At 36.1% G+C, this 144,179-nt stretch overlaps 1 protein-coding gene across 2 annotated transcripts; it reads left to right on the top strand.

Moving 5' to 3' along the window:
* Positions 1-38,029: 38,029 nt before the first annotated feature.
* PCDH17 (protocadherin 17) lies at positions 38,030-141,989 on the top strand. 2 transcript variants are annotated; one of them, XM_036300874.1, is made up of 5 exons: positions 38,030-43,022; positions 79,108-79,166; positions 79,298-79,470; positions 120,272-120,355; positions 135,468-141,989. In XM_036300874.1, exons 1-5 carry the CDS (start codon positions 40,377-40,379, stop codon positions 136,148-136,150), a joined length of 3,645 nt encoding a protein of 1,214 aa, XP_036156767.1. In that variant the 5' UTR covers positions 38,030-40,376; the 3' UTR covers positions 136,151-141,989. The 2 variants fall into 2 exon arrangements, with proteins under 2 accessions (XP_036156767.1, XP_036156768.1); XM_036300875.1 differs by lacking the exon at positions 120,272-120,355.
* The last annotated feature ends 2,190 nt before the right edge of the window (positions 141,990-144,179 follow it).

Genomic DNA, 144,179 nt, shown 5'->3' with positions numbered 1-144,179 from the left:
AGCACTATATTTGCTCTATGTATTTGCCCTAAACCAAGTTGAATAAGGAGAATGTGCAGAGTGAAAATGTGGAATAGTTGCTATAGGAAATATGAAAAAAGACTGATTACGGATAGTACTTATGTGGCAGGAAGGCATTGGTGATGTAGGTGACACTTAGAAACCATCATGTTATAATTATTACATTTACATTATTAGTTAACTAGAGGCCTGATGCATGAAATTCATGCAAGAGTAGGCCTTCCTTTCCCAAGCTGCTGGCACTGGCTTTCCTCTGGCACCCGGGACCCTGGCTTCCCCTGCAGCCCAGGCTTCCTCCAGAAGGACTTCTGGTCTAATTAGCATATTACACTTTTATTATTATAGATAATACTATAGAAAAGAATATTCTAAGAAACCAAAAGTGAGAAAAAGATTTTTTGGAATTTTCCTTGAGTTAATCTTATTTGCTTGTAAAAAGAATAGTGCACTAAAAGGCTTATCTGCAAACACAGACAAGAAATCAAGTTTTTTATTTGTTTTGCTTTTAAGGATCTGTAAGAAAGAACAAGAATTGTATCAAGACCCCTATAAACTTTAGTAAAATTAATATAAACCAGCTGCATTATTTAGCCAAATTTAAATTACTTCAAAGACTCTTTGAATTAAAGATAGTTTTTAATCAGCGGTTTCTTATAAAACTGAAAGAGGTTTATTTACCACCTGCAGAGGTGGGTCTCTTAAAATAGCACTCTTGATAAAGAATAGGAACACTTTAATTTAGGAATACTTACAAGGAAACCAAAATTCAGTGATATGTTATCACAGCTACAGTGTCGTCCTTTATGTATTATGGAGTATCAACATGACACAGTTTTTAAAGTTGAACTTAGTATGAGAAGATTTGGGTTCAAATCATGATTCAACTCCAACTGTACTTTTCAAATTTGTAATCACTTTAACAGTTAAAATCAATTGTTTGCATAGCTATAGCTGCATTAGACCATACTGAGATGGTGAATTTTGGTTTTGTTCTTTTATCTCTATCTGAATGAAATTCAGTATAAAGGAATAGATAAGCAAAGTGTTCAGAGCATAGATGGTGCTAAATAAATGACATCTATTATTGTTGTTAGTTGTTTTTGTATATGTTTTTCTATAAACTTCTAAGTATCTGTATCACCAAATTCTGTATCTCCCACACTTTTTATTTCTTAATCCTCATTCAAGGATATTTTTTCTATTGATCTTTAGAGAGAGAGAAAGAGGAAGAATGGGAGGAGAGGGAGAGAAAGAGAGAAAAACATACATGTGAGAGAGACACATCAACTGGTTGCCTCCCAAATGGTTGCCTCCCAATGTGCCCAATCGGGCAATCCAAGTAGGTTCCCTTTATCAGGAATCGAACCCGCAACCATTTGGTCTGGGTTCAGGACAATGCTCTAACCACTGAGAAATACCAGCCAGGGATCCCACACTTTTAATTTAGGGAGAATTCTCTTCCTACAATAAAAATAATAGCAATCACTACAGTTTTTATTTATCCTAAATAATCCATGTATAATATTTTTATGATCTATTCAACTGATCAGCTACTGTGAAGGTGCATGGATTTACTCTTGTAAAAACCATGACCTCCATTTGCAGCTAGGAAGTTAAGAGAATGACAGGATTTAACAAGAGAGTGGTGTTGCAATGAAAAGTAATGCCATTACAGAAATTTCAAATCTTTAGCGAATGCTTCCAATCCTTTTCAGGCTGCACACAAGCTTTCCTTTTCTCAGAACAAATGAATTAAAATTAAATGAAAAAGCAAACTAAAGCAAAGTTTTGCTTTTCATATTGATGTGGTACACCTAATGAGGAATTTATTATGTTATTATAGTATATGTGAATCTCCTTGCCTTAAATAAGTTTAATTTTTCTTCTTGACAGGAAAGTATATTTGCAAATTTTTAACATGATTTTCTTAGATAAAAGAACAATAAGATGCCTACATAAGATTCTCTCTACATTATATTGAAAGATAAAGTACCAAACACACATAGCACTTTAGAATTGTATTTATTAAATTTCAGTTTTGGAACGAGATATAGTTGAAAACTCTGTTACAGCAATATTGCAATTACAGTTGTGTTCATACCACAACAGGGGAATTATAATTCTCAATATAAATGGTTATACATACAATTGGTAGTACAGATGTTTATCCTCTAGTTAGTGGTTCTCACAAAAGCTTCTCCCAGAGTGACTCCAACCTCCCCGAAGGAAACAACAGCAAAAACAAAAACAAATGCTGCCTGTGGCCTGGAACACAAAATTAATCTCATTTACTTGTGAATGGAATAGTGCCCCAGGGTAGATGGTTGGTTGCTGAAATTTTAAAAAGCCATGTCAGGACAACCATTATCAAGTAGATATAGCAATCCAAAGCAAAACTTCTTTGCCGATTCTGCCTTGTTATATGTGGAAAGAGAGGTACAAACACATGTAAGCCTGCCAGTATTCAGGAGACAGATTATTAATCAACCACAGGGGAGCCCACCTCAGATTAGACCCCCTGAGGATCCTGAAAGTATTTTCAGTAGAGCAATTCCAATGCCTCTGGCAGCTGAAGGGTTTTGGTATGTTAAACTCCACTGCATCATCGACTGCGTACAATGGATGTGCTGGAATGCTTAATGTCAAAATCTGTAGCTGCTAAGAAGTCATGGATTCTGTTGTTTATTCCTACATCTACTTCGCCTGACCAAATCCTACTTATGTCCTAGGGTTTTAGAGTCATGAGACACAATGACAATTATTTATTTACTTATTTATATTATTTTTATTTTTTTGTCAGTTAGACAAATCTTATAGGTATTTACAAATGGAACTGAAAATAAAAGACAACCAAAAGGTGGTGCAGCTCTCACATTATCTTTTGGTACAACAGCCTTGTATTTGGTCTAATGTGAGGTGACTTAGCATAAAGTGATTACTTTTCCCTCTATCATTTAACCTTTTTTAGATTTCTTGAAACAATTTATCCCAGTTTAATAGTATTAACTACTTCCATTACTATATGCAGTTCCTCCACTACAGATATATCTTTTTGAGAAATCACTAATACTGACAACTGAAATAGAATAACTTCCTGAATTTGAGTTATCTGCATTGGAGACTTAAAGATTAAATAAGATAATTTACCCAAGAAGTTAGGAATATATATATAACCTTAATATGCAAATTGACTGAACGGCAGAACAACCAAACAACTGGTCGCTATGATATGTGCTGACCACCAGGGGACAAGCGTGGAACATTGCGGCTATAGGCTGTGGCGGCATGGTGGAGCAGGTGAGTGGGGAGTGCCAGACCAAGGCAGGGCACTGGTTGCTGTCATTGGGGGGAGCCCCTGGTGGTTGCTGAAAATTCTCTGCTCCAGTGCACCACAGTCCAGTTAGATTCTGGCACCTGTTGCCAGTGCCAGCCTCACTCACACCCGCTGCTGGTGCCAGAGCTGTTGCTTGCACCTGCTGTTAGCGCCTGGCACCATCAGCTGGTGCAAGTGGCGGCTTCCAGCCCCGATCACCTCTCAGGGCTTCTACCTGCTCCTAAGGGGCAATCAGGGCCAGCAGCCGCCTCTCACACCCACTGCCGGTGATGGCCCTGCTCACACTCACTGCTGGCACCAGCCCCAATAGCTCTGCAACATCAGCGGGTGCAAGCAGGGCCGGCACCATAAGCGCTTGGGATCTGTGGCGGTGGGAGTGAGGCTGCCGGCAGACAGGGGACCAGGGGCCAAGGCAGGAGGGGCTGGGCTGGGGCACAGAGGATGGGCAGAGACCTGCCTTTGTGCCCACAGCAGCCTCACGGCCCACAGTTCCTTTCAGGGTGCACGAATTCATGCACTGGGCCCGTAGTGATAAATAAACACATAAACCAATAGTATTCTCTACCAATTTGTTCATATGCATGGCATTCATTGCCTCACTGCAAATTAATTTATGGTGGGGGATGGGGTGAAGAATTAGAATGGGAGTAAAAGAGAGAACAGAATGAGAACATGTTACTCATTTATAGAGAAAGCAATTATGATAGAATTAAAATGCACCAGAGTTAACCTGACTACCAATTGAGCTCTTTCTAGTACCTGCCCATCAAAATTATTTAACATCGATATTCTGTAAAAAGTAGGATGTTAGTCATACACAGAATTATAAACAAATAATAGATACTTGTTATGTAATATGTGTCTAATATGAAGTTAGAAAATGTGTTTGAACACAGCTATTTTAACAGTATTTTTTCTGAGGATTGCCAAATCTTGATATAATTGGTATCTTCTGACCTTTTTTACAGGTGTTTTTATAATACAGGTATCAAATATTTTTTTGTGTTTGTTGCTAACCCTATCAATAAATATTATAAACTAGAGGCCCGGTGCACAAAAATTTGTGCACTCGGGAGGGAGAGGGGGGCTCCCTCAGCCCGGCCTGTGCCCTCTCGCAGTCTGGGACCCCTCCGGAGATAACGACCTGCTGGCTTAGGCCTGCTCCCGGGTGGCAGAGGGCAGGCCTAATCCCTAGGTGCAGCCCCTGGTCAGGCTAAGAGCAGGGCCGACTGGGGAGTTGGGGTGCCACCCCCTGTCATGCACAGAGCAGGGTGGATTGGAAGGTTGCAATGCCACCCTCAGTCATGCTCAGGGTAGGGCCGATTGGGGGGTTGGGGCACCGCCCCCTGTCACGCACAGAGCAGGGTCGGTCAGAGGGTTGGGGAGCTCCCCCCGTCACGCACAGAGCAGGGCCCATGGGGGGGTTTGGGGCACCGCCATCTATCACCCATAGAGCAGGGCCGATCAGGGGGTTGGGGCTCCGCCAGTGTCACACTCAGGGTAGGGCCGATGGGGAGGTTATGGCTCTATCCCATCACACACAGAGCAGGGACCATGGAAGGGTTTGGGGCGCCACCCCCTATCACCCACAGAGTAGGGCCGATCAGGGGTTTGGGGTGCCACAGCCTGTCACACACAGAGCCGCAGGGCAATCAGGGAGTTGGGGAGCTCCCCCCTATCAGGCACAGAGCAGGGCTGATCAGGGGGTTGGGGCGCCTTCCCCTGTCACGAACAGAGCAGGGCGGATAGGGAGGTTGTGGCCCCGTCCCGGTCACACACAGAGCCACAGGTCGATCAGGGGGTTCGGGCGCTGCCTCCTGTCACGCTGATCCTGGTGCCAGGAGGCCTTGCGGCTCCTCTGATCCCGGTGCTGGGAGGCATATTACCCTTTTACTATATAGATTAGAGGCCTGGTGCATAGGTGGGGCTGGCTGGTTTGCCCTGAAGGGTGTCCTGGATCAGGGTGGGGGTCCCCACTGGGGTGCCTGGCCAGCCTAGATGAGGGAATGATGGCTGTTTGCAGCTGGTCACACACCCTTCAGGGTCGGGGTCCCCACTGGGGTGCCTGGCCAGCCTGGGTGAGGGGATGATGGCTGTTTGCAGCTGGTCACACACCCTTCAGGGTGGGGGTCCCCACTGGGGTGCTTGGCCAGTCTGGGTGAGGGGCTGAGGGCTGTTTTCAGGCTGACGGGTGACTGAAGCTCCCAACTGCTCCTTTTTTTCTTTTTATTCTGGGCCAGCTTTAGCTCTGGCTCCAGCTCTGAGGCCTCTGCTGCTGAAAGAAGGTATCTGGTTTGTTTAGGTCCTATAATCAAAACAATGTATAACTCCAGCTCTGAGATCCCAGGCTCGCTGAAAGCAGGTTTCTGGGGTTTTGTTTAGCTTCTATATTTGTTACAATGTTTCTTAAACTGCAGGCTCAGAGGCCAGCAAGGCAGGCGGGGAATGTTGGAGTCCTCTGTCACTGAAGCAAGCAAGCCTCATGTTAGTTTCAAGCTGCCTGACTGACGGCCGCCATCTTGGCTGGCAGTTAATTTGCATATCTCACTGATTAGCCAATGGGAAGGGTAGCGGTCGTACGCCAATTACAATGTTTCTCTTTTATTAGATAGGATGTTCTCATGTTTAAAGAGATTTTATTTTGCTCTCAGCCAGAATTTTTCTCATGCAGAATTTGATGTCAGTCTTATTTTTGTTGTATTGTAATTAACTTGACTTTTGTCTCTGGATACTTTTAGAATTTTTTAATTTCTTTAGTGTTCTAGAATTTGTCCAGAGTATACTTAAGAGTGAGTCTTCAAAACTTTTCTGCTGCTTTTATTCAATGAAACCTTTGATATAAAGCCATATATTATTTCCATTCAGGAATGTTTTTGTATTGTTGTTCTGATTGAATTAATAATAGACCATCTTGGTCCACATATTTTGTACTTTTAAATTCCATACTTCCTTTCTCTTGTATTTTCAAATTCTTTCTAATTTTATAATTATAAATCGTTGGAACATTTTAAAGAGTTCTTTCAAACTCCTATAGTAACAGTCTATTTTCCCTTAACTTAGTTTTTAAGATCACTGAAGCCTATTTGGTAGGCCTGAGATTTTGTCACAGGACCACTTAAATTGAAAGTTGTCCCGTGGTCGGCAAACTGTGGCTCGCAAGCCACATGCAGCTCTTTGGCCCCTTGAGTGTGACTCTTCCTAAGCCTTAGGAGTATGCTAATTAAGTTAATAACAATGTACCTACCCATATAGCTTAAATTTAAAAAATTTGGCTTTCAAAAGAAATTTCAATCGTTGTACTGTTGATATTTGGCTCTGTTGACTAATGAGTTTGCCAACACAGTTTTATAATCTTAGGCTAGTTAGCCTCTTTCTGCCTCAGCTTTCTCATCTGGGAACTGTAAATGACAACAGTATCAAATTTATAGTCTTTGTTAAGAAAATATCAAGTTTGAAAAACAGTATCTAACTCATATAATAGCTAAATAACATCATTTATTTGAACAAGAAATGGTTTTTTAGCCATACTAATTCAGTTAATTCACTGATTTTTCCTATTTCAAAAATTAAGCAATATTTGTTTGTTTTTGCTCTTTGTTACAGCTAGGTCTGTTTTTCAATTATATTTCAGCCTATCAAATCTATCCATAAAAGTGTATTAAAAGTCAGTGTTATTCTTTTAAAGGTAGTGTTATGATTGTTTTTTAAATGTTTCTTCCTGAATTATTTGGTTTCTTTGTACGTGTGGTCATCTTTATCTTTGTTTCTTGTTTTTTGTTTTTTATGAAAATAAGCCATGTTGTTTGACATAAGGAGTTGATGTAGGTTTCTTTTCAGTTCTCTGGGTCTGTTTCCACAGGAAGGCTGGTGAGGGGCTCCATAAAGAGGGTGCCATGGGGCAGGATGCTTCCCTGCAGAATGCCTGAACATAGCACAGCTGTCAAAGCAAGAAGGATTTTACTGTTTGCGATATTTTCTTACATTTTATTTCCAGGCAAAGGTGGTCTTGTGGGCTTTTTAAAAATTTCCCCTCAGCAGCTCTGCTTCCTTCCTCTGTGGGCCTTGACTCCCAGATTTGGAGCTCCCTGTGGCATGTCTGTCACTTAATTTAAAGAGTTGGTCTTGGTTTTAAATCTGGCCACACTTGCTCCCTATACTTTGTATGTAGGGCAAAAGGATGGGAGAAGGGAAGTTCAGGCTTGCACAGAAATTTTAATTAAAGTTCTGTAATAAATTACTCAGGCAATTTCTTCTTCTCATCTTTTGTTCTTTGGATTTGTTGGCCATGAACATAAAGCTTGTCTGAGGGGCTAGGGAAGGAAGGTTTATCTCTGGTGTTTGCAGGTGCTGGTTGCTTCCCTGTTTTATCTTCCTAAATCCAAACCCAATTTTATTTTTTATATTTAAGGAACTTTCTAATCAACTGCTATATACTTTTTTTAGCATGTTATAATTGAAATCTTTTTTCTTTTTTTAAATATAAGAACTTATTATAAAATCAGTTACAGAATATTTTAAAAAGTCACTCAAAATAAATCCACTTAAAGCAAAACTCAAAATGTTACATGGAGAGTGGACAAGCCATGGTTTGGGAGATTAACTTAAAAATAAATAAATAAATCTTGTTAAGACACAACATTTTTTTTTTTATCAGTGCTTTACTATTTTAGAACTGGAATGTTTTATTATTTTCAACTTGATTCCAGCAGGTGTAGTTCTGTACTATCACCTCCTTTGCTTCCATTAAATTCTCCATCTTTCTTCAGAGTTTTAGTTTTGATTGCTAAAAGTATGCATTTCATTTATATTGTATTGCAGGATGTTTGAAGAGTGCCATAAGGATCTCAATTTGGCTACTTTATTTTTATAACCTACTTTTACACAAATGGATTTGTTATATGTTTGTTCCATATATAATCTTTCTATAGCATAGGCTCATAGTCAAGTGGTAACAAAGATTGTTATTTCATGGTGTGAAACAGTAAAATTTATCTGATACTTGATTATTTATGAAAATCAGTATGTCAACTCTATGAGCCCTGAAAGAGACCTACCATGTTAATAAAATACATGCAAATGATTTAAACTAAACACTTTGTTCATGTTAATAGCTTCAGTAACTATTACCAATGATGACTAAAGCTAAAATAATATTTGTAAGTCCATATCTCCATTGATCTATTTAATGTTAGTTCTAAGTAATTCTAGCCTGTAATAAGCACATATGAATATGGAGTATGTTAATTTGCTTCATTTTCTATAAAATTCCAATTTGATTATTATGTTCTTCCTTTCAGTTAGGAAGAAACAACTGAAGTAATAGTCTTATTCATTAACTAGGATGAAAGAATGATTGATTGATTGCTTAATATTTAAAGTGTTCTTCCATGTGCATTGAATTAACTTCTCTGTTGATAGGGTAGCTGTCATGCATAATATTTAGACAGCTTAAATAACAAATCGTTTCATTAAAAGAACTGCAGTATCATTGTTATTTGTTATTCATGCAAATTGTGCTAATGATTTCCACGTCATATTTTAAGAAGCTTAAATGAAGTCCCTTACAATTAAGCAATAATTTTAGGACAATAAAGTAACATCTAGGACATCCTATTTGCAAAAGAAAGGTTGTGTGAGCCATGATTTCAGAAATGGTTCTCGCCGAAACCAGTTTGGCTCAGTGGATAGAGCATCGGCCTGCGGACTGAAGGGTCCCGGGTTCGATTCCGGTCAAGGGCATGTGCCTGGGTTTCGGGCATGTCCCCAGTGGGAGATGTGCAGGAGGCAGCTGATCGATGTTCCTCTCTCATCGATGTTTCTAACTCTCTATCTCTCTCCCTTCCTCTCTGTAAAAAATCAATAAAATATATTTAAAAAAAAGAAATGGTTCTCAATTATAACTGTAGATATCATTTGTTTATGTATTTTATAATTTTATGTATATGTAAACATACAGTTTATATATTTGATGTATTCAGTTGTATTCATTTGATGCCACTTATGTATGATGATTTATAAGTAATAAGATTTGATACTTTTTCCTTTCTTAATTTATAGGCTTAAATCTTACATAACACTATTAATTAGGTTTTCATCAGTCCATTGTTAACTCAGCTATACTAGTGTTATTTAGACCTGCTGTCTGGACTAGCTAAAGTCAGTTGAGAGTCAGTAATTGCATAGCTTCCCTCATGCATTTACTGTATGTTAAGCTAACTAGAGCCATGTTCCTGCTTATTCAGATGGTCAACTAAGTGTTCTGTGAGAGGGACCATAACACTGTTACAGGCACTATCAAGAAAGGGCTTGATGATTAAGTCAATGCTCATTGAGGGAAAGCCATTTGCAAACATTGTGCTAGACACTGGGGTACACAGGGATGGGAAACTCATCCTCATCCCCTAGGTCTTTATAATTTTCAGATGAAGAAGAGTGATAAAACGATTAAACAGAAATGATAATACAGAAAAAATAAAATTGTGTCATAAGAAATTATAAATAAATTGCCATAGATTTAGGAAAACATAAGGCATATCTAAAGAATGACAGCTAGTGTAGAGTCAGAAATATATAACTGTATCTGATTTCAACATGTATCTGATTATCACTATTGCTTCTACAGGAACAAAATTCCATCTGAGAAGCAAAACCTGGGGAAGATAGGCCAAGTACATAGTCCTTTCTCAGTTGTATGACAACAATCCTGTAGGGTATGCGCACTCGCGTGTGTGTGTGTGTGTGTGTGTGTGTGTGTGTGTGTGTGTGTAAAAGCCTCTCTTATGTCAATCCTAAATGAATACAGTGGGGCCTTGACTTACGAGTGTCACGACTAACGAGTTTTTTGAGATACCAGCTGTCTCTCCCCGGATTTTTTGCATTGAGTTGACAGAGTAATTTGAGTTAACGAGCTCCCTAATGAGCTCTGCCTCAGAACGAATTAAACTCGTAAGTCAAGGCCCCACTGAATATACTTTTCTGATAAAGCTTCCAAGTTAAAATGGTAATGTGATACAGCAGTTTATCAACTCTTCTCACAAATTCTCCAAAAACAAACAAACAAACAAACAAACCCACAGACAATAAATTATATAAATGTATTTTCCAACTGCTTTCTAGAAACCTTCATGGGTATCTGCTGTATTGAATGTGTGAGGGACATTACTGAAGGGTGCATCTTTGCCTGTACCACTCTATCACCACTGCCTAGGAGAGGAATTTTTCTGGTAATTAAGGGAAGAGACTTAGAACTCTACTATTATTCTTATTCCTGATTAAGTAATGGCCAAAATTAATTGTAGGATTATTTAGAGATCATTAAGGTGTTCAAGTCTTGAGGCTCTGTTACTTCTATAGGGTCCAAAAATTTGGTTACATCAAAGAAGTTTCAATTTGCCCCTGTACTTGCTTCTGTATGCAGTCAAATCCAGGATGGACAATGGCAACAGATGGGGGTGAAGGGACAGAACCTTATTTGCTATAACTACCACTATTCCACGTGCATTTGCCCACTACTCACTTCCTAAAGACCACTGGGTTCTGAAATTGGTCTTGGTTCTAGTGGCTTTCTTTGAAATATCTGAGACAAATATGTTTGAATAAAAATTAAATGTTACGAATAAAAACTAATTTATTGCTAAGCTAATGTTTATATTACTTTAGGGAGAATAGTTCTATTGAAGACTTTATACTCATTTGTAAAATTAATAACCATATTTCACTAATAACTCTTGAAGAGAGAAAAGTGTTCATTCTGTATTCAAATCCTGGCTTTGCTACTTACTAGTTATTGACCAGACATTTATCAGTTCACACTAGTTCTTTCATTTCAGTTAAACTATGTTAACTGTATAAGTTGGCTTTCTTTTTTATCAAGTGGGTAGCAATAATTGCCATTTTCAGTAATGTTAATGTTAATACCCACACTTTATAGATGAGGAATCCAAGTCAGGATTAGAGGTTAAGTAACTTCCCCAAGATCACATAGCTAGCAAGTTGTAGACACATATTTGGACTGAGGCAGTATCTCCAGAATCCAAGTGCATACCACTATGGCAAGGGGAGAGATCTACAAGGGCAACTGGGAAAGAGCATCATCATGGTAGACAATAGAATGGAATATTTAACATTTCTAAACTCACTTCCAGGATTAAATTTGCCATACTGTGTTCATAAACAGAGCAGCAAACACCTATTAAAGTCTGTTATCACCATAGCAAGATTATGAAAGTGATTTTGAAGAAAAAATTTAATATATGTAGCAGGGGTCTGTAGCACTAAAATACATATTAGAAACTATCAAATCATACAACAGAAGGATCATGATCATAGGGCAAAGGTTTTGAAGATAACATTTATTTCCTTAGTTCTCAGTTATAACTGTCTTAGGTTGGAAGAAACTAGAAAAAGTTATGTGGATCAACTCCAGCTACCACGGTTCCACATACACCTTTTTAAGGTAACTATTCAGAGGTAGGCATTTAAGTAGTGGTTCTTTCCCTCAGATGAGTCAATGTCTTCTGTACAAGGTGTTTCATGTCTATCATTTGTAAAGACTGTTAAAAAGTTGTTTTTCTTTAAATTTTTGCTTATTGTACATATTTTCAGATAATTAATGTTCACAACATTATGAAAATACAATTTCTGGAAATAGCACATTTTAATGTATAATATAATCCTTTCCATTCTTGAAGTCACAGAACACAAAAAAAGAAATCAAATTGCTGACTTTTTTGAGTAGTGTTAAGTCAATATAAAAAAAATGAGACTCAGAGTCAAAATATATTTACACAGTAGATTTTTGATCCATTAGTATTTCTGTTCTTGATCCTACTATTTTTGGATGCCATGAACTTTTTATTTTCTATGCACCACATGCATTGTATTTAATATACTATGACTTAATTTGAATGCACTTAATCATACAATTCACTGTATAGATGAATATGTTTGGCCTGCCTTTTTCCCAAAAATGATTCTAAGAGATTTACACATTAAAAGCTTATTAAATGTCCTTGAGGAAGGTTCTGGAACTGGGCATTAGTAAACATTGTAAAAATAATAAATTCTTCATCAGTATGGGGAGCCAGTTTCAAAAAGCCTGAAGAATATGAATTAAATGCTCTCTGTGAGAAATGGAAAAGGTTAAATTTATCATTTTAACTGATAGGTTTTCTGGGGGGAAATAAGGAATACAAAGAATTCCAAATATAGTTTTAATTTTACAGTCTCCTAAAAAACTTTCTCAGGGGAAAATAATTTAATTATTTCAATTGTAAACAAGCTTCTTATGATATTACTGATATTATATTTATTTTTCCTTAATGAGATATATTTCTGAGTTAAAAAAACATTAAATGAAAAATGTTAGCACCTTTTTTCTTTTATATACAGTGCAACCTGTGAGTTGTAAGTTTAACTCCTTTATGTTTGATGTGGTAAATCTCATGCTTGCATTAGGTTTGAGACTGTTTCATGGATGCAAGGAATAGAATTAACTTTAATTATCACTTAAAACATCAAGGTCTTCTCAGTCATATGAAATTAGATTAAAAAAAAAAAAAACTTGTATTGTTCTTAACTTCCAGCATTTCTCCATTTGTTGAGCAGTGATGTAAGAAAAAGTTTGAGGTCAACATCACTCTCCTGGTTTGATTAGAAAAAAGAAAAATAGTAATAGGAAAGTATGATACCATGATGAGAATTGTTTTTCTTAGGTTCCAACCAAGCTTGGTCTGATGAATGCCATGCCAAAGATTGCTCCTGTCATGCTGAAGCTCTGACATTATTCCCTTTACTTCAACAGAAATGAGCATAGTCCGCACCCCAAGACTAAATATCAAACTATGGATTATCCATAGACAACAGGAGTCAAAGAATTGGTATAAATGGATAAAAGACTTAAACGTAAGACGGGAAACCATAAAAATACTAGAGGAATCCACAGGCAGCGAAATCGCAAACATATGCCGAAGAAATTTCTTCTCTGATAATGCTCCTAGGGCAATGGAAACTAAAGAGAAAATAAACAAATGGGACTACATCAAAATAAAAAGCTTTTGCACAGCAAAGGAAACCATCAACAAAACAACAAGAAGACCCACTACATGGGAGAACATATTTGCCAATGATACCACCGATAAGGGTTTAATTTCCAACATTTACAGGGATCTCATGAAACTTAACAAAAGGAAGATAAACAATCCAATAAAAAAATGGGCAACGGACCTAGATAGACACTTTTCGAAAGAGGACATACAGAAGGCCGAAAGACATATGAAAACCTGCTCAAAGTCACTAATTATACGAGAGATGCAAATCAAAACGACAATGCGTTATCATCTCACACCTGTCAGAATGGCTATCATCAACAAATCAACAAACAACAAGTGTTGGAGAGGATGTGGAGAAAAAGGAACCCTTCTGCACTGCTGGTGGGAATGCAGACTGGTGCAGCCACTGTGGAGAACAGTATGGAGCTACCTCAGAAGACTAAAAATGGAACTCCCATTTGACCCAGTGATCCCACTACTAGGAATATATCCCAAGAAACCAGAAACGCCAATCAGAAAGGATATATGCACCCCTATGTTCATAGCAGCACAATTCACCATAGCTAAGATTTGGAAACAGCCTAAGTGCCCATCAGCAGATGAGTGGATTAGAAAACTGTGGTACATATACACAATGGAATACTATGCTGCGGTAAAAAAAAAAAAGGAACTCTTGCCTTTTGCAACAGCATGGATGGAACTGGAGAGCATTATGCTAAGTGAAATAAGCCAGTCAGAGAAAGATAAATACCACATGATCTCACTCATTTGTGGATTATAGAGAACAACATAGACTGATGAAAAGGGACAGACTCAAAGACTGAGAAACAGCAATCAGGCTATCAATCCCCAGAAGGAAAGTAGGGGAGGGCGGGGGTAAGGGGAAGAGATCAACCGAAGGACTTGTATACATGTATATAAGCCATACCAATGGACATGGACAACAGGGGGATGGGAGCATGAGTGTGTGTGGGGGGGAGGTTGGGGGTTAATGGGGGGGATGAGGACACATTTGTAATACCTTAACTAATAATAAAAAAAAAAAAAGAATTGGTATATTGCATGGACATTTTTGTTGAGAGTTTATTTCTCTTGTCACCTAGTTTCTTAATATAGAGGCCAAAAAGCCCATCAGGAGGCCCACAAACTGCTTCTAGCACAGAGGAAGAGCACCAAGTTCCAGAAAATAGTTATTGAAGGGAGCATGACCTTCAGGGACATTAATTAAAAGCTGTGGTTTTGTTTCAACAAAGAGGAACTTGCATAAGCGATCACAAAGGGAACTTGTAATACCTGGAGGAGGAGTCTAGACCTCAGGATGGAAAGAAGGGCCCAAGAACATAGAATTCCTTTCATATAGGGTCTATATTTATAACCAAATGGAGTTGTGGGATTCTTTTTTTAAAGGTGAAAGAAGAATTGGAGGCTTGATTTTTTTTCCCCAAATGAATTTTTGTTCATATGAGTGGGAGAGAGATTTGAAAGAGTACATGCTTGATTTGGATAGCAGCCCCAAAACCCCAGCGCTAAGGATGGTCAGAAAGTACTGGGGGACTGCAAAGGTTGGGCTGGACAGACTATGACTAAATATACAGATAAGTCCTCAGGAGAGAAATCCCCAGTCTCTACTGGTGGAACGTCAATACCTGAGTTAAACCACATTCCTCTTCTCCCCCACATTTTTCTATCTAGTTTTCTATATCGTCTGTGATACTGCAACATTTAACATAAATGGACTCCATTTATTAAAATAACAAATGGAGCACGTAAAACTAATATTTTTCTAATCTTACTTTCATTTTACATTTGTTTTCCAAATATAGCCCTGATGTAAACATTAACTAGGCTATTACTAACTAACTGGATCATCTTGGAAACTTTTAACCTCTCTGAATTTCTCATTTGTAAAATGGGGATAATCATACATTAAAATGTTGTTGAGAGGAATAAATGACATGATGAAAGTAAATTGGTAATTAGCCAGAAATGCATAAATGATAATTATTATTATTAATGGTAAAGTTCTGTCTAGTCTTTTTTTTTTTACTTCTGCAGCCTGCTAGGAAACCCAAGATATAAGATCGGTTTTAGTGATATTTTGAGCTTATTAACTTGATATAGCCTATTTCCCTAGTTATCTTGGAAAATTGGCCCTGTTGTGGTCCTTTGTTGTGGAGCCACTTTATTTTATCCCAGGGCCGGGAGAAGAGAGGATCGAGGTCAATAATGTCTTCTCAACGCCCTCAAGCTACTCACCGTAATGAGCAATTAATTCCCACTTTTGGGTGTTTTCATATTAAGTCTCCACTGGACATGAAAATAGCCTAAACCATAAACTTGAAATATTAGCTACTAAAAGGTCTAAATAAATCAACCTAGATGATCTCCTCTTATAAATGTATGTTTATAATTTTTATTTCAATAGAGATTAAAGTGGCCTTATCAATATCATTTAAGTTGTTTTTGCTGTTGTGAGAGATTATTATCTTTAAGATACTTAAGTACAGTTTGCTGAACACATTTTAGCTGACTAGCTTTTATGCATCCTCTAATAAAGGCAAAATTAATCACATGTTCTGTTCGCAGTACTGCTCATCCTTTGTTCACGCAACCGTTTTTAAAGTTCTGTTTTAGTGCGACCGAGTCCATTGAACTCAGCTGGTTGGCGCACGCTGCTAATGAAGCCGAGTGATATCCGTTTTTCAGGCCAATTAGTTTTACTCCGTCCACAGACCATAGCCCTAACCTAAGGCAAATTGTACTAAAAGTGAATACCCTCCATTACAAAGCAGCTAGCATAGAGAAAATGCGATGTTTTTATCACAATTGGAAAAACAATTTGGGGTCTAAGTCTGTAGAAGTCAAGTCACTATATTCTTACATAAACACAGCACATTATTATTTTTTTCAATTACCTTTACCTGTATACGTTCTTACTTTTTTTCTAAGATTCTTTTGAAACGAATTAGTTTATTGAGTTTTAAATCCTTTTATTGTTTTTTAACCCTTGAATGTATATCTGAATCACAAAGAGACAAATTGGTGTTCTTTTTATGAGCATTCTAGCTGGATTGAGAGTTACAATCTTGCAAAAATAGTTTCAATTTACATTTTATTCTCCATGGGTCCACAAATAAAATATTATTTAAACTTTTAGGTCAGTTTCTGTTTTACCATTGTGTCATTGAAGACCTCTTTTTCATAGCAGTGGTGTGAGTTAGGTTTATGATTCTCACTGGGGTGTTGAGCCTTTGAACTGCACATATACCTCTTACCATTACCTAAAAGTGTGGCTAACCATTTTAAAATAGCTTATAATTAACATTGTTCAAACTGTCCATCCAAAGCAACTGGCTTGACATGCCATCTGTTATTTTTTCCTTTAAAAGCTTCTAGTCTGTTTGTCTAAGACAGCCATTTAACATTTAAAATGATGTTCCTTTTAAGGAGTGTGATGGGCTGATGAAGACAAGCTTTTGCTTTAATTATCAACAATTTCTGTGATGTGATATAATTTTTGCAGTACTCATGGCCCTTTACAAATCAAAAGGAATTCGACTAAAACAGTAATTAATGTCAAATGACTAGTCACAAAAGGCCCTATTTAATTAAAAGGTTCTAATCTTTGATTAAACCTCATCACACATTCTCCTGATTTCAAACTGTTGTCTGAAAAAAAGAATGTAATTGGGTACATAGTTTATTGTCTCTCTAAAGCAGCATCTTCAAATTATATAAAATGATTATGGTCTGCTTAAAAGTTAAAAATCATTCTTAAGTCATATTTTTATATTGATGGTTTTCTATTTTTTCACTATAATTAAAAGCCTTGTTTTTCATTAAATAATATAGTCACTAAAAATAGAAAGCTTCAAATAAATTTACCTACAATTATTAAAAATCTGTTAATAAGGATATTTTGGAACAACTATATTTTTGAAGTTGAAATTAAAGAGATTAATCTTATCCTTATAAAACCAATAGAAAAGCTGTGAGAACAATGCAGTGTTTGGTCAAATCATTATGACAATTTTTTTGCTAATATTTAGAAATATTTCAGATTCTAGTGACTAAAACATTTCTACATATTTTTTTATATTTCTCATGTTCTAAGACATATTGTCTGTTATTGCATATTGAAATCACTAATTGTTAATTCAGTTTTCTTCTGTATATTTTTTCTATTGCACTTATTTTGTGATTATAGTTTATATTTATTTATGGTTTTTCTAAGTATGGACATAGGTAAATTATTATTTTAGTTAGGTCATTAAAATAATTATAATACTAAATGGACTGAAAGACAAAAACTTATTGGCTTATTCTGGGAGGTAATTATTGTCATTTTTTTATCGATTTTAATGACAAGAAACAAAACCATATTCAATCCAATAACATGTTCATTTAAGATAGGTTCACAAATTCATCTGTAATACAGTGAGTGTTCTATTGTCACTATTCAATTCACATTGTCATTGTGTTTATCTATATCCAACCTACTTTATGCCAATATTATGTACCATTCTAACCTAACTTGTGTCATTCTGTTTCTATTTTTCCAGATGAATGAATTAATTAAGAAAAGCTAAGGCAATGGAGAGCAAAGCCATTCACTCTATGCCTACTACTGCCCTATGTATGGCATTTAATGTATAGCATTTCATTTAACCTACCAACAAAATCATTCACCATTTATACTTTAAATTTAGAAAAATCATTTCATATATTTAGCAACTGGACTGTGTGTAAAAGTAGAAGACTACGTAAATCTTTTTTTCATTATATTAAAACCATATGAAATTAACTAAAACTTTAATAGCAAGCTGTTGTGCTGATGACAATTTGGTATCTCATAAATTGTTTTTAATCCTAAGATCAAGCTAATGACTAAAGTAATAAAAGTGTTTTCTTGGAGACTTCATCTTAAAGTAAAATTAAGTCCTTGATTAATTATCATAGTACATCTTAAACTATAGTATCAAGTCATTTATATATGTCACATGAGTGAAGCACTTTGCTAAAATTTGTGGATCTGACACTTGAGTAAGTTATGGAATTAATTTCATATGGATAATTGGAACAATAAAGCAAGTTAAAAATATATCATAAAGTGATTCCAAAATTAATCCTGTCAAGTATTTAACATACAGTGTCAAAATTGATAATTTTCTACCTAAATGAAAGTATAAATATAAATTCTTATTGAATGTTGATGACTCTCTTTGAAAACTTAACAGACTACTTTAATTCTTTTATATACAATAATATGATAAATTCTCTAATTCTGGAGACAATGCTGTGATAAGATGTATAAAAGAAAAATTCCTCTAGATCAGTTGAACAGCACGGAGGACTTTATTAAGGACTATTGCAATCAGGGAGAAAGATTAACCTGAATTCCACTTAACAAAAGGCAGGAGACTTTTTAAACCCTGGAGTGTGCTAGTACACAATTGCTAGAGGGCATTAGTGAGGAGATTTGTTCATTGCGGTATCTGTATTTGCTAATTGTCACTTATGCAAGATAGGCTTTGACCTCCCTCAGAGACTGGGAGATGGGCCTTCAAAGAGATGACTCCCAGGTCCTGGAGGAAGATGTTTCTTGGTGGAGAAGATTCCAACTCTAAGGGGCAGAAAAAGAATTTACAATTGCAAGTTTCCTAAAGTAAATTCTCTAAGAAAACAGAGGCTAGGGGCCTAGAGTCAGCAAGAAACCTTTCTGAACATTAGTCAAGCTGAGGGGAATGTTAAGGCCGCCTTGGTCAGATGAAGTTTCACATTTTACTTAAAATGAACATTTTGTGAAGCGGTGTGTCATGATATGAACAACAGTTTGTTAGCTTTTCTACTGCTGATTTTGAATTCCAATTAATCCCTCTTCATTATTAATGCATCTTAAACAGCAGGATCTTAAAAATATGCCACAAGCACTGAACTGGCACATGTGTTATAATGACTTGTCATAGACACTTTTAATCTTCATAACACCCCCCAAAAGTAGATCTTTTCTATCATGTCCAATTTATACTTGAGGAGATAGATGTGTAGAAATGCTTAAGTATCTTTCCCAAGTTCCCAAACATCCAGCATTTACATGAGCTGGTAATACAAACCCAGGTAATACAAGAATCAAATGCAATTCCGGGCTTAATTGTAAAAGCATCATCCAAATGATGGACTTAGCATAGACTATGAAAAGCATAGAAGAGATCTAAATTTGCATGTAGATTTTTCCTTTGTATTAATTTTACATGTTGCTTTAGGCCATGTCATACAACTTTTCTTATAAGATGAAAATAGATAATGATGAAAATAAGATGATGATGATGATGATGAAACCTGAACTTGTTATTACACATCCTGGGATAGGTAATTTACATTCAATAGCTGATTTAACATTGAAATATCATCATAACATATGATGTTGATTTAAGATATTTCATTAGATCAATGCCATTTACTTTTATCTTAAATCATAAAAATACACATGAAATATTTATTTGGCATTCATTACTTATGAAGATTTGGATCACGGCTTTTGCATCTTTTAGGCCAGTAACTACATAAAGAGCACACAGACAGATTAAGAAAATAGCCTGCAGTAACACAGTAAGCAGTTGTGGAAGCAGGGTTTGAACTGAGGAAATCTAGCTTTGTAACTTCACTCTGAAATGCAAAGTTCAGCTGCCTTGTCAAGTATTCCCAGTTTTTCATTATTAATACATATTAAAGAAAAATAAAATAGATTAAAAAGACCATGAACGCTTTGGTTACACTAACTGAATCTTACTTCCTGAATATAGTGAGCCCTATCTCTGCCATCTATAGATAATATCTAATAGCTCTGTGACCCTGGGAAAGTTATTTGATCTCTGTGATGCCTAGTTTTTTTATTTGAAACAGGAGAATAATTTCTGACATACATATTTTAGAAGGGTATTTATTGCATAATTAAAATAAGTACAGAGTGTTTTATAAATTGAAAGATGGCATACAAGTTCTATTTAAGTATCTAAAAAACTTGGATCACTAGAACCAAAGAATTGCAACTGAATCCCCCATTTTCTTTTGGAGAAGAAATGCTTTATTTTGCCTATAAAAAGTTAATACGTGCACTTAAATATATTTAAGTTAAATTAAACAACCTGGTTTTGAACCCTTTACAGTTTTACTATATTTATATTATATTTTTAAACTTAATATATTATTATTTAATTTAATAAATTTACTGGTATATAAGAAAACATATTATTTAGACTGTTTTTCTACTTTATCAAGATGTTCAGGAGAGAAACTAAGATGGCGGCATAGGTAAACACCGCGAAATTGCTGCCTCCCACAACAACTTCAAAAATACAACGAAAGGACAAAACGGACATCATCCAGAACTACAGGAAGGCTGGCTGAGTGTAAATTCTACAACTAGAAGAAAAGAGAAAAGCACACTGAGACTCAGAGGAGTTGCAGAAGTAAAGTGCAGAGGTATGGGGGCACCTGAGGACGCGGCTGTCTTTTTGAATCAGGAGGGAGTCACAAGCTCCCGACTGCTCTGAACTCTGGTTCCGGGAAGTCTCTGGGGACCCAGGACTCATACGGGGAGAAACTGGACTGTCTGGCAGCAGGCAGAACTCTGAACTTGAGGGCGGCTTTTCCTCAGAGGTGCTTGCAGCAATTATCGGGACATTGAGAGGTGCGGCCCCTTAAGGCAGGGCTGAAGATCAGCCATAGCTGCTTGCTCCGCCCTTTGATTCCCTAAGACCCCGCCCCACCAGGCTGCAGCAGAGGCTTTTGCATATGAATGTCCTGGCCCTTTGCAACCTGAAAATTACCTAACAAATTGCAGCTGGGCCAGACAGACCCAGAACTTCCAAGAGAAGGCCCAACGCCCCACAGCAGCTTGCATTGCTTCACAGCTGGGCCTCATCAGAGCACCTCCAAACTCCAAAAAAGGAAGGGGAATCTGCAGTTCTCTTCGTAGATCCTGCTGGGTAATCTCAGGCAGAGGCTAAATTAGCAACTCCTTAGATCCAAGAGCCAGTGTACCCAGTGGTCAGAGGGGGACCATCCAGATTACAACTCCTCAGATCCATAAGGGACACACTCAGGGCGCAGACTCAGTGAGCACCAAAGCCCCACTGAAGCAAGTCTTGCCCCAGAAGGGTGACTTCAGCACAGAAGTTCTCCCACTGCAGACACAGCTGATTCTCACTGCCAATTGGCCTGGAGGTCAATTCCTCCCAGTGATCCTACAACAATCAAGGCATAACTACAACAAGACTGTGCACAAAGCCCACAAGGGGGTGCACCAAGAGTGTCCACCTCAGTAACTGGGGAGGCTGAGCCACTGGGCCCTACAGTACACCTAGCACACAAAACCACTCTACCAACACAGGGAAGCATAAAAAATGCGGAGACAAAGAAACAGGTCACAAATGACAGAAATGGAGGAAAGCAAACAACTGGATATAGAGTTCAAAACCACGTTTATAAGGTTTTTCAAGAATTTTATGGAAACCGCTGATAAATTTAGTGAGAACCTGGAGGATATGAAAAAAGACCAACTAGAAATTAAGCATTCACTGACTGAAATAAAGAATAATATACAGAGATCCAACAGCAGACAAGAGGATCCCAAGAATCAAGTCAAAGATTTGAAATATGAAGAAACAAAAAATGCCCAACCAGAAAAGAAAAAAGAAAAAAGATTCCAAAAATATGAAGATAGTGTAAGGAGTCTCTGGGACAGCTTCAAGCGTACCAACATCAGAATTATAGGGGTATCAGAAGAAGAGAGAGGGCAAGATATTGAAAACCTATTTGAAGAAATAATGACAGAAAACTTCTCCTACCTGGTGAAAGCAATAGTCTTACAAGTCCAGGAAGCGCAGAGAACCCCAAACAAAAGGAATCCAAAGAGGACCACACCAAGACTCATCATAATTAAAATGCCAAGAGCAAAAGACAAAGAGAGAATCTTAAAAGCAGCAAGAGAAAGACAGTCAGTTACCTACAAGGAAGTACCCATACGAACGTCAGCTGATTTCTCAACAGAAACCATGCTGGCCAGAAAAGAGTGGCAAGAAATATTCAAAGTGATGAATAGCAAGAACCTACAACCAAGATTACTTTATCCAGCAAAGCTATCATTCAGAATAGAAGGTCAGATAAAGAGCTTCACAGATAAGAAAAAGCTAAAGGAGTTCATCACCACCAAACCAGCATTATATGAAATGCTGAAAGGTATTCTTTAAGAAGAGGAAGAAGAAAAAGGAACTCTTACCATTTGCCACAGCATGGATGGAACTGGAGAGCGGATAAATACCACATGATCTCACTCATTTGTGGAATATAATGAACAACATAAACTGATGAACAAGGACTGATCCAGAGACGGAGAGGCATTGATTGGACTGTCAGGCCTTGGAGGGAAGGTAGGGGAGGGTGGGGGTAAGGGGTAAAGATCAACCAAAGGACTTATATGCAAGCATATAGGCCTAACCAATGGACACGGACAACGGGGGGGTGAGGGCATAAGTGGGGGGGGCGGGGGAGTAGGGGGCAACGTGGGGATAAGGACACATATGTAATATCTTAATCAATAAAAAATATATTTTTAAAAAAAGATGTTCGATCTTACATATACTAACATTTTAATAAACAAAAAACAAACTTTCTAAAAATCAAGCATATAATTGACTTTTAGAAATGCTTCCCTTTATAAATAAAAATGTAAATTGCTAATAATCAAATTATAAGCTTTCATTTGTTACTTTGGCAATGAAGAAAAATATTTTATAATATCCCTAATGGAACAATATAGAGAAACAGACAGTGAATATGCTGTTGTGAGGTTCTAATCTGGTCCTGTTTTATTTCTATAAATTATATTTTGACAGATTCAGATATAAAAAGTAATTTCAAGAATAGTGAAGAAATTACCATGTGTCTTTTATTCAGCAAACCTAGGTTTCTCAGTAAAGTCTTTTGTCATAAAAGTTTCAACTCAAAATCACCATTGCACCCAGTTCTTTGTTGCAGTCATTTAATTTGGAAAAGCCCTTCCGTTTTTCCTTGACTTCCTACAATTTAGCATGTTTGAATATACATTTTTTAGAATGCCCTTATATCATTTCTTATTGCTGCTGTAACAAATTACCACAAATTAAGTGGCTGAAAGCAACACAAATTTAGTGTTTTACAATTCTGAAGGTCAGAACCAAATGGGTCTCACTGCATTAAAATCAAGGTGCCAACCAGACTGTAGTTCTTCTGGAGACTCTAAGAGAGATTCTGTTTCCTTTCCTTTTTGAGGTAGAAGCCACTCTCATTCCTTGGCCTGTGGTCCCTTTCCTTCCCTTGGTGTAGTATGAAACAGTACTCTTGTCATCTCAATCTTCTTGAGTGTAGCCAATCCTCCCTCCCATCGCTGCCGGACTCACAAGGCAGCATGGACTTGAGTCTGCTTAGCCCAATACTGCCTACCTCATTTGAGTTGCCTAAGGAATTTTTGACAATAGAAGCAAGGGAGGAAATGGGAGATTAAAGGAGGAAAGTGATAAATTATGTTTAAAGAAAAGAGAAGGATGGGGGAAGAGGAATGGGAACAGTTAGTCTGCGTTTGTGAGAGCGATTTGTAAATGTCTATTAATTTTTATATCTTATACTTAGAAATAACTTCAAACATACAGAGCAGTTGCAACAATAAAAGTGGTACAAAGAGCACCTATAAATTCTTTACAAGATTTAACTTTTGTAAACACTTGGTCATATTTGCTTTCTATTTCTCTCTCTTTCATTTCTCTTTATGGCACTTGTGTACATTCACATGATCCATAAAAACATATATGTATACATATACATATGAAACCATTCATATGCTGAAACAGTTATTTTTCTGAATAATTTGAAAGTAAATTTTACATAACACTAGAGGCCTGGTTCATGAAATTCGTGCACTTGGCGGGGGGTGGAGGGGTGGTCCCTCAGGCTAGCCTGTGTCCTCTCACAGTCCGGGAGTCCTTGGGGGATGTCTGACTGCTGGTTGGGCATCAGCTGGCAGTCAGACATCCTTAGCACTGTCACGGAGGCAGGAGAGGCTCCCGCCACCACTGCTGAGCTGGCCAGCTGTGAGTCTGGCTTCTGGCTGAGCAGTGCTCCCCCTATGGAAGCGCACTGACCACCAGGAGGCAGGTTCTGCATTAAGTGTCTGCCCCCTGGTGGTCAGTGCACATCATAGTGACTGGTTATTCTGCTGTTCAGCCGATTTGCATATTAGCCTTTTATTATATAGGACTAGGGGCCCAGTGCACAAATCGGTGCACCTTGAAAGGAGTTGTGGGCCACAAGGCTGCAGTGGGCACAGTGGTGGGTCTCGGCCCATCCTCTGCGCCCCCACTGGCCCCTACCACCGTGGGCCCCACTCCCACCGCCTCTGCTCCCACATGCTGATGTCACTGGCCCTGCTCGCACCTGCTGATGGCAAGGAGCAATTGGGGCGGGCACCAGCAATGTGTGCGAGCGGGGCCAGCACCGTCAGCAGGTGTGAGCAGCGGCTCCGGCGCCGGCAATGAGCGCGAGTGCCAGGTGGGAGCAAAGAATTTTCAGTAACCACCAGAGGTTCACTCCAATGACAGCAACCGCTGCCCCACCATGGTCTGGCACCCCTATTCACCTACTCCACCATCCTGCCATGGCCGATGCCCGCCATGTTCATTGCTCTGCTGCCTGCTGCCCACACTTGCCATGTGCACATCATAGCGACCAGTTCTTTCGTTGTTCCACTGTTTGGTCGATTTGCATATTAGCCTTTTATTATATAGGATGGCTATTTACTCCTAAATAGTTTACTGTATATTTCTCATAAAGAACATTTGCCTTACATAAATCTCGCACAGTTACTGACGTAAAAAATGTAACATTGATACTTTTTCTCTAATAACTATGTGTATTTTAATGTTTTCACTTTATTCAATTATGTACTTTTATAGCATTTTTAAAAGTCAGTACAGAATTCTGTCCAGGATCAAGTATTACACTTAATTGTTATGAAATTATCTTTTAATCTGAAGTATTTCCAAAGTCTGTCTTTATCTTTTATGACATGGACATTTATAAAGAATATAGTTTCTCTAACTTTTAGTTAGAATATAGCTAATTGTTATTAAAATATTCATTTCTTTTGACATAGCTAATTAGTTTCTCAAATTAATTTTATGTGAAAAAAGTCCACACATACATAAAAGTATGTTAATGACTGTGTCAGTTTCAACACTTTAAAAATAAAACATCAGAACAGATCAATATACCTATTAAAAGTGAATTTGTTATATATGTGATTATATGTCTATACCATAAAGTCTTACATATTTGTTCAAAAGCATAATGCTCCAGTATGGAAAGATGTGCTTAATTTATCAATACTGAGAGAAAAATTATATTAAGTGTGATTAGAACTCTAATCACATACATTCATACTTTACCTGTAATGGTATACCTACCAATATGATAAGAGTATTGCTGCATCTATTACTGGACCACATTGTGAAAATTTTATATTAATATTATTTTGTACTAAATATTATTTCATAACAAACACAACTTTAGAATTTTTTTTCAAATTATATTTAATAATAATCTAAATACTTAAAACCTCTCCTATTAAAAAATAACCTCAAGTCGTTTATTCAATGTAAGATTTCTAATGGAAAATTCTCTTTACAAATTCAGAAAAGCTGCATGCATCCACTAGTGTTTTGGAATATGTACGATTATTAGTAACTAATTTAACTGATAATTTTTGGTAATATGTTTAGCATATAGTCAAATTGCATGTTGAAGCCAAATGTATATGTATCAGATAAGTATCTAAATAATGTGCAGACGTTACTTTTTGAATTGGCTTGTAGATACTCAGCAGAAAAATCCCCATGTAGAAATGCCCTCTATATATTCTACAAGCATGTCAGTTTCCCTCCAAAATCATGCCAGAGGCAGCAGAATATTGCTGCTAATTGGTATGTTTTTCCTCTAGAAGTGAAAATTCTAACCTTTTACTTGACAGATGTTTTGGTAAAATGCCATGTAACATTTTGAGAGCTTATCTGTGCTCTTTACAGTTGTGTTTATGCTGCCACACGTTCAGGGGCAAACAAATGGAAAAGTAAACAAAGCCAAAACTTGACCTTGTTAGCTATTTACACATAAACATATAAATCAAAAGCAAGTTAATTTCAACTATGTAAAATAATAGATTAATGAAATAAAATTTCAAAATTGTACATTTCTGAACATTTGGAACATTTGATAAGAAATTAAATGCCATGTAGGGTGGTCAAGAGATAGTAATTATAAATAAATAAAATTATTACCTTTTTAAGACAAATTTATAATTCTCACTATGTCCATTTTTGTCATAATTTAGCAACAAATGGACTGATACTATAAAAATAGTAATAACAATTGTTTTTTTAGAGTTAACAAAATCCATCTCATATGTCATCTGGTCCTTACAAATTTGGGAGGAAGGATCACCAGATATTTTATTAGCATTGCTGAGATGATAAAATTTAGTCACTAGAAAGTCAACTAACTTGCCTCCTGGACCAGATGAAACCAAGGTCTTCCAATAACATTTTCACATCATTCATGGTACGTCCTCTCCTGAACAGCTCACCACTGCCCCACAGCAGGACTGTCAGAAACTATAGGCACAATTAAGACTGTCAGATCCCATGTATTTTATTATATACTGTGCTTATACTTATTGAATATAAATATAAGCTTTGTTGAATGCTTTGTTGAATACATTTATTGTTGCTTTTGTTGATAATGCTCACTAAGTCCATATAAACCAATTAGGTTTGTTTAATTCATAGATATTTAAAACCCATTGGAATCAATAATAAGTGTATTCAATTGTATAGAAATGTAGAAAACTGTGAGTTTCAATTAGTCAATCTATACTTTTATAAGAAAAACAGTGTTTTACTAATATGGCACTGATCTAATTGACTCACTAAGGAAACTTTCAGGTATGGGACTTTACACAGTCAACAACATTGAAACAGAAATTTAGTATGCCTTATTTAAAGAGGAAAGTCACATAAATAAAAGTGGGAAGTACCAATAAATCTTTTTCATTAGAAATGTCACGTTATGGCATACCAAGTCAATGGATTCTTATTTCATTTACCTATATAGTGGGTATAGTGAGCATTTCCTGTCTTAAGCATTGAGTGGTTTTCCAACAATGCAATGGAAAGGAAAAAAAAGAGAATGTTAGTCATGGACCTACAGCAAAGATGTTGCTATTCTATTTAAAGGATAAAGTATGTACAATGAATGTAACACTGGAAAAAAAGAGAAAGCAGTTATAAGTAACCAATGGAACTTATGGAACTCTAGAGTTTTGGAAAACTGAGTAATTTCTCTAAAAAAATAAAAGACTTATTTATGGGGAAGTAGCACAGAAGCAAAATTAATATGCTTATGTGAGAAATAGTGAAGTGATTGAAATTAAGTTATTGGTGAGGGGAAATGGTGTTCTTAGGTTATTTATATGTTTTCTATAACATAAATTATTATGTGCTCATAATAGAAAGTTTATAAAATTGAAGATATTAAAAGTCATCTATCACTCATTCATAAGTGTTTATGATATATCCTTATAAATGCTTGATGTTTATATGGCCACTCAATTTTTATGTATAAATTTGTATACACAAGTTTATAAAAAGTTCTAATATTGTATACTCTGCTTTCGTTAAATGCTGTTTAATGTAAATTTTAAGCATTGTTCCATTTTGTTAATTTTTCTTACATTAACATTTGAATAGAATGATAACATATAGCTAGCTGTTCTACAACCCTGTCCCTCTGTGGCAGGCCGAATGCTCCCTGAAAGAATGTCCACATCCTAATCCTTGGAATCTACAAATACGTTACAGTTCATTGAAAAAGTCACTTCTCCTTGTAAATAAGGTTAAATAATTTAATTTAGGGAGATTGTCTGATTGGACCCCGTCTAATAACATAAACCCTTAAAAGCAGAGAATTTTATCCAGCTGGAGGTAAAAAAGATGCAGCAGAAGGAAGTAAGAGAGATTCAAAGTTTGAGAAGTATGCTTGGCTAGTTTTGAAAGGGAAAAGAGTACATAATAGGTCCAAGGTACCAGTTTGAAGATGGCAGGACAACTTGAAAAGGAATATAAATAGCCTTAAGGAGCTGAGAAAATTTCCTGCTTGACAAAGAGCAAGGAAATGAGACCTCATTTCTATAGTCACAAGCCAACAATCCCGGGTCATGGACAAAAGGTTTTTTGGTCTGCCTTGTTCACTATAATAATTCCAAAACCTAAAGTGTACATTTCATTTGCTGAATGAATGAATGATTAAATGAATGAATCATATTTCTGCTTTTGTGGATTGTTTTTTAATATCAATTGTAAAGTTGTGTTTTTTTTTCTTGAGAGATAATTCTAATTTTCTTGATGTGTAGGAGCTAGAAGTTGTGTATTAAATATATACTATTGTTCTGGGGCATTTACACAATGGAATACTATGCAGCTATAAAAAAGAGGGATCTCTTACCCTTTGGGACAGCATGGATGGACCTGGAGAATATTATGCTCAGTGAAATAAGGCAATCTGAGAAAGATAAATATCACATGATTTCACTTATTTGTGGAATCTAATGAACAAAATGAATACAATAAAACCCAATACATGGAGGCTTGGAACAGACTGACATACCTTGATGTGGGCGTGGGGAGACGAGAAGAGATACACAGAAGAAATTATATACCAGTTGCATAGCCCGTGGACACAGGCAATACGGTGGTGAAAATCTGGAGTTGGGGGGTGGGTAGTGGCTGGGTGGAGGGGAGTAAAGGGGTAGTAAATGGGAGACATCTGTAATACTATCAATAATGAAAATATATACAAATATATATATATATAATGTTGTTTGGATGAAAAATTTAGAAAAGAAATCTATTTGCTAGGAGAATGGAAATGCAGCAAAGTGAGCTACTAGAAATAAAAAAATTAATTCAGTAAAATCAGAAAAATATTATATTGTTTAGTGAATCTTATAGAAAAAGAAGCGAAATAGGAAGAAAACACAGGCAGAACTGTGGAAATTGCCCATGTATTCTGGTGCAGGGGTGGACAAAACAAAGAATACAGAAGGACTTTGAGTACATGGGGTCAAGGTTGTATCAAAGACAGTAGCACCACTCCTCATTCCAGGAAGGAGTGTAGAATGATTTTGTTCAATAAATAAAGTCCCAAAGAGAGAAAGATATATTATTTAAAAAACCCTTAAATTGAGTCCAAATGCTAAAGAGCAGCTGAGGTACTGTAGAACCCGGGCTGCTTCCATGGTTTGCCTACAAGTCAAGGAATTAACTTTTCATGCTGTCTTGCTCTTCTCATCAGCTTGCTCCCTCAACATGTCACTTATCCTAGAAATGGTAGATGCCCACTCTTTGGTTGACCAGTGGATTTGAGACTTGGGTGAATGTAGCAGGTTGCAGTTTATCTTGCTCTCTCTGCCCACAGGTGCAGCCCACCCAAGCAGCACTGGGGAACATAATTGGGAAATAACACAACAATAATTGTTGCATGATCCTTGAAATTCAAAAATCAAGGAACTATTTCTGTGTTGGTTTTTACATTTTACCTGGTAGTCAATGAAGCCATTTTAATTAATAAGCCAGGGCTTTTTTTAACCCTCAAAACCTTTTTTTCCTATATTTTTATGGTCATCGGCTTTCCTCATTTTCTACCATTTATTTTGCCCTCTCTTTTATAATTTGTTTATTATTTATTATTGTGTTCTCTTAACAGACATTCTGTACCTGTCATTGTATTTATTTTTCTTTGATTTTATTTATCTCTTCTTTGGCCCCTATTCTCTGAGTTATAGAAAAATAGTTGAACTATTTCTATACATTTCACTAAGTTTTCTGCAATATTCTTTCTGCTATTGACGGCACCTACTGTTGTTTCACATTCTACAATCATGACTTTTAAAATTTTACATGATTTCCCACTGGGGGCCACCTCTTCAAGTTTCTTAGATTCACTCCCTCCAAAAATATTTTTGAGCGTACGAACTGGAATTTTGGAAAGACTTTCCTCTTTTTCTGCATTAATTCCACGTCACAAGAGAATATATGTTTTGATTCCTCAATTTACAAGGAAGTGGCTCTGGGGAGTTAAGATTTGAAAAGTGTCCTTCAATCTGGTTCCATCTCAACCAAATCTAAAAAGCACCACTAGTTATTCAAATATGTCACCATTGCCATTTGCATACTATTTGCATTTGTTTTTCTAGTGATATTGTTAATAACAATATAGTAAAGTTTGAGGCAAGGGAGGGAGGAATAAGTGATATCTGCACATGTCACCAATTCACTAGGAAGCTAGGACAACATATTAGAGTGATTAACTGTAAACACTTTTTCTTCTTTTAATGTTTGCATGCATTTAAAACCAAGTACTTTGGTTTCCCTTTCTTAAAAGTTTTTATTCTTAACCTGAACATCTTGGAGTGTTACACTATGCTGCCCAAAATGCTCAAGATTCTTGCAATCTGGAGTTCATGAGGCACCATTAACACTATGAGTTGTTTCTTCTTAAATGCTCCCTTAAGATAAGGTAATCTTTTAAATTTACACTCTCATAAGAAAATGTATTAGAAATAAGTTTCAAAACATTCAGTAGATATTGGCAGTGTCCATGGCTCATAAGTCTACCATTTTTAGAATGTTGTTTAATTTATATTTCTTGAAATGGCCGAACTATAAAATAAATTTTCAAACCCTCACCATTTTTATGCCCTTTGCTGACTGCTCTTGCCTGTTCACATCAGCAGTGCCCTTTACCTCTAACTAGACAGAATTACATGTCCATCTTTCACCAGTCAGAGTGAGAAAGATCTCTATATCTCAATGGACTTATTGCTGCTAAACCTGAATAGTAAAGTGAAAAGGCTGCTCCTTCGGCAATCTTTTACTTCCCTGCTGCTTCTGAGATTCCCTTGTATCACAATAGTTACAATCAATTAAACTCCCCACTGCAAATCAAGCTTCTGCTCCAAGCACAGAAGTTTTTTCTTTTTAAAAAATTTTTCAATGCTGTAAAATATAGCTCTTATATGGCAGTGCACCACACAAATTCACCTCACATCTCTTAAAATTTAATACTACCAGAGCAAAGCTGATTTTAGATAATTTTCCAAACAGAGTTACTTCAATATTTGTACACAATGAGTATGCTAATCAAGCATGTACAATTCCTACAAGTGTTCATGAAAATATTTGTACAAATGGAATTTGTAGATTACCATCAAATTTATTGGAACGGGTTTCTGCAGCATTCAGCAGATTCTTGAAAGGATCCTTGTCACAAGAGCTTAATTAACTCAGTTCCTTATTGATATACCTTCAGAACATTGTTAATTTATATTTGTATAAATGGGTAAACAGTGCAATACATATTAAATTATTTTCTATGCTTTTCTCTCATTCCTATGCCCCAAACAAACCATTTAGAAGGGAAAAATAGATCATCCCAACTCATCTAATTATCGTAGCCAATATGTTTCAGAATTTAAGATGTGATTTTCTAAGATGAGTTGGCCAATATTGAAATAAGTACTCAAGCTCATAGATTATTTTGTGTAATATTATACTTATGGTTATCATATGTCAAACATACTACAATAATTTCGGTGAGAAACAAATATGATCATTTACTACTAGAGAACTATTTCTTTAAAATTCTTCCATGTTTAATTAAAATGTTATAAATCATCTACCCTTATTTTAGAACTTGCAATTTGTAAATGACTGTGGCCTTTTTTCTGCACATTCTGCTCTCATCTTTCCTGGAACAGGTGACACTGACTCAGAAAGCTGTGGACACGCTAAGCATCTGAGGTTAGAAAGCAGGTTTCAGTAACTCCACAGATCATTCTGGCTATGGCAATTGTCAAAACGATCCATTCCAGTGAGTCCTTTCATTTAACATTTTCCTTGATTTCAAAAACATCACTTGAGTAAAAACAGAAATAATGTTATTGGATGTGTACTTGTTTAGGTAAGTAAGGGGTGGGGGAGAGGGGAACCAAACAAGGTTGCTTTACCTAAAGCAAACGTGTGCTCTATCCAGGGTGGCAGACAGTGCTGTGTAACAGTGCTTGGTTTTCAACGGAACTGCTCGGATTTTTAAAGATAAGAGGAAATAATATGCCTCGCTCACTGAAAAGAGGGATTTACATAAGTAGAACATAATTATCCAAGTAAGACCTTGTGGCTGAGGCTTGGGCTGGGTAATGATTATGATGATAATTAAAATGCAGAGAATTTGTAGAGCACTGATTTCTTTCTGAATTGCTCAGTGTACTTCCTGTATATCCTTTTCATTGGTCTCTGCGCACAAGCTACATAACAGGAAGTTTTAAATGCCTCAGAATAATGGGAAGAAATGTGTGATCTGTTGTAACCATAAGTGATTATAAGCTTTCGGGTTTTTCCTCACCTGAAAGATAGGACCTCCAGTGACACAGCTTTTTGAAACATCATTTCAGGTCAACATTGCAAAACTGACTCTGAGGAAAGAGTGCCACCTACTGAAGCAAATTTCCTGGGATCTCTCCAATGGCTAGTCTCTCAGTTTTAGAATTGTCCTAACATGTGTACTATGAGAAACTATGGGATTGCTGCACCATGCATGAAATACCTATTTTTGTTTCCAACTTCAGCCACTTTCTTTTAGCGATCTAGCAGTCACACCTATAAATTAACTATTTCCCTCACAAACTTTTCATTTGTTTTAAAAAGTAGTAAGCAAGGTAAACAAACTTAATTGTCTTATGAAGGAAATTTCTAAAATGAATGTTTCTATTTATCATGAAAGTGACCACAAGGAGGAGCTAGCATGTAACTTCTTATGGGGCAGGAGAGTTGAGGTTTCATAATTAATTGAACCCTTTTATTTCTAGTTAACTCAGGAAAAAGCATAAATATGTCACTTGGAATTTATAAAGCTTAAGATACGTTTCTCATTTTGCACAGCAATCCAACTCCTCTTTAACATATGCTAATATATTTATCATTAGATATAATGTGACGGATTCACTTTTGCTCTGACAATTTCTGTTTTTATAAGTTCTCTCTCTCTCTGAAGTAAGAGTTTGCACACAAGTATACAAACACACAATTTATTTAAACCACACCAAGTATCCTTCAATTGTCAAAACCGAGATATGCAAATCTTAAATTAACTTTTAAATATGCCTCAATACTTTAAAATAATTGTCTTGAAATAGGTCACTGTTCCACTTAGAAATTTAGTTCATTTATTGTGTGAGTTGCAGATTAATACAAGTTGCCTGTTTTTGTAGGGTTAATCCTGTAACTTTATTTTTGACTGTTCATTGGGAACACACGCCCTATGCATGGAAGGAAAGCACATACATAAGTATATGTTATCAAATTGTAACATAACATATACATAAATATAGAAAAATTAAAATGTATTATTTCTTGACAAATATTTTCTAATAGCAAGATTTAATAATTTAAATACGATTAGTAAAATAATATTCTATTAAAATAGTGATTATTTTTGGAGATATTTTACACTTTTTCTATTTTGTTGTAATGTAGGAGTTCTCAAAAACCTTTAAATTTATAAACATTTCCCCTGGAGCTTAACATGTTAATTGATTTGTGTTGCTTTATTAAATTCATTTTTATCATAAAGACGAAATATATGTTTTAATAATTATCCAATTAGAAGTGTGAATTTGTTATTTGTTATAAAGGACATTTTTGATTTCACGTCAGCAAGTAGCCAGTAGTGGTGTGTTAGAGGTGAGCCACTGAAACCTGTAAAAGACAATGAAAACTAGAAGAACTAGCTGTGAATGAAATCCTATCATACATTTGAGGATTTAAATATAATATGGAAACTTTGGGTACTTATTATATTTAAAACAGTTTAGTTAATAAATTTATCTTTAAAAATTCTCTGTTAAAAATATGAAACCATGTAGTAAAATAATGGTAAAAATGATGGGGAAGGAAAGAATGAAGAATTTTCCATTCATAGAAACAGTGGCTGTGTTTAAATAGCATAAAAAATCTCTTAAGAACTGCATTTGATTGAAATCAAGAACATGGCAAGCAGAACAAGTTTTAGAAGAATATTATAACTGCTGCCATTATAGCTCTAAGCATAAACTCTCTGAACTATAACTGCAGCTAGTGAAGATGAATTTTACATAATCTCTCAGAGACTAAGCTAAATAACTTCAATAACACAAGAATCCATTTAAAAGGCATCTTTAAGATTACTCCTTAATAATATTAATTCAATTATTAATTCAATGTAGCAATATTAATCAGACTTTATCAGCCCAAAAACATAGGCATTAATACTTCTGTTTGAAACTATTTCAATATACTAATTTATTTTAAAACTCACTTAGACAGCATAATATTTTATTAATTAAAAATTTTAGGTTCATAGAAGTCTTTCCAAGTAAATTACTCAATGAGTGTGCATACTTACATATCTTTATTAAATCATACAATATCTTTAGCTATTCAATATATGTGTAAATAAAAAGGAATATCGTATTTTGATTTTATGTTAAGATTATCATTTATGATAATAAATCATGATTATGAACTAGTTTCTTCTTGAGAACTGTGAGTTTGTAGGTATCATTAGCTATGAAAAGCACTACATTCTTCTATATTCCTTAACTGGATCTTATATGTCCATAGCCTATTTACAACAGTACAAAAACCAATAGGATTTTTGAACTGTTTGACCATATTTACATCATTTCTGTTTTGAAAAAATGACCTCAATACTTTATGCATAGTCTAAAAGAAACACCCCAATAACTATGTTGTAAACAGAAAAAATATATTTGGTGAAAAGAGGTAGAAGTTATGAGATGGCTAGAAATTAGTACTGATTATAATTTTAAAAATTGTGTCTGATTAAAGGGAAGCCAAAGAATTAGAAGTACTAGTTGATTCCATTTCCTTTAAAAATAAAATAAGGATGAGACATCATGATAAAAATGAATTATTTTGGGTATATGTTAGTCTTTAACAACAAAACTCAATACTACAAATTACATAAAATGTAAGTCAGTTATCTGCTGCAGTTCTATTTTACTCCTTTGGCAGAAGCCCTGTGGTATGCAACATAAGCATGGTAGTTCTCTTTCTATACAGTAGAGGGAGCTGTGACATAATTACTCTGGAAGGGTGCGGGCAGATTCATGTCTAGGAGGATGTTTCCTATCACTGGTCTCAGGAACCTTGTCTCTCACCTTATTTGCACAAGAGAACATATAATCAAGGCTAATCAATAAACCACACTACCCTTTCCTTGGAATTTTTTTCGTTCTCTTGTTCTTGCTTTCTCATAAACCTCATGTAAGCATATTTTATGACTTTCCTTGAATTAGTATGCAATGCAAAAAAAGCCATAGGTTTGTTGTATTAAAAAAGTAATGATTAATAAGTGAGTGTATAATCACTACTCTTTACTTAAGTTAGCTGCAACTTTTAAAGCTTCAAAGCCTCACCTTTCAAGGTATATAAGTTGGGACAGAGGCACCAAAGTCAAAGAGATGTTAAGATCAGGTTTCACAGGGCAGCATGGTTAAACACCCACTGAGCACAACACAATCCAGATTTCTACAAAGCTTTAGCTCCCTTGGTTAGCAAAGGTAGAGGCATGGCAAACTACTTATTAGAGAAAATACAAAGCCATTTTAGGATTTGGAGGTCTGGCTGTTAAAAGCTCCTCCCTAAAAATTTCAACGGTTAAAAATAGTCTCTTAAGAGAATGGTGAATTTTGGATCCAGATCTGACTGCAAATTCAGACTGTAGGTTTATATCATTGAATTCACTGGGAAATAAATAACTTTTAGAAAAACCTGAATGTTCAAGCAATTACCCCAACAATAATCATCAGAACTTTCTTGTAAGTCTGGATTTGATTTTCTTTGAATCTTGAATGATTCATGTTGCAGACTTGTACTTTAGTCATTCACAATTTATAAATGGCAACTTAACTTTAGTATTTATGAATTGTGATCAATACTATAGCAATCAAAACACTCACCTTTTCTATTTCAATACTTCAATTTCTTTCTTCTTCTTAACTCTTTCCAAGAACTGCTGGGTCACTAGCAAACCAGTCCTCACTAGTGCATGTTTGCGATAATAGTCTGGGAGGAAAGAATCTCTGAGATTAGGTATTGAAGTTGAAGAAGTAAATGAATCAGGAGCCTCTTTCCCTCTTTCTTTCTTTCTCTTTCCAGCCCCTTCCCCTAAACCTTCTGTGTGTGCCTGTGCATGTATGATCCTGGTGTTGGTGGTGTTATTTACAAAACAGGAGTCTTAACAGATCTCCCATTGATCTGCCTTCATGTTTATGATTCAGCTGCTATGCACAAGAGTTTTTTCAAATGTGGTTATTAACACTGAAATTTGGTCTTAAGGAGATAAAATCAAATTACCTTATAGAACTTTAACAGCAAGCCTGAGGCTAATAAAACATCCAACCTACTGCCTGTTGGTGGGCGCGTGTCAGCTTTACCTTGAATCTTGGCTGAGAGGGGGTGACTGAAAAGGGTAGAGCCCTAAATATCATTTAGCCAGATTTGGGTTTTAACAAGCTATAAAGCTTGAATTGACAGCGAGCCTTTCTCCTTAAAGGAGAGACACTTTTTGTTTTTTTTCCTCAAGGGAGAGGCGACCTCCCTTTCACTGGGCTTCTACTAGTCTTCTGAAACACTTTCATAATCAAGGGACTTCCCTTGCATGGGTGCCTGGGGACAGCTGATTTTTCTCAGAGGATGAAGTTACATATTGATTGCTGTTGCTCCGGGTGTGTTTGCACCAGGGCTGGCAGAAGCGGGCGCGCGAGCGCCCTCACACTCACACACACTCACTGAAATACACATCACACACCCCCACCCCACCCCGGAAACACACACACACACACACACACACACACACACACACACACCCCTCTGCACCTCATTCAGACGGGTCCACACGGAGCCAGAGATCCACGCCTCCCTTGCTATGGGTGTGTCCGTGGTGCCAGTGTGTGTGTGTGTGTGTGTGTGTGTGTGTGTGTGTGTGTGTGTGTGTGTGTGCAGAAACCCACCGGGAAGACCGCAGCTACCTTATTTTGCAAGCAAGCTGCGATCCGGGTTCCTGCATACATCCCGCTGCCTAACTTTTTTTTATTTTTCCCCTGTGCCTTCTCTCTTTTCCAGAGGAAGGCGGTGGAGGACCTTCCCCATAGTCCCACACTCGGGGACCCGGCGGCGAGGCTGGGGCACCGCCGCGACTGCGGAGCGCAGGGCTGGGCTAGCCCCGCCGGTCTCCCTTCTAACTGATCTAATCAATGACTCCGAGGCGCTGGGGTTCCTGGCTCCGCCCCCGCCAGTCTCCTCTCTGCCTCCCATTGGGCGCGGGCCGAGGAGGCGGGGCTTTGCCCCTCGTGCGGATTGGCTGGCAGGGAATCAGTATCAATGTTTAAGCGGCGGCGTGAGGTGAATAGTCAGTCAGCAAGAGGCGCTGGGGAGAGAGCTGGGACTGCGAGCCGGTGGCTGCGGCAGCGGCGGAGGGCGGCTGGGGAGACGTTACTCCAACTGTTGAATTCCCGTCTCTCTTCTCCTTCGATGCGTGGCTTGCGGAGATGGCTTTATTTGCTTTGAAATCCGCACGTCTTTTGCAGGCTGCGAGCTGATCCTGACAGACACCAGATTGAAAGAGACCACCCGTGACAGAGAAGGAGGGAAAAAAAAAAAAAAGCAAAACCCTCCACAACGGACTGCACAATTAACTCTGCACACCGGGGCTGGACTTGGTGAATACAGAACATTGGGAGGAAAATCCTGAACTGTGATGCGGGGCTAAGCTGTGAACACTCACTGGAATCCTGATTTCCCCAAAAAGACTCTGAAAGATTTGGTGGTTCCTCACGCCTAAGCAAAAGGAAAGGCTTTTTTTTTTTTCCTAAATAAACAAATAAATACACCTAGCAAAACAGACGCCTTGTTTTTGCGAGCCTTGGACTCCGGCAGAGAGAGGTAGAGTAAAAGTGCCGCTGGATTCAGCTTCACCCTCCCTCCTCCCTCCCTCCCTCCCTTTGCTCTCGCCTTTTCCTCTTTCTCCAAAACATGAATCTGGCTTTCCTTCCCGTGGAGTGAGTCAGAGAAAGCCTCGGGAGGAAGCCGCAACTAATGCCTGTGCAGGGAAGACCAGGAGGCGAGAGTGAATACGATTCGTTCCGCTGCCTCTGACTCACCCGGCAGATCGGAGCACCTGCATTTCTGGATGTGTCATCCCTGTGTGGCCAGGCGCCTCGAGGACCTGAAATGATGCGTGGACAGACCCGTGTCTAACATCCCCTCGGAGGGAGCTCCGCGGGGCGGGCGCCCCTGGCTGGACCGGCGCGGCCGCAGCCCCTCGCCCTCTGCCCTCCCCGAGCCGCCCAGAGACAGAGCCAGACTGCAGACTGCATCGCGCCACCCTTGATGTGTTTCTTCTATCCAGCTCGTTCCTACTATTAAAAATATTTTTTTTTGGAAGGGGGAAAAAAAAAAGACCTGCACTTTATTCGCTTCAAATGTTTACCACTTTTATTCCTCGCCAAGCCTTTCCTTTCTAGATGACGAGGACCGGGAGGCAGGGCCATTGGAAGGAGATGCTGAATAGGAAGAAAAGAGAGGCACTTGACGGTCCAGCCTTGTGAATGCAGAGCCTGTTTCCCTTCTAGCGAGAGACAGGGAGAGTGTGTGTGCGAGGGCTGGGAGGTGGCTCCCCCTTCCTTTCCATTCCGCCTCCTCCCCCTCCCCCCCTGAAGCTGCACATCCAACCATGAGTTGCCTGTTGATTTCCTTTCGCCCGAGAAGCCACGCAAACTGGAATTAAACTGCAGCGAGAGAAGTCCTTGCTCGCCGGGAGAGAATGGGATGGTAGCTGCGGCTCCTGGCTTCTCGCAGAGAAATCAGAGTGTGTGTCGTCCGAACGGAGGCGGAGATACCTCGATACACCCCTCCCTCCCCCCACACCCTCCCTGTAGACTTAACACCGCAAACGCGGATCAGGCTGTGGCTTTCCGGACTTTGGGGAAGAGCCTTTTCCGAGGAAGAGAGGGAGGAGCTTGGCGGAGGGAGGAAACTACAAATCGGGACACTAGTTCTTTGCACTGCATTTCCTCCCCTCCCTTTGGCTGCTCGGAAAGGAGAGAGAGAGAGAAAAAAATACGCTTGGCTGGGAGATGCAGTCCGCCGCCGCCGCCTCAGCCAGAAATGCAAGATTAGATCTCTAAATGCAGTAAAAACACGGCCGGAAAACAGACCCGCCAGAGAAGCAAGCAGACATTTCACAGCGCCCCGGGAAAGCTTCAGAATATATCTGACTCTCTCTTCACTGCTCCCCAGCCCCATTCCTTTCATCACCGGAGGCGACCAGAAACAAGTAAGGATTTCACTTTCCCATCTGCCTGGAGACACACCTCCCCGCTCCCTCCCCCACCCAATTGGAAGAGTGTTCCGGAGGCTCCCGGCGGGAGTGGATTTGCAGCGTCCCAGCGGGAGCCAGGAAAACCTACGCATTCTAGGCTCGTTATCTTCCCCCCCATCCCAGACTCGATTTACATTGTATCCGCGGCACCGTCTCTAAGTTTGAGTCGCCGCAAGTTCGGGCGGCAGAGACAAAGCCGCGGGCTTTCCCCGGCCGCGGGGAGCCGCCGCCTGGCTCCGCGCTCCTGCAGCATCTGCTTCTCGCCCAGTGCGGATGCTGTAGATCAACAGGTTCGGGAACTTGAGCGGAATCAGGAGGGCCCGCCGGGTCCCGCAGCCCGGCAGCGGGGGGAAGGAAGGACCCACAGACTTGTGGCTGGCTCGGCGCGCATGCTGCGCGGGGGCTCCAGGCTGACGCGCACCCATTCGCTCTCCCCTCCGGTCCGGTTGTCACTGCCTCCACCCCACCGGTCTGGGATGTACCTTTCCATCTGTTGCTGTTTTCTGCTCTGGGCCCCTGCCCTGACGCTCAAAAACCTGAACTACTCCGTGCCGGAGGAGCAGGGGGCCGGCACGGTGATCGGCAACATCGGCAAAGATGCGCGGCTGCAGCCGGGGATTCCGCCCGCAGAGCGCGGCGGCGGCGGGCGCAGCAAGTCCGGCAGCTACCGGGTGCTGGAGAACTCGGCGCCGCACCTGCTGGACGTGGACGCGGACAGCGGGCTCCTCTATACCAAGCAGCGCATCGACCGCGAGTCCCTGTGCCGCCACAACGCCAAGTGCCAGCTGTCCCTCGAGGTGTTCGCCAACGACAAGGAGATCTGCATGATCAAGGTGGAGATCCAAGACATCAACGACAATGCGCCCTCCTTCCCTTCCGACCAGATCGAGATGGACATCTCGGAGAACGCGGCCCCCGGCACCCGCTTCCCCCTCACCAGCGCGCACGATCCCGACGCGGGCGAGAACGGGCTCGGCACCTATCTGCTCACCCGAGACGACCACGGCCTTTTCGCGTTGGACGTCAAGTCCCGTGGCGACGGCACCAAGTTCCCAGAGCTGGTCATCCAGAAGGCGCTGGACCGCGAGCAGCAGAACCACCACACGCTCGTGCTGACCGCCCTGGATGGCGGGGAGCCGCCGCGCTCCGCCACTGTGCAGATCAACGTGAAGGTGATCGACTCCAACGACAACAGCCCCGTCTTCGAGGCGCCCTCCTACCTGGTGGAACTGCCCGAGAACTCCCCGATGGGCACCGTGGTCATCGATCTGAATGCCACGGACGCCGACGAAGGCCCCAATGGCGAAGTGCTCTACTCCTTCAGCAGCTACGTGCCCGACCGCGTGCGGGAGCTCTTCTCCATCGACCCCAAGACCGGCCTGATCCGTGTCAAAGGCAACCTGGACTATGAGGAGAACGGCATGCTGGAGATCGACGTGCAGGCTCGAGACCTGGGTCCCAACCCCATCCCGGCCCACTGCAAGGTCACTGTCAAGCTCATCGACCGCAACGACAACGCGCCGTCCATCGGTTTCGTCTCCGTGCGCCAGGGGGCGCTGAGTGAGGCCGCCCCGCCAGGCACCGTCATCGCCCTCGTGCGGGTCACTGACCGCGACTCCGGTAAGAACGGGCAGCTGCAGTGCCGGGTCCTGGGCGGAGGTGGGGCGGCCGGCGGCCTGGGCGGGTCGGGAGGATCGGTGCCCTTCAAGCTGGAGGAGAACTACGATAACTTCTATACGGTCGTGACTGACCGCCCGCTGGACCGGGAGACACAGGACGAGTACAACGTGACCATCGTGGCTCGGGACGGGGGCTCCCCTCCCCTCAATTCCACCAAGTCCTTCGCCGTCAAGATTCTGGATGAGAATGACAACCCACCTCGTTTCACCAAGGGACTCTACGTGCTGCAGGTGCATGAGAACAACATCCCAGGAGAGTACCTGGGCTCCGTGCTCGCCCAGGACCCCGACCTGGGCCAGAACGGCACGGTGTCCTACTCCATCCTGCCCTCGCACATCGGCGACGTGTCCATCTACACCTATGTGTCCGTGAACCCCACCAACGGGGCCATCTACGCCCTGCGCTCCTTTAACTACGAGCAGACCAAGGCTTTTGAGTTCAAGGTGCTGGCTAAGGACTCGGGGGCGCCCGCGCACCTGGAGAGCAATGCCACCGTGAGGGTGACAGTGCTGGACGTGAATGACAACGCGCCGGTGATCGTGCTGCCCACGTTGCAGAACGACACGGCCGAGCTGCAGGTGCCGCGCAACGCCGGCCTGGGCTACCTGGTGAGCACCGTGCGCGCCCTGGACAGCGACTTCGGCGAGAGCGGGCGCCTCACCTACGAGATCGTGGACGGTAACGATGACCACCTGTTTGAAATAGATCCGTCCAGCGGCGAGATCCGCACGCTGCACCCCTTCTGGGAGGACGTGACTCCCGTCGTGGAGCTCGTCGTGAAGGTGACTGACCACGGCAAGCCCACCCTGTCCGCGGTGGCCAAGCTCATCATCCGCTCGGTGAGCGGCTCCTTGCCCGAGGGGGTGCCCCGGGTGAACGGGGAGCAGCATCACTGGGACATGTCGCTGCCGCTCATCGTGACTCTGAGCACTATCTCTATCATCCTTCTCGCGGCCATGATCACCATCGCTGTCAAGTGCAAGCGAGAGAACAAGGAGATCCGCACTTACAACTGCCGCATCGCGGAGTACAGCCACCCGCAGCTGGGCGGGGGCAAGGGCAAGAAGAAGAAGATCAACAAAAACGATATCATGCTGGTGCAGAGCGAGGTGGAGGAGAGGAACGCCATGAACGTCATGAACGTGGTGAGCAGCCCCTCCCTGGCCACCTCCCCCATGTACTTCGACTACCAGACCCGCCTGCCCCTCAGCTCGCCCCGGTCGGAGGTGATGTATCTCAAACCGGCCTCCAACAACCTGACTGTTCCTCAGGGGCACGCGGGCTGCCACTCCAGCTTCACCGGACAAGGGACTAATGCCAGCGAGACCCCAGCCACTCGGATGTCCATAATTCAGGTAGGAGACTTTTAGCATCACTGGGACTTCACTTTATTGCTGGTTTGGGAGCTGTCCTGAAACCTTTCTTACAGGACAAGCCACTGGCAGCAGCAGTGAGAGGGGATTTTTTTTTTTTTTTTTTTTTAATGAAAATGGTTTACACTTTTGCCACTGCCTGTGTACAACATTATCTATACATATTCTCTCCCATGTAAATAGTCTAAAATCTACAAGATGTAAATGTCTTACTTTTGTTGCATTTTTAAAGTTTATTTTTGTAGTTTTAAAAATGTTAGCAAGGTTAAGTTTATTCATAGTTTATTTTACTTTATTTTTGTTTGATGCTCTACATTTTTTCCTGTAAGAAAGGATTTCCAGAGTAGAAAAAAAAAATGTTTTACCTAATTCACTTTAAAAGTGCATTTAAGTCCATTAAAATATATAATGCCAAGTCAGAGAAATGTGTACCCAGATGTTAAGGAGTTAACTACCTAAAGTGAAATATAGAAACGTGCCAGAATTCCAGAGCCTCAATCAATTTGAGCCAGTTTTCACTGCCACCCCCAAAGTCAGCTTGATATTTAAAAAGTATTTTCAAGGACATGAATTTTATCTACTCTTTAACTAAAACTGCAGCATAATGCACTAAGTTGCTTAAGCTTTGGAAATGTGACATATACTCTTAGGATCTTTCAAAAGTTTGTATAAATGTAGACTCTGGATAATGATGAGGAACTGTCTATGAAAAGTTTCAATTTATTCTGTCCTGTGGTTTTCCTGGTCTGTGTTTTGCTGTCATTGATGAATGTAGAAAGTTCACAAGAAGGTCATGGACTGCTTTGGAGCTCTTGAAAACAGGAAGCAAAGTTGCACTAAAGACACTTGCCATAAAGAATACCAGGATGCATTTAGTTTGCATACTGTGTATTTTCTGTATATCTAAGTGATATTTATTATGTATTAGATAGTATTGTTCGAAGGTTTTGATATATGAAAAAAATGACCCAGCGTGGACATAGATTTTAACAGCAGCAGGTGACTGTATTGTGTCGAGTCATTGCCTCATTTCTTTTACCCACTATTTTGTGTCACAGGAAAACTTAATTCTCCTCTATTATGAATGTGAGTTACTACAAATTACTCTGGGTGAGCACTACTGGAAATTCAAAACTGAGCTTAACTATGAGTGACACTTTGGGAGGAAGATTAGTTTGGGGCAAATGAAAATAATTTGTTCATTATTTTATGCTTTCAAAAGCAAACACCTTTAAATGACACTTAAGGAATGTTTTTATTATTCAAATAGGGTTTTAAAATTTCATAACCTTATATTTTCTGAGACAAATGTAACAAATGCTAAAACTTAGCAAAACTTATTTTCTTATAATAGTATAATGCCCTTGTAAAAGAGACTCTTGTACTTGATGCCACTGAATATACCAAAGTATTAATTGTACTAACATTAAATTTCACTTTTTAGTGTTTATTGATACCAGTAATCATGGCTTTTTGAGGTTTAATAAAACTGAACAAGAAATTTCTCCCTTAAAAAAAATCATGGTTTCCATGAAAGTCTTTCTGTGACTGTAGAAAACTGGTATTTATGATAATCTTTTTAAAGAGAGATGTTAAATATATATATTTATAAATCTTTTACAGTCATTTCACAAATACACATGTTATACACTCTTCTTATATTTTTACCATTGACATTACAATGGTACCCCAGAGGCTTAATGCTGGATCTTCTACTTTAAGCTCTATCAGTTGAATTCTTATTTAGGCCCCATGTAAAAATGAAGTTGGTCTATTAGTGAGGAACAATCTCGGATGGAAGTATCCAGGAGGTTTTGAGGGTTGGGGTGCCACATTGTATTTATATCATAGTGTTCTTGAAGCTGGTCATTGCTTGATGGGTGGATGGATGGTGGTGACGATGATGATGATGATGATGATGATGATGATGATGATGATGATGATGATGATTCTTCTCATTAGCAGTAAAACTTGAGGAAAAGCAAATCACACACACACAGGAAGAGGAGAGAGATAGTTTAAACAGAAAACAGAAGGACACACTTCCTTGCCATTCCTTTTTTTCTTGAATCTTAATCCACACCATAAAGACCCAGAAAAAATGTTTTAAATTCTTGAATTCCCCTTACTTCCCTGTACCCTCTCCTCCCCCCCCCGTCCCCCCCCCCCCCCCCCCCCCCGCATCTCAATTTCCCATATTGCTCTTCCCCTGGAAATCTGAAAATATCCTCAATATAAATTGTTAAAACAGGCTTTTTTTTTTTTTTCTGTTGAATTTTTGCAATCTTATAAGGGATGCTCTGTAAATTCCTACTAAGTTAATTTCCTTTTAAAAGTATCAGGTTTTTCTCAACATCTACTTTGGAAAACAGAGTAAATTGACTTTAGTTACCTTACTTTTTCTTCATTTTTTAAACTGGCATGCTACAAATACTCTGGGCTGAAGTGATATGTTTAAATTAAAGTGTTCAGGTATCCCCTAATCTTGTTTCAAGTGCATTTATTAGTGGGTGTATTTAACTCAGCCTGCTGAGGAAGCAAGCTATTAATCTCATGTGTATTTGTAAGGATGAATTTTAATCCATCAGAGGACACTTGGACTAGCAGCTACTAGACCTGGTTTATCTTATTTTCCAGCATGTAGAAGGTGTATGGTGTATTTGTATTGATGGAATGAAAAGAGTTTCATAATTGTCTGGGATGCATTGATAGAGAGTGGTGACATAAAACTTAGAAACTTCAGGATTTCTAAGACTCATGTTACAGCTCAAATTAAGATTTATTTTAGTATCAAAAGATTTTATGTGAGTCATAGGGCTTAAAATTTTAAGGTTGAGATTTGTAGGTTCTTGGGCATAAGGGTATTTTTATTGAATATGGATGTGGTACAATTATGTAAGCTAATGAAGAAAGAGGACTTTGCGAGAAGAGATTTTATTTCAGGTTTTTAAGAGATTTTATTTCAAGTATCTCAGCTGAAGTGAAGTCATCTCTGAAGTGTTTAACCAATAGACTAGTGATTAAAATATCCTCAGTAGCATGGCTCATAATAAAAGATTGTTATAATGAAATATTTTATTCATTTTAAAGTTATAAAATTTATTTTGAAAAATAGGAACATAGATTTGTGGTAGGTAAGGCAAATAGATTGTTATACAAATTTATAAAAGCACTTTTCACAGAAACAATTTCCATATGAATTATTTTATATATTAACATAAGAATCTAAAATCAAGTAGAGATCATCACTAATTGTCACAAGTAACCGCTTATTGTGGCTTATAAAATTATTTAAGTCTCAGAGAAACTTCTCAACAGGTGTTTTCAAGGAAGACTTCGCTAAGAAGAGGGAGAAGACTGGGGAGTTCTTACTAGTGGGTATATTTCCAGTATTTGCTTGAATATCTGTGTTTTCATATTTTTTGGTAGCACTACTATAAGTCATCTTAGTATGCTTTCAGAGAAGAAAATGTATAGAGCCAGCAGAATAATACCTAGTAAAATAAAATTTTGAAAGGAATATATTCTTACACAGTTTTTTACAGTTCAGTTTTAAAAAGATTCACATTAGGGTTGATTTTAGATTTTTTTATGTTAGAAGAGAAAATCCTTTTGCTATACATATCTGGCATTTTCAATAAAAGGGAATTAAACACATGATACGTCTATAAAAATGAAATTGAGACATAGACGTCTAAAGTATTATAGTATGGACAATGAATTCAGTGTTTTAGAACGAAAAGGTGAAAGAAAAATTGTATCTTTACTAGGAACATTATTCATTGTATACTTCTATTCCCACTTCTTTACTCTCTTCTTTATTGACAATAGGAACCCAGGTGATTTCCCTAGATCATGGTCTTCAAAACTACACTCTAGTGTGTTAGCAATTTCAGTAACAAACATAAAGTGTGTGAATATTTTTTTCCTCACTTATAATTTTGAAGATATTTCCCTGCCATGTTATTCTAATTTGGCACAGTTTGATTAGCTACATGCAATCATTTCCATAAGCTTCACATACCTCCTTATTTCTAGGGGTAATGGTTGGTTAAGTAAAAAGGGAATGTTTCTTTCTTACTACACGCCTCCAAGAGTGTCTTGTGCACTTGTCTTTAATTTTTTAAAGGTAGGATTAATTCCTACTTTAAATTAACATGAGTACATAATCATAAAACTTTTTCTGTTTTATTGTATATTAAAAGTAGTATAAAGTGCAAATAAACTTAATTAAAAAGATAATCAGCCATTAAGGTGTTTTGACTTTCTTTATAGAAGAATTTAAAATGCAAAATATTATCATCATTCATAATATAGTGTTACTTTTACTCTTAGTTTTTGTGTGTGCCCATAAAAATCTGAGCTCCAATATAAATCTGTGTGCATTTCTCAATTTTACCATAAATAAATGCACAATATGAACTAGAAACCTGAGAATCTTATTTTTAATATTAGTTGATATAACTACTCAGAAGTTATTACGTCTTCATCCACTAGCTTTTAGTTTTCAATAAAATTTTCAAAATACTAGTTAGGCAATTCTTGTTCTTACACTGAGATGGTAATCCAACAGTTTTTTATAAATGTAAAAGTAAGATAATTTTACATTTTAGTTGGATTCTATGAGTGAATTCTATAATTTTACTTGAGGTCTATGAGTGAGTTTTATAATTGCATTAAATACTAGTGTAATATGTAAGTCTACTTAGAGGATTTTGGTATCTTTATGTTATTTAAGGCTGTGTGCAATCATGAAAAATATCAGGTCATGGAAAAGTATGCCTTACAATTCCTCTCTCAGCTGCTTCAACATATTTTTTAGTTAAGAAGAAAATTTATATGTTTTAAACATTTTTCTATTGCCTGTGACTATATTGTCCAAATCACACTAAAAGAACTCCAATGCCATATTTTCCAGAAACTTTTCTCTATAAAGTTTATGTTATAATATACATTATTTCTTTTTTTTTTAGAATGCATAGACACAGGCTTATATAGGATATTAAAATAAATTAATTATTAAAATAATTCCAAATATCATCTTTATTAGATTATTAAGAAATATACATATTTTAAGAGAAACATTCTTAAAAACCTCCAGATAAATATTAAATTCAAGTTAAAAATACAATATTTATCGTTTATCATGTTTCATTGCCATTGTCAGGTTTCAATTTTTTTTTTTACTGCTAGTTCTACTTATGCAATATTATGCAATAGGAATATGTCTATAAAATAAAAGGTGTAAATTAAGAAACTATTTTGTGTTTTGAAGATTAATGAAGGCTTACATGCATTTACTACAGCGAAGGTTGGCTCTGCCTATAATTATGGAAATGTGAACAACGATAAAACTTCTTGGCAAAATTCAAATATAAATACACATAAACATGGCCTTATATTTTCAGTAAATGTATGCAAATACATAAGCACAGACATTAGCCCATTTTAATACTTTATTCATTCAAAGTCAGTTCTCTTTTTTTTTTTTAAATATATTTTATTGATTTTTTACAGAGAGGAAGGGAGAGAGATAGAGAGTTAGAAACATCGATGAGAGAGAAACATCGATCAGCTGCCTCCTGCACATCTCCTACAGGGGTTGTGCCCGCAACCCAGGTACATGCCCTTGACCTGAATCGAACCTGGGACCTCTCAGTCCGCAGGCCGACGCTCCATCCACTGAGCCAAACCGGTTTCGGCCAGTTCTCTTTTTAATGAGGAGCGCAAACCTTTATTTTCCTTTGAAAATATGTTAAAAGTTGTTGATTTTACTGTTTTAAATCTTCAAACAGTTTGACGTTCCTTAGAAGAGAGCCAGTCATTCTAGAGAAGAGAAGTTAAGGAACAACTAGCATTCAGTGGACCTTGTGCAAATTAAGAGAAAAAAACAACACCTTGCCAGTTTCTGATTCTTCTGGAGGACGGTAGGACGGGTGGGAGCACTGTGAGAAGCTATGCTGTGAGTCTGATGATGAAATAAGAGGAGGAAGATGAAACTACTAGACCTGGGCTCACGCCAGTTCGGAAGTAAAACTTAACTCCCTATGCTGAGTAGTCTTGCAATACCCTCAATAGTGGGTAAATTCTTACAAATGCACCTGCTAATTATGATATTACTCATTGCTCCAGAATGTATTCCCCTCAGTGATACTTTCTGTTTAATAAATCCCACAGGGCATTATCTTAAAGTCATATTTTAGTCAAGCCATTAGGGAAGGATTTATTTTTTTTTTTTGTATTGAATTCCTTCAACCAGTGACTATATACTAGTATTTGTTAGAGAATAACATAAAGTTCATTTCGCTTATCAATTTTAAGATAGTGTGACTTTTACCACCTACCTACAAAATACTTTTAAAGCTCATCAGACCTACACTAATCTATTGTCAGCCTAGGTTAGTAAAAGAGACATTGACAAGCTTTTTCTTTCTATGGCCCCACAGTATTTTACAGTTAGTCATAGCTTTCACCACTAGCTTTGACAGTGACATATTACTATCCTTTGGTCTTCTGAAATAAATTATCCATAATAAAGAAGTCCTTAATGACATCAAACTTTCCTGCTGTGACTAAGCAGAAGCTTGCTAGAGCTTTCTTGCCACTGCAGAAGTCTAAGTTCCATATTTGTAAGGTAAAGGAAAAGAGACAACAAAATACAGATGCAAATTGTGGCTGTGTAGGTGGCATCTACCACTTGTATGCACCGGGTTCTCCCAATGATAGATTGTAAATTGGTTCCAGACAGTGTTTGAGAGAATCTATTGATATACATGTGACACACTTCCATTTGTATGTCCTGGTCCTACTAACATTCTGATTACTGGTATTTGTAGGCCTTGCCCTGGATCTATTCCAGGCAGTTTTATTGTAGTGAAATGGCTCATACAGTTCATTGAGCATCTAGCATAGCTGTGCTGAACATGATTAGCACATTTGCATATATTTATTCAAAAAATAAGGTAGTCAAACAGCATAATTATGGGAAAGTGAATCATAATAATAAAGGACAATTTAAGTTAACAAGCTTTGTGATCAAAGGATAAATACAGGTTGGATAAATGAGACTTTAGATGTAACTAATCTACATAAATAGACTTTGGTCTGATTAAAGAAATGGAATATATTAAAATAATTTAATAGTATTAGAAATGCATTTTACAGCAATCATTTTTGAAATATTTAAAGATCTGTGTTATTTTATTTATGTTTCTATTTAATAATATAGTCATGGGCCATATTTACATTGGATGAAAAACAAGCAAGGTAAAGATAAATGTAACCTTGTAAGCTTGGTTCTGGAATATACCCTGTCTGAGCAATGTTTATTATTTTTTAAACTTGTAATGTTTTTGAATGACTTTTAATTGGTGGAACACATTAAAGGGACCATTTAAAGGACAATTTCTTGTTTACTCTCTTTATCAGCTAACAGCAGCCTTTGTGGAATTTGAAAACGAGAGCATTAAAACTCTATTTCAAGTTTTCAAAGCTACACATTCATAATTGTTTAATAAATATATACTACTTTTAAGAGACACTGGGTACATGTTTTAAAATATATTAACACATAATATAGATAATGACTTTACATGCAGAAAGGTTCTAATATTCTTCTAATAGCATATATACATGTACATGTACATGTACACATACATATACCATATACATATATTTCCTCAATCCTTACCCAAGGATATGTTTGTTTATTTTTAGACAGAGAGGAAGATAGAGAGAAGCATCGATGTGAGAGAGAAACAACCATCGGTTGCCTCCCACACATGCCCTGACCAGGGATTGAACCCACAAACTAGGTATGTGCCCTGACAGAATGGAACACGCAGACTTTTGGTGTACAGGATAGCACTACAACTAACTGAGCCACCTGGCCAGGGCACATATATGTTTTTAAATAACAGATTCAATTTACAGTGTGACTAAGTAATTTATTTTCAACAACTTGGTGCTTTAGATATACTTTCTTAAGCTTCTTTAGTGATGCATTTTAAAAAATGTGATTTAAGCATAACAGTAAGTCACCATTTAGTATAATTCTTTACAGTATTTATATGTGACTCCACTACCTAATGACTAATTATACTTTTACCTATATTTTTTTGTGTCCTCTAATTCAATAAAACGCAAATGGAAATACAACTATATATCCTGAATCCCAAAAGTTTAATTTTATAAAGCAGAAATGCAACAGGTATTTTTTTGTAGGTAGAAATGGTAGGGGCCCAAATATCTTTTCTTATTTTTATAATCCAGGCTTAGACTAGAAATGACTTAGATGAAGTCTTAAATTTTTATTTATTTGCACTATGTACACATACATCAATTTTGAGTACTAAAACTATAGATATAATATTTCTTTTTAATTCACAGACCCCATTATTAATACCTTTGCTGAAAGCTATTCATTTTATTTTGTTAAGCTGTTTATTTTGCACAAAGCATATTATATCAGAATATACTGTTATTACTGTGTGATTGAATATTTGATAATTTCTTTTTACAATTTCACCATAGCAATTGCACATGCAGAGTAGATACTTGTAACAATAATTCACCTATGATTATCATGAAGGCTTATTTAAGCACAGTGTAAAGTGGCTGCTATATGCTTTTACCAATGTCCTCATTTTAGTAGATGAGATGACAATAAGATATTAGAATTTTTGAGAAATAATATGCTTAAAACCTCAGTAAAATTTACTAAGAAAAATATTATTTAATATTTTGGAGAAAAAGGAATTAACTTGAAAAGGGATTATTTTCAAGCTTAAAATTGATAATTGCTTAATGACACATCTTTATATAGTGTCATAACTTTCTGAGCAACCTTAAAATAATTTATTTTTATTTTATAGGTTTGTCAGCAAAAAAATCAAACAAACAAGCAAGCAAGCAAACAAACTAACAAAAAGCTCACAAAACACAATCCAAAATGAATATTGTCTAAATATTGGTGAATTCTAATAAGTCTCTTCTTGGGGCATAAATATCTTGCTTCCTATTTTGCTTTTAAAATTTTGCATCTATTTTTAAATAATTTATTTCAAATCAACTTATTGCATTAAGAATGTGAATAAGAGGAGTTGTATGTCATGCAAAATAATGTGAATCAATGATCTATCATTATTATCATTATCATTAGGATAAAACTTCACATCAAGGCATAAAACTTGATTGCTTTATTATTATTTTAATCTTTACATCACTTTGTGTTACATTAATAAAATGTTTTTTGTTTGTTTGTTTTAAACCAATGTCAAATCTCTTATCTTAAACGTGGTTGATGGAATCAGAATTTCCTGATTAAAAAAAATTGGTGATATATATTAATTCTTCCTTGGCATGGTTTATAATTGTACAAAACCAATGAAAATATGTTGTTAATGCATGGGCCTAATTGTAATAAGATAGAGGGTTACTGAGAGCATATGTATATATATGTAACATAGCAAACATTTTCATGCAACACACAAATTGTAAAAAGAAAGTCTGTAACCTTGCAGGTTTAGTATTGGTAGATGCCTGGATAGTAGTAATTATCAGCTAAACCTCCGGGTCCTGACCTTCTAGGAAAGCTACTATTTATCCCTAGATGATAATAAGGCAGAAAATAAGTGAACTACCCTATTAAACAAATCATACTCACAGGAATTTTTAAGGGTTATTGGCAAAAGCCTATTTTACAGTGAGGCCCTGATATAAGATATGCCAATACCAGCGAATGAAACAGTACCCCTAATTGGAGAGAAAATAAAAGACAAGGAATACATTTAAGGAAACTTTTTTGTTGTTGTTGAGCAATAGATGTTCCATGATTTTTTCATAAGCAAGACAATTACACAGTAATTTAGGTTAGAATGTATGCCCAATTCCCCATCTCAAAACCCAATTTGTTACTACCTGTGGCTATTTCTATTACAAAAAAAAAGAAACATAATTACTATGAGTCTCAGCAGTCTTAGAGTAAATTTTTGCAATTACAATGCCTCCCTTGGGCAGATGTGTGAAAATGGCAGATTAATTCCTGCCAGGATCTTTCTGTTCCTCATGCATTTTTGGATTTGGTGTCAACTGCTTATTAGAGTGGCTCTGTTTGCTGTGGTTAAAAGTTATGTCAGTGTTTCTATAGTATATCTCTAGAAATAAAGATCCACATGTCAGCTATTAAAATTTGCCTTGGGTGAAAAGTTGACAACATAAAGTCTTAGCAAAGAATTAGATAATATTTTCCATTACGTTCCTCTGTTGCCTGGTTAAGTTTGAAGTAAATGGTAGTAAGACCATATAGCAGTGTTGAGAAAGAAGGATTTAGACTAGTAGGGAAAAAGAAAAGTACAGTTCTTTGAAATATGAAGTAAGATTTAATCAGCAGAAATCAATGAAACTATTTTCATTCTATGCTTGATCCTAAAGCTATTTAATGCATAAGAATTATAAAAAGCCCTAATGAATATATTGAGACTAGATAATAGGTGATTTAACATGCTACCAATTTCCATTTATTCCTTCTTTGGGTTGTGGTGTATAATCTCTGTTCTTAATAAAGATCTAATTGACCTACACACAAATAATGTGTGTAATTCAGGCTGAAGAGTTTTAAACCTCCGAATCAGTGTTTTAACCAGTGGTGAAGATAATTTGTCACAAAGCAGTTTAGATAGCAGAACACTTGAGGACAAGGGCCACATTCTCTTGTTTGCTTTTGTAGTTGAGAGAACTTACCATGGTTTCTTATGGTAGGCACTTAAAAATTAGAATTCTTTATAATTTCTTATGACCAGTAATAAAATATGAGCCAGAGCTTAAAACTCAAACTTAAAAATTACTAAGGCCAAAGTCTGAAATATTATTTACATTAAAATGCTGAAATAACTACATGCTGGAAAATAATTTATTTGAAGATGACTTATTTTGATAATTATTAGTTATAGTTTTTACCTTTCAAATAACTACAATAAAAATTCCTATAGAATTCTATTGGTCATATTAAAAGTTCATGAATAAAACTTGATCAAGGTTCATAATTATAAGCATCAACTTTCACATAATTTGTGTTTTATATATACATAATCAATGTGATCCTTTTTATATATTTAAGTTTAAGATTCTTATTCTTTTGAAGACATAATATTAATGCTTATTTTTAAATGACTTTTAAAGAAATGAAATTATATAAGCCATAAATAGTTATTTGGGGATTATATTTATTTATATTTATTGACATGTGATTTTATGATATTCACTTTGGTACCAAGTGATTATTAGATTTGCCATCTGGTAATGGGAAAAGAAAATCATCATGGATAATTATCATGTGTATAATAATAACGCAACTTACAAAATTCTTTTCAATTTTCTGGATCTATGCTGTATAGGTGGTAGGAAATCATCAGGCACCTATTGAGAAAACATGCACTAAGCACTCTTATCAACAATATATTACCCATTTTAGTGTTGTTATTTAAAATAAATCTACCACCTGCAGAGTTGTTCAATCCATAATCATTAATTCAATTACTAAAAATGAAATAATTTTAAAAGCCCTTAATTAAAATAATTTACTACTTTTAAGCTATTCTAGGACTTAATCACTATATCCGAATTTAAAATTTTAATTGCAAAATCTATATCAAGCAATAAGAGGGGGCTGATAGAATAACAGCTTCAAGTAGAATGAGCTTTTAAACTGTATTAAGATTTAATTATTTTACATGCCAGAGTATCTGGGATATAAAATGAAGGACAACATAATAGAAAGGAGCATAGAAATGTAAATTTAAGCAATTTATGGTTCATTGTCAAAACATTCAAAAATAAGAGAAAGATGTTCTGTAAGATTAAACAAATAGTGTTAAATATTTTATATGATTTTTTTAACTTAAATTATTTATTGTGTAAAGTATTATATGTCTCCCTCCCCTCCCCAATATTTTATATGATTAGCTGACAAATAGTGAGTTCTCAATGGGAACATTTACACCCACAATTACGTAAACATTATAGTTCACGTCTATCTGTAAACTCACCCTGGAATGTTTATCATCTGGGGAAAATTTGCAGTGGGTGCCATCTCTGGGTGGGCTACCAGGCCATGTCTTGGTTTCATGCCACTACAAAAGGCTTACCTAGGAACAGGTATTCCCTCAGACAGCCTGTAGCATTCCAAAACCTGTCTGAAATTTACTCATTTCTCTGAATGTGCTTTTTCTTGAATGATCATAAATTCTTTCTTTTAGAACAACAATTTTAAACCCTTTTCATTTCATGGCACATATAAAGTAATTATTAAAATTTCGCAGCCCACCAAAAGATATCTCTTTTGCTGAATCTGACAAAAAATATATATAATTTTGATTGTTTTCAAAAATAATATTAGTAATTACCTACCCTTTTTGCTCCAAAGTGACTTTTAAAAGATTCATGTGCCTATAACTTGTATACAAGGATTTTTGGTACCAAGAATTAACCTATTATTTCACATGACCACTAACTTGCAATTCTATTGTCTGACCTATATATTTATGGTTCAAGATAGGGCATGAATACCCAACAGCTATTGTTGTGTTGGCTTTTGTCATTTTATCTGACAATCTAAAGGAAAGGGGAACTGTGCTTCTGACTAAATAGTCAGGTATTGCATGTTTTAAAAATGCTTGTGGCACACCAGTTGAAAATCACTGTTTTAAATACAGCTTAGAAAGTTACTGGAAATGTGATGTTCAAACATGTTGTAAATATACCAGTTTTTTTATGCATTTATGTTAGTCTTCCCACAAAACTATATAACCTAAATCATGTATCATTTTTTAAAACTTCAAAAAGTTGTTTAATTTAAAAAGCATTACAAAACACATAATTTGAGTGAAGCAAAAACAAAGCATTATTTGTCTTATACTGACTTGTTCTAATTCTTCCTTCTTATCCTTACCATCCTAGTCTCTTCTGTAATATCCATTCAGAAAATATATATTTTACAGAGATACCTTAAGAACCTTGTATATTTATATCTAATGTAAATATATTTAAAAATTAGATATCTATGTTGATGAGATCATGGTGGTGTTTACCACCAAATTAATATTTAACTAGATGTACATTTGGATCTGATAATCATATATTGATATGACACAGTGGAGCAATTTAGGATTGGATTAGATTTGAGATTGGTTGGTTTGAATAATATTATGTTTAGCATTATTTAAATGCAACAAGAAACATTTTTATTAGTTAAAGACTTCTTGGATTTCCTTTAATCTAAGCTTCAGTACATATTTTGATAGGTAAAATGTTTATTTTCTTTTATATGAAAGCATTAAAATGAACCTCTGCAGATGATGCTCTCTTCTTATTCTTCAGGCAAGAGTGTGCACTATTGAGATATAGTAGAGATTAAGTCCCCCATCTGCCACTCCTTAGACTGTTTAATTTTATTTTTATCTCTTGATAAACCTTCTTTATATATTTATGCCTATGCAGGTCAGAGAAATAAACTAACATATCAATTTATAGCATAAGGAAAGGAAATTTATAAACTCAGCCAACAAATTTCTTAAAATTATTTTCATTTGAAATTTCCCATTGAGCCTCAGTCAACTTGAGCTTTATTTTTTTCATTATTTTACCGAAGAAATGAAATCTCCAAGGACACATCTGTTATTTAATGATATTACAGTTTAGGGTTTCTTTTTTTTGATGGATATGTGCTATGGTGATGGAAAGGCGCTGGGGGTAGAAGAAGTACAGGAGCTCTGATTCAATATCCCCAGGTAACATGATATAAATAATTGGAAAATGGAAATACCATTTCAGTTGGTTAATTGTAATAAACCTATTATCTTGTTAGAGCATTAAGGTAGAATCAACATGTTGGAAAACATAAAAGGAGAAATGAAAGCATTTAAAATTCAATCATTAGATTTCATTGTACCCATCTGCTCCCAGGAAATATAATTGGAAATTTGATTCATTGACCTTTAGCTGCCAGTTTGGACCACAATTTCAAACTATGTTTTCAAGTTGGATGTTTGAAGTTAATCTGATAAGAGTCACATTCAGTACACTTTCAACACAATTACCTTTTGAATGAAATAAAAAAAAAAATCAGGTTTAATGGGCTGGTGTATTTTTGACAAAGAGTCAGCATAGTTATTTAATCCTAGATCTGGTTAAAGTAACTAATGTTCAACTTCATTAAGATTTTTTACTAACTAGAAGGCCTGCTGAACTTTTCACTGTGATTTTATGCACAACTCCTGCTTCACATCCATTATTATCTGGGTCTGCATTACACTACATTTATACTTACAACATCCAATTACACAAAATTACATACCATGACGTAAATAAAGAAATATTTGATATTTCAGGTGGTTATCTTGAGTTTCAAAAATTTTGGCACCCTTCAGAATGATACCACAGAACCCTCCCAAAATGTTTTTTTATATCTTCATTCAGAAAGATGATGTATGATAAAATTATACACCTAACACAAGAAGTACATTATGTAAATTGACATGATTTCTTGTCAGCATTTGTGTATTGCTCTGCTCACTGAAGTTCATGTAACTTGGAAATGAGTCATGATTAGACAGGTGTTTCTTCATCTATGAGATCAAATTTCTGAAATATTTATGTAGTGATGAGCCAGATGTATACAGCTTAACCTTACAATCCTATTTCACAGATTTTCCAAATACTTGGAAACTTGTTAAGTATGAAGCTGATTATTTTGGCAGCATATCTTTATTAATAGGATTCAGAGCTTCCTTATTTATAAGCCAGTGCTGTTAATCTAATCTAGTATATAAAATCAACAGGGAAACTGGAAAAAAAAATAGAATCCATCTAGGCCTAAATGACAAGGAATTTTTTGAAGCTTTTAAATGTGTTTCTATTGAATTTATAATATAAAAAATACAAAGCACAGGTGAATAATGTACATGTTTAGATGTTATGCTATTGCCATTTTGCTATGAAGTAATTATTTCTCAGATTCCTCATACTTCTATCATAATCTTGATATAAGCCACATAAGACCATGTGTCTACCCTTTATAGATATTCCTTTCAGTATCATCTCAATTGTAAGGCTTACTGACATTTGACATGTAAAATTATTTTAAATTCACTCATCTTTTTTTTAATGAATAGAGGCAATACAGAATAATGTAATAATGTGTCATGATTTTCATTTTGCTTATTTATTGGTTCTGCAATAATAGATGGAGAGCTTATTGTTATGCTTTCAGATGATCTATTTATATGCTGTGCTACCAGGTGCACCATTTTCATATTTGTGATGTTCTGTCCTCTCAAGGAAAAGGGTATCAGGATCCTTAAATCAAATTAGACTTACGGAAGAGTTTAATACTTTGTCATTTTTATGTTAAATGTGTAGCTTTTAGAAACTACCTGACTCAGCTTGAATAAACTCATGCTCCTTCACAGAGAGGAAAAACCTATTTTTCCAACTATGTATGACAGCCCGATTCCCTGTTTTGAAAAGAAGGAAGGAGAAAGCAGGCTATCAGCTAAGAGAACAATTCTTCTGCTTTTCATTTCTTTTGGAAGATTATTTTCTACTTTGCATTTAATATTAATACAAAAAGGTATCTAGTTCTACATTAAGAAGACATAAGATTTTTAATAAAAATATAGATAGATGGTCTATAAAGAAGAGTTCTTCAAGAACAATTGAGATGTAATAATGATATTTTTAAACCCTTGATGTGTGTGTGTGTGTGTGTGTGTGTTCCATGACAAATATTCCAAAGTGGAAGTTATTCCCCTGAGACTGTGCCTCTAGACCTAGGTAGTTGAGATTCAGGCACTGCTAGTCTAGTGTCTTTTGGATTTCAACCACTCTAGCATTGAATTGGGGAATTTGTAGTCAGCCTCCAGGGATGAATTGTCTACATTTTACTGCAGGGCCAGGTACTCCTTTTCTGTTTGATTTTTGGCAAGTCAAAAGTTTCCCTAGTAGAGACTTTACTCTTGGGAAAAACAATAAAACCCCAATACGCAAAAATCCAAGTTTCTGCATTGAAAGAATTTCAAGTTTTTTTTTTTTCATTATATGTGTCTCTAAGTTTCTTTCTTTTTTTATTTCTTTTTTTTATTGTTGACAGTATTAAAGATGTCCCCCATCCCCTTCTCCCCCTTAACCCAGCCCCAACCCAACTCCATGACTTCACCATACTATTGTATGTGTCCATGGGGTATGCATATATGCATATATGTTATTTGGTTAATCTCTTCCTGCCCCTCCAACTCCCACCTTCTTATTTTTTAAAAAATTAAATGATTATATCTCCCCCTAATTTAGAGAGAAATTCGTACTTAATGCAAAAATTATACTAAAAACCCATACCTAAAACAGCACTTGGTATGTAGTATGAACTTATTACATACCTGTAAACTGAAAATAGAAAAAGTTGCATTTTAAAAAATTGTAATTGCTGATAATTTAATAGTCAGAGTTAGCTATTGTAAACCTTTTGTTTTCAGATCTGCAACCTTTCTTTAGTAAAAAATCCAAAGAATTCTGACATAAACTGATTTAAGGTTATTTTAAATCTTGACATATTCCACTTAGTGTTAATATTAACATTTATTTTCCTGAAGAAATATTCACATGTTTAATATGTGGTATTGTTCCAACCAGTCCCTGCTGAGATGGGTAATGCATGAATATACAACAAAATGTCATTCTCAAATATGAAAGAGTTATACAAAACATGTCTGGATGCAAGGGTTTTGAATAAAGGATTGTGAATTCATATATCTTTCTATCACACAAACTAGATTGTTTTTACAACAGGTGGTATATGCTAACATAATGTATTAAACTGGTTTTTTTTTTTGCTTAAAGTTATATAAATACAAATATTTTCTCATGTCAGTGATGTAGTTTCATATTATCTTTTTTATTTCTTCTCTTAACCATGGTGAGATTCTGGGCCAATTAATAGATATGTTATAACTTTTTAATCAGTTACTCTCTGATTGACAAATTCTTTACAGTGAGATTCTATTCCCACAGTTTTTGGTTTTTAAAATAAACTAGCTATTCAGTCCAGAACAAGTTGCTAACTCATAATTTTATGTTTCTTTTTAAATCAGGTGTAATAATATTTGCTGTTCATAGGACTGCCATAGAATTAAAGATGAGATATGATTATGCATATAAAGAATATGAAGGATACTCTATGCTGAATAAATATTACACATATCATTATTGTTGTTAGCAGCAATTTGCATAAAATATTCTGGTGCAGTTAAATTTTAGATACAGCTATGAAGACATAATCTCTGTGAAAACAATTATTTCAGTATTTCAGTTGGCATAATGTTAGTAATTATATAAGAGTACAATTCTATTCCAGAGTACTTATAATTATAAAACAGTAATTTTTCTAGAATTCTGATTTAGTTTATTGCAAATTTTATTTTGACCTCTCTAAACCAGTATTGGTGACTTGTGTTTTATGGTAAATAGACATGTTAAAAAGGGACCAATTTTTGATAGACTGTCTTGCAAACATTGGTTTTCAGTTACCTTAAACTTCCTAAATTAACAAAATCAGCTCTCAAGTAGAAAGATGTTATGAAGTCTTCCATAAGAACTCTGCTTTTTAAGGCAAGGAGACCTTGAAACATTTCTACAAAAGAACTGTTGTAGGGCAGTGAATACCAGAAAGTTAGAAACATATGACAGTGACTTATTTCATTTGTACTTATTTTCATGTGAGAAAATTGCAGCAAAGAAATGTTATCCAGGTATTTACAGCTAGCTAGGAATAGAGAACTAATGTCATCTGACCCAAAGTTTAGGTATTTTCTCCTTCACCAGTTGGGATATCACGCTTGGCATGCCTTTCTATTGTGGTATCCGTGGAGTATGAGAACATCTTATAGCAGGCATAATTGTTGGTATAAAGTATGTACTGCGATATCATTCCTAAACTGTAGGTCCATTTGGAAGAGAATTCTTTAAGGCCTCCACATAGTAAGCATCAAAAACTCTGCTGGGACCTATGTACAGCACATTGCTACAGGGTCTTGCAATGGAGAAACCAGTAATAGTTTTTAGAGGATATATGGGTTGTTCCTGTAAAGTGAAATAAATTCAAATTTTGGAGAATCCAGAGCAGCCCAGGATTCTCAGATTTGATCATAGAATTAGATAGGTTCTTTTATTCTAACCAAAATTGTCCAGTAGAACTCATTGTTTTTGTTTGTGTTTAATTAAGAACTGAAGAGTTATAGGAAAAAAGCCATGCAAGAGAGTGTATCCTGGTATTAGAACTCGATAGGAAGCTCTGATTAACAATTAGAATGAAAATAATAAATCTGTAAAATAAACCAGAGAATGATAAATTGAATAGGCTAGACAGCAAATAACTATACACACAGAAGTGAGATGAATCACATAATACTTGCAGATTTTTTATTTGAAAGAGTGTGAAATTTTTAGTCAAGAGGAACTTTTTTCTATTACTTACTCATCTCTGGACCTCCAGCTGGCTTTTCATGAGGTCCACAGGCCTCAGGTTTTCCATCCATGAGATAGAAGTAATTATGATAGCCCCAGCTGCTAAGGTTGAAAGGAAATAATGTTTGGAAGAGTTAAAATATAGTTACAAGGTTACCCTGTAAAATACATAAGGAAGGTCAGGAGACAAAAGACCAAGAAAGGAAAATTACTCTCCCCTAGGGAGGGAAAAAACACGAATTACTTTTGTTTTAAGCACATTTTGAAGAAATTTGTAATGTACTTCAGGAGGCTCCATATAGCAAAGTGCATTTTTGTTTTCAGGTGTTCCCATGATAGTACTATTTCCATGGTTTTAAGTAGTTTGGAATTGAACATAAACATACTAAAAATCACCTAAAACAGAAATCCATTTAACAATATATGAATAGTTTTTTAATCAGGAACACTTCAAATGCATCCACTATGAAGGAAGTCTGTTTTCTACAGAGGCTGAAAAAGACTTGTGTTTTTTCTAAATGATAACCTAATTAAGCATGGTGTATATATTAAAATGCTTCATTAGTATTTTATCTATAGGAGTGAGTAAAATTTTTAATTATAAAGTTAAGAACTGAGACTTAGTCTTCCTAATCCAGGAGCCTGTACTTTTTCTAGTAAGGGACGGATAGCAAATATATTATGGTTTATGGCCCACATGGTCTCTGTCTCAACTGCTCTGCCATTGAAGCATGAAAGCAGCCATAGATAATGTATAAAGAAATGCACATGGCTGGGTTCCAATAAAACTTTATTTTCAAAAACAGATAGTGGGTCACCAGCCAGAGTTCTCCAACCACTTTTGTAATGCATTACTTAATTGTAATAATATCTCTATTTTTTTCCATTTATGTTATTGTAAAAAACTGCATCATGTAGATTATAAACAGTTTCCAATAAAATCAAAGTGATTGCTATGTCAAAACTTGGGATTGAAGAATATAGGCCTATTATCTCATGAAGGGATTGTCTAGGTAAGATTGCTTCTCTTATGTTAGCAAGAAGAGAAAAATTCTTCTAATTAAACTTTTCAAGCAAAGAAAGAGCTGGGGATGCTTGACTTAGGTATTAAGTGACAGTGTGATAAAGAGTCGAAAGATATTTCATTTCATTTGGTGCTAATGTTTAATTAAAAATATATTAACATTAGTAAAGACACTTAGCTTTATTTTAATTTCAGGTCTGAATGCCAACCTAAAATAGACTATTTTCATTGAATCATACATTTAAAATGTAATACTTCTTCTTGTATTTTAGGATGGGAATGATAAATATTCTGGTAATCTAATACTTATAGATTTTTTTCTTTATTAATTAAGGTATTACATATGTGTCCTTATCTCCCCATTCTGCCCCCCCCCCTTGCACATAGCCTCACCCCCTAGTGTCTGTGTCCATTGGTTATGCTTACATGCATGCATACAAGTCCTTTGATCTCTCCCCTTTACCCCCACCCTCCCTTACCTTCTCTCTGAGGTTTGAGTTTCTGATCAATGCTTCTCTGTCTCTGGATCTGTTTTGATTAATAATTAATATTTCCCTCAAATTTAGGAACACCCTTTCCTTTGTACTAGTCATTTTGGAGGACAAGTCTTCCAAATGCTTTGCATATGATCTCCTAACTTTTTATAATTGTATTCTCAATTTCTAGTTCATTTTCAAACCAGAAATTCAAATCCAATAGGTAAATTATCTCAGAATTTTAAATTTTTACATTATTTTTATTTTGTTTTGCTTTGATTTTTGGAAGGGGTTAGTAAATTATCTTTGAAACCCATGCAAAAGATTGGAGACTTAAAAATTCCCTCAAAGTATTTACTAATTATTATAAAATATATTGTTTGCTTAGCTGTTTGGCTAAAATGTTTCTTATAATTATAAAGAGTTAAACATTCTCTGTGCCTATCAAGATGTAGAGGAGAAAAATTAAAAGGTGTTGCACCATTCAATTCATCTTAAGTTCCTTCTATTTTTTTCCTCCTATTAAAAATTAGAATACACCTGCTATATAGACTGATGCAAAATCAGACAGGAAACTGATCTTATTGATAACTTTTTATTTAATTTTTGAAATGTAACTCATTATGGAAATAATTGACTTATATCTTCTGATTAACAATTTAATATTTTGAGGAGTAAGACTGATGAATTGTGTTTATTAAATCATTCCATTCATAAAGTTTTAGTTTTAGTGTATTGTGAAAAAAGTAAATTGATGAAATGGTTAACAGACATACAGATTGGTTCACATTTTAAGTTAGTTATTTGGGAATATTATATAACTAGAGGCCCAGTGCATGAAATTCGTGCCCTGGGGGGTGGGGTCCCTCAGCCCAGCCTGCCCCCTCTCACAGTTGGGAGCCCTTAGGGGAGTCCTACTGACGGCTTAGTCTTCCTAATCCAGGAGGCAGTCTGGCCGTGGAGGCTTGGAGCAGGCTCCCCGTGTGTGTGTGTGTGTGTGTGTGTGTGTGTGTGTGTGTGTCCCCTCTGGGGGCCTGCCCCCAGCCGCACCACAGAGGCTCTGAGCAGGTGCCCCTCTATGTTGATCTCTCAGGCTTGGGCAGAACCCGGCCCCTCCTCCTGAGATGGTTGTGACCATGATGGAATCTCAACTTCATTTGCATATTACTTATATATATATATGTATATATACACACACACAGACATATATATATATGATTTACTAAATATAATACCTTAAATTTCTTTGCACTTTGAAAGATAAGTGTTTTTTGAGAAGTTGCTATTTTGACAATTTACATGACTAGAATGATGGTTTAGTAATACTGCATGCATTAGAATATTTAATAATAAATGCCATTATAACCTTTTTATGTTATTGACCAAAGGAAATATCTAATTATTGGAGTTATATATACATATAAAATATTCAGCCTATTAAAATAATTTAACATTAAATTATAGAAAGGCAAATGTGCAGACCGTTTCAAAGAACCATCTGTTATTAGGGTGATAGTAGTACTGTTTTTGCTTAGTATGTGATAATAATTGTTAAAAGCATTTCAAGATAAGCTACATCAATTTCTTACTAACTTATTTCTGAAAATATGGAGATAGAGCATTATTTTTCTCTCTTTCTTAGAGAGCCAGTATAGCAACTGACTGGCACTCTATGGTAAGTGTTATTATTTGCCAATGAATCGGGCATATGATGGGCAACTCTATGGAAGTCTGTTATCTGTAGTTTGTCTGTTTTACAAAAATGTGGACAGTAACACTACTCTGTCTCCTAGTGCAATGAGAAGAATGAATAATAAATATCAATAATACTGGTTTGTAGATCCTAGTATAGGACAGCATCCTTCATACTGCCAAGCACAGATTGATGCAATGACATTATTTACATACATTTAGATTCAGTGCAGTATAGGTTCAAAGCATGTCTAGATTTGTTAAATAAATTAATATAAAAGCTGGTTTGAATTTAAATATTTAATTTTTAAAAATTTTCTTTTCTACTAGCAAGTTCCTTAAAATTAATAAAATATTTAAATACTGTATCACAGAAGACTTGGCATTTGTAGTGGTAATCAGAAAAATAATTGGTCACCAGTTTGTTTCCCTTCATTTTTTCTCTCTCTTTCTTTTCATACCTAGAATTCTAGAAGAAGTTCAGACCTGTAACAGTTTTTCATTGGCTACATAAAACTTTGAGTTTTTTAGTCTTGGAGGTCCAATTGCAGAGAATCTAGTTTTAGATATTCCTCCATTGGAAAAATTCTTTAGTGTTCTTAATAGAGATGGAAAATAGCACAATAAGAGGAGACTTCCTTAAGACGAAATGTCTAGCTGTGAGATAGAAAAAAAATCAGCAGAGAAAAGGGCGCTAAGCTCCCCCGAGCCACACACAAACACTATTACACCCTGGAAGGAAAAGAGGAGACTGGTTTATTGGACAGGGTTGAAATGGAGAGGATGACCTTACTGAAGAGAATGGATTGATCAGGGAGGTGGAAATTAGCAACCAGGAAGCAAGTTTGGATATATATCAGAAGACATCAACAATGGCATTAGACTCTCCCATTGCCAATGAGAAAGCACATGTAGCATTTAGTGGCAACTCAGTGGCTTTTGCACTCCGAGCCTCAGCAGAAATATAGAAAATGTGCAGCATTATCTATTTTGTGTGCTTTTATAGATAACAAATAGCACTCACCTTACATTTTATCTCATTTTCTTCTTGTCAAAGATGATTTTCTGTAAGATGTATAAATTGCACAATTATATTCTGGCACAGAAATTATTAAGTCATCAGTGTCATTTATAAGAAGGTTAACTAACATTTGTAAGAGAGCTTAATAGGCAGCCAGATCTTACAGATGGCCAATAGACATATGAAAAGAGGCTCAAAATCACTAATCAGAGGGAAATGCAAATTAAAACCATAATGAGATACCACCCCATGCCTGTCAGAATGGCTATCATCAATAAATCAATAAACAACAAGTGTTGGTAAGGATGTGGAGAAAAGGGAACCCTTGTGCACTGTTGGTGAGAATGTAGATTGGAATAGCCATGAGGAAAACTGGAGGTACCTCAAAAAATTAAAAATAGAACTGCCTTATGACGCAGAAATTCCACTTCTGGGAATATATCTAAAGAAACCAGAAACACTAATTCAAAAGAATATATGCACCCTTATGTTCATTGCAGCATTATTTACAATAACCAAGATCTGGAAGCAGCCCAGGTGCTCATCAGTAGAGGAGTGGATAAAAATGCTGTGGTATATTTACACAATTGAATATTATTCGGCAGTAAAAAAAGAAGCAAACCTTCTGCGACATTCTGAATGGACCGGGAGAGTATTATGCTAAGTGAAATATGTTAGGCAAAGAAAAGCAAATACCATACGATTTCACTTATATTTGAAATATAATGAACAAAATTAAACAAAATAGAAACAATTAAAATAGAAACAAATGCATAGATACAGAGAACAAACTGACAGCTGTCAGAGGGGAGAGAGTGGGAGGGCTGGGTGAAGAAGGTGAAGGGATTAAGCAAAAGTACAAAATAAGTAAAAAACAGAGACTGACAGTAGTATGGGGATTGCGAGAGAGAAAGGGGTGTGCGCAGAGGTAGAAGAGGACAAAGCGGGGATAAAAGGTGATGGAAGAACACTTGGCTTTGGGTGGTGAGCGCACAATGTAATATGCAGATGATGTTTTATCGAGTTGTACACTTAAAACCTGTACTATTTTATTAATTTCACCTTAATAAGTTCAATAAAAAATAAAATGGAAAACAGGAAAAATCAACTAAGTCATCCTAACTGAGCAGTAGATTTAAAATTATTGCTTAAAGATGTGGATTTGTTGTTCTCCCATTTTAAATTTAAAATAATGCTAGTTTTTGCTAAATGTGCTACATATTTCTCATGCTTTTATTATGCCTTTAGTAACAAAGCACAAATGTCAACCACACTGAATTGGTATAAAATGTATTATTTTGAAAATCACTGATAAATACAGTTATTGCCATACCTCACACACTTTAAAAATGCCGAAGCATACCGCTGTCAGATAACTTTATAAGTGGTGGCTTAAAATACTGTTGCCTACTTCAGCAATGTAGACAGAAAGAACCACACCATATATTCTGTTGAAGGAAAAGCTATGAGAAGCAGTGTCAGTATGAAAAGGCTTACAGTGAATTATTCACCTCTTAATCCTCCCTTGTGTTTACTGTAGTCTGCTGCAAAGAGAATTCTTGTTATCAATGTGAAAAGCAGTGCCTTTGAAATAAGGGAAAGTTTAATATATTTTATTTCCTTTTCAACCCAATGTCTCCAACCTGGTGTCCCTAATTCAAAGGAATTTTCAAAATTCCATTCCCCTATGCACCTAGATTAGGAAAACACTGATCACCTAATTATAATCGAAGCTAAAATGATATGACTTAAAACCATAACAACACATCCAACCCCAAATTAGTTGTGAGAAGTAAGTTGCTCTCTTAATGATGACTTCAGATTCAAATACAAACTTTCATTTTTTTAAATATTTCTTATTCTAGATCAATATTTCTAGATTTAAAACTTTCTTCATATTTGTATTACAACCTTTGGGAGATTCTTTTGTGTTTGACATACCTGTCTTTACTCTCTAATATATTGAAAATTCATAAAGACAATGTTGAGACAAATCTATAATAATAAAAGTGTAATATGTTAATTAGACTGGACGTCCTTCCAGACATCCTTTTGGACGACCTACCAGATGAAGCCAGGGCTTCGAGGGAAGCTCAGGTCCTGGGTGCCAGAGGGAAGCTGGTGCTGGCAGCAGCGGGAAGGAAGGCCTACTCTTGCATGAATTTCATGCATCGGGCCTCTAGTATTATGTAAAACTTATATAGATAAACACATAAAACTAGCTTTAATATTATATGAAATATTGAGGGAAATGTTTCTAAAACTTGCTGCCAAATGCTGCATCTTTTCTTCCTCAGGGTCAAATCTACTTACTGTCAAGCCTATTCATTGGTGTTTTTTTTTAAATTTGAAATATTGTAGTTTTCATCTTTAGAAGTTCTATTTGGCTCTTTTTTATATCTTCTATTTCTCTCCTTTAGGCCTGAGATAGGATGATACAAGGTTCAAAATTTAAGGAGGCTTTTATTCTCAAGGTGTCCTCTTAGGTAAAGAAACTGACATAGAAAGGCAAAAGGATGTTAAAAATGCTAGCAGTTTATAAACTACAGCCTCCTAGTTTTTGCAACCATGATTCTGGTAACACAAAAATTGGTCTCTCCATATGAAATTCCCTGACTGTTCCATGACTAATACTGGCTAGCCTGGCCGGTTTGGCTCAGTGGATGGAGCATCGGCCTGCGGACTGGAGGGTCCCGGGTTCTATTCCGGTCAGGGGTATGTACCTTGGTTGAGGGCACCTCCCCAGTGGGGAGTGTGCAGGAGGTGGCTGAATCAATGTTTCTCTCTCATTGATGTTTCTAGCTCTCTCTCCCTCTCCCTTCCTCTCTGTGGAAGATCAATGAAACATATTTAAAAAAAAAAAAAAGATAATACTGGCTAGATAGCACCAAGGTGGTGTGTATATATTAATCACATAGGATTGCACTAGTTAAAGTTGGAACCCTAGCAACATTTACTTAAATAGTATTTATGATGGTGAAAACTAACCCAGTTTCCTAATGTTTACATTATTCTCTCTTTTGCAGGGACACATTTTGAGACTAGTATTCTGATATTTTTACATCGAAATTCATTTGAAACAATATCCAAAATGATGACATCTTTATTTTTCTCATCCCAAATTTCTCATTTTCTAGAAATCCAAATACTGTTTCAAAATTTACTAGACTTTGATTCAGTTATTATGATTTCACAATCATTACTATGCTGCATGTAGAGCTTAAAAAATTAAAAACTAATAACATAAATCCTATCTAATAAGGAGGGAATATGCTAATTGACTGCCCTGCCCTCAAGGGTGGTGGCGCCCAGTCCTCTCAGCCCCACTGGGGCGGCAGGCGTGCAGCAAGGCCAGGCCCACCCCCAGGCTGGCCCGGCCACTCCGTGCACCTGCCTCTGTAGTCCCCTAGTCTTCTCAGCCCCCCAGCCACCCAGGGCCGCCTGAGGCTGAGGTAACCAGGGCCGGCCGAGGCTTGCTCTGCTGGCAGTGGCAGCAGCAGAAGTGTAATGGGGCATCGCCTTCCCCTGATCTTCAGGTCACCTTCCGCCCCTGAGGACTCCTGAACTGTGAGAGGGGGCAGGCCAGGCTGAAGGACCCCTCCTCCAGTGCATGAATTTTCATGCACCGGGCCTCTAGTTACATTATTTAACTAAGAAATTTTCCTGTATTAGCTCATATGATGTATAAATCCACACATTTTTATTTTTTTATTATATTTTATTGATTTTTACAGAGAGGAAGGGAGAGGGATAGAGAGCTAGAAATATCAATGAGAGAGAAACATCTATCAGCTGCCTCCTGCACACCCTCTACTGGGGATGTGCCCACAACCAAGGTACATGCCCTTGACCAGAATCAAACCTGAGACCCTTCAGTTCCCAGGCCAATGCTCTATCCACTGAGCCAAACTGATTAGAGCAACCCACACATTTTTAGATAATATTATCCTAATTTTACCTCAAACTTGTAAAATTATTTTGACAATATTTTGCATATACTTTGCTACATCTTAGATGCTAATCATTTCATATTAAAAGGTTTTAAAGGCTTTACAAAGATATGCTATTCACTTATTTTCAAATGTATAATCAATTTTACAAGGTATTTCTAAATTTAAAAACTTGCCATTTCTCAGGATGGCTCTCAGTGCTTCATGATCTAGCCAGTTTTGTTTCCTGCACTGAAAGGAAAAGCTATTGCCTTTGCAATAAAGGCAGTCTGGAATCTTTATTTAAAGTATTTACTATGGCTGGGTAAACGGGAACTGCACACACAAAAAAAATCCTTGAAAGAAATGAAAATTGAGCTAAATAATTCATATTTAAGGTGCCTGTCTTATAGAGCTGTTGCTTGTGTTTGCTAGTGTGGCTAAGTAGGTCTTTATATCTTGAATCCATTTGTAGTCTGTCCAAATGAAAATGGGATTTCTACATTGGTTTTAAAAGTTGACTCAGTATAATTTAAAGGACAAAGTCCAGAAACACTCTTTACTGAGACGATTTAATAAAATAACTTATCCTATATAATAAAAGGCTAATATGCAAATTGTCCCCTCAACTGGGAGTTTGACCCAGAGTTCAACCAGGACTTCTACCAAGGGGCAGGACCAGCTGGCAAACTGCCTACAGTCCATCCCCCTGGCTGTCCCCACCCCCATCGGGCATGGGGCTGGCAGGCTAACTGCCCAGCAGCCCTGATTGGGGTGGGCCAGGTGGACCCCACCTGTGCACGAATTGGGGCACCTAGTAGTTTTATAATTCTCTAGGAAACAGATGGATCCTCAGCATATATGAGATGCAGATGATGATCTTACATATATTTTTGGAAATATCTTTTATCAGCAATCAGTGTAATGAATCTTTTATTGAGTGTGGAGTTCTATGTATTTTTATTCATATATGGCAAAATGAAACCAGCATCACAGTCAGATTACTAAACAGTTCTATTACCCTAAAAGCTTCCTCAGGCTGTATCTCTGTAGTCAGCTTTCACCCCTGGCAACCATTAATCTGTTCTTTTTCATAATAGCCTTTTATTTTTTATTTATTTGAGAAGTCTTATAAGTAGAATCATACAGTATGCAATTTTTTTAGACTGTCTCTTTTTCACTCAATATAATGCTTTTAAAATTAGTCTAAGTTGTTTCATCAATAGTTTATGTTTTATTGCTAAACTAGAGACCCGGTGCACAAAATTCATGCACTGGGGGGGGGGGGGGCGGAGCTCAGCTGGGCCTGCACCCTATCACAGTCCAGGAGCCCTTAGAGGATGTCTGACTGACAGATATCCTTACAACTGCCACGGAGGTGGGAGAGGCTACCACCACTGCTGCTGTACTCACCAGCCATGAGCCGGTTTCTGGCTGAGCGGCACTCTCCCTGTGGGAGCATATTGACCACCAGGGGGCAGCTCTTGCATTGAGCGTCTGCCCCCTGGCAATCAGTGCGCATCATAAAGACCTGTCGTTCCGCACCACCATCAATTTGCACATTATGCTTTTATAATATACGACTAGAGGCTTGGTGCACAAAAATTTGTGCACTCGGGGGGGAGGGGAGTCCCTCAGCCCGGCCTGTGCCCTCTCACAGTCTGGGATCCCTTGGGAGATAACGACCTGCTGGCTTAGGCCCGCTCCCGGGTGGCAGAGGGCAGGCCCAATCCCTAGGTGCAGCCCCTGGTCGGGCTCAGAGCAGGGCCGACTGGGGAGTTGGGGTGCCACCCCCTGTCATGCACAGAGCAGGGTGGATTGGGAGGTTGTGATGCCACCCTCAGTCATGCTCAAGGTAGGGCCTATTGGGGGATTGGGGCACCGCCCCCTGTCACACTCAAGGCAGGGTCGATAGGGAGGTTGTGGCGCCACCCCCTGTCACGCACAGAGCAGGGCCCATGAGGGGGGTTAGGGCTCCGTACCCTGTCACGCACAGAGCAGGGCCCATCAGGGGGTTGGGGAGCTCCCCCCAGTCATGCACAGAGCAGGGCCCATCAGGGGGGTTAGGGAGCTCCCCCCTGTCACTCACAGAATAGGGACTATAGGGGAGTTGGGGCACCGCCCCTGTCACACACAGAGCAGGGCAGATCAGGGGGTTGGGGCGCTGCCACTGTCACACTCAGGGCAAGGCCGATGGGGAGGTTATAGCTCTACCCCGTCACACACAGAGCAGGGCCCATGGGGGGCGGGGGGTTTGGGGCGCCGCACCCTGTCACACACAGAGCAGGGCCGATCAGGGGGTTGGGGTGCTACACCCTGTCACACACAGAACCGCAGGGCGATCAGGGGTTTGGGGAACTCCCCCGTATCAGGCACAGAGCAGGGCTGATCAGGAGGTTGGGGCGCCTTTCCCTGTCACAAACAGAGCAGGGTGGATAGGGAGGTTGTGTCCCTGCCAACTGTCACACACTGCTGGGGTCGAGCCCCAGCAGGTCCAGGGGTCCCCAAAGGTGTGGATGGAGTTGGCGAAGAAGGAATGACACGGAGACGGAGTTCAGTTGATCAGCAGCCTAGCCAGGATCTCTAGCCAGGATCTCCAGCCAAGTTCTGGTCTGGATCTCCAGAGAGGTTCTGCTTAGGATCTCCTGCCAGGGTCTGTGTCCATGTTCTCTTGCTAGGTTCTCCAGCCAGGTTCTGTAGCCATGTTCCCTTGCTAGATTCTCCAGCCAGGTTCTGTCCAGGTTCTCCAGCCAGGTTCAGTCACCAGGTTCTAGTCAGGTTCTCTTGCCAATTTCTGTAGTCAGGTTCAGTGCAGGATCTTTTGCCATGTTCTCTCCAGCGAAGTTCTTCTGTCTGTGTAGGTTCCTTCTTCTGAGTTCTGTCTTCTTCGTTCTGTGTTCTGAGTTCTGTATCTTGCTGTCTTGCTGCATCTGTATTTATACCAGTTGATTCAATCCTATCAATCTCTATTACAAAGGTTAGGGCGTTTCTTATCTTCATTCCAGGGAGTAAAGATTATGTAGCTTAAGCACGATTGTTCGTAGTTAAAGTGATTAATTACCCGCCTGGCACTTAGTTAAGAGGTTTTATTCCCTCCCTAGCTTCAGGGGAAAATCCCTACCTGGGGAAACACCCTTTCTCAGAGACCTTGGTTAAAACACATAGTGCCAAGAAGGTGAGCAAACATATTAAGAACAGTATGCCATATATGCCAGGTCCCTTGAAACAGCAAGCATGGACCGGCTCCCGGCAACACACAGAGCAGCAGGGCGATCAGGGGGTTTGGGCGCTGCCCCCTGTCACGTTGATCCCGGTGCCGGGAGGCCTTGTGGCTCCTCTGATCCCGGTGCTGGAAGGCATATTACCCTTTTACTCTATAGGATAGAGGCCTGGTGCATGTGTGGGGGCCGGCTGGTTTGCCCTGAAGTGTGTCCTGGATCAGGGTGGGGGTCCCCACTGGGATGCCTGGCCAGCCTGGGTGAGGGGCTGAGGGCTGTTTGCAGCTGGTCACACACCCTTCAGGGTGGGGGTCCCCCCTGGGGTGCCTGGCCAGCCTGGGTGAGGGGATGGTGGCTGTTTGCAGCTGGTCACACACCCTTTAGGGTGGGGGTCCCCACTGGGGTGCCGGCCAGTCTGGGTGAGGGGCCGAGGGCTGTTTTCATGCTGGCGGGTGACAGAAGCTCCCAACCGCTCCTTTTTTTCTTTATTTTTTTTTTTATTCTGGGCCAGCTATAGCTCTGAGGCTCCAGCTCTGAGGCCTCCGCTCCTGAAAGCAGGTATCTGGTTTGTTTCGGTTCTATAATCGAAACTCTTTATCAACTCCAGCTCTGAGATCCCAGGCTCACTGAAAGCAGGTTTCTGGGGTTTTGTTTAGCTTCTATATTCGTTACAATGTTTCTTAAACTGCAGGCTCAGAGGCTGGCAAGGCAGGTGGGAAACGTTGGAGTCCTCTGTCACTGAAGCAAGCAAGCCTCATGTTAGTTTCAAGCTGCCTCGCTGCCGGCCGCCATCTTGGCTGGCAATTAATTTGCATATCTCGCTGATTAGCCAATGGGAAGGGTAGTGGTTGTACGCCAATTACCATGTTTCTCTTTTATTAGATAGGATAGTTTTCCATTGTATGTATGTACCACAGTCTATCTATTCACCTGTTAGAAGATATCTGGGCTGATTCCTATTTTGGAAAAGAGAGTTTCTGTAAATATTCATATGCAAATTTTTATGTGAGCATAGTTTGCATTTCTCTAAGGTAAATGCAAAATTGCTGGGTTAATTTGGCTTATTTTCCCTCCTATAGATGATGATTTTTGGTATCACGTCTGAGAATCCTGCCTAACACGAAGTCACAAATATTTTTTGCTAGGTTTTCTTATAAAGTTTTAGTTTGACATTTTAAATTCAGAACTATGATCTATTTTGAGGATGTTTTGTTTTATTCTTTTTTTAATATAAAGTGTAAGGTTGAGATTCATTTCTTTTGAATTACCTATTGAATTGCCTTTTGCAACTTTGTTAGAAATCAATTGACCATATTTGTGTGGACTATTTCTGGAAAGTCTCTTCTGTTTCATTGATCTATATGTCTTTTTCATCAACAATGCTGCATTATCTTGATAGGGTCATTTCATAATAAGTCTTAAAATAGGGTAGTGTATCTCCTTCAAATTTGTTCTTTTTTAAAAAAATGTGTTTTGGCTATTACAGTTTCTTTGCTACATTTTAGAAACCTCTTGTCTATATCTATAGGAAATCGTGCTGGGAATTTGAGTGGAATTACATCTTTACCATGTTGTACCTTCCAATAATAAACATATATATGTCTTCATTACATAAACTTTTTTGATTTATGTAATCAGTTTTTGTAAAGTTCAGTATACAGATTCTATACTTGTTTTTTAAAGCACAATTTGCTAAGTATTTGATTTTTAGGGAGCTGTTATAAATGCATTGCTTTTGCAATTTTGATCTCCAATAGCATATTGCTAGAATATAGAAATATAATTAATTTTTCTGTGGGACCTTGAATGTGGCAACATTGCTTAACTTACTTATTAGTTCTAAGAAGTTTTCTTTGTTTTAATTCCTTCCTACTTTCTAACTACATAATATTATCTAAGAATGCAATGATATTGTCTGTATTTTTTCCCATTTCTTTCTAATCTGTGCGTCCTTTATTCTTCTTGCCTTATTGAACAATTAGGACTTTCAGTGCAATGATTAATAGAAGTGGTAAATTTTTTCAGTGTTTCACCAGTACTGTATTAGTTATACCCTTTGTTTTTTCATAGATGCCCTTAATACAATTGAGAAAGTTTTTTATTCTTATTTGATGAGAAATTTATCATTAATAGATGCTGAATTTGTCAAATGCTTGATATGTCTCTAATATTTCTATTTTTACCAGTTTACTAGAGTAGAAAAACTACTTTGGCTCCTTTTACTATCCATTTTCAGTTCAACTTCTTTAGGCACATGTAAGTAGCTGTATCAAATTAATCAACTTCCATAAAAGAAGAGCTTTCCCAATTTTAGCCAACTTGGTTCAGTTTTAGTAAGTGCTTCCTTCCACTTTCTCAAAGAAACTAATTTTTCAAATTATGATGCGATCTTTATAGTTCTAAAAGGATGAGCAAATTTTAGAAGATGATATTTTAATATTAACTACTGCTGATAATTTTTTAAATTTTGAATATAATATAAATTTACTAGAATTTGCTGAATACTACTAGAGATAAGCATAAAGGCAAATAATTAAAGAAATCATTCATATCCACTTTGTGAATTTGTTTGATAACTTGTTTATTTCTTTGCTTTCTGTACAAACAAAAGCAAAGACTATCTAATTTTTATAATCTTCATCAAAGAAAATAACAAGAAAGAAAAAATCAAAATAAGAGGGCATATTCAGTTTTATAAGTAAGTTCAGGTCTTTTATGCTATAAGCAAATAATCACAAAAGAAAACTTCTGTCTTTTAATTCCTGACTTTGAAATAGATAAAAAAGGTATCTAAAGTTACTTTAGAACTTTTCTGTAATTACCCACCAATTCAGGGTACACATATTTCAATGCTAAATTTTGTGTTTTTAAAATAATAGTTAAACTGTGTTCAATTTGAAGGGGAAAAATCTAGTGAATAATTTGTGTAGAAAAATATAAAAGTTTTAGAGTTATAAATATTCACACTTAATTACTCTGCTAGGACTTAGAAAACTATAAGTGTGTGACCTCAAATTTTACTTTCTAAACTTAAAAGATAATTTATAAATTTACCAGGTAGAAGTCAATTTTTTAAAAATTCCTTCTTGTTTAAAGTATTATATAAGTCTCCTTTTTCTCCCATTGACCTCTCCCTGGCCGCCCCCACCCCCCAGCACATGCCCTCACCCCCCTACTGTCTGTGTCCATTGGTTATGCTCATATGCATGCATAAAAGTCCTTTGGTAGAAGTCAATTTTTAAGTACAATATTGAAAAATATCTGAAAGCCCTTCTACTTCTAAATTAAATGATGTGATAAATATGGCTATTTTTCTCTATTTTTCATTTTCTATACAAATACTGTTATTTTATATTCAGGTTATTTTAAATGAGTTTTCTGACATCCTTGGAGTCTGTATAATGAAAATATTATTTTCTATAATAAAGCCAGTGCGGTTTTTTTATAGTGAAATATTATATATTTGTTAAGACAAAATGGCTGTTTCATTATGATAATTATGAATATGCACAAATCTCTCACATTCCTACCCATTTTAATGGGTGAATGCAGTCATTACTAGTAACTTCTGTTATTGTGCTACTGATTAAATTTCATGTTTGAAAAAATGCTCTTTGTGAAATTCTACAATAATAAACCAATTACTTTTAAAATTTTCTGCATTTTTAAATCCCTCATTTTTCTTCCTTTATATATATATTTTTCCTTTTAATTCTTTTTCTTTATTTTTTCTTGCTTTTCTCACTTCTATTATTTTTCTTCCCTCCCTTTTCCTCAAAATTCCCCCTTTTTTTCTAACTTCCTCTTATTTTTCTATTTTCCCCAAAACTATATTTGGTAGCAGTTCATCTGATACTAATAACAAACATAAAACATACAAACACACACATGATTTTGCTTAATCATATTTAAAAACAGCTTTTTACTCAATGAGAATATGTTTATTTTTATTTTTTGCTTGTCTTATATTTTACTTAAACTCCTTAAAACTTTAATAATTTGCAAACATTTTTAAATACTATCCTGATTAGTACAGATGAAGAGAAGTTTCCCCAATGTGTCTCCCTGTGTCAATTTTTTAAAAGGCTCCATTTAATTAAAGCCATTAAAAACACAAGATTACTTTTAATAGCACTTCTTTTTTCTCATTAGAGTTTTGGCTTTTCAGATTACACTCTCCTTAGTACCCAGGATTCTCATTTTCTGAAATGTTCTAAGACATTTATCCTGAACTTTGAACTGAAAGCATATGTATACATATACTGACCGATTCAAAAGATGAACTAGCCCTGGCTAGTGTGGCTCAGTTGGTTGAGTGTCATCCCATGCACCGAAAAGTCATGAGTTTGCTTCCTGGTCAGGGCACGTGCCCAGGTTGAAGGCTTGATGTCCAGTAGGGAGCGTGCAGGAGGCAGCTGATCAATGTTCCTCTCTTACATCCATGTTTCTCTCCCTCTCTCTCTCTAAAATAAATTAAAATATATTTTTAAAAAGATGAACTAGATTTTATTACATTAAAATGTGGAATTTCAACTAATTATAGTTTTAAAAATTGGAAAAATGCTTTTGAAAACATTTTTGCCCCTCATGCTGGTTTCCATTATCTTTATTAGATATTTAAGTTATTCTAAAAAAATGATATTTTGTTATTTTGAAAACAAAATAGGTGCTTTACAGAGCCTGTGAAAAAATAAAACATGTCAATGAAAAATGTATGCCATCAACTACTAGCTAAAACAGATTAGGTGTGGGAAATGAATCGTCCTTGTTTACCCACATTTTACTTTTTTTTTGATAAAATTCATTTGAACAACAACAAAACATTACAAATTAAGATATTTGTAAGGGGTTTCTTCTGTCCCCAAACTTCTAACAGACATTGCAACTTAATGCTTTAAGATGTTACTCTTAGCATGCCTCCCCTCCCCCCAGGAATATTTTGAAAAGCCAAATAACTTAAATTATTACACGGGGAGAAAAAGAGTACTGTTAACATAAATTAGGCTTATTTATAAGGAAAACACATATTGCACCACAGTAAGCCTTACCTTGGGCCCTCTGCTTCATGAATTGCATGCTCCTGTGCCACTGATACTCGCATGCTGGATGATCTTGTACGAACCCATAGCTGCTTAATGACGTGATATGAAGTGATGCCGAAAACAGGAGAACCTTTGTCCTGGAGTCAGCTGCAAGAAGTAACGTGTATGAATGTACAGTACAGGGAGATCTATGAAAGATCTAGTCTCTTTCTCCCAAAAGACTCTGTTCCATGATACAAGGAGAATTCAGTTCTTCTTGGCAGCTCTCCAGGTCAGTTTGGAGGCAGTAGAAACAACCACAAAAAACAAGCCTGGTTTCTCACTGTCTTTACTCTCAGTGTTTTAAGTAACATTTTACTTCTTATTTTTCTTTTATTTTGTTTTTAATAAAAGGAAATAATACATCTTTCCATTGTCTTGTGTGAGTACAATTTTTAAAGTAGAGATGTAGATGAGAATGAATTATATGGGCCCGGCTTATCTATTTATTTTATTTTTTTACTGAATTTTTTGGGGTAACATTGGTTAATAAAATTATATGTTTCAGGTGTACAATTCTATACTACATCATCTGTATACTGCATTCTATGTTTACACCCAACATCAAGTCTCCTTTCATCACCATTATCTCCCTTTTACCTTCTTCTACCTCCTCCCATCCTCTTTACTCTGGTAATTTGAAGGAAAGGATCAGTATCTCTTAATTGAGGAGTGGATGACTTTAAAATGATATTACATCAAAGAAGGCATAGAATCCCAGAAGATTATGTAATTATGTTAAAAATGAGTATTATTAAATAATTCACACTTTTATTATGCAGAAATTAGGTCATTTTTCTACTCCTCCCACAAATATTCAATCTCAATATCTAAATAATGAAACAACACAGTGTTATCCATCCTGGTGCTAAGAGAGAATGCCAGTTATGACAGGCTCATTGTTTACTTTAACAGGTAATTTGTGGACCGGAATCATTTAATTGTTCTGAGTACATAATTACATGTCAGCAATTTCCAATTTAATTAAAATGTACAAATCTGAAGATTAAGGGAATTTTTGAATTATTAATCATTTTTCCACTAGGAAATCTTGTTGCTCTGCAGGGGATTTGTCCAGTGTACAACTAGACGTATTTTTTTCCTTCTCTTTCACAGACAGACAATTTTCCCGCAGAGCCCAATTACATGGGCAGCAGGCAGCAGTTTGTTCAAAGGTAAGGCCTATTAAATAACTTTCTCAGCTTCCCCATTTGCATTCGAGTCAAAATTGCTTTGCAAGTAACCACACCAGACTCAAACTCGTAGAGACACCACTTTCTCTTCTTTGTCTTTATATGTATTTCAGTAGCTCCACGTTTAAGGACCCAGAAAGAGCCAGCCTGAGAGACAGTGGGCACGGGGACAGTGATCAGGCTGACAGTGACCAAGACACTAACAAAGGCTCCTGCTGTGACATGTCTGTTAGGGAGGCACTCAAGATGAAAACTACTTCAACTAAAAGCCAACCACTTGAACAAGGTGAGTGAAGCCTTCCAATGCTTACCAAGTGTAAAGCTTAAACAATCATTATGAACCAATTAGCACGAGAGTTGCAGTTTATTATGGTGGAATGGACCATTAATGTATCAAAAGAAATAGCAAATCCCAACTTTGTCCCAGACAAAGAGCAACTATTCAGAAACAAGAGAGAAAGAAAGGCCATAGATAGTGGTCTATAATCTTCTTAAAATGAGAACTTGATTAAGTCACTAGATTTGTTCTTATCTTCATGACTGCTTCCTAACTTTTCTTATTTTGCATTTTATTTACAAGCAAAATATGGCATATATTACCTAAATATGCACATTTTAATATACTCATTTTTAGGATTAAAATAGTAAATTCAACACATTTAGGTAAAATGAAAACTTGATTGAAATTGTATAGGTCTAGCATGTTGTTGTATTTTTAGAGTGAATTTTAGTTTTTAAAGAGTCAAATAATAGCTAAGCCAGAGTTTTTGCTCCTTTTGTTTTGATTAACATTGAAGTCTTCATAGATATCAAATAAGAATGAACTTGTTTACTCAGAGATGAAAATATATTTCTTAATAAATACATACATTCTAAAAGTCCACCTTTAATTTATTCATTTGATATGCCTTCTTATTAATTTTATGTTTTCGTTGTTTCAAGCATAATGGAATATTTGCTGGTGGTTTACCCAAAGAGAATTAAACTACTTTCATGTGTAAGAACTAGAGACCATAGGCTTTTTTCTAATGTTTAATTATAACAAGTGAAAAATTAATTGTTTTATAAATTGTATTTCAGAATTTCAGATGTATTTTACATTAGTTAATATAATACTAGTTTTCAAAATAGTCACGATATTTAAATATTTAATATTTATCATTTCAGTTTTTAATGAGAAACTTGATTTATACATATAAACACAGCTGCTAAGTCATTTATTAATTGATGATTCATAGAAAGTAATTTTTTGCCTGTAGTGTACTCTGTCCTATCACATATAGCTTAGCGGATATAATGTTTACTAACTTTTCTAATAATATTCAAATTTTAATGCAAATATACATACATAAATATCTATTTAATACAAAAATAAGTAAACATAGATATAAATATTTCTGCACTGAATATTATTATGCTGAATTTATTTTAAGGTTGACCTCCCCAAGGACTTCTTTTCTAAGTAATAAGTGCTAAATAGATAACTTTCTTCCAAACTTTTACCATCACAATTTTCTGTGTTAACAGAAATCTTGTTTTTTTAATTTTTTTTAACAAAGGCCATATATATATATATATATATATATATATATATTTATATATATATATATATATATATATATATATTTTTTTTTTTTTTTTCAGAGAAAAAGGGAGAGGGAGATAGAAACATCAATGATGAGAGAGAATTATTTATCAGCTGCCTCCTGCACACCCCCTACTGGGGATCAAGCCCACAACCTGGGCATGTGCCCTTGACTGGAATAGAACCCGGGACCCTTCAGTCCACAGGCCAAAGCTCTATCAACTGAGTCAAACCAGCTAGGGCTAACAAAAGCTACTTAAATACTTATTTAATATTCACAGTTCCTGCAAATTTGAATGTTTACTTGAACATGACTTAAATGTCTTTATGGGTTGTGACTATGCGATATTATGTAAATCTTTTAGACACATTTTAAATAACGGGTTGTTGAATCTTGATATGTGAATCAATAGCATAAGACAGACCCATTTATGTGTATAAAAAAGTAATTAAGCAGATGATTTTTCGGCTACTATTTGTAAAGTTGCATATGGTAAGTAAAGAGTTTGGAGTTATTGTCTATCTTCATGAGATTCCAATTTTCCTTTCTTAATCAAAAATATAAACAAGTACACTGCTGCTCACATTAATACTTTAATTCCTTTTAATGAACTAACTGAACAGTGTATTCGAGGAGCAAGAAAAAGACCTCTATAGAAAAAGAAAGTTATTTATGTTTGAAAGTTTAAATTATAGTAAAAACATGATTTTAAAAAATTGATATCAAAAACAATATTTTAGAAAGGTGACTACTGTTCTTAAAATAAAATATATTTGGCATATATTTTAATTAACATGACACACAAATATTGCTAGTCTAGGGTGGGAATGCCAGTAGAAATACCTCCAGTAACACAAATAGTTTCCAGATCTCCTTATTAATAAATATGGGGAAATTATTATAAATCTGAAAACTATACTTAAGTAATCAATTAATTATATAGGATATGGACTTCTACTTTAAAACATGAACTTGAAAGTTTAGCTTAAATAATCTTTCATTGAATGATTGCATTCACTAAGGCACTCATTTAATTAATATCTATTAAAATTTTAAATATAAAAGGAACAACAATATATTTCCTTTTAGGAGCAAGAAACTAAAAGCTAAACAAAAGAAACCTGTTTATCAGTTTTGTTTTTTTCTCTTACTAAAATTTTGTAGTAGTGCTTTAACAGATTTCAATTAGAAACCGGTAGCATATTACATTTTATATTTTTTGGCTTCCATCACTATTTAAATGATCTCAAGTAAGAAAAACAGTCTTCTATTTCTAAATTGAAATATTTCTTTAACTTAGAAATTCAAATACATTAAAAATAGTCTCCACATTTTTAGTGGAATCTTTTGTGCTAATAATTGTTTTCCTTTGCCTATGATTAAGCCTTTTTGAGCTTTTGATTTATTAGCTCAAATATTACTTTTTCTCCTCTTTTGTGCAGTTAGATTTTTCCATCTGTTTTGTTCCTGATATTTGTTTATTTTTTCTACCATCAGTTTAATCATCTCAAATATAAAGCAGGAGTATATGTTGCCCATTATTTTAGTAAAAATATTTGAAAGGAATCAGTAGTTAATTGAAAGTATACTGTATTACACAACAGCTAAAGATAGCTTTAAGGATTTTATGTTAATAAACTATTTAATGGAAAGAGGTTATTTTAGTTTCTCTTAGTGTGATTTAAAAAACTCTCAGAAAGTATTTATATTTTTCTATTTAATTGCATTTTTGTGTTATCTTTTTTTTTCCAATTAAATTTTCTCTATACTCACTTCACCGAGTATTATAGGTAGGTGGAAGATAGATAAAAGGATCCAAATATTTTAGAATTTGTATGGCACCATACATAGTAGGACATTACTTAGAGATGCAAATGTTTATATTTCTATCTAATAAGCATTGTTTATTAGAAATTTACACAAAAATTGACAAAAAACATTTGATATTATTTTGCTGAATTTATATTTTAGAGTAAGAAAAACAAATTTATAGCAAGAAGTAAAAATAAAATACATATAATGTTTTCTATTAAAATAAGAGCCACATACTGTTTTATAAATAATAAAACTCCAAATATTTTTAAGTTAATTTACTTCTTATGCCTCATAATATTATTAAATATTCGACTTCTTTAAGAAAATATTGCTCCTTTGAATTTCTATCTACTAAAACACTGTAAACTATTTTTTTAAATTGTTTTATTGCTTAAAGTATTATAAAGAATATTATAAATGTCTCCTTTTTTTCTCCCCTTGACCTTGTAAACTATTTTCATTACTAGCAATAAACATTTCTTCTTTTAAAAAATTATTAAGCTTGCCCTAAAATTCAGTAGTTTCTGTTGATTCCAAAAATAATAATTATGCAGTTTTCATAAATGCTGATTGATGATTTATCTGAGCTTCTTAGTAATACCAAGCAATTGCTCTCAATTTTCCTTTTTTAAAACATATTTTCTTCATTTAATTTTCCACCACATTTATCTCCCCTGTACCCTCCACCAATCTCCCACAATCACCATACTGTTGTTCGCGTCCATCACTTCTTTTTTCTTTTTCTTTTTTGCTTATCCTTTTACTACCTTCTCGTCCCCCCAACACTCCCTCTCCAGAGCTGTCCACCTATTCCCTATGAGTCTGGGATAATCAGTTTTCTTGATATCTTTGTAATCGACTGAAACCGATTCTTGAAGCCAGAAGTCAGTGGAATATCATAGTACATTATGACTGCTGACAACCCATGCCAGGGATTGCAGTGAAACAGTCACAGTCATGAATCTAACCCCTGTGTTGCATTGCCAGCTGTCAGTCCCTCCTCTGGATTCCAGGACTTTACTGAACCTCAGGTGTTGTTCTGTTCACGTTCTTTCTTTTTTTCTTTTTTTCTCTCATTTCATTTAATTGCCAAATAATTTCCTTTTCTTCCTCATTCAGTTCTGTGCTTCCACTGTTCTCTCTTTACTGCTAGAAAAATCTGACTCCTTAAATTACATTCTGGTTCAAAACATTTCACAATGGAATCCCTAATTAAAATCTAATAAAAATAAATCAATAGAAAGTTGAGAAAGAATAGAAATTCCAAATGAGCCAGGTTTGCTCCAATGAATTTCAATTTTAAAACTAAATTACATTCTTAAGGGTTGCCTTTTGTCTTCCCAGAGGACATTTTAGAAAATTATGAGAACTAAAGCTAATGGATTGTTTTTTTGTTTTGTTTTTTCTTTATGTCAGGGCTTGAATTTTGTTTGTGTGCTCCATATCCAACAGATGATTATATCGGTTAAACGACTGCAGGATCTGTTATATGATTTCAGAGTCTGACAAGTTTCTGAGCCCCGCTCCTCTAAATGCCCCTGAGGTTCCTGTTCAGTGAGAGGAGAGCCACACTTTCAGGATGGGGAGAAGTCATTGCCACAGAGGGTTGGGGCACTGAACACAAGCTTGACCTGCTTTGCCATTTCCCCTAGAACTGACACTGAACGGAAAAGTATGAGGATAGTGGCTTTTTTATTCTCAGGTTTTTGCTCTGTTTTTCATTCTTCATTATGGTTACTGCAGTTCTGACCCTTTCAGTCAAGCACTTTTTCCCAGACCTTCCCATAACAGGCAGCAGCAGATCCACTTCTACATAAGCAAGAACATGAAGGTAATGACTATATCTATCCTTTCAACAATATATATACTGTTAAGCCTCACCCTAGGATATTTTTTCCATTGATTTTCAGAAAGGGTGGAAGAGAAGGGAGGAGGGAGAGGAGAGAGGGAGAGAGAGAGAGAGAGAGAGAGAGAGAGAGAGAGAGAGAGAGAGAGAGAGAGATGAGGGAGACACATTGATTGATTGCCTTCTGCACATTCCCTGATCTGGGCCATGGATCAAACCTGCAACCTAGGTATGTGCCCTTGACAGGGACTTGAACACGACACCCTTTGGTAAATGGATTAGTGCTCTAATCATTAAGCAACACCCGCAATGGCTGAAAATAATTTTAAAGGAAATGTTATAAATTTATTAATTGTAAATATATCTTAGGAAGGAAGTGGAAAATTACTTCCATATATTGGAGGGGAAAGGAACTGTTGCATACACAATTTCAGAAAGAAATCATTTACGAATTTTTAAAGGCACGGATGCATTAAGACTCACATACATGGCATTTAAGAAATTGTGTTATTTGCCAGTAATTCCTATTATTTTCAAGCCCTGTAAGTCTTTATTGGACTGCACTTATCTAAGAGCATCTTAATATCCATTTCCCTTCCTTCCTGTGTTGTCTTTAGTACTTTTAGAATTCATCTAATTTTCCATTTTTTGGATAAAATGGTCCACACACTTTATTTTTGCTTACCAAACATTGCAACTGTCCCATAGTTCACCTAACTTTAAAAGTTTCAATGATATCTCTTTTTCTCCTGTGCAAACATCTGCTTCTAGAAGCCAGCAGCTGGTATCATGAAAACAGAGATTTTATCACCCTCACATTTGTTGCTCATCATAAAACCTTCCTAACAAGTGTTGCCTGATTTACTTTAGACTCAATGTGATTTTGAGATTCTCTTGCTTTTAGTAAGCACAGCAATAACTTTTGCTAAAACATTCCAATTAGGAAATGCCAGGTATAAAAACATAAGCTAAGGTACAGACTGGGTCTTCAAGGAGCTCAGACTGTATTAAAAGAATTTGACATATAAGCTATGGGGTTTGCACAGTGGGAGGTACGCCCTAAGTACTAATGATGTCATGAGAATGAACACCCAGGCCAAATTTGGGGGAATCAAATAAAATTCCTGGAGGAGGAGACATTTGAGCTGATCCTTTAAAAAATGTTTAGGTCACTTGGCAGAATAAAGCTGGGAGAAAGAGGACAGTGCACTCTCAGACGCAGAGATGCAAGGAAGCAAAGTGGCAAGTTGTTATTAGGTGCAGATAAATAGTGATGCGTGAGACGAGGATTGGTGGTTATGGGACTGGCGAGAGTATAAGAAGCCCAGTGATGGATTGACTGATAGGGAGCCATTGGATATTCAGGAAGTAATAGTTCGAAGTTTCATTTTAAAGAGATGATTTTTTAGGCCAATGCCTGGGTAGACAGGGATGCAACTAGGAAGCTGGAGAAGTAATCCAGGGCAAGACAAAATAAGGCCCAATGTAGTAAAGAGGTAATAAGAATAGAACCAAGTGAAAGAGTAAAACTTGTTTTACTATATGCCATTGCTGTTATAATGATAATGATTTGATTGGTATTCATTTAAAATTGATTTTGAGATAAAGGTTTCTAAAGGAAAAAGTCATTTTATACCCAAAGAAATGGACTAACCCTTGAATTATTTAATGCCTTTAAGTTTTTATGTAGTACATATATACCACATATTCAATTAACACATACATGTTTGAAAATTATCATTTTCTCTAAATGACTAATGCTTATTTGCAGACCGGATTTATCATACTAAGGAAAATTTACCTTTCAAAGACACTGGGAGGAAACAGAAACAAAATCGCTTCAGTTAACCAGATCTTTGAGAGAACTTTGAGAACACAGTGAGGTAGTTTAATATTGTGTGATAATGAATCTTAGAATTATGACTGGGCTAACTGAGCTCAGCTCTGTGCCGTGGTGAAGACAGCGTGAGGTCACCAAAGGGAAACATTCAGGAAGACATTTACATGAGTATCAGAAGGGGCAGCTGGTTATTACAGTTTGGCAGTCGAAGAAGTCAGGAGGCAGAAGGTGCATGTCTGTCACAAAGAGTTAACCATTATTTCATTCATAATTAAGACACAAGATATAAGAACTTATATCAAACCAAACATTTAACATATTCAAATTAACTCCTCTTGTATGTTTCAATTCCATAACTAACATGAACTTTTGAAAGCTAATGTTTTGACATGCAGGTCTACAATTATTAGAACCAGAAGTTTTCCAGAGTTAATAATTTTTCAGAGTTTACAAAAGTGATATAATTCATGTGCCATATAGTATGTAATATTGCTATTGAGATCTGTGGCAGTACTCACAAACACACACAATATTTAGTAGTGAAGAGCTAAATATTCATACTAAGTGGAATAAAGAATAATTTAAACAGCCCATATCAATTCAAGTCAGTGTTTACTATCAAATGAGTAACAAAATAACTGCCAGATCTGAGTGTTTTGGGAGTTTCAAAATATAGACAAGGAATTGTAGACTTGTACTTAATTTGCATGTTGTGGTTTATTGTCCCTTAAAACCTTGACAATGCATTATACTGATGCTGTTTCAAAGAGCAACATAATGAAAAATTGTGTACCACCAAGAGAAGTGATTTTATACAGTTTCCTATTAAATCAGATCAGAAATGTGCAGTTGGTCTCTTGCCTCAGACCAAATATAGAAAAAATTGTCCATTAGCCTTGTAATAGTTGTAATATTATAAATATTTACTTTGGGAAGCCAGAGTGATCTGGGAACATTTAAATGTTTAAACAGTTCATAAGATCATTTTGAGTAGTACTTTTAGGATTTGCAGACTGATAACAAATGTACCCCTGCATTTATACAGGGTATATTTTTGAAACAAAATACATATTTCATAAGATTGATTTGTCTGCCCTAGATTTTATTTTCTTTGAGGCTTTGAGAATTCATATTGAAGAATGAAATTGTTTTATTTATTTTTTGTCTCAAGTCATTTCCTGCTTAATTTTAATTACCGTTTGTTATATAATACTAGAGGCCTAGTGAACGAACTTTGTGCACTGGTAGGGTCCCTAGCAGCTGCTGGCTGCTGGCCAGGACCCCCCTCTCTTCCCCCGGCCGGCCCCACCCTTGGTCAAACTGCCAGACAACTCCCAGTAGAGGGGACAATTTGCACACTATGCTATGATTATATAGGATGATTTACATAGATATATGACTTTTGATCCCTACAAACTAACATTTTTAAGGTATTTAAGGAAAGATGGCAATAAAACTCCAGAAAATTTTAATACGTGCAGAATGACTATGATGTTTACAAGAATTACTCTACACTGCAGGACACCAATAGACAATAGAATGAATCTTAATTAAACATACTAGTATCTGATAATTTTTTAACTCATGGGGCAGATATCATTACCATTAATTAATAAGTGAATAAATTAATTCAGTAAGTATTGTTTCAGCACTCATGTAGATAACACTCTGCCTTCAAGGTATTCATCTTTGAGGGTGTCACTCCTCTGTCCATCTAGCTGTAATTCAGTTGGTTAAATACTATGATATATGTATACTGTAAGTACAATTAATTCTGCTATAGAAATACATAAAGCACTACTTCACAAATGAAATGTGCTTTCAATAGGGCCCTGAAAGCAGAACCTGACTACAAGATGCAGGGTAAATTGACTATTTGAAGCTGGGATAATACCATGATCAAAAAAGACTTAGAGATGTGGCAATCAGTATATAATCCAGGAATGGCAAATAATAGAAATAATCTTATTGGACTATCAGGTGTAGATTTATAATGGAGAGAAATTGGACCAAATGAATGGGTTAGGGTCAGATTATGAAAGACCTTGAATGCCATACTAAGAAGTTTGAATATAATTCTACAGGTAATTAAAAACTTTATTTTGATTGGAGTTACCTGATCAGAGTTTGTTAGAATGATCAATTAAATGGACTAGAGAAGCCCAATGGTCAATTGGATCATTCATTCAGTTTCAAAAGGGCAGAGGTATGTTTAATATTTTCTAATTTTTATCTATCATATTGTCATGTAATTTAATTGCTGTGCCCCATAGTTTCAACTGACATTATTATGAGTAATAAACATAACTCAAAAGAAAGTTTACATATGCCTCAAAGTACCATCTATTTATATTTGTCTTTAATGATAACAGTTGATTTTTATTTTCATTTTTATTTTAAAGCAGAGCCAGCAACCCTACCTTAAGTATAAATCCCAATGAAATCCTTGAAAGATTATAAATATATGACAAACTGTGTGAACTTATTCAATCAGATAACAAAAGATCAGCTAGTAGTAACATGGAATTAAAAAGAAGATAGCATTTATTAAACATCTATTTTAAGTCAGTCACTGCAACAAGCACTTTTAAACAAATTTGTCCTCATGGTAAGCTGCTGAGATGACTGTTATCTCTTTTATTAGATGAAAAACCTGAACATCAGAGAAATGAAGTAACTTGCCTACAGTTGATGCCATTAGCAATTTTCTGCCTGATGCCATGTCTGTGTTCTTTCCACTCTAGTCACTTTTGCTTATTTACACTCTTCAGCAGAGAGTTTGCAAGGCAGATGCACTAGCATTCCTAAGTTGAAAATAGGTATCTTACTTTTAAAAGTAGAGTTGAATCTGATTTTTTATGCCTAAGTGTATAGAGTTATGAAGGGTTTTTCAGAACATGTAGTCATCTAATTAGTTGCCATTTATTTTATTATTATTTTGACTTGCTGTGCAGAAGCATTTAGTACTGAGACCATTTTTTTCATCTTTGTATTGTTTTAGCTGCCTTTAAGCAGAATAACATTTACTTCATTGCTACAGATTCTTCAGTTAACCCTAACTTGTCTTTTAAAAAATGGACATAAAGTACAAAACTTCCAATATTATTACACTGATACTATTTGAAAAAATAATTTAGTTTCCATATGCCCAAAAGTCATTCCTGTTTAGCTTATTAATATGTAATCATGGGTAAAAGTAGGATATAAGAGTTCTAGTTGTATATTCTATTTCCCAATCATTGCCTCTTAAGTATGACAAATGGTACTTCTGTTACTTTTAAGCAATAAATAAAATTAATTTTGTTTTTAAATAATTCATCTATTAAGCATTAGTATTACTTTTAGAACTATGACAGACTACTCAAAGATATCTAATTTAGATATACAAATTTAATTTTTTTGTAAGACACTACAGTCCATATATATTTCACAGTTTAACATATATTTGACCAAAGTTTTGCACAATAAAAATGGTGAAAATATTTGAGTAAATTTTAATTATCTGATTTTATTTCTCCATCCCAAACTTTTCAACATTTTCTCTCCACTTTCCCAAGCCCTCCACAGCCAGCTCCCTTCTAATCTCAGTAAATGCTACCATTGTCTACCTAGTCACCCCAGTTAAAAACAAAGGGACTCCTCTTTCCCATTTTCTTCCTTATCCCAGCATATGTCATTAGATCGTGTTGTTAACACCAGCCAATTCTACTTGACATTTCTTCAGTTCACTTATCTCCAGTATATTTACCCACCCTAGATACTATCTCTTTTTTTCATCACAACACCCTTCCAAGTAGGTAGTCACCTACCTCTCTTGTTGCCATGTTTGTAATGGAAATTCAATAATTTTCCTCCAATTAAAACCGCAGAGTACTTGGAAAAATTTCTGAACGTTAACCTTGCCCTGTGCCCCCTCCTCTTGTTTCACTGTACTCCTGTTGTGGAAGTCTTCCTCCAGTTTCTTCTTTTCTTTTTCAAGTCAGAGTTTCTAGTGTTGAGATCACTTTTGCACGAACTTGTCTCCCTCAGTAGTCTGCACACTGTATGTGCAAAGGAGATGCTTCTCTTATGCTCCTGTTATTCTCTAATGTATTCCTGATGTTTAGTTAAAAAGGGGGTTATTAAGGATGAAAACCACAGATTAAGAAGATTTTAGAGAACTTGAAGTCACTGGTAAATGTTAAAGGATCTTGATCAGGTAAAGAACATATTATATTAATCTATAGGGAAACCAGTTCTGTTGCAGTTAGAAACAGATCCAACAAACATTTAATAACTTCAAAGAGCTGAATTATGCACATTTACTTAAATTATCTCACTTAAAGTACAATTTTTAATAATCTTATAAGATAGACATTGACATTTTCATTTTGAATAGAGAAAATGAGCAATCTAAGTTCATTGAGATTCTATGTGGCTGATCCAAACTTTTAACCAGGGGTATCTAAGTCTAATTTCTGAGTCTAATTTTATGGGTCTTTCCATTGTTTCTTAGTGGCAATAGTTACATGAGAAATAACAAAGTTCTAGCAAAGTCATTGGGATGACTATATTTAGAGCATTAAAGACCTTAACATCTTGATAAAGAGAAAGAGTTTTAATATTAAGAGAGAAAGTTTTTTAATATTAAAAACTTCTATCAAGCCTTACCAATATTGTTGGGGTATTGAATGGTTTTGGCTGGTTAAAGTGAAGTGCAGAGTAAGCATGTTGTGTAATGGGGAAGGGTGAAGAGACGGGGACAATGCAAGCATGAATGCAGTCTATTTGAAATATGTGACAGCTGCACTTGAAATATGTGACTGCACCCACTCAGAATATACTGTAATAATGAGGGAAAATTGATAAATTTGGGTTATATAAAGTATATACAAAATTTAGAGCAAATAGATAAACTGACACATTCAGGAAAAGAGTAAAGCATTGGTAGTGTGAAACACACAAGACAACTCAATAAAATGAAACCATATTACGATTAAATGCAATGAAGAACCTTAGATAAGGCAGGTGAAGATTCCACATAGGCTCAGGAGAGGTCTTTCGTATTACTGGACCCAGAATCCATCCTTACAATAAAATAATTAGATTTGAATACCCAAACATTAGTGTTTATTTATACAGTTTGCCATATATATGTACTCATTTAAATATCATCAATTTAGATAAGCTCATCTAAAGTGAAAGAGGTGTAGTGAAAATTAAAGTTTTGTCAAAATGGACAATAGACAACATTAAGTACAAGAATAGAAGGAAAGGCCTGGCTGGCTTGGCTCAATGGTTGAGCATTGGCCTATGAACCAGGAGGTCACAGTTCAATTCCCTGTCAGGGGACATGCCCCGGTTGCAGGCAATGTGGGGTGTGCAGGAGGCAGCCCATCAATGATTCTCTCTCATCATTGATGTTTCCATCTCTCTCTCTCTCTCCCTTTCTCTCTGAAATCAATATATATATATATATATATATATATATATATATATATATAATAGAGGCCCGGTGCACAAAAATTTGTGCACTTGGGGGGGGGGCATCCCTCAGCCTGGCCTGTGCCCTCTCGCAGTCTGGGACCCCTCGGGAGATAACGACCTGCTGGCTTAGGCCAGCTCCCAGGTGGCAGAGGGCAGACCCAATCCCTAGGTGCAGCCCCTGGTTGGGCTCAGAGCAGGGCTGATTGGGGAGTTGGGGCACCGCCCCCTGTCATGCACGGAGCAGGGCAGATTGGGAGGTTGTGATGCCACCCTCAGTCACGCTCAGGGTAGGGCCGATTGGGGGGTTAGGGCACCGCCCCCGGTCACACTCAAGGCAGGGATGATGGGAGGTTGCGGCGCCACCCCCTGTCATGCACAGAGCAGGACCAATCAGGGGGTTGGGGCGCTGCCCCCTGTCACACAGAGAGCAGGGCCCATCAGGGGGGTTGGGGCTCCATACCCTGTCACGCACAGAGCAGGGTCAATCAGGGGGTTGGAGAGCTCCCCCCTGTCACTCACAGAGTAGGGTCGATAGGGGAGTTGGGGCACCGCCCCCTGTCACACACAGAGCAGGGCGGATCAGGGGGTTGGGGCACCACCCTCTATCACACACAGAGCAGGGCCGATCAGGGGGTTGGGGCGCCTTCCCCTGTCACGAACAGAGCAGGGCGGATAGGGAGGTTGTGGCCCCGCCCCAGTCACACACAGAGCAGGGCTGATCAGGGGGTTGGGGCACCGCCAGTGTCACACTCAGGGCAGGGCCTATGGGGAGGTTATGGCTCTATCCCATCACACAAAGAGCAGGGGCCGTGGAGGGGTTTGGGGCGCCACCCTCTATCACCCACAGAGCAGGGCCGATCAGGGGGTTGGGGTGCCACAGCCTGTCACACACAGAGCCGCAGGGCAATCAGGGAGTTGGGGAGCTCCCCCCTATCAGACACAGAGCAGGGCTGATCAGGGGGTTGGGGCGCCTTCCCCTGTCACAAACAGAGCAGGGCGGATAGGGAGGTTGTGGCCCCGCCCCAGTCACACACAGAGCCTCAGGGCGATCAGGGGGTTAGGGCACTGCCTCCTGTCACGCTGATCCCGGTGCCAGATGGCCTTGCGGCTCCGCTGATCCCGGTGCTGGGAGGCATATTACCCTTTTACTATATAGATTAGAGGCCTGGTGCATGGGTGGGGCTGGCTGGTTTGCCCTGAAGGGTGTCCTGGATCAGGGTGGGGGTCCCCACTGGGGTGCCTGGCCAGCCTGGGTGAGGGGATGATGGCTGTTTGCAGCTGGTCACACACCCTTCAGGGTGGGGATCCCCACTGGGGTGCCTGGCCAGTCTGGGTGAGGGGCTGAGGGCTGTTTTCAGGCTGGCAGGTGACGGAAGCTCCCGACCGCTCCTTTTTTTCTTTTTCTTTTTTATTCTGGGCCAGCTTTAGCTCTGAGGCTCCAGCTCTGAGGCCTCTGCTGCTGAAAGCAGGTGTCTGGTTTGTTTGGGTTCTATAATCGAAACAATGTATAACTCCAGCTCTGAGATCTCGGCTCGCTGAAAGCAGGTTTCTGGGGTTTTGTTTAGCTTCTATATTTCTTACAATGTTTCTTAAACTGCAGGCTCAGAGGCCGGTAGCGCAGGCGGGGAATGTTGGAGTCCTCCGTCACTGAAGCAAGCAAGCCTCATGTTCACTTCCAGCTGCCTGGGTGCCGGCCGCTATCTTGGCTGGCAGCTAATTTGCATATCTTGCTGATTAGCCAATGGGAAGGGTGGCAGTCATACGCCAATTACCATGTTTCTCTTTTATTAGATAGGATATATATAATAGTATATATATGAATAGAAGGAAAGTACTCATATATTAAATAGTTTCTAAAAAGAAGGATAAATGTACCTCTTCAGGGCATGATGTGAGATCCCCTTGAGTTGATACTTTAAGAAGAAAACGCATCCTATATAATAAAGAGGCAATATGCAAATTGACTGTCATGCCCTCATAAAAGATGGCTGCCTCCATGTGGTCACAAGATGGCCACCACAAGATGGCTGGCAGGGGAGGGCAGTTGTGAATGATCAGGCCAGCAGGGAGGGAGGGCAGTTAGGGGTGACCAAGCTGGCAGAGGAGGGCAGTTGAGGGGGACTGAGCCTGCAGGGGAGGGAGGGCAGTTGGGGGGGACCAGGCCTGCAGAGGAGGGTAGTTGGGTGCGATCGGGCTGGCAGGAGAGGGACGTTGGGGGCAATTGGGCAGGCAGGGGAGCAGTTAGGCATTGATCAGGCTGGCAGGGGAGTGGTTAGGGGGTGATCAGGCTGGTAGGCATAAGCAGTTAGGGACAATCAGTCAGGCAGGCAGGCGAGCAGTTTGGAGGTAGCAGTCCTGGATTGTGAGAGGGATGTTCAAATGCTAGTTCAGGGAGTCAGACATCCCCCAAGGGGTCCCAGATTGGAGAGGGTTCAGGCTGAGCTGAGGGACAGCCTCTCCAGTGCACAAATTTTGTGCACCAGGCCTCTAGTTTAAAATAATAAAGAATAAAAAAAAAAATTTTCTAGAAGACAGTTTCCCAGATTTCTTTCTTGCATTTTACTGAGGATGGCATTGCCATGTTTTTGGTTCCTCTTTTCTTCTATAAAATATTGAGACTAATAAGACAAAACTAGGGTTTGTAACACTATAGAGGGTAGAAAACACATTTATGAGACTGGTTTTTATGAGCTATAGCTGACTTTCTATATTTTGATTACTAAGCTTATTTTCTGCTATATACCCACACATATATGTATGAAAACATATGTGAGTTTATGTATACACATATATTTACCTTCACTATTTGAACAGCAAAAGCCCTTTTTTATTTTTTAAATGACACTTACCTTATATGCACCAGGACATCAGTAACTTCTCAACTGCAATTGTGCTTGGAAATTATAACAGGTTACTAGAGACTTGTCCTTAAAATTACAGAATGTATAAACAATATATAATAATGCATTTTACATATATTTACTCACACAAGACTAGTCAAAACCCATTAGCAACCAAATTATTTCTGTGTTCACATGACAATATTTTATTAACAATTATTAGAAAATTTTTGAATGTTGAAAAGAATAAAAGAAAAAGCTTTTTAAAACTTTTTTTTAAAAAAATCCTCACCCAAGCATATTTTTCCATTGATTTTCAGACAGTGGAAGGGAGAAAAGGGGGTGGGGGGAGGGAGAGAAACATCCATCTGAGAGAGAAACATCAACATGAGAGAGACACAATTGGTTGCCTCCTGCGTATGCCCTTGACTGGGAATTAAACCTGTGACCCTTTGGTCCATGGAGGATGCTCTAATCACCGAGAAACCTTCCAGGGCTAAAGCTTTTTTTTTTTTTTTTTGGTGGCAAAGACAATAAAACTTCTTTTTAAAAAGAAATAGGGTAAGTTATTTATTTTTTCTAGGTTATGAGTGTTATGTATGTATTGATAGAGGTTTCATATTTAGCCTAATTAGTTTTTGGAACTATCCTATATAATAAAGAGATAATATGCAAATTAACCCTCATGCCCTCACAAGATGACTGCCTATGACCAGGCTGGCCGGGAGGTTAGTGAGGGATGACCAAATAACTGAACAAGCAGGCTGCATGGGGTGACCAGGCCGGCAGGGGTTAGTGAGGGACGACCAGGCCAGCAGGAAGGGCAGTTGGGGGAGACCAACCAGCAGGGGGGGTAGTAAGATGTGACCAGGCTGGAGGGGGGCCAGTTAGGAGTGGCCAGGCTGGCAGGGAGGGGGCATTTGGGGGCAACCTGGCCCACGGGGGTGGGGGGGAACAACCAGGCAGGCAAGCATGTCAGCACTTAGGAGCCAGTGGTCCAGGATTGTGAGAGGGATGTCCCAAATTGGAGAGGGACCCTCCCCCCACTCATGCACGAATTTTGTGTACCGAGCCTCTAGTGGTGTTATAAATATAAATATGTACATTCACATCAGTATATTTACTGCTTCCATATTTTCAGTTTATTTGAACACTCTGGGTACTTTGTTAATATCATCAGTTTGACTTATCTGTTACTATTTTCTTCAGAAGTAAACGGTTTTTCTCTGTTATCAGTGCAGTACTCAAATTCACTTTAATATATAACACAGTCATTAATTCCATCTGCATTATGAATTACTTAAAAATAGTCAGATCTCTGCTTTGATTCAAAGATGTATGAAATCCTAATAGAGTCAATAGTATGTTGCCATATAAATTCTTATTAAAATCTTCAAAGATGAATAGATATGTTAGATAGCAATTAGTATGTTATCTATAATTTGTTTCTAATTGATTTGAGGAAGACTAAAAGTAGTTTGTTCTCCTAGTACTATAAACATCCTTTTATAATTATGTTCATGCTCTTAATGAGAAATATCTATTAAATATTGGACAAGGTAAAATATCTACTCAGTAATAATTATACTGATGTATAAACACTATTGATGTTTCAAAGTGGTATACAAATATAGTTTGCGTTAAATGATTCAACATTTCTTTGTGCCAGACACTGACTGTATAAGGTGCTAAGAAATGAAATTTTGCGTGGGGTGACCAAGCTTTCAGGGGGTTAGTCCTGATCTCTCGTAACTATACTCCAGTAGAGGCTTATGTTATTCAAAGCTCTTAGATCAACATCTACTTTGACTTTTTAAATTGAATTATGATTGACATATAACATTGTATTAGTTTCAAGCATATACATAATTTGATATTTGTGCACATTGCAAAATAAATGCTACAACAAAGTCTACTTACCATTCATTACCATACAAAATTACAAAAATTTAATTTGACTTTCTGTCAGTGAAACCCACCAGTCTGAAAGCACAAACTTTAAATCTATCATATAAAAATGCATGAATATGTGAGTGAACTTTAAAAATTAGGTGGGGTAAAAATTTACCTTATCTCTAGCTATGGATGGATTTTTTCTCCATTTAGATATAAATATTAAGGAATGAATGATATCCTACATGGAATCCCTGAACAGAAAAAGCTAAGGAAATTTGACTTTAGTTAATAACAATGTATTAATGTTGTTTTATTAATTGTGACAAATATACTGTATGAACATAAGATGCTAACAATAAGCTAATTTGGTGCAATGTACATGGACTTCTCTGTAGTATCTTCTCAATTTTTTTGTGAATCTAAAACTACTTAAATATTAAAGTTTATTTAAAAATTACAAAATTCAGCAGAAAAAAAAATTGAGCGGACCTAATTGTGCAGGATCTTGGATGTTAACCTAAAAATATGAGCATTTTTAATGATCAGGAAGATGCCACTTAAAATGTGTGGGCAGGCGCATAACATAATTAATGCAGCCTTTTAAGGGAACTTTTTCTATGACTGCACAGGTAAATTGTAAGAAGGGAAAGGTGGCATCAAGGAGAGCAATATGATTTAATAAACGTCCATATAAAATGAGAAAGATGAGATTCATGTAGTGATTAGTCTGTTGGAGAAACAAAGTCTGGGTGATTTAGAAAAGAGATTTACAACATGATAAACTGGATATAGAATAGGGAAATAATATAATTTTAGATTTAGAAACTGGACTTGCAGGTGATGAAAATAGACAAGGTAAATAAGATATATTTGAGTTTCCAAGGTAAATGAAATTTTAATCATATCCTCCAGGAATGTCACATGGTTAAATAATTTGAAACCTTTTGACCAGTAAATAAGGAATGTTTGGGAATTTGAGCCTCAACTGTCATTGTAGTCTCTTTCACAATCATTTTGTTATGTTTATTGTGTTATCTGAAACCTTAAAATTTTTCGTAAGCACACTGTAAGCCACATCCTCTTAATGCATAAACAAGAATAAAGTAAGAAAATTTCCAGCTTCCAGATTATCACTTAATCAGTAATCTCTTATATTTGTTCACAATAATAATTACTGGTGTTAAAAAAGTCAAAAAATTGCACATTGCTACAATCCCACATTCGTTTGATAAGATGAGATTTAGGTAGTTAACTTCTATTTTGTTCTCATTGACATTTCTACTTTTGATTATTAAAAATAACTTCATGTCCCATATTTTACAAGTGAAAAGTCAATTTCTTTTGAAACTTTTAAAGAAGAGTAAATGGCTGGAATTATCAAATTTGAAAGTGATCCACAACACAGCAGTAATGACTTGAGCGAGAGAGATCTGAGAAGGATTCTTATTGTGTAGAACAGTCCTCTTGATGTCAATGGAGGTCCCTAGAATGTTGTTGTAGGTGATTTGAAGAGTTCAAATTAAAAATAACTATTAAATTAAACACAATTTCAACTGGATGTAAGTTTGCATTTTATAGACTTGACTGGCCCTTTGGGGTCATTTTTAAAAAGAAACTAACTCTTCATTAAAAAAAAAAATCTAACATTGCATCATCAAAAGAAAAGCTATGAAGTAGTTGACTGGGTAGGGTAGGGGAACCCATGTGTACAGTGCTTTTATTTTGATTCAATAGCATATGACATCATTTTATGATTAAAATGGATAGAAGATATATACATTTGACCACAAATTTGACCATGAATACCTAAAAATAATAATGGAATTCTTGTCCACACAAGAGGGTGTACAGTATATTCCTGGGTGATGAATAGTTTTCTCCTGCCTCACTACCAGTGTAGTCTGAGGCTGAAGCTGTGGAGAAGCTCTCAGAGGGGAGCAAATCCTAGAACATGACAGATTGTGTTCACCCATCAAGGGAAAATATTTTCAGGTGTTGGGATCCTGTATGAGTATTTGGTTGGGATAACCTGTTAGAGAGGAACTATTTACCCAGATCAGTCATAGAGCAATGAAATACAAACATCTTTGAAAGTTATGTCCCCTGCTGAAAAAGATTAATCCAAACATCCTTCTACTCCCACCCCACTTTTTTCCTGAAATCTTTAGTGATCATGAGCTTTTTCTCTTGGTATATTTAGACATTTAGTGAATTCAAAAATTCTTTAGTAAAAGTTGTGATTATATAGCAAGTATAATAAAATTTCAATTTTTATGTTAATCAACACATACTAATGCTTTTTATTTTTTGTTTTGGTCAGAAAAGAACAAGTTTAAAGACTATTATATCTGAGATTGATTTTTCCCTTTAATTCAAAATTTGTTTTTCATTTTTTTTACAAGTACCTACTGAAATTTAAGTATGAACTACAGTTGCATGAGTCTTTTCAGGAATGCTACCTGTTATGTAAAGTTGCTTTAATACATTGTCATATACACAGAAGACTTGATACTTTCATATCACTGTAATGAATGTTAGGTCAGGAATTAATAGACATGGTTCTAATTTTGGCCCAATACTAATACCAGCTACATATCTACGTCTTTGGCTATGACCTTAACACTCTAAGTCTTCAATGCCTTATCTATAAACAAAAGAACACAACTACATTATATCTAAAATGTCTTACCACCTTACCATGCTGTATATATACAGATATATGGAAACGGAAAAGTTTTCCCATTGTAAGACTGATTTTTCAACCTCTACCCAAATTCTATGAATTATTTTTTCAGTATAGAAAATGATTCATTCTACGTAAGTAATACCCAAAACTAAGAATTTGTTAGAGAGGGAATTTATTTGTATTATTTCAAATTTTCAGCCATCCTGCTGTTACTATTGATGAGGATGATGATGATATGTTAATAATTGAAACAATTTCTGAGAAGTAAGATTCATTCACTTCAAGCCAGATATATTGTAGACAGGACTATGGCATTCTAGTTAATGTATGAAAGTAATGAAGAGGGACAGCCATGAAGATAGTGAGGAAGTACAACAAGATAGCTTTCTGTGGAGAGAGTCCTAAGTAGATTCTTTCTCCCAGTGCAGTCCCTGCTTGCCTGGCATCCTATATAATAAAAGCCTAATATGCTAAGAGTCCGACCAGCCAGTTGGCCATTCAACCAATCAAAGTATAATATGCTAATGATATGCTAAGGCCACTCAACTGCTTACTATGACGTGCGCTGACCACCAGGAGGCAGACAGTCGACCAATTGACCAGTTGCTATGATGTGCACTTAATACAAGAGGGCAGATAGTCGGCTGATTGACCAGTCATTATGATGTGCACTGACCACCAGGGGTCAGATGCTCCAACTGGTAGGTTAGGGAGCTGCTGGGGTCTGGCCAATCGGGAGTGCGAGATGGGCCGGACACACCCTGGAGCCCTCCTGTGGTCCCTCCCTGGCTGGCCAACCTCCTGTGTCCCTTCCCAGCCCCAATTGTGCACTGGTGAGGTCCCTGGGGTCACAATCCAGTCTGAGGTACACCCCCCTCCCTGAGTTCATGAATTTTGTGCACTGGGCCTCTAGTATTAAATAAAAAGCACAAAGTGTAGCATGGCTGGAGTAGAGGAGGTGAATTTGAGAGAGAAGAAAGTGTCATATAGGAAAGGGAGAAAGCAGTAGATAGCTAGTATAGGACCATATAGTCAGAGAAAATGGAAAGGACACCATTCCTGCTTAAATATCTTACTGAAGATTTTTCTGATTTATTTACTGAAATAATCATCTATTCTCTTAGAGTAAAACACTAAACTTTGTGGGAATTATAGATTGTAATCAAACTTGCTTAGAAATAACTTTCATAAACACGTTTGCATGATGAATCAATAGTTGTCTTGAATGTATTTGTATGTGAATGGATATATTCCACAATTGGATTCAATCCAAATATATAATTTGTACATTTCCCTTAATGCTGAGCATGTTCCTATTCTCTAAATATCTTCATAAGCATTAGTTTTATTTAACTCAATATTCAAACTCAGTATTGAGAAATTCTTTATTGAAGCATGCTTCTATTTTAGAAAAATTACATATAATACACATATACACATGTTTTATAATTATTTTTCTAAACAATTGGCTATTCTAATTACTCTCACAGATAATGAACTGTTAAAGATGGCATTTATAATAATGTCTTATTATTTCTTTAGGAAGTGATTGTAGGAGTAAAATGATAGTTTCAAAGAGTACAAATGATTTTTAAGGTTCTTGAGAGACTCTAAAACCTCTTAGTAATTTAAAATAAAATTAACAAGCTATAGATTCCTCAAAATTTTGACATGCAAAACCAGCCAAGTATGTATAAAGAAAATATTCTTAAGCAAATTAAATTAGATTTTTTATATTTTATACTTAATTAGGTTTCTGAAATCATGTATAAAAAATAATTATTTTAATTTTTATAGCAGCACCCTAACCATATTCATGCTGGGTTTTTATTACATTGTTGGCATTATTTAGGCAAAATTGTTTTCACAAATTAGTTTTAGGGAATGCTATAATATATACTTAAGGTAATAGAGCTTAGGAAATTGTGTTTAAAATTCTTTATCAAATCAGAATGTAAAGAGATCATTTCAAGATGTAGGGGAGTTAAGTTTTAGATTCAGCAGGTTAGAAAATCTAAAATTATGACCATAATATTAATGAGGCAATATACCTTGTTTTATCAAATTATGCAACTGAAACTGAATGAAAAAAGTGAAAATGAGCAAAATCATGAATTTTTAGTAGGTGAAATAGTTTATTTAGTATATAGCTATAATCAGAGCATATCTTTCTGAATAAAACCCAAAATTCTCATAGGTAGGAAATAAAAGATTCAGTGCATGAGCCATAATACAAATCCTTGAGAGTATCATTTGTGTGATGTTGCATAATATGTAAACTGTGTAGTCTGAATCTGTCCCAGGTACAATTTTCAAAATAATCTAACCACAGCGTATTTGCTAATCACATTAACTATATTTTATGCTCTTCATTGAACAGTATAACTACTAGTATATAACCTTTGAAAATAGTGCCCTTTGTGATTTTTTAAATGCAGCATCAACATTTTGGTGGAATCATTTTGCAGGCATCTAAGTTACTACAAGCATTTGAGTTAAAAATTACATTTTCTGAAAAATATCTCTAATATCCTTTTTTCATCTGCTCTTCCTATTAGAAGTATAATAAATTAATAATTATTTGGAGACTACCAATTAATTAGTCAAAAGTGTGTTCCAAAGTTGAACATAAAGAAATGATGGACGGACAAACATTTAATGATTTCAGCCAATTTTTTATTAAATGAAAATATATCTATAGAAAGAATATGCAACAAACTTTATGTCATTTGAAGTGACATTTTAACAGCACTTAATGACACAATTTAGTGGGTTGAATATATTATTTATTATCCAAAGTTGCTTGTTGTTTAGGGTGAAACACTTGTAATACTTTCCCTGAGTCAGATTTTTTCAGGGTAAATCTAAACTTATGGTCAGCCTAATATAGGGTTTTTTAAAAATAATGGAATAATCAATGACTTTTCAAGAAAATCAAACTATAAGTAAAATAGAGGGATAAAAAGTGAAAAATAAAATTAATTTTGTTTTTTTGTTTGCATGCCTCTGCCATTATCCTTTATTATTACAATGTCTAAAACATTTCAATTAAAAAAATGCAAGCTATCTTTGTTACAGATATAGTGTGTGTACAACCAAAGTTTAATGGCTTTACAGATAGCTTTACACATCTCCCTTGTGTATTTAGAAGTTGAAATGGGTTGCTTGAAATGGAATTCATTAGAAAGCAAATTTTTTAAAATTTAATTTAATTCACAGATAAAATGGCCAATCTAGAATAATTTTGATTGCTGTCAAAGTGAAACTATAATGTCTTTATATATTTGCCTTTGCCTAAATCAATAAACCCAACAATATTATGTCAATTAATAAAGGGGATTTATTTTTGAATTAATAGAAAATCTATTTTTGAATGCATATCAGACTGTGTTTCTGTTTTGAATGTATGCTAGAGCTTATACAAATTTAATACAAGTAAACCAATAAAGGTGACTTATTTATATATATATACAAGCCTAAGTGACTGGCCAACCAGCCAGTAGCTATGACATGCACTGACCACCAGGAGGCAGATGCTCAATGCAGGAGCTGCTGAGCTGCAGTCACTTGGCAGCGGTAGTTCTTGGCTGACACACCTGGAACCAGAAAGGAGGGAGCCCGATTCAGAGGCGCATCACCCGAGAACTGCCCTCTTTCAACCTGGGACCCCTTAGGGGATGTCAGAGAGCTGGTGGCTTTTGTCCGATCCCTGCAGGACATGCTGAGGGACTCCACAAGTGCACGAATCCATGCACCGGGCCTCTAGTGGTTTAATAAATGCCAGTGAGAACAGAAAGATAAAACACTTATAAAATTTAGGGAGATATTTTAAATTTGATAATGTTTTATGGTGCAGACTGATAAAAATTTTTCCTACTACTTTTTGTTTTATTTTCTATTTTCTGAAATCCAGACATTGATATTTAGCATTTTCTTGTTATGAATAATAGTTTTATACTTTATAAAAATTATATAAAACTTTTTCTGGTTTTTTTTCCCCATTTTATGATCTCTTATTGTCTTTGGAGGGTGTACATATTGTCAGAAAAAAATCTAATACAGTTTTATAAATTGCCAATTTAAGAGGAATATCTAACAAATGGTTATGTTTTTACAGTTGTATATCCTATATACATTTATAACAATTCAAGCCGTGTCTTCAGAGACCAATTAAAATTAAAGTAATTTGTAAGACCACTTCCAATTTATAAACTGTACATATATAAATTTTAGAGGACATATTGCAGCATTCAGTGAAGTATTTTTCAAGGCAATCTACCTAAAAATGGAATAGCAGGGAGGTCCAGATAATTGATAGCAACACAGCTCAGATATTTTATTGCCACATTTTATATTTTCTTTCTGGATAAAGTTAGAGGCAAAATTAAATCAATCCTACCTTGATATAGCAAAAGTTTGGATCTTGACTTAGTTATTAAGATGTGAAAGCTAGAAGGAACTAAACCAGCCCCTGTATGAGATTTTATGCTGTTTTCTCAGCCAGAGGTGTTTGCTGTTAAAAATGCCTGGTGAAGAGGCGTATCTCTGCAGTAGTTTTGGGGGCACAATGAAGTTGATACATTATAATAGCTACCATTTTTTCTGTAAAATTTTGTCAGCAATACCTTGCATTCTTATCATGGAGAGCAATTATTAAAATCCAATAAGTAATAAATATGAAAAGATTTTGGTGAGAATGAAAGACTGTCCTATATTGAGTCTTCATCTTACATGCAGGGATTTGCCTGTGAAAAGCGTGCATACAGTATTAGGAAAAATGTTATTAATCATTAGCTAATTCAGAAGTTTCATTTTAACCTTCAAAATGAAACCTGTGTGAGTTCATTTATTATTGATAAACACATTTGATACTAGTTTCACTCTCTAAAATAAACTATGAAAAGATAAAATGTCCTTATTTAACACCATCCTAAAGTGAAGTCTCTTCCCTTCCCTTGAGATCAGCATTTGATTATTTTAAAATTTGTAACCTTTGTTTTGTTTGGCTGAAAACCAAAAATACAGTTGCAGTATAAAGTGTATAATTGTTCCATTTTCACAGAGTCTATTTTTTTTCCCCAGTCCTCAGAGAGATCCTATGTAGGCCATTGCCAGATGTATCATTCTAGAGTATATTAATCAAGGATCCGAATCAGGATGGCAACTCCTGTGTGTCCAAGGAGCTGGGTCAGGATGTTTCTACAATTCCCTTATGAAGAATAGAAAGATATTGGCCTTTTGTGCTATATAGATTTTAGTGTTTTGTATTTTATTAACTACTTGATTGCTGCTCAGTGTATCTGATAAGTAGGACACACTTTTGTTCCAGAAAGTGAAAGTCTCATTGTCCAATTTAATATAATTTTGAGAAAAGTTTCCCACAGCCTCAAGAAATGAAATCAACTATGTTTTTCCTTTTCAAATAAATTAAAATGAGGTCTATGGAGAAGAAGAGAAAGTTGAGTCGCATTTTCTCTGTTGTAGAGTATCTGGCATAAAATAATGGCACCAAGTATATTGATAATTTACATGTTAAACAAAATCAAGTATTTTTCAAAAAGGAGGGACATGATCACATTTAGTTTGCTTGTAAATGACTGCTGCTTATTTAGCAATAGCCTTGGTTTTGAGGTGCTGCCAGAAATAAGGCTTTCATATAAAAACATACAATATAAAATTGCCATTACAAATTAGGAAAGCTGGAAGTGGGAAGGAGGGAGGCAGGGGAAGGAAGGGGAACATGGTTTCTAAAGGTAAATTATGTCATCAGGAGAAATTGTATTTATTCATTTATTTCAATGGAAACAAACTCATTTTTAAATTAGAGTTTTATGATTGACATATTTCCCTCCCAAATCTAAGCTTTTCTGAAGTAAGTTAATTGTGGATAGGAAAATTGGGCCACATTTGATCATGGACTGGTATGGTGGAATACCAACCTGCCAGTTACCATGTCCCTACTTTGTGTCAACTCTTTACAGCTGTCATCAGTGTCTTAAAAGAAAATCATTACTAAAAGCTAGATTACTGCTCAGCATTTATTCTTGTATTTTAAGCCAGTCAGTATATTTTGTTTCATGTAGAAGTAGACAATGAGGCAGAAAACCGGGATTCTGGTTTATTTTTGCCACTTGTCCCTTTAACTCTGTATTTTAGTATACTCTTACAATCCAAAACTGATAACAGTTTACATGTAAATTCCATCTTCTTTAGAAATAAAGTTCAGCTGTATTGATATATGTGAGCAAAATGTCTAAACTTCATAAGTCTATATGTTTATGATATTATTATAGCAGTTGTGCTGAACAAGAAATAGAAATAGATGGTTGATTTTTATATTTATTTTAAACTATTACTTTGATTTTTAAAGCCAGTTACTTTTAACTTTCAACAAACAATATTTTATGACAATATTATGAGGCTAAAATACAAAAAGAAAATTGTAGATGATATAAAATTATTTAAATCAGTTTTAGACAGCCAAATTTTTCTTATTTTATAAATCTTCAAAAAGTGGGTTTACAATTTCATATAAACTAACAGTATTTAGCCCAAACATGTTAAGAAAAAACACACGTTAAATTAATAGAGAAATTTATTAAAATATGTTACCAGTAGAAAATATCGGTTACATCAAATAAATTAATTTAATGAAGAAAACTACAAACATATACAATTTTTGCAAACAAAAAATGAGGAAAATAATGAATTGTTTTTAAATGCCTTAGAATTAATTCTTTGTACTCTATCTTAACCTATATCCAGCAAAATATTACATGTTTCAAAGAATTAATAGTGAGAAAATTTATTTTTATCATTTACACTGAATAGAGGAAGTTAGTGGTTTTTTTCAAGCAACATATGAAATTTCACACCTTTTGAGTAATAATAATAGAAATTTAAAAATAATTATAAAATAAAACTCACAATGAGGAATAAATTATTTTTGCTTCTAAATGGCAGTGAAACTGCTGAAGTTTTATCAGTGTCAGTAGAAGAAGTCAAATATAAAGGTTGGAAGTGCTTCCCTCTATTTAAATTCCTCCCACATCTACTGTTGATTGACACTCTCAGCAAACTGATAATTGCCCACTTGATTTGCTTTAAATAATTGTTAAATTTGGGGATTTTTAAAGTAGATTTGAGGAAACTATTAGTAAATACTTGCATCAAGTGGAATCATCTGTTGGGTTTTCTTTTTTTGTCTTTCACCATTTATTTATTTATTTATTTATTTATTTATTTATTTATTTATTATTAAAACTTTACCTTTTCAGAGGTACCACTTGCTTTTTTATGGTAAGGAGTCCTGCTTTTAAGGAAACAATCTTTCATTCATTTTGGAATCTGCTTAAATTTTCAGATGCCATTCTCTTCATTGAGCTGCTTGCTCTTGTTTTCAGTGAGTGAAAACCCCATGAACTCAGGCTGGCTTTTTACTCTTTTTAGCCCTCCATGGCTATGCAGAATAGTTCTTATTTATTCATAAAATAAAATGATTATTAGCCATGTTGCATAACAGTGACTTAGCAAATTTCTGCTTGAGTGTTTTGTGCTAGAAGTCTATGACTACCTTTATTCTTGAAGAGGTACTAGTTTTCTAAACTATCTTTTTAAATTTATTTAATATGTTTAACTATATAGAACTCATTGAAAAAAAGAATGCAGAGATCTTGCCAAATAAGCAAAATAGGGAAAATGATGTTAAGAAGCCAACCGTTTCTCATATCCACCATGAGTAGCTCTGCCATTTAGGCTTTATGATGCCACATTTCTACCAAAAGTGAACTATGAATGACCTCTTGCTACCAAATCGTTCTGCTTGGATAAGAATGCCTGTCTCTACGTGCTTCATATACAGCATCCAAAGTCAAACATTCTAGAGCTTTTTTTTAAGATTAAGAATAATAACAATTACACAAAATACCTAGTCTACATGTTTAGCATCCTCATCCTACAGCTCAAAAGAGTGTAATTTCTTTTTAAGGCCACAAAGAGAGTTTGAAAGGAGATCAGAAACAAAACCAAACCAAAACTCCAAGTGTGATATGCTTTATATTAAATAAATTTATATTACCTTTATTATGTGAAATCAAATAGGTCATAATTCTATGTAGGATTTCCACTGTTCTTCCTAATATATTAAAATATACGTCAGCATCCCAGATACTCCTCAGTGTCTTCCATGTGTAGCTAAGTCATAGCTATGGAGAGTCTGAATTCAATGAGAGTCACAGCCCATAATTTCGATAGAGTAGTAAAATTATATTTTGGTGTAAGAGTGTACAGAGAGATTTCATCAATTAAGATTTTACCTCAAGGTGGTGCATTTTGCAGTTTCATAGGCCTATAAAATATTTTGCATTCATTGAATTGATTGCATTGTATATATGAATATGGAAAATGTATAGAGAGAAGTATATAAAAAGAGAAGGTTTTTTATTTTCTTTGGTTTTTATTTTAATAACATAAGATTCTTTATTTGTATGTTCATTTTAAGTACTGGTACTGGGAGATACTCATTGGAAGAAACTCCACTTGTTGACCTGATAGAGAAATTGAGGCATACTTGTATAGTGTCGCAATTCTGGAGGAAAATCGGGGCTCAAATACTGGTCTTCAGTAGATTATAAAGATCTCATTGCTTTTCTTCTAATTTTCCTGAGAAACACAGGCCAATAATAGAATCCGGCCAATGTTTTCTGCTCATGTGACTGAAAGTGCCCAATAGCAGCATACTGTGTTTCACCATTTCAATTACTAATTTGATTATTATCTAGAAAAATGAATTTACTTATTTTACAAAAATCATTGAATTAGGTGACCCTCCGAAGACATTCCAAAATATTGTCTCTTATTCTGAAGCTTATTCAGCTTTTATTCAGGAAATAGAGACATCATATTCAGAAGCATTGCCTTCCAGGATGGCCTTGCCCACTGTCAGAGCCCGCTGTCAGAGCCAAAGAACTCAAATGAACAGTCACCTTTACATTCACGTTAGGTAGTGAATATGTATGAGAAAAAAGAAGTAATCTTTGACACCTTGTGGAAAATCAGAAAATACCAGCTAATCATTTTATGTGAACAACTGAAAGAAAAAAAAAAAGAAAGCTTTGGCATATTACCCCCCGACCCTTGCAACTCAGATTCAGTTCTATGTAAACAGAGCTCCATTTTGACAACTGCTTAGCTCAAGGCACAGATTTGAAGTATTAGAGATAATGGCAGATTTATTAGAATGACTTTTGCCAGTATCTTTCAGTGTCCTAGGTAATTACTAGCCATGGTAAATCTGGGTGGTTTCTGCTAGTGTGCATTCCCTCGTAGGCATTGATGTTGTGTCAAAGTAGGTATTTGGAGGTCTATATTTAGTTACATTGCATTGATTTGTGTTTTTAAAGTATGTGTGTGTGAGAGGGGGAAATATTTCATATCTCTGTTTTTTCTTCCCCAAATTAAAAAGAGGATGAAAGTTCGTTTCTATTTCCTAATTTTAAACAAACTATTCTCTCAGCTATCTATCTAATTTTAATTATTGATCTGTCATTCTTTGATTACTCAAGTGAGCACCACCAAATTCCCTTTATTAAATTTACTCATTGCAGTTCCCCTTTCTGTTTTGTATGATTAATTCACACTGTCTCTTTGCATACTTGTATATTCATTCTGAATATAATGTCTTTTATTCTTCTTTTATATTTATGTGTTGTTTTCTACTCTCTGCTTACCTGTTGTCCAGGCATGATTATTAAAGGTAGCCCCTATCATTTAAAAAAAATACCCTTGTTTGGACAATACATTATATGGTCATCCTGATATGGATGAATACAACAAAACAACTTAAAAAGAGAAATATATAGACACATGTAGTGTGGGAAAATAGATATACCCGGGATAAAGAGAATCATTTTTGTTTTTGCCACTATTCTGAACCTCAATTTTCTTACCTAAAAAATAGACTTTGTATTACATGATCTTTAAACTTTCTCTCATCTCCAAAATATAAAGTATCACACACAGTTGCATCTCGTTTGAGTTTCAAACTACAGAAAGATTGTGCATGCATATAAACAAGACTTGCAAGTAAAGATGATTAGATGGATATACTTGATTTAAGAGATGACCTGGATATCTGAATGAATATTTGCTTTCTTCTATTTGGAGTTATGTTGCTATTGTCAAAATACTCTTAGAAAATACAAGATAATTAATGAAACTATTATTCTCTATGTGAACAGTGAATCATACGTATGAAAACCTGAACCTTTAAAAAAACTTCAGGCCAAGCAATTCTGAAAATAGGGTTTTCTCCACAGTGTTCAATTAAGAGTTAAATCAGGTGCACTTTTTTGTGCCACCATTTCTTTGAATATGAGTAAACCATATGAAAATCACAAGTAGAAGGCCAATCTAAAAATAAACTTTATCATTCTTCTCTTCCAGTATTAAGATCTGATGGAAAAATTTTAAAAATTGAATTTAGTTTATTAAAAACTCAAATAAAGACAAAACCTTGCTTCACTTTTCAGTTTATCAAATTACCTTGTCACCATATTGCTTTATTCTTTGCCTCTGAGATTTTAGTTACATAATTTGTGGAATTGGAGGGTGGCAAAAGAACTTGTATGTTAGACATGGGAATGTGTTCTAATCCTACTTCATTCCTTTTTATTTTTAAAAAGTGATTTAAGAGACAGAGACAGGGAGATAGAGAGAGACATCGAATGTGAGGGAGAAACAATCATCAATTGCCTCCCATATGCACCCTGACCAGGCATTAAACCCTAACCTGTGTATGTGCCCTGATCGGGAATGGAACCCACGACCTTTCAATGTCTGGGAGGATGCTCTTACCAACTGAGCCACACTGGCCAGGGCCTTAATCTATGTCTGATTTGTGTGTGGTCCAAGTCAGATTCCCTTGCCTTTCTGGTATTGCTCAGATTTTCAACGATGGGATCTCTAAACACAGAGAATAGTAAATGGGTACTTATGAGTCTTCTAACAACTGCCAAAAATACCCATTCTGTTGCTTTCTGTCTTATACTAGTATTTGATTTAACAGAGAATTAATGATTTCAATTATTTTCCATTTAGAAATGTTCTTCTTCAGGAAAATGTGTCTTGTCTATTCTTTGTTTTGTGTATCTTTAACACTTTCCTGAAAGAGAGACATAGAGATACATCATCAACAGCTCTGGAATTTTTATTCAATTTGCTACAAAAATGCCCCACATGGAAAGAATAGTATATTTATATTTATGACATTTTAACCTAAAATATAAATTAATACAACCCCTCAAAATTATGTATGGTACTCATTATATGCTTACATGTGGGGTGAGAAATATTATATTGAGCATATTAAAAAGAGCAATGGCAAAACTGTGTTTTGCTCTCTGATACTAAAACATAGAGTTCCAAAATGAATGGCTTTCACTTGCAAGAGGCTCTGTATTCAAAGTGAGTTCGTGTTCAAACTGTATTGTACTTCCTTGACTTGCCATTTCTGTCCTAGCATAACTTAACGATAATATTCATTCAGTAGTTTTCACAAACTGTTCTAAGTGCTAATTTTACACGTCTGTGCTCATTTAGTTCTCACAACAGCCCTATAAGGATATCCCCATTTTTAAGATAAAGAAGTGAAAGGTAATAGAAGTTAAGCAATTTGACCCAGAACACATGTAGTGATATATATTTTGGATCCAACTATGGAGTTTGCTAAATTCAGTCTCTGTGCTACCACAATATTCTAACTGCCCAACATTATTGATATTTGTAGGAATCCAGCTTTATATATTGAAATTTTAAGCTCCCCAAACAGAACAGATAATTAAAGTAAAAACAAAATGTTATGACTGCCCCCTCATTGCCTCCAATGTGCTCCCTGGCAGTACAATACGCAGCTGCATGTAGCAAAACAGGCAGTGTCTGACTTATAAATGACCCACATACACAGAAGAATACTGTCCCTTCCTCATTGTCTGACACATTCTGATCCCCCGCTGCTCACTGTGACCTCAAAATGTGGGAAAAGGAAGGAGCTAGTAGAAGCAGGCACAGCAGTGGGTGCTGGCAAGCTCCCACGTGACACTGGCCTTTCATTTTCTTCGCAGAAGTGTGTGTGTGTGCAGGTGCATATGTGTATGTGTGTGTTCTGCCTTAATTGTGTTTTCCCATTAATAGGTTACTTTTATTAAAGTTTCACAAATGAAGCAGTTAACTCATTTTGTAAATGTCTCCATTTTATAAGGATGTGAACTCTTTGGCAAAGAAATTCATTAAAGATTTCATAAAAGATGCCTTATTTTTCTCTGAATTTTGAGAAAATTTGGGGTTTATTAAGTTACATGAATGTGGATATGATTTAATCATTTTGCATCCATGTGATATGCATAACATATACCTGATAACATCTGCTTGCTTGTTTTCTTGAGGTAGGAAAAGTCCTTAGGTGATTTGGGAGCATGGTGAACTATGCAGGGAAAAGAGAGTGTTAAGTGCAGGAAATATAAGGAAGGGAGAGCAAAGGAGGTGTAGTAAAACAAACTCTTATTTCATATATCCATAGAATCCCTCTGTGTCCGGGAAGGAGGGAGCACTTCCACTGTTTTATTTTTCCCTGTTAGTAGGACTTCAAAATAAATCCAGAGGTAGTATTAGTACTACTATATTCAGACACCCTATGAGTTTAGCAGGTCTATCAAAATTAAACTAAGAATCTATTTTACTATGATTTTTTAATTGATTTCTTTTTAGGGAGGGAGGGAGAGAGAGAGAGAGAGAGAGAGAGAGAGAGAGAGAGAGAGAGAGAGAGAGAGAGAGCTGTGAGAGAGCTACATCAATCCATTGCCTCCTGCAAGCACCTTGACTGGGGATTGAACCAGAAATCTAGGTATGTGCCCCAACCAAGAATTTAACCCATGACCTTCCAGTGGACGGTACAATGCTCCAACTAACTGAGCCACAGCAGCCAGGGCACTATGACTTTAAAAGTAATAAGATACATTTTGAATTTTCAGTCAGAATAATGAATAAACTTACAGGACATAACTCATTGTTTATTGTGGAATATATAAGTTTGGTGCTTTTTATTGCATAGACCACTAGTGATGTTTGCTGTCTATCAAAAGAATACTGACTTAACTTTCTCTTTTACTGTTATTGTTACTGTGTTGAGTTAGGGCATTCACAGAAAATTTTTCAGAAAAAAATTATTTCTGAATTAGTTTGTTTTAATATTCTTAGGTACCTATCCTCTGACTTCAAGACTAAAATGCAGGAGAATTCAGCTATATAGGTTTGTAATCTCTAGAAATTTAATAAAAACCTAGCCTGTACCTGTCAGTTTGCCATTTTGTTTTGACATCATAGTAATGTGAATTAAATGATTTCCGTCTTCTCTGTAGCCATTGTCAAGGATAATGATGATGATATGGCTTATTATGTCTCTCTGCCTTTTTGGTAAGCATTACAGATTACAAAATCTGCTCACTAAAGCAGTCTAGTAGTCGGCAGAAATTTTTGTATAAAACCCAAAGTGTATTGAGCGATTTCCACTTTGATTATAGTTCTGATAATATAAGTCAGTTTTTAGAATCTAACTTTGCATTATTTTTCTGGGTCAGCATAATGACTGAGAGCTAAATATCAAGAAAAAATAATTTAATAGCTGTTTCCTATTGTAAAACCTGGCTCAGTGACTCAAATCCCTATCAAGAACCCACTGAAACCCAAGATATAGGCATGGCACTTTGAAGATATTATTTGAAACAAAGTGACAAGGGGTAATTTGCTATGCTACAATAAAGTGTGAATTGATTTTTTTTCATTTAAAGAAACTGAAATTACTTGACAGAGTCTACTGTGAACAGTGTAACAAAACAATAAGAAATATTTTCTTGCATTTGTGTATAAGATCCTGTCAGATTTTACATACAAATTTAGTGTGCAAATTGGAGAGATTGATTCTTAGACTTTGCACTTGCAAAGGACACATGAATACTCAATAAGTAACATGTACATATGTACATGTATATCCACACAGACACAGATGCATGCATATATAATATGTATCCAATTTGGGAGGGTATATATTTATTTTATTCTTAGGTAGTTCCACAACAGGCCAGTTGTGAATTTGACTCAATTTCTTCTTAGAACTACTTGACATTTAATCTTCTCCCTTCCTATGGCATTTATTTTCTTTTATTAAGTAGAGTGTTTTTATTAACTGAATGTTTGTACCTCCCTGAAATTCATATGTTGAAAGGTAACCCCCAGTGTGATGGTTTCGGAGGTGGGGCCTGTGGGAGGTGATTATCGTATATCATGGAAGTGGAGCCTCATGAGCAGGATTAGCGCCCTTATAAAAGCGGCTCCCGTTCACCATGTGAAGATACAGGGAAAGGAAGCCTTTGTGAACCAGGAAATGGGTCCTCTCCAGACACAGAATCTGTAGGGCCTTGACCTTGGACATGTTCTCAGCCTTCAGAACAGTGAGAAATAAGTTCCGTTGCTTATAAGCACCCAATCTATAGTAGTTTGTTATAGCAGCCCAATGGAGCAAGACAAGTGTCTCACAGAAAAAGATGATTTAATATTAATACAAAGGCCAAAACAAACACAATGTATTTGTGTATGTACTAAATTAATGTAAAAAGAAATGCCTTTGGTAATTATGCATATAACTATTGCTGATGTACAATATATTTTAGTGAAATTTATTATCATACTTCTTAAGGAAATATATTTTTGCCTTACTTCTTTATTTAAATTAAAAATGTAGCCAAATGTCTCCTGCTAAATGTATAAAAATGATTATTTTAATGTTTGTGCATTTATTCCCCTCAACAGTGGAAAAATGCATTAATATATGCCTTGCGATAACATTGAATTTCTGTGCATTTGAATCATCTCTCCATTTTATCCATAGTAAGTTCCTGGCTAAAAACATGCATGTAATTTGGCTTCATATTTACAAAAATGGAGATATGTTTTCTCTTTATAAGAGACTATTTTATTGTTTTCTCTTTATAAGAGACTATTTTATTGTTTTCTCTTTATAAGAGACTATTTTATTGTTAATCCAATTACTCATGCACATATGTACACATATCTACAGACACACATTTTCTTTAATAGCCCACTAGTATATATGGAATTTTTCTCTTAATCCTTACCTGAGAATATATTTTTATTGGTTTGAGAGAAAGAGCAATAGGGAGAGTGAGAGAAAGAGAGAGGGAGAGAGAGAAACATTGATCAGTTGCCCCAATCTGGGATTGAACCCACAACCTAGATATGTGTCCTGCCTGGGAATCAAACCCGCAACCTTTTGCTGTATGGGATGAAGCTCCAACCAACTGAGCCACCCAGTCAGGCTGTACATGGAAATTTCAAGTAAGGTTGCTATGCAGATAGCACTAAAAATGTCGTCAATATACATAAAATAAAATGTAATACAAACTGAAAAGTGAAGTCAACTATCATAAAATAAGAACAAAGAGCAACTAATTTGTAGGTATTTTAAGAAAATAGTCTCTTTCTAAGTATTTGGTAAGATTTGGAACAATCTTATAAACACAATTTTTGTAGGTGATTTTAGTTTTTTGTTTGTTCTGATTTATTTGCTACTTTTAGAAAATTTCATTTTTTTACTAGACTCAGACATACTATAGAAGTAGAAGCTCTTAGAGACTTCAGCCTACATCTCTGGGCAATCTGTTTCTGGCATTTTTCTTTGGCCTCCTTCATACTCTTGGCCACAAGTTTAGCCTATTCTGTTGCCTCTTCCTTATTTTTCTTTTTTTTATTTCATTTTTTGGTTAATCCTCACCTAGGGGTATTTTTCCATTGATTTTTAGAGAGAAGAGAGAGAGAGAGAGAGAGAGAGAGAGAGAGAGAGAGAGAGAGAGAGAGAGAGAGAGAGATGAGAGAGACACATTGATTGGTTACCTAGTGGGGGATTGAGCCTGCAACCTAGGAATATGCCCTTGACCGGAATTGAACCCGGGACCCCTCAGTCCGAAGTTAGATGCTCTATCCACTAAGGCAAACAAGTTAGGACCTTAATTTTATCAGTACATTGTTTCTTCAGAGCAATATACCAACATTTGTGTTGCAGGACATGTGAAGCAAGTAATGAGACGCTGTATCTTGGATGCTTTGGTTCTTGGTCTCTTACCTTCTTTGTTTAGAGGCAGACATCATCTTCTTTAGAATGATTAAAAAGTTTATAGATTCTGCTAGCATTTTTGAGCCCCAGGGGATGAAGCACAGTAGTATCAGTGAGACCAGGAATATCTTTCTTCCCCATTTTTTACAATGACCAAGGTGAGAACACTGAGATTGACATCCACAATGCAAGCCTGAACAGATTTGCACTTTCTCTCTTCAGTCCTCTGTGATCCATAACAGAACTGCCCCTTATTCAACAGCAGACAGACATGGCATGGGTCAAGGCATCCTGCTTCATGGGGAAACCATGCTTGTTCTTCCCACCACTGATTGGAACCACATAACTTTTCTATTCTCCCAAGGTGTCAGCAGCAACTTCTATGGCCATATGCTTCTCAAACAAAGTTACAAAGGTTGCATTCATCGTCCATTTCAATGAGTTTCTGGCAGCCAGTGGTTAGGAAAGAGATGTTCAGCTTCATCCTGAAGCAGTCTACAACCAGCATGTCTAACTCAAGGCATGTGACCTGTCGGCCACGAGTTTGACATGCTTGGCCTACAGCCTTGAAGACACCACACACACACACACACACACACACACACACACACACACACACACACACACAAAGAGATCAGTTGAGTTTTACGCTCAGTGGCAGCAGCATCAATTTTACTGGCATGTGTACTTATCTCTTGTGCCAAATTTAGTTTATTTATGAGTCACAATATAGAAGACAACATTTTAATTTAGTCACATTAATCTCGCTTTACTTTCCTAGAACTTACTTTTTAATTTGTCCCATTTTCACTCATGACAGTAATGCTTTGCTCTCTGGATATTTTCTGTTTTGAAGTTTCTTTTTTGACAGTCTCTATTAGATTCCTAGGGCTGCTGTCACAAAATACTACTAAGTGTGTGGCTTAAAATAACAGAAATTTATTCTCTCACAGTTATGGAAACTAAAATCCAAATTCAAGGTATCAGCAGGGCCATGACCTCTCACAGCTCCAGGAATGAATCCTTCATGGCCCTTCCTAGCTTCTGCTGTCTGCTCCTCATCAAACTCTGTGTTCTTGCATGACTGTCTCTGTGTTTCTTGTTTATCCTCTTATAAGGACAGCAGTCATTGGATTAGGACACACCCAATTATTAATTTAAGTAACTTTATCTTAAGTAATTATATGTGCGAATACCCTATTTTCAAATAAGATCACAGTCTTATCTTTTAGGTGGACATAAATTGTGAGGGAGTACTATTCAACCCAGTTTACCCTCTGGACCCCCAAACTCATGTCCATCCCACTTACAAAATCCGCTCACCCCCTCCCAACATCATCCAAATATCTTAACCCTTTCCAGCATGAAATCTTAAGTCCAAAATTTCATCTAAATATTAACTTAAAAAGTCCCAAATTTCACCACCTAAATCAGGTATGGTATGGGTCCCTCCTGGGACAACATTCTGCTCCTTCCATAGGCCTATCAAACTACAAAGCAAGTTACCTGTTTCCAAAATACAATAGTGCAACAGGTATAGGATAGATAATTCTCATTGTGAAAGGGAGAAAATGGAAAGAATCCAGGGGTTACTAGTTCAAAGAAAGCTGGCAATGCAGCTGGGCAAATTTCATGAGACTTCAAGGCCTGAGAGTAATGCTAATATTTAAAAATATATATTTTTATTAATTTTTGGAGAGAGAGAGAGAGAGAGAGAGAGAGAGAGAGAGAAGAGAGAGGTAGAGAGAAGCATTGATGTGAGAGTGACACACTGATCGCCCCCACCTGAGATTGAGCCCACAATCCAGGCATGTTCCCTGACTGGGAATCAAACTGGCAACCCCTCTGTGTGCAGGACCATGCCCAACCCACTGCGCCACACTGACCAGGACCTGAGAATAATTCTTTATGTTTTACCTTTCTCTATTACTTTACACTTACTTGACACTCTGGGGCAGTAACCTGCCTTTCCTGGTTTCTATATCAATATTCTTGGAGTCATTTTCTTTCATTTTGTCCCATCTCTGTCCCTCTCAATCCATGTTAGCAGTGTTTCTGTTAGCATAAAATTCTTAATAATTTTGTCTTCTGTGGACATTCAGGGAATCCACACCATTAGTCAAGAGTATCCTCCCCAGATTCTTCCTCAATAACCCCATTTGGAATCCTGACTTTTCCTGAGCTGGTGATTGGGCCCTAAGTCGAATGTCTAATCATTATAACAAATGACTGTCCAGCCACACCTTTGTCCTTGTTTCCAGAGCATGATTACTGGATAGACAGAAAAATTTCCCAACTAAGTACTGGTTTCTTTTTGCTTAACAGATCATTCCTCAATTAATCTCTTTTATCTCACATTTTACTGTAACCAACAAAGAGAAACCCGGCAGCACATATCACTATTTTCTTGGAAATTTCTTCAGCTAAATAGTCAGGTTCATTACTGATAAGTTCTACTTCCTGTCCAACAATTCATTTGGCCAGGTTTCCTGCCACTTTATAACAAGGACTGCCTTTCAGTGTCCATTAGCGTTTCCGTCTGTGACCTCAGGAGAATCACCTTTAACATTCACATTTCTATCTACTTTCTGTTCATGATAATACAGCCATAAATTTATTCTCTAAGACGATAGACACTTTTCTCTACAGCTATTATTCTTTCTGAAATACCAGCCAAATCACCTTTAATGTCCATATTTTAATAGTCTTCTCAAGGCAATCAAGGCTTTTAAAAATCATGCATTTCAAAACTCTTCCAGCTTATTCCCATTAGCCAATTCAAAAGTCACTGCCGTAGTCTTAGTTAGGGGTATGTTGTCATAGCACCTCACTTCCCTTCCGGGTACCAAAATCAGTATTGGTTTCCTAGGACTGCCAGAGTAAAAAAACAACAACAAAAACAAACCATAAACTGGGATGGTGGCTTAAAGGAATAGAAATTTATTCTCTCCCAGTTCTGAAGACCAGAAATACAAGATCGAGGTATCAGCAGGGCCATGATCTCTGATGGCTCCAGGGGAGAATTCTCCCTTGTCCCCAGCCAGCAAGTCTGGACAAAGGCTCCAATCTCTACTTTTATCACCATGTGGCATGCTCCCGGTGGAACTCTTTCTCCCAGTTTACCCTTTTTGTAATGACACCAGCTTTTGGATCAGGACCCATTCTAATCCAATATGACATCATCTTAAGTAATTACATCTGCAAGGACCCTCTTTTCAAATAAGATCATATTCTTTTATTAAAGGGTATGTGACTACTGGGGGAGATAATATACAACCCAGTGCTCAGCCTACACTGTTTTTCTATTTATTCTATAACTTGGATGGGATATATTTTTTCTGAATAAAGTGGTTCTATGCCTTATCTGACTCTGGTTATATTATCTAATATGTGTGTGAATGTGTGTTTGTGTGTGTGTGTGTGTGTGTGTGTATACATATATATGGCATATTTTGAATAGATCTAAAATATTTTAGATATTGATTTCTAAAGTTGGATTATTATCAAGAGAATGTAGAGTGCCTTTGCATTGTAAAATATCAGTGGATAGAAAATATTCAATTTCTGGTAGGACTGAAAATTTAAGAGTATTGTGTCAACTGCAAAAAAAAGACAAGTGAGTCTGTTAAAAAAAAAAAAAAGCAGGTTGTAGACTATAAAGTATTCCTCATATGTCTTTGGCAAGAACTAAATTATCTCCTCTGAATTTTGAATTAAGCATAGTAACAAGGTAATTTACATATTAGTTAATTTCTTTCCCCTAAACAAATATTCTGGATATCCTCTACTCTCTTTACAATGTTAAATATCACAACAGGCATCATTTAAACATGTGCATGAGGCAGACTTATTTTCAGGTGTTTCCATCTGTTGTGGGAATATACTTTAAGAACAGGCGAGAAACATACACAAATTAAACAAGAAGCCAGGGGATAACAGAAAAATAATGAAAGAAACATCTGTAGGCCAACAATGTGGAAAAATGTTTGAGCTCCTGTTATTAACTACTCAACCTGTTTTACATTGGAATCCTGCATAATTACATTTCAGGGGAGGGGCAAACAACAGATGTTGAATAAGGTTGAAAATAAGAAAGTGAGAATATTTAAAATAAAGAGCTACTTTTGCTCACTGACAGACATTTCTTGAAAGCATTTTAGACGGTAATCAATTTCATATATTCACTACACATATAAATTAGATTAATGCAAACAAAATGTTCTCTTTTTCTAAGTCTAAGGAATTGATCAATTATACATATCAACAATGCACCTAAGTTACATGGTCATAAAAAGCAAAACAAAAAAATCTAATATTTCCTTACTTTTATATTGTATCAATTTTTTTTTTGGTAGAAATTGTTACAAAATACATATTTTCTCATTACTAAAGTCAATACATTTTTAAAAATTGAAGGTTTCTATGTGATTCACTAAATAATTAAATTATAAATAGTCTGTTGTTTCAAGTTCCAGACAATATATGTTTTGTAAGTAAATTAAGATGTAATAAATGTTTTTTATTAAAGCCTTGCTTTCTAGGGAAATTAAAAAATAGGCAGTTTACAACTTTAATATTGCTGGCCTCCTTGTTTACATCTACCCACTATGGCTGAAAAGTTTTTATTTTATTTAGGATAAATGAATCCATCATCATCACTAAAGTATTTTTCCCATCAACCTATGCATTAATGTTACTTTGTACTGTTTCTATCTCATCTAAACTGAAATTATCCAAAACAGTAATTTTCTTCCAATAAGAATAAGTCATCTATTTGGGGAAATGCCAAATGACCTTATTTTTTTTAGGAATTAGTCAATCTAAAGAATTTTAAAAGATAATTGGAAATCAATAAAATATTCATGATTCAATTGGCCCTTTTTTCCCACTTGGTTTTTCTATTTGTTAACTAAAAATATTTTATTTTTCAAGCATTCCCGACTTTGCTTTCCTTTGCTATCCTCACCCTACACACCATCACAAGTAGACTTCAGTCTGTTGATCTGCTTCCTACAGGTGAGCAATTTCTTCATCTGTTAGCTTTCTTCTCTGTGATCTGAATTTTACTTGTAAGATGATGGCACTCATAAGTGTATGTGCACACAAAAAATGGCTTTCTCTATATATAGCCATGCAGAACTTGTAGACTTTATTTTTTAAAAGAAAATATAATTAAGAAATTTATTCTACTATACCTGCTTTGGTACTATTAATATTTCAGGAAAAGCTGTGTAGTGTTAGGAGTTGAAAAGAGAATCTAAACATTTACATAGAGGCTTTTCAAGTTTATTATTATTAAAGAAGTTTTAAGTGGCTCAATTTTCAATTATTCAATATGAAAAATCTTTCACTCATAACAATTTCACTTTGGAAACAGTGCAGGAAATGCTAAAGAAAAAATGGATGGAATGAAAAGTTGGCTGGTACAGGAAAGGGTTTTGATTTTTTTTTTTTTTGAGGAGGCGGCTGTTAGTTGTGGGTAAAGAGCAGCCTGCTTCACTTTACAACCAGAATAACTGTGTTTCACCTGACAAACTGGGTCCCCAAATTCTTCTTTTATTTTGAATAGGCAATTACACTCCATATTAGACAAGTGTTGTTTTGTGGAAATATATTAAAGGCTTTTTTTGCACATTACTTTGTAAAATCCTTACACACCACCTTAATATAGATTCCTAAAGGCAGGGCAGAATGAAAGTCATATGAGTTGTAATAGTTAATGAAGCTCAATATTAAAAATTCCCAAGCTCAATACATGTGGCCAATATATTTTAATCTCTAAGTATGCTCTGGATGTGACAGATACTCTGAGAAAACACATTGAAATTTGAAATAACTGGATGGATTAAGTGAAAGGGAGGATGGAGTATCTATCTCAGGTGAAATTTTAGCTCACCACATGATTTCCTGTATCTGGAGACTCTATAGTCCAAGTCTTTGAGTCATTTGAATGCTTTAGAGAGATTTGTTTGGTTCCTCAGTAGTTTAATCCCTACCTAAGAGAAGCAAGCCTGTTGAGAAAACCAGTATATCTGGTTGTTGCTGTGCTTGAAATATATACATGTATGTTATAGCAATCTGACAATCACAGTTATAATTATCTGTGTGGCTTTATCCATGCCAGAATAAAGAGAAAAGCTTGCCTTATTTTCTGTCTGGAAATGAATGGAAATTGAGGAGAAAATATAAGCAAAATTATTTCATAACATTAGAGTTAGAAAAGTTATACTTGTTAATATTTTTTGGGGGTGATATAGAAAGTTTAACATGTATGCACGCGCGTGCACACACACACACACACACACACACACACACACATGCAACGACATAAAATATTCCTGCTACCTAACTTAAATAGTTGTGAGTTCACTTTCAGTAAATTATAATCACTTGGGAAAAGGGGTTATTTTCTAATTTTGTAGAAATTTAATTCAAGGATAACAACAAAGCATTTTAGAGCAACATGTCTTTTCAATATTTTATGTGCTTCTGAAAATCTTTCTCTCTGACACCCATTTTCTTATAATGTACATGTGTATGCTCCCTGGTGCATGTATATGTCTGTGCATGTGCACACCATGACCATCTACCAACCTAAAACACAAAGCTATCGGAGAGTTGTAACTGAACCTCAGGAACTAGAAGCTGTCGTTAGAGGTTTAGGCCTTTATTTTTATATCTATGAAATGGTTCTAGAATAATTTTGTTTTTAGGCAAAGCTCCTTCCACTCATTTCCATCTAGCATAGGGATGTATTTTGTCATGCGGTTATGGACATAAGGATATGCATGCTTGGTTTTTAGTTGCATTTCTTTGTTGATAGTTAACTAACATATTGGAAGTTATCATATTTATTTTCAAAGTATCAAGATAGTGAATCTTGTGAATATTTTTCATTAACATATATGTTATGATGAAACTCTTAAATTTAGAACTCAATTATCAGAGCTTTCTCAATGTAATTTTTGTATATATATGTATTTGACTATTTTACTAGAATTATTATGTATAATATAATAATTCTATATGTATGTTATAAACTAATCAAAATAACTATATCTTTTTGTTTAAATCACTACTATCTCCCAAATATATGGTTTATATGGATACAATCCTATGCTTATGGATAATATGTAGGTCAATGAGTTAAATATGTTAAATAGTATACTTTTAAAATAAAAAACCAATCTTATAACACATAATTTATATTTGTAATTTTTATACAAAATGATGTGCAGATATATGTATTTTTAATAATAAAACAACTATACCCAATAGATTGGAAGTTTCTATTTTCTAAGTAGTTCTATATTAATGATTCTTCCATTTTGTAATAATGCTTACGAAAATGACCATGTTTACAATAATAATTAGCTAGATAATTTTCTGTTGTGATTATGTACATTTTTATTTATTGAGTGAAAAAACATTAAGCAAATAAACATTAACAAGTATATGCATTTGTTAATCCTCACCTGAGGATATTTTTCCATTAATTTTTAGAGAGAGTGGAAGGGAAGGGGAGAGACTAAGAGAGAGAGACACATTGATTGGTTGCCTCCTGCATGACTAGGGCAAGGGATAGAGCCTGCAACCAAGGTATGTGCCCTTGACAATACTCAAACTTGGTATATTTCAGTTCGCGGGCTGATGCTCTATCCACTGAGTAAAACCGGCTAGGGCAAAATATGTGTATATATTTTAATTTGTCAAATCACATAGTAAATTTTTATTCTATTTCTAGGTAGACCCTGGATTTAATAGTAGATAATTTTAGATCAAGGTATACACTCAACTGAACCTGAAAAATTAAAATAAATCACTTATAATTGAAGGTTAGAGTGCGACCTGCTCTTGCTCAAATTTAAATTGTTTTCCCCTTTGCGCAGACACTGTGATGCCAACTATGTAAAAGGTTATACATTCTCCAATTGACTTAAATCCTTCAACATTCTAAAGGCACGAGAGAGTTCAATCAGAAAAGCACTGCCATTTTCCTAAAGATTACAGAGAGATTTGCTGTAAAGGAAAGTGTACAAATTTGACTTGTTAGAATTTAAATTTATTTATTTTTCTTATATGGTAGAATTGCCTGAAGAATTTATTTGGACCAGATTATGGAGGGCTTCGTATACCAAACTGAACAGTTCAGATTATAACCCTTTTCAGCAATGGCAAAGGAAATTGTTAAGCAGCTACTCAAAAATAAGTTTGGCAGCACAAAGCATCACTTCTTTCTGAGACTGAGCATGCAAGTTTTTAAATGGAAGTACTCAACTATACCATGCCAGAGTTTAAAAAGGCTGTCTCAATGAATTCTCCCTCGGATGTCAATATGAATTTCCTCCAGATTAGATTTAGATTATAAGTGCGAAAATAAAATTAGTTCTCCTATGCTTATATTCCCCCCCTGTTATTATTACTCATGAGCAATACATTTCACTTTTATTTTCACTTTCACTTTTATTGTCTGCTCATTTTCTGGGAGTGGTTGGTGATCAATTCAGTCAGGAAAGTACACTCTAAAGTTAGAAAGTATTCAAAGCGCCACTGTAGACACCCTTTGATCTTCATGCTGCATTATGTATGGGTGGGCTTTCATATCTTTTAAAAACACATTTTTATATTTGCTCTGCTTTAAGGATGGCCTTGTCCAATTGCTTTGCAACCCTTGGTTTGATTACAGACCAGGGTGATCCAGAGGGCCAATCTCCTATTTTTCTATATGTGTTTCCTGACCTCTTTTCCCCATTTCTTCATTGCTTCTGTGTGTTTTAATGATTACAAATTATTAAAGCTGTTACTCGAAAAACGGTTTGCCATTGCCAGTAAAACCCATTACAAGAAACACTTCTGTGTATTTACTCTAGAACATGGATATTGAGTGTATTGATTTTGCTCAAATTTTCATTATTGGGATGACCCAATCATACAGGATAAAAAACAGCTTTCAATAAACTTACAGCACACTAAAGGTAATGGCATAATGGTTTTAGAGAAGTAATTTCCAGAACAGGCTTATTTAAAATGTCAGTTATCTTTCCTACTCTTTATATATTTTAAAACTATCTATAATAATAATAATAATAATAATAATAATAAATAGCAATAATTGTGGCAGTATTAGCAGCTTAGTGGTAGGAGTTGTTTTAGTAAAATCAGGGCCAAATTGCCTGTATTTTATTCTAAAGTTATTTTTGGGACACTATCAATTTTAATAGTTCTATAGGCAAAAACTTCATTTCACAAGAGGCATTTTTTGGTGAAAATACATATTGCCCATCAGTGTGTGTGTGTGCATACACATTGAGGACATTTAACTTCAGTTTATTTTTAATTGTAATATAAGTAATTTTTGTAGGAATCATTTATGGAGAGGCATAGTTTCATATATGTTTCCCACTTCTTTAACTCTTAAAATAAAATGTATTCTGTATTATTTCTCTCTTTAAATATGTTATACATGTGTATATAATTGATCTGAAAAAACACACCCATCTGTTAATTTGGAACCATGTCCATAGGATAACTTCATTGAAACTTTAGGTCTGTTTCTAGAGTGGAGTTCTATAAATTTAATGAATAACTTTTGGAGATTAGAATGTCATTAAACTATAAAAATGTTAGAATCTTTTAAAAAAATCTATCTTCTGGGATTCCCAAATCCTATTGGTTACTAAATAACAAGCAGGGAAGGATTAGTTGCATCTGAATGAACTTTTCTCTGAGAATACCAAAAATGATACCTGATTCTGTTTACTTGTCTCTAGCAATTGAAAACAAACAAGTGCAAGAAACAAGATGAATGAGGGGATTTAACCTGGTAAATAGATGTACATTCTAGTAGAAATCAGATAGCAGGTTTGAGAGAAAATCACTAAGACTACCTTCCTTGCTTCTTACACAGACTTTGGCTTAATAGGCATGTTTTCATTGACCTTCCTTACAGGATTACCACTTTGCTAGGACGATAACTTGAATTTTAGATATATTCATTCATGTCATCAAAAATGGTGTCATTATCAGAGATAGGGTTAGCTTTCACAGGCAATAAAAGCATAAGGAAAATGTCCTCTCTGAAGATGAAGAATAGTGGCATATTTAAATAGTCTTGGATCTGAAATTCACAGTGTGAAGTTGCTAGAATTTTAAATTTGTCCTTGTAAACCAAACAGCTTTTACTAACTATTTCATGCCAGAGCATAGGTTTCTCACTGCATCTAAATCAGGTTCTTTCGGAAGCTGCATTAACCCTTTCAAGGCTTTAAAATTACAAGATTTTTAAATTAATTCATATGTTGATGATAGCTGCCAGATAAAGTATAAGATACAAAGGCAGCTAACTAAAACAAGAGATGAAATCACACATTTGACATGACAATGCAGTAGAATCAAAACAGGATAAAAAGAAAAATCTAGGAGAGAAGAAACACACTTATAGCTGCTGAGGTAGTTTTTCAAAATACTCACTGGTTTCCATAATTTAAAATTATAAAGAGGTGATTTTTAAAATATAAGCTTTAATTTTAATTATAGTGTCATTGGTTTTAGAAATTTCCTAAGGGGAAAATACTCTGACCTCCATGTTTTAGGGGGATATATGACAGGCAGGATTGATTGTATTTAATATGGTACCCTCAATAATAAATAAAGAACTTTGGATTTTTATATAAACATGATATTTAACAGACAGATCTGATGTGTCAATTGTTGTGTCAATTGTAACTGTATGTGTCAATTGTAACTGACATTACAACCTCATATGAATGGATTTGAAATGAGTCACTTGCATGGGGTAGTCACTTCTATTATAGATTGCCAATAATATTTTATACCTTTTTAAATTAATGTGTTTTATTATATCAATTGCAGTACTTTGTTCAAACTCAGAAAAGTGAATTTTTCATTCTGTGTACTCAAGGGATTGAACATGAAATAACATACATGGTGTCAGTGTCTAAACCTCAAGAGTTATAAAGATCTCAGTGAGAGGCAAAGAGACTAAAAAATACTAAGAGTTAGGGAGGAATGCAAAAATATATAACTCAATGGGAAAATTATCCAGAATCAACTTTGAAGAGTTTCACAGATTCAACATTTACATTATCTGTGGTCATTCTCTGGGCCTTTTAAGAGTATTTATTATCTCTCTCTCCTAGAAACTTAAAAGGATTTTCTTTCTCAGATTTTCCCTCTTCTGGGTTTCTGAAGAAATTCTTTAATATTTAAGACATGTGATCATAATCATTCTTATGCTTGTTTAACAATAATAAACTAGAGGAAGAGGCAGGAAGGCTACATTAGACGTAGGAAGGAGATATCTTTTTCCAATACAGAATTATAAAATGCAAGATTTATACTGTTAATATAAAATGCCATTAAAGCTTTCTGTAGTTTAGGAAAAGTTGATGAAATGAGAGCAGCATGGGGTGGCATTGGGGTCAGAATGACTAAGGCAGTGAATCATGCCAGGGCCTACTGTGCTCTGTTGGGGATATCCTTGTTTGGCACCAAAACTCTAGATATCTCTATTTACAAATAATGCAGATTTGAATACTACTCGCCCTGGGCTCATCCCAGGTTTGTATGTTCATAAATGTTGTCCAGTACCTTTGCAATCAAGTACCAAGATGTTTCAAGAATTTTCTGAGGCAGGTAATAAATTGCTCAAATACCTGTATTAGTGTTCCATTGTCTGCTACATTAAATTTGTTCATTTAGTTAGAGTTTTTCCATTCTCTTGTAAATGCTAGCCAGTTTCCCCTATGCTACTATTTTATTTTTTTGGCATTGCAACGTATGTCCTTTGGCTTATAAAGCTGGTTTCTTATTACCCTGAGAGATGCATACTTCTGTGTGGCAAGTGTTTCACCTTCTAATCCTTTCACCTGGATCACCCTCTGCCTGCTCTCCACTGTCTGTTGAAACTCTGATCATTCTTTGAATTACAATCAAACACCACTTCTTGTACAAAGCCTTTCATAATATTACAGGCAACTTTTATCTGTGTTTTTGCTGTGATCAAATATAATTTATCATGAGTTATTTCCCCTATGATGGTTTCAAAGCTTTTTTTTCTAGTTTCCAATCAAAGTGTAAACTCCTTGGTGAAGAGATATAATCAGAGACTGCAGGATTTAATATATATATATATATATATATATATATATATATATATATATATATATATATATATTTCAGAGAGAGAAAGGGAGAGAGAGAGAGAGCCACAGCAATGATGAGAGGGAATCATTGATTGGCTGCCTCTTGCACGCCCCGCACTGGGATCAAGCCTGCAACCTGGTACCCCAACCGAAATCAAACTGAGACCTCCTGTTTCATAGGTTAACACTCAACCACTGAGCTATACCAGCCGGGCGAGACTGGAGGATTTTAGAGGTGGATAGACTTAGGTTCATTTACCGCAAACCTTTATTTGACATAACACCTATTCTACTATATTCTGTTCATGATACCTTTCCTTGAAAACTGCATTATGGATGATTGAGTATAACTTCTTTAAACTAACTGCTGAACTACACACATCTAACGTCCCCACTGAATTTGAGCTATCTTTACTCTGTGCAGGCATTTGAGCTGTATTTTTTTCCCCCGGTGAGGCTCTTTCAGAGTTTTTTTCTCAAAAACAAAACAAAACAAAAACTTGCTCCATGAGAATAGTATTGAGCTTCAGAGCCAGTTCTCCTCGGGGTACCTGTTAAGAAAGAGATGGCCCCATTTATCTGGGCCTGCACTTCCAAGCATCTGCTGCTGCCCCAGGTGGTGGCGGCAACTACAGTATGAGATGGGGAAGGCAGGCAGCTGAATTTTGAACGCTAATCTCAGAGCTGTGTGCTATGGGACATACTTACTATGTTTGGGCCATAGATTCCCTATGCATGGGTTACATTCTCTCTCTCTCTCTCTCTCTCTCTCTCTCTCTCTCTCTCTCTCTCTCTCTCTCTTCATAAATGCCTGTCTATATCTATATCTATATCCATATCTGTATATCTATATATATAGATATATAGATATATATAGTTTGTGTGTGTGCCTGTGTGTGTGTGTGTGTGTGTGTGTGTGTATATATATATATATATATATATATATATATATATATATATATTTCTGTTGCTGTCACATCAAATTTCTTTTTATCATTTTGCTTTTATTCCTTAACATAAGTTTCCATTGAACTTAAGTTTTCTTTATCTCAGAGTATTATCTTCATGATATCAATACAAATGCCAAAAAGTTCACTCGGGTAGACATGTTGTTACGTCCAAAGCGTTCCAAACACTGAAAACCACGCCTGAAGGTGTACAGCTGGGCTCCATAGTGAGTGCCAACGTGCCAATCCCCCAAATACGCAGCTGCAGTGGGATTCGGTTGAACATGACACAGGTCAGTGGTTTCCGGTGTCTGAATGCAGCCCTGGCAATACATCCAGAAGCATTGTGTGATGCAGGTGCACGCTAGAGGATTAGCACTTCAGAGCTGCGCTGTTTGCCTATTGATAGTGCTATAATAACTTCCTTTTCAACATGGGCTCTCTACCTATCACACGCAGATACAATGGCATTTCACGACCGAGGTAAAATCGGGAAGCCAGATTTGTAGTGCACCCACCTGAAAATACATGTTTGTCTCACAGCATTTTCGTTGTGTACTCTGTTTCTAAATTCTGACTTTTTATGGGCAATTATTGGGAAAATTATATTTCTGCAGACTTAGTGTTTCATCATTATTTCACTGCTGGTGGGAGCAGGCATCCTCATACAGTGACAAATGAGCATATTGCAATAAATGCATGATTCCCCTCACATTAGGAAATAAAGGAAGCAAAAAGACGTCCCCCATCTGTGTATTTGTGTACCAGTTTCTTGATTAGTAAAACAACATAGATCCCTGAGCACAAGTAAGAAACACAGGAAATACAATGCAGTAGATGAAATACTACTTAGCTAAAAAAACGTGATTGGTCCTCAGATGTGACTTTTTTCCTTATGATTCCTTCCCTTCATAAGGTACTACACCAAACTTATTAAAATTGTGCTAATATTAAGGCTGGCAGGCATGTGAACACTAGCAGGAAAAAAGGTGTGTGATAAAATTGTAATGTTAGGGTACTCACTTCTTTTTATTCTGATACAGTGGGGAAAAGTTTTGAGAAGCTTTCTGACACTGTCTCTGGAAAGTGAAATTCTTACCCCTCTTAGAGTCAGATGGAGTGAAGTCAGGTTTATTTTTAACTAATATGCTAGTAAATGGGACATAGAAGTCACAAATGGAAACGATTTGAATGAGTCTAGATTGGAAAGGTGCTATTTTAATGGAATGACTCGCCCTATCATAACAAGGGCGAGGGGCTCATAGGATGGCAAAGGGTAGTAAGTAAATTAAACAGCATCACCAAAAAAGGGGAGAACTGTTGGTTGCAAAAGTGTCAGTTCACAGGATGTTGCAAATTATATCAACTTACTGAGACATTCACTAGAGCTTTGTTGGACTGTATTCTGATGAGATCTCTATTTTAGTATTGATGTTTTCTCTCTGATATGTTAGGATTTACTTGGGTAAATCCCAATTTGTTGTGTTTATAGGGAAGTGTGTGTGTGCATGTGTGACGTTGTGTGGTGTGTGTGTGTGTGCTGAAGAAGAAAAAGGCAATAAAAACAAACTGCTGTTACACCATTAGAGCCTTTTAGTAGGAAAAGTAGTATAAATGAACTGCCAGTCTGCGTTCTGGGCTCGTCTGTCTGAGGGGAGATAATCTGCGATGGGTGCCTCGTTTACATTCTGTAGAGTTAACCTCCAGAATGCTTGTTTCAGTCATAAGTGGAGATGTTTTCTGCTGCCTGCTTTTCTAGACAGCTACTTAGGTGTTATGAAAGCTTATGTTAGTGAAAAAAGAAAACTCGAAATAAAAAAGAAAAATGAGAACAAATAAAAAACGGACTTCCATTTATAGAGTTGTCTACTTGGAAACAATGGTAATTTTAAGATGCTGCTAGAAACATTAACAACCACAACAACACTAACAGAGGAGCATAATTCCTATGTAAAGCAGAAATAAAGCCATTTTGTTAACAGCAATTAAGCAGAGAAAACTCTCAGATGTCCTTCGCCCCTGGCCACAGCACTTTAGAGCTTGCTCATTCATGCCCTGACTTACAGGTTTTGGTTTTCACATTTCTAAGACACAATTATTTCCTCATTATAAAAATTAAGTCAGATGCATATCTGAAGTTCTAAAGATAGAAACTATATGTGTGTTTTCAGATGTACAAATGTGTGGGCTCCTGAGGCAGAAAGCAAGTTTGAAATTAAGCAGAGGAAATCCTTTTTATGTTTTCTAATATTTCCCTAAGTGGTAACAAATTAGTTGCCAAGTATCTCTCTTTGGGTGGTGTGGTTTAGTGTTCCCAAGACTGGGAAAATAAACTTAACTTCTGATTTGTGATAAATTATCGCCTGAGAATGAGACAGATTAGAATAAAGATGTAGATTTACTCTGAAGTAAGAAATTTCATGGACTGGTTTCTGGACATGTCTCCTTTGCAATGAACACCACTGAGTCATAACATGCAAGGAGTATTACCCATTGTTGAAATGGCCATGCATTCCTAAAGATATGGTGATTTTACAACGTTAAAATCACACTGTAAGCATTAAACATGGTGTCCTTTATGGAAGATTGCTAAAATCCAATAATTCAAGAGCAGATCATTTGATGTATTGCCTAAATATTTTTCCTTACATACACATAACTTCTTCAATGACAGTTATTTTGAAGATATATTTGGCACAACAGGATTCCTTACCTACCATCTCTAAGATTAAGTTATTAAACTGCTTAATCTACATTAAAAAGAGAGTGCTTGCAGCCCTCCTGGTGTGGCTCAGCGGCTGAGCATTGACCCATGGGCCAAGAGGTCACTGGTTCGGATCCTAGTCTGGGCACATGCCAGGGTTGCAGTCTCGATCCCCAGTAGAAGGTGTTCCGGAAGCAGCCAGTTGATGTTTCTCTCTCATTGATATTTCTATCTCTCTAGCCCTCTCCCTTTCTTTATCTGTAAAAAAAAATCACAAAAAAACATACTTTAAAAAAAGAGAGCTTTCAGATATGTCAGCCAATGTGAATATGCATATTTCAGACATCTTTATGTCTAAATCAATTTGCATTGTATAAAATTCTAAAATCAGAAGTAGTCAAGTTGTTGGGCCAATGATAGATTTTAGATAAAAAGAGTTATACATATACATTCATTCATTATATATGTGATGCTTTATATATAAATATTTATATTTTATATAGAGAGAGTATCCAAAAATGTAAACACACACGTTGAATAGTTATAAAGGCAGTGTTTATTAACATGTATTTCATTTTCAAAATTGAGCTATCAGCTGTTAAAGTGCATATACATTTTTTGGGACACCATATATTTATGTTATCACTCATATTATGAATATAAAACATTCTTGTATGTTGTAATGATTCACCTGTACATTGCTTATGGCAATTATTGATAGTTAATTTTCAGAAATGCATTAGTTATGTATTTGAGTTTTCAAATTTTATCAGGACTATATCTATCCTGTGAAAAGCTCAATTTTCTCTCACACAGAAATAAAGATGTGTGTGTGTGTGTGTGTGTGTGTGTGTGTGTGTGTGATATTTATGGTATAGAGTGAACTGCAATACTGTAGTCATTTGATTGACTTTATATCATTTGAAAAAATATCTTATAAATTAAGATGCAAAATTGAACTATTTAGGATGACAGTATTTAGATCCCTCCCTAAGGGAGATTGTGCAATAGTCAAATGGGGCTATATGACTACAGAAAATTATTCTTAAGGCTAAATTTAATGCTAAATAAGTATTCCAATTTATCTGATAGTCACATGATTCTTCAGACAATCATACATTTTAAAAATTAGAAATTGGAAACTTTTTCTATAGGCAGAACTGTCTAGATTTTTAGCTGTTGGACTTCAGAATTGCTTTGTCTTTGCAATATAAACATGCTTATTTCTCAATTTTTCTCATATGCATACCATTTGGATTAGTCCATTTTTCTGGTAGAGGGTGAATTCTGTTGAAGAGAAATCATGTTATATTGAGTAAAGGATTAAAATAAAAGTAAATAATTCCCTTATAATCTCAGATTGCTCCAGAAGACAAAAGTAAATCTTGGATCAATTATTTTTGCTTTTATTTGTTCTGCCCAGTGCCTCTAAAATTGTTTTCTGATACAAATATTTGTTTTTGGTTACACTCACTTATGCAAATAGGGGCAGTCTTTTATAATTTGCTTTAAAAAAATCCTATAGGTTCTAATTCAATATATCTATTCTGGGATCCATTTTCTCTAAGGTGCAGAAGTTTACCTACATTTATAGTTTTAAGGCTTGAGAAAACACTCAACAGTATTATTCTTTATTATACACAGGTTATTGAGGGGATTTTGCAAATATATAACAAAAGATACACATGGCAGAAATCCTCCTAATGCAACTCCCTTTCTTTAAAACGTTTCCCCCTCCTCTACCCTCTCTGCTTCCCTCCTCTGCCTCTCACCCTTCACTTAGCTTCTCTTCTTCCCTTTTTCTTTTGTTTTTTCTTTTTGGTCTAGCTAATCATGCATTATGTGTCTCTTTTCTGTACCAACCTATTTATCTTTTTATTGATGTTACTTCAAAAATAATTTTACTATCATAAATTCTTATTTGACCCCTGCAGTTATTGTTTACTTTATGCTCATACTTTCTGCTGTTAGTGCAAAAGTGTCCCTTCTATTTTCTTCACTGTCTGTGAACTGCTGCCATCAAAATTGCAGCCTAATCACAAGGTGAACAGCTTATAATGTATCACAATCAATACTCAAAATTTGCTCCCTAGGATGTGACATGAAGGAGTCAAGTAAAAAGCTGCAGATTTTCAGCAGTAAAGTGCAAACAATCATTTTATGTTGAAAATCAAGGTCGATTTTCACTTTCATATATCTGCATTATTCTATCACTTTCACTCTCTTTTTAAATCCATATTGAATTTATTCAGTGTTAGGCTATCCAAATAGCTGAAATTGAAGGCCAGTCACAATTGGAATATAAAACTATGTTATTATGTTTCAAAGAAAGTGTATGGATTGCAAATGAATTTTTAAAAAAATTTGACTCTAAAAGATTCAAAGGTATCACCAAGTGAAATAGGTAGTAAAGTGTTCTATTGTATTTTTGGAGGACAAAATTGGTTGAATGAAATAATACCTTTTTTTCCTAACACTTACTGGCACATATATGGAAGTATTATTTATGATTCCCATTCAGAATAGGTAAAGAAAATAGATACCAGATATTAAACTTTTCAGGATATTTTTTTCTATAAAATTTCTTTTGTACTTTAAATCTATACAGGAAGGCATTTTAGAAAATGTTATGTTTCTGGATCCTTCTGCTTCTCTTTGTGTTCATCTGCCCAACAATTTCATGTCAGATAATATTTGAGTCTCTGGGTGAAAGATCAGTTGGAAACTGCATTTCAGCATACTTACCTGCATTACATACTAAACTTAACATATTTAATTTGCTCACAGGTAAATATATTTTAAAAAAACATGACAAAACATGAAATACCTAAATACATTTCAAATGTTTCAAGTGTTAATGATACATGCTAAGTAATGCCACAGTATTTTGTTCTGTCATGACAGTATTTAGATAAGTTTAAAAAATGTTTATGTCATAGGAAATTATTTCATCTTAAAATCTTCTGAGATAAATCAAGTTGTATTGTATATATTTTTTTTCTTTTTTGGAGAGGGAATTATTTATATGTTTTAAATATGAATTCAGATTTTATTTATGGCTTTGAAAAGTAACTGTATAAATTTATCTATGCTATTAAATTTGCTTCTCCGTATTTTAAATATCTTTCATGTGGACAGTTTTCTCCTTGCACATGACACTATAAATTTGTCGAGATCCTCACGCGTCAATTTAGTGACAACCCCAAGGGTTCTTAAATGTGTAGGGAATTCTATTCCCATCACACAGAGGTAAATTGTAAATATCCTCTCCTAAAAAAAGTTTCTGATTTAAAGGATCATTAAACATTAAGGGGAATAGCTATTTTAGATGAAAAGGACAACTAGGGAGAGGAAGTTCAAAGTTATAGTTTAAAATATTGGGGTCATGGAAGTATGCAGCTGTTCTCATAATGAAGAAATTTTCTTTCATGTTTTCCTGTTCAGCATCTTTGAAATAAAGGTCATTAAAAAAGCTTTATTTAGATTATCTATATTTCTATGAAAAAAAGAGAGAAGCAAAAATTCTCACAGAAAGCAGGCAAAAGAGAGAAGCAAAAATTCTCCCAGAAAGCACTATCATTCAAAATAGGAAATCATGATTTGTCATTCACTCTGAACTATATCTGTTGACTAAAACCATTTTCACCTACTTACACCAAAAACAAAAATCTAAAGTGAAAAAAACTGATTATATGATCCATACCCGTATCTAATAAAATAGAAATGTGCACTTTTTGACAAGCTTATTCATAACACATTCTGATAAAAATTTCCATTTGCTACTCTCAGCAGGAAAAATAGGCTTTTAAAGGAAAGCTTTTATTTTATGCTGTCACCAAAATAACAATTACAAGGAAAATAGGGATAAAACATTTAAAAATAAGCTTAGGACTTGTTATAGAAGTCTGCAATCCAGTTTTTGCCCTGTTATCTGGTTTGAAAAATTAATCCGAGTAATCCTCTTTGAAGCTCACTGTTTCTAGGATGGGTTATACAGAACAAAGACTAACTGATGTCCCAAGGACATTAGTTTTCAGTGTTGTTCTATTCTACTGAGAATGATTCTCCAATGGCCACTTTTTCTTCTTCCCAGGCTATGGGAATTCATTAATATCTAGAGACTAGACTTAAATAAAACCATTGTCTCAACCAGCAGGTTTATGCAACCATCCTGAAATGTTTTAATTATTGTTTTCTTTTCCTTTTTAATTAAGAGACCAGAGGTCAAGCAGGCCCACTGAGAGCTGAGCGGAGCCTTGGTAGAAATGTAAAGGCAACTCTAATGATGGGACTTGCTGTTTTTTGTCTTGCAGAACCAGAAGAGTGCATTAATTGCACAGATGAATGCCGAGTGCTTGGTCATTCTGACAGGTGTTGGATGCCACAGTTCCCTGCAGCCAATCAGGCTGAAAACGCAGATTACCGCACAAATCTCTTTGTACCCACAGTTGAAGCTAATGTTGAGACTGAGACTTACGAAACTGTGAATCCCACTGGGAAAAAGACCTTTTGTACATTTGGAAAAGACAAGCGAGAGCACACTATTCTCATTGCCAATGTTAAACCTTATTTAAAAGCCAAACGTGCCCTGAGCCCTCTCCTCCAAGAGGTGCCCTCAGCATCAAGCAGCCCCACCAAGGCATGCATGGAGCCTTGCACCTCAACGAAAGGCTCTCAGGATGGTTGCGAAGCGAAACCAGGAGCCCTGGCCGAAGCAAGCAGCCAGTATTTGCCCACTGACAGTCAGTATCTGTCGCCCAGTAAGCAACCAAGAGACCCTCCCTTCATGGCTTCCGAACAGATGGCAAGGGTCTTCGCCGACGTCCACTCCAGAGCCAGCCGGGATTCCAGCGAGATGGGGGCCGTTCTCGAGCAGCTTGACCACCCCAACAGGGATCTGGGCAGAGAGTCGGTGGACGCGGAGGAAGTCGTGAGAGAAATTGATAAGCTTTTGCAGGACTGTCGGGGAAATGACCCTGTGGCTGTGAGAAAGTGAGAGGAGGAAATCAAACAACAACAACAACAACAAAAGCATTGGCATTTTCTGATCTCTTCTGTTGATGTAAAAATGATCCCTCCTGGTGACAACCTGGTTTAGAGGGATGAAGAGACCAATGCTGCTTTAAGGCTTTCCGTGAACATCTGAAGTGCCCACAAGTATGTCCTTTTCACTGCTATTTTTTTTTTTCAGAGATAACAATGGTTGTGTTTTGACCAAACTTATATTAGGACAGAATTGATGATGCTCAAAGAGGAAAGAAAAACAGAGAAGAAAAAGGAGGATGAGGAGGCAAGATACCTTTTGACCATCTGTTAGGAGGTATGCGTGGGAGAAGTGAAGTGTTCCTGATCACTGTAAGACTGTCCTCCGTGACTTACGCTGACTCCACTGTTTACCTATAAACCCCGTACAAAGCAGGGTCATAATGTGTGCTCTGTGGTGGATTTTTAGCAGTCATCACAGGCTTCTACTGAAAGTCCCGCAAAGACCTTGCAGTAGTCCGAGCTACACCAAACATGAATACATATTTGTGGTAAGCATTTCTGTACAAAGTTACCTGCCACACATATCAACACAAAGAACATTCCATATCATTAGTTGAAAAAAAAATTAAAAATACTTGGTCATTTGTAAGGCGCCTCATGTCGTATAAAAGTTAAGTGTAAAAAGATATAGTCCATTTTGTCCTGCACACACACAGACTGATTCACTTCATTAAAAGAGGAGAAAATTTGACGTTTTAAAATTTCTCTTTAGCATTTTAGTGTCCTACAAATATATAAATAATGACGGATATATTTTTAATTTGACCGAGAAAGATTCTGAAAAATAGTTACCATTGAGTAATACTATTCAGAGAAAATTAACATGATTAATGTGTTTTACTTATTTGTGGACACTAAAATAGCTTTGGAAAGGGAAAATGTCTTAGACATACACCAATCACATGATCATTTATATGTGCAAATGTAAGAAGATTCAATGTGTTTACATCAAATGACATATTTTTATTGATTTATTGCAGATTCAGTGCATATGAGCCAAATTGTTGAGTGTATAAGAGCTATATTGTGTATTTTATTAAATTAATATATAGTTGTGTTGCAAAAATATTTGGGCTTATATTGTAAATGGCAAGTGTTGCCTCAGTAGCTGTCGAACTCTATGAGTTTTGTTTTTTCCTGCTTCCTTTTCCCCATGGAGTGTGGGAAGCAGTGCCTCAGAGCAAAGTCTCTTGTTTAATGTATAGTCTACCAAGTACTACAGTACATAATCTGTTCAAAATGTGTTTGAGTGAGCCGATGGAGCTATATGAAAGGTCAAAAAATACATCTGTCAGTCATGGTTATGTGCAAGTCCTTGTAGAAGCTTTTATTAAAGTCATGCTAAATCACACGAATGGCATTGTACCAATACCTGAAATTTCTTCATGTTTTCTCAATAACATACAGTTTCTGCCTCTGTAGATATCATACTGTTGATTGGTTTTAAAAGTATCTTATGTGGTTCAAGATGTGTGTTCCCATTGATTTCAAAACCATGAAAAATGCTTTAATGCATGTGTGATACCAGCCCTGGTTATTTGCATTGTGTAGTGTTTTTCAAGAGGCCTGGGTCTCAACAGAATGTTTTCCATTTTTCTCAATGTTCTTCTGCCCCTTTTTATTGGTGTCCTTTGAGAAAAATACACCTATTCCTTCATTTGCTTGCACTTTTTTTCTTGTGTCATTTAGCAAGTTTCAAACTTACTTCCATGTGAGGCTAGGAAACCTCAAATTTCAGGAATTGGGAAAAATAAAATTAGCACTTGCAGAAGTAGCAGCAGATGGGAAAATGCCTTGATTGACATTTTCCTTCAGTGTTAAAATTTTTTGGCATTTTACAGCTTCATGACAAACAGCTTCCAGCCCATACCTTAGAAAATGTGGTGCTGAGTTAAATAAAGGCTGTTTGTGCACTGGAGCAGAAAAATGCATTATTTGCAAACTGGTGGAGAATTCTGTGCCTTCTTTTCTGGCCACCACGCCAGTGTAGAAACAGCATAAATGTCATAAAATTCCTAGATTAACAAAAACAAGAGTGAAAACAAACACTGAACTGAATTAAGTTTTGTAATTTTAAACCTCAATGAATTCAACTGAAAATATTTCCCTCAAATGCTGTCAAGATTTTAGACTGTACCTCCTTTGCAAATTGCTTTGAAAGGAAGAGTGAACAACTCCCATCAGCCTTATTCTCTGGAGAACTGTATTTGGTTCCTAGTAGCAGCCTTTCCAAAGCTCTATTATTGGTTTTTATCATTTGTAAATGTTTAAATTAGAAAAGAAGGGATCTTGTACATGTGAAACCGAATTGACTGTCTATATTTTGGACAATTTATGTATCTGAAATGTGTTGTCTCTGTTATATGATGTTACTTTTTGCCAGGAGACCACAGGTTGATTTAGCTTGATAGCAGACATTTGATGGATTTCCATTTAGTCTTACCAAGTGTTGCTTCTCTCTTACTAGACAGATAGCCACTTAGTAAAATCTAAGGCAGTATGTAAATGACATAAAAAAGAGATTAGGGTTTATTTTTAAAACATTCTTAACTTTGAGTAACCAGTTGTTCAATTTAGTATATGTGTCTGAAGACATTACAATGCTATAAGACTTTAAGAATTGGTGTGCCAATGTGTGAGGGGTTTCCCTTTCGGCTCTCTGTCACCAGTGATTTACTAGTGTTAGCTGTTTAACACGTTATCTGCATTTAGTAGTGGTTGTTTATTTGCAAGTTGGTGGTAATTCAGCAGTCAGGATTCTAAGCTTTTATAACTGAATTGAGGGAATCTTGCTCTTCTTCATGCTGGCAACTACCTTTATCACAGACCTCTGGTGCTCGACTTCCAAGGAAGTCTCTGAGATGCCAAAATCACCCTTTTGGGGAGCAACTTGCTCTAAGAGGTGACACACAATCCAACATCGCTGTTTCAAGGGGTTTCAGCATCATTCAGAATATAAAAAATTAATTCACGTCTCCATTTACTAACCCTCAGAAAAACTCCACACATTCAAAATGAATACTTTGATGATACTTTTCCTTTTAGGTTCTTAAATAACTGATGTCAAGCACAGAATAGTAATTTATATGAATTTTCATAAGAAAGTCAAAGTTTTAAAAATTGTTTACTGATGAACTAAAAAAATCAGTAACAAAATCTTTCCATAACATGCTAATGATGAAAGATCTTTTCATCAAAGTTAAAAGTAGTAAGAATCAGTGTTAGTTATACCTATACCAAAGTAAACATTAAAGAGACATTTCACACAATTTCAAACAATGCTTTCATATTCTTTCTTAACCTGACATCCAATTGCAGGCAATATACAAAGATTGGCTCACTGCTCTATTAATTAATTGAATTCCTGATTTGGCAATTGACTTGTTTTTTTTTTTCCTAAATTAGCAGAGATCTTGTAAAATATGACTTCCCTGTAAAAGATCTAGGCACTGCTCGATTTAAAAAATGACACCATAAAAATATGGTCATGTAGTAAGAGAACAGTATGCTTTATTAGAACCAGGTTAAAAACTGTTCATTGCCTAATGGAGTAGAAGTTGCTGAGGTCAACTGGGAAACTGAGGTCTGGCATAATATATGCCCACTCATCATTGTCTAATTATATTATATTATTTTGACAACAGACAGCATTTATTAGAGCATTAATTCAAATGAGAGTTTTGGCTATCAAGATGTGTTTTGAAACATAATTGAATGAGACCTGATTAAAGGCTGACTTTCCTGGCCCCAGTGTTTTGCAGGTTGGCTATTTCCATATATCAACTCCATCACACCATAAGGTTCTTAGCTGCACCAAGTGATTGGTGAACAAAGACAACAACAAAAGCAGCATACATTTTATGGATTTATCTCAATGCTATTATTTAATGGCTGTGTTTATGTGACCTATCTGGAAAATGAGGACTCCGAATAAAAAGCTATTACTAATAGTGGCATTGCATTCCCTTGGATTCATTAACACACAAGTGATGTGTTACACACTGCATGCCCCAGGGACCCTGGTCATAATTAATTTGGAAAGCAACTGTGGCAGCACAACTGTTTATGCTAGTTATTTGTTTGCCAGTAAAATAAGATTTTAAAAAATTTTATGTAACAATAATGTCACTAAGCTCTCTCAGAAATGGGTTAACAGTCATCCAGATTGTTTAGATAAGTTGACTAGTCAAATAATTTCCAGGGATTCATACTATAAAGAAACGCGTGGTTTTTAATATTTAAAACTGGTTTGAGGGTAATTTGGTATAAGATCCTACTACTCCAGGATTTTAGAAATAAGCCCTCTCATAATCTTACATTATTGACGAGAGTACATATTTATAAATGACATTTTAAAGTAAAATCATGTTCATCTTAGCAACTTAAAATAATAAGCTTCTCTTCCTACTCATTCAACAAACATCTACTGAATTTCTGTTGTGTGTTTGCCGTGGGCTGTTACGCCCCAGGAGTAAACAGTAAACAGGGATTGATGCCTGGGTCACAGCCTGGTGAGAGAAACAAATAGGTAAGTTCTAATACACATGACTGTTTATAAATTGGATTTAATTGTTTGCATTTTCCTCAGTTACTCCGCAATCTGACTCTCAGTGAGGGGCATCTCCTAAATTACAAATCAACATAATAGTCTGCCCATTTAGATTTTCTTTTAATTTTAATTTTCTTGTGAGGACATAACTTATATCAAGAAAACTGCATTGCTTTTTCATGCTGAAGAAGATGTCTAAGGTTTACAGTTATTGGGATAGACTCCATGGCTTATCTACTCAGTCTTTTGCTCATTTTGTTTGTCGACCTCTCTGTTTCTTTTTCATTGAGCATCACTTAGGTATCAGGTGCTTCACAAGGATGCTGAGGTACGAAGAACTACACCATTACATTTTACCCTCAGAGTACTTATAGTTTGTGCCTACGTGATATACATTACACTAAAATAGAAATTGACCTTATGTTGCCATGACAACATTACTTTTGTATAATGAAAATAAATTCATTCTTAAGAAGAACAAAAGCTACATGCCTATCGTGCCATTCACTGCTTTCAAGAGTGAAATGAGAGCAAGCTGTTCACGGACTCAACTGAACCGTCTGATCAGTGTTGAGAGAGCACTGAGGTGCTGAAATGAAGAACCTACCTGGCCATGCTACAGTCAGGAGGAAGTGATGAATGAAACATATATTACAGGCTTACTTCATGGCAATGAAGGATGGACGTCCCATGAATTAATGTTTATTTAAGTAGGTATGCTCACAAGTTACAATCATTTAATAATTGTAGACAACAACTCTTTGTAAAACATGAACAGAACCCATTCTTAAAGTTCATCAATGTGGCACACAGAAATAAATCAGCAAGTTAATGGACCATCCTCAAACCTCTTCAGTATGTGTTTGTGAGATGGTTGCACGTGGTTCACCAAGGAAATGTATCATTTTCTGCTCATTTTAGACACTATAATACTGGACAAGCCACTGTACATTAGGAATTAAATTATCAATATTCTTAAAAGAGGGTCCCCATTTTTAGTATTTTAGAGTCATAAAACACTACTGGTTTTTTTTTCCAAACTAGTTTAAATGGTAATGAGTATCTTACATGCAAAGATGTATTAAGGGGGGAAGACTTCAGGGAGCATTTGCAAACTGTCTCACACCAGTTTGACATCACCCAATTAGATCAAGAAAACTATTTTATTTTTGTCTTTCAAATGAAACACTTCACTTTAAGAGGAACTTAATATTTATTCCCCTCCTTTTTAAACGCATTAAATTATCTGTAACATTTTAATAAATAACATTTTGAGTATGATTTATATTTAAAAATCTAGTTGCCTGAAGTTATGTTATTCAGTCAAACTGTTCATAATATTGTTTTATGATTGTTAAAAAACAAACATTAAATTTGGAACCCTCTCTCTGTTCACTTTATACAGATTGTCATATTTCGTGGAAAATATTGGCGTTCATCATTGCTTGCATGAAAATCATTCTTACTTCCCTAAGGGTTTTCAGCACCAGGAAGACTGACTAAGAGTTACACAAATATAAATTAATACTGATACATTCTGCTTGTAGAGAACTTTCCAATTTACAGAGCATTTTCACAAAATTATAAGACAGTACAGAGTTAAGGATTCTGAAGCTTAACAAGGCAAGTGCACTTATCCAAGGACATTAAGCTAGGAAACCTTAAAACCACACTGAACTGAAAGTCCTGTTGCTGTGTTTGTTTAAGATTTTGTGAATCTGCAATCTTGTCCTATCTAATCTCCTGCCTCTCTAGTGTCTTACATTTATCATCTGAAAAATTATATTACGCTAGTAATATTCCTCCCCCCATAAATTAAGTCACATCATAGAATTTAGATAGCCTCTATGTTAATTGTTCATAACGGTAGTAAATAAATCTAAAAGCAGAGAATAGGAATGACAGTTTCCAAGAAAATTTAATGACGTAAGAATTGTGCTTCCTTTAAGATTCCCTCAACTTTTTTACCTTAGTGTTATGTTCTCAAAAATATTCTAAAAGGCCCTGACTGGTTTGGCTCAGTGGATGGAGCATCGGCCTGTGGACTGAAGGGTCCTGGGTTCGATTCCGGTCGGGGGCATGTGCCTTGGTTGCGGGCACATCCCCAGTGGAGAATGTGCAGGAGGCAGCTGAATCGATGTTTCTCTCATCAATGTTTCTGGCTCTCTATCTCTCTCCCTCTCCCTTTCTCTCTGTAAAAAAAAAAAAAAAAAAAAATAAAATATATTTAAAAAATATTCTAAAAGGATATTATGAAACATTATTTTTTTCCATCAACCCGATATATTTTCACCTGTAAGCAGTCATAGAGACTTTATGGAATTCCTTTATATCATCATTTGGCATATACTAAACTAATAGGATTATTAATTGGCTTTTTAGAAAAAAATTACATAAACTCTAGTAATATTGAAGATACTTTAAAATATTATATCCATTACATGAGAATTAATATTACATATATAGGCATGAGAGTAAAATATTCCAAAAACCAGTATCACAAAATTAAGAACAGGTATTTCAGCAGTAGTAATATAGCTAAGGAATGAACAACACATTTTAAAAAAATTTATAACCTGTCCCCACTACATTGGATACAATATTGCACCACTCAATTCTTCAACAATCACATGAAAATGAGAGATCACAATTGTCAGTTATGCCATTTTCAGGCTAGTTAATGAAAATTTTCTGATTCTGCCTGAATTTAACTTACTAGTACATTGTTCATATCTCTTTTTTCAGTTTACAGAAAACCAACCTTATTCTGAGGAAATTCAGAAATACAAAAGTTCTTCTAACACTAATTAGCTAGTTTTATATTTTGGAAATCTAAATTCAAATAGGTGGGATGTGATATTCACTTGTTCTATTGATTGGCTGAATATCTCATTGCTACATTTTTAGCAAATTAAATCATATTTTGATATTTTCTTCTACTATTGCAGCTAAAAAATTATGTTTGCAATATAATAATTGAGTTAGAGATAAGGTTTTTTTTATTTTTTAATCTTATCTTTTCTCTTTTAAAATCAAGCTTTTATCTATATCCACTTAATGTATTAATCATTATATAATATTTATCTGTCTTATATGTAACTATTTTCTTATTTTATCTTTAGTTCATAATTTTATCTCAATATCAACTATTATGTAGTTTTTCTTATCTATTTTTCTATTATTTGTGTTCATATTTACATGTATTTTCATATGTCTTTAGGCTTATTGATCAATTATGAAGACAATGATGTCTCACCCCAAAATTATATAAGGTGAAAAATGCCCAAACTGCTTTATTAACCTACTAGAGGCCCAGTGCACAAAATTTGTGCATTGGAGGGGCGGGGGCTCAAATTGGCCTGTGCCCTCTTGCAGTCCAGGACCCCTCGGGGGATGTCCACCTGCCACTTATGCCCACTCTCCACAGCAG

Source organism: Myotis myotis, unplaced genomic scaffold (genome assembly GCF_014108235.1).
Source record: "Myotis myotis isolate mMyoMyo1 unplaced genomic scaffold, mMyoMyo1.p scaffold_m19_p_3, whole genome shotgun sequence".
Lineage (NCBI taxonomy): Eukaryota > Metazoa > Chordata > Mammalia > Chiroptera > Vespertilionidae > Myotis > Myotis myotis.
This window is presented reverse-complemented; position numbering and strand designations above follow the sequence as displayed.

Coding starts and splice junctions, on each gene's coding strand:
- PCDH17 (XM_036300874.1), top strand. CDS start 40,377: ATGCTGCGCGGGGGCTCCAGGCTGACGCGCACCCATTCGCTCTCCCCT. Junction 79,471..120,271: donor AAGCCAACCACTTGAACAAG/GTGAGTGAAGCC, acceptor TTATTTTTCAAG/CATTCCCGACTTTGCTTTCC. Junction 120,356..135,467: donor TGTTGATCTGCTTCCTACAG/GTGAGCAATTTC, acceptor TTTGTCTTGCAG/AACCAGAAGAGTGCATTAAT.